The following is a 141420-nucleotide window of genomic DNA, read 5'->3' as shown; positions in this document are numbered from 1 at the left end:
AGGTGCTGCCTCTTTAGTATAGCAGGTGCTGCCTCTTTCGTTTTGCAGGTGCTGCCTCTTTAGTATACTGTAGCAGGTGCTGCCTCTTTAGTATACTGTAACAGGGGTTGCCTCTAGTATAACAGGTGTTGCCTCTAGTATAACAGGAGCTGCCTCTTTAGTATAGCAGGAGCTGCCTCTTTAGTATAGCAGGAGCTGCCTCTTTAGTATAGCAGGAGCTGCCTCTTTTTAGTATACTGTAGCAGGTGCTGCCTCTTTAGTATAACAGGTGCTGCCCTTTAGTATAACAGGTGCTGCCCCTTTAGTATAGCAAGTGCTGCCTCTTTAGTATAGCAGGTGCTGCCTCTTTAGTATAGCAGGTGCTGCCTCTTTAGTATAGCAGGTGCTGCCTCTTTAGCATAGCAGGAGCTGCCTCTTTTTAGTATACTGTAGCAGGTGCTGGCTCTTTAGTATAACAGGTGCTGCCCCTTTAGTATAGCAGGTGCTGCCTCTTTAGTATAGCAGGAGCTGCCTCTTTTTAGTATACTGTAGCAGGTGCTGCCTCTTTAGTATAACAGGTCCTGCCCCTCTAGTATAACAGGTGTTGCCTCTAGTATAACAGGAGCTGCCTCTTTAGTATAGCAGGAGCTGCCTCTTTAGTATAGCAGGAGCTGCCTCTTTTTAGTATACTGTAGCAGGTGCTGCCTCTTTAGTATAACAGGTGCTGCCCCTTTAGTATAACAGGTGCTGCCCCTTTAGTATATCAGGTGCTGCCCCTTTAGTATAGCAGGTGCTGCCCCTTTAGTATAGCAGGTGCTGCCTCTTTAGTATACTGTAACAGGTGCTGCCCCTTTAGTATAGCAGGAGCTGCCTCTTTAGTTTAGCAGGTGTTGCCTCTTTAGTATAGCAGGTGCTGCCTCTTTAGTATAACAGATGTTGCCTCTTTAGTATAACAGGTGTTGCCTCTTTAGTATAACAGGTGTTGCCTCTTTAGTATAGCAGGTGTTGCCTCTTTAGTATAGCAGGTGCTGCCTCTTTAGTATAGCAGGTGCTGCCTCTTTAGTATAGCAGGTACTGCCTCTTTAGTATAACAGGTGCTGCCTCTTTAGTATAGCAGGTGCTGCCTCTTTAGTGTAGCAGGTGCTGCATCTTTAGTATACTGTAGCCGGTGCTGCCTCTTTAGTATAACAGGTGCTGCCTCTTTAGTATAGCAGGTGCTATCTCTTTAGTATAGCAGGTGCTGCCTCTTTAGTATAGCAGGTGCTGCCTCTTTAGCAGGTGCTGCTGCCTCTTTAGTATAGCAGGTGCTGCCTCTTTTTAGTATACTGTAGCAGGTGCTGCCTCTTTAGTATAACAGGTGCTGCCCCTTTAGTATAGCAGGTGCTGCCTCTTTAGTATAGCAGGTGCTGCCTCTTTAGTATAGCAGGTGCTGCCTCTTTAGTATAGCAGGTGTTACCTCTTTAGCAGCTGCTGCCTCTTTAGGAGGTACTGCCTCTTTAGTATGGCAGGTGCTGCCTTAGCAGGTGCTGCCTCTTTAGTATAGCAGGTGCTGCCTCTTTAGTATACTGTAGCAGGTGCTGCCTCTTTAGTATACTGTAGCAGTTGTTGCCTCTAGTATAACAGGTTTTGCCTCTAGTATAACAGGTTTTGCCTCTAGTATAACAGGAGCTGCCTCTTTAGTATAGCAGGAGCTGCCTCTTTAGTATAGCAGGAGCTGCCTCTTTTTAGTATACTGTAGCAGGTGCTGCCTCTTTAGTATAACAGGTGCTGCCCCTTTAGTATAGCAGGTGCTGCCCCTTTAGTATAGCAGGTGCTGCCTCTTTAGTATACTGTAGCAGGTGTTGCCTCTAGTATAACAGGTGTTGCCTCTAGTATAACAGGAGCTGCCTCTTTAGTATAGCAGGAGCTGCCTCTTTAGTATAGCAGGAGCTGCCTCTTTTTAGTATACTGTAGCAGGTGCTGCCTCTTTAGTATAACAGGTGTTGCGTCTTTAGTATAGCAGGTGTTGCCTCTTTAGTATAGTAGGTGCTGCCTCTTTAGTATAGCAGGTGCTGCCTCTTTAGTATAGCAGGTGCTGCCTCTTTAGTATAGCAGGTGCTGCCTCTTTAGTATAGCAGGTGCTGCCTCTTTAGTATAGCAGGTGCTGCCTCTTTCGTTTTGCAGGTGCTGCCTCTTTAGTATACTGTAGCAGGTGCTGCCTCTTTAGTATACTGTAACAGGTGCTGCCCCTTTAGTATAGCAGGAGCTGCCTCTTTAGTTTAGCAGGTGTTGCCTCTTTAGTATAGCAGGTGCTGCCTCTTTAGTATAACAGGTGTTGCCTCTTTAGTATAACAGGTGTTGCCTCTTTAGTATAACAGGTGTTGCCTCTTTAGTATAGCAGGTGTTGCCTCTTTAGTATAGCAGGTGCTGCCTCTTTAGTATAGCAGGTGCTGCCTCTTTAGTATAGCAGGTACTGCCTCTTTAGTATAGCAGGTGCTGCCTCTTTAGTATAACAGGTGCTGCCTCTTTAGTATAGCAGGTGCTACCTCTTTTGTATAGCAGGTGTTGCCTCTTTTGTATAGCAGGTGCTGGCTCTTTAGTATAGCAGGTGCTGCCTCTTTCGTTTTGCAGGTGCTGCCTCTTTAGCAGGTGCTGCCTCTTTAGTATACTGTAGCAGGTGCTGCCTCTTTAGTATACTGCAGCAGGTGCTGCCCCTTTAGTATAGCAGGTGCTGCCTCTTTAGTGTAGCAGGTGCTGCCTCTTTAGTATAGCAGGTACTGCCTCTTTAGTGTAGCAGGTGCTGCCTCTAGTATAGCAGGTGCTGCCTCTAGTATAGCAGGTGCTGCCTCTAGTATAGCAGGTGCTGCCTCTTTAGTATAGCAGGTGCTGCCTCTTTAGTGTAGCAGGTGCTGCCTCTTTAGTATAGCAGGTGCTGCCTCTTTAGTATAGCAGGTGCTGCCTCTTTAGCAGGTGCTGCTGCCTCTTTAGTATAGCAGGTGCTGCCTCTTTAGTATAGCAGGTGCTGCCTCTTTTTAGTATACTGTAGCAGGTGCTGCCTCTTTAGTATAACAGGTGCTGCCCCTTTAGTATAGCAGGTGCTGTCTCTTTAATATAGCAGGTGCTGCCTCTTTAGTGTAGCAGGTGCTGCCTCTTTAGTATAGCAGGTGCTACCTCTTTAGCAGCTGCTGCCTCTTTAGGAGGTACTGCCTCTTTAGTATAGCAGGTGCTGCCTTAGCAGGTGCTGCCTCTTTAGTATAGCAGGTGCTGCCTTTTTAGTATACTGTAGCAGGTGCTGCCTCTAGTATAGCAGGTGCTGCCTCTTTAGTATACTGTAGCAGGGGTTGCCTCTAGTATAACAGGTGTTGCCTCTAGTATAACAGGAGCTGCCTCTTTAGTATAGCAGGAGCTGCCTCTTTAGTATAGCAGGAGCTGCCTCTTTTTAGTATACTGTAGCAGGTGCTGCCTCTTTAGTATAACAGGTGCTGCCCCTTTAGTATAACAGGTGCTGCCCCTTTAGTATAGCAAGTGCTGCCTCTTTAGTATAGCAGGTGCTGCCTCTTTAGTATAGCAGGTGCTGCCTCTTTAGTATAGCAGGAGCTGCCTCTTTTTAGTATACTGTAGCAGGTGCTGCCTCTTTAGTATAACAGGTCCTGCCCCTCTAGTATAACAGGTGTTGCCTCTAGTATAACAGGAGCTGCCTCTTTAGTATAGCAGGAGCTGCCTCTTTAGTATAGCAGGAGCTGCCTCTTTTTAGTATACTGTAGCAGGTGCTGCCTCTTTAGTATAACAGGTGCTGCCCCTTTAGTATAACAGGTGCTGCCCCTTTAGTATAACAGGTGCTGCCCCTTTAGTATAGCAGGTGCTGCCCCTTTAGTATAGCAGGTGCTGCCTCTTTAGTATACTGTAACAGGTGCTGCCCCTTTAGTATAGCAGGAGCTGCCTCTTTAGTTTAGCAGGTGTTGCCTCTTTAGTATAGCAGGTGCTGCCTCTTTAGTATAACAGATGTTGCCTCTTTAGTATAACAGGTGTTGCCTCTTTAGTATAACAGGTGTTGCCTCTTTAGTATAGCAGGTGTTGCCTCTTTAGTATAGCAGGTGCTGCCTCTTTAGTATAGCAGGTGCTGCCTCTTTAGTATAGCAGGTACTGCCTCTTTAGTATAACAGGTGCTGCCTCTTTAGTATAGCAGGTGCTGCCTCTTTAGTGTAGCAGGTGCTGCATCTTTACTGTAGCAGGTGCTGCCTCTTTAGTATAGCAGGTGCTGCCTTTTTAGAAGGTGCTGCCTCTTTAGTATACTGTAGCAGGTGCTGCCTCTTTAGTATACTGTAGCCGGTGCTGCCTCTTTAGTATAGCAGGTGCTACCTCTTTAGCAGCTGCTGCCTCTTTAGGAGGTACTGCCTCTTTAGTATAGCAGGTGCTGCCTTAGCAGGTGCTGCCTCTTTAGTATAGCAGGTGCTGCCTTTTTAGTATACTGTAGCAGGTGCTGCCTCTAGTATAGCAGGTGCTGCCTCTTTAGTATACTGTAGCAGGGGTTGCCTCTAGTATAACAGGTGTTGCCTCTAGTATAACAGGAGCTGCCTCTTTAGTATAGCAGGAGCTGCCTCTTTAGTATAGCAGGAGCTGCCTCTTTTTAGTATACTGTAGCAGGTGCTGCCTCTTTAGTATAACAGGTGCTGCCCCTTTAGTATAACAGGTGCTGCCCCTTTAGTATAGCAAGTGCTGCCTCTTTAGTATAGCAGGTGCTGCCTCTTTAGTATAGCAGGTGCTGCCTCTTTAGTATAGCAGGAGCTGCCTCTTTTTAGTATACTGTAGCAGGTGCTGCCTCTTTAGTATAACAGGTCCTGCCCCTCTAGTATAACAGGTGTTGCCTCTAGTATAACAGGAGCTGCCTCTTTAGTATAGCAGGAGCTGCCTCTTTAGTATAGCAGGAGCTGCCTCTTTTTAGTATACTGTAGCAGGTGCTGCCTCTTTAGTATAACAGGTGCTGCCCCTTTAGTATAACAGGTGCTGCCCCTTTAGTATAACAGGTGCTGCCCCTTTAGTATAGCAGGTGCTGCCCCTTTAGTATAGCAGGTGCTGCCTCTTTAGTATACTGTAACAGGTGCTGCCCCTTTAGTATAGCAGGAGCTGCCTCTTTAGTTTAGCAGGTGTTGCCTCTTTAGTATAGCAGGTGCTGCCTCTTTAGTATAACAGATGTTGCCTCTTTAGTATAACAGGTGTTGCCTCTTTAGTATAACAGGTGTTGCCTCTTTAGTATAGCAGGTGTTGCCTCTTTAGTATAGCAGGTGCTGCCTCTTTAGTATAGCAGGTGCTGCCTCTTTAGTATAGCAGGTACTGCCTCTTTAGTATAACAGGTGCTGCCTCTTTAGTATAGCAGGTGCTGCCTCTTTAGTGTAGCAGGTGCTGCATCTTTACTGTAGCAGGTGCTGCCTCTTTAGTATAGCAGGTGCTGCCTTTTTAGAAGGTGCTGCCTCTTTAGTATACTGTAGCAGGTGCTGCCTCTTTAGTATACTGTAGCCGGTGCTGCCTCTTTAGTATAACAGGTGCTGCCTCTTTAGTATAGCAGGTGCTATCTCTTTAGTATAGCAGGTGCTGCCTCTTTAGTATAGCAGGTGCTGCCTCTTTAGCAGGTGCTGCTGCCTCTTTAGTATAGCAGGTGCTGCCTCTTTTTAGTATACTGTAGCAGGTGCTGCCTCTTTAGTATAACAGGTGCTGCCCCTTTAGTATAGCAGGTGCTGCCTCTTTAGTATAGCAGGTGCTGCCTCTTTAGTATAGCAGGTGCTGCCTCTTTAGTATAGCAGGTGTTACCTCTTTAGCAGCTGCTGCCTCTTTAGGAGGTACTGCCTCTTTAGTATGGCAGGTGCTGCCTTAGCAGGTGCTGCCTCTTTAGTATAGCAGGTGCTGCCTCTTTAGTATACTGTAGCAGGTGCTGCCTCTTTAGTATACTGTAGCAGTTGTTGCCTCTAGTATAACAGGTTTTGCCTCTAGTATAACAGGTTTTGCCTCTAGTATAACAGGAGCTGCCTCTTTAGTATAGCAGGAGCTGCCTCTTTAGTATAGCAGGAGCTGCCTCTTTTTAGTATACTGTAGCAGGTGCTGCCTCTTTAGTATAACAGGTGCTGCCCCTTTAGTATAGCAGGTGCTGCCCCTTTAGTATAGCAGGTGCTGCCTCTTTAGTATACTGTAGCAGGTGTTGCCTCTAGTATAACAGGTGTTGCCTCTAGTATAACAGGAGCTGCCTCTTTAGTATAGCAGGAGCTGCCTCTTTAGTATAGCAGGAGCTGCCTCTTTTTAGTATACTGTAGCAGGTGCTGCCTCTTTAGTATAACAGGTGTTGCGTCTTTAGTATAGCAGGTGTTGCCTCTTTAGTATTGTAGGTGCTGCCTCTTTAGTATAGCAGGTGCTGCCTCTTTAGTATAGCAGGTGCTGACTCTTTAGTATAGCAGGTGCTGCCTCTTTAGTATAGCAGGTGCTGCCTCTTTCGTTTTGCAGGTGCTGCCTCTTTAGTATACTGTAGCAGGTGCTGCCTCTTTAGTATACTGTAACAGGTGCTGCCCCTTTAGTATAGCAGGAGCTGCCTCTTTAGTTTAGCAGGTGTTGCCTCTTTAGTATAGCAGGTGCTGCCTCTTTAGTATAACAGGTGTTGCCTCTTTAGTATAACAGGTGTTGCCTCTTTAGTATAACAGGTGTTGCCTCTTTAGTATAGCAGGTGTTGCCTCTTTAGTATAGCAGGTGCTGCCTCTTTAGTATAGCAGGTGCTGCCTCTTTAGTATAGCAGGTACTGCCTCTTTAGTATAGCAGGTGCTGCCTCTTTAGTATAACAGGTGCTGCCTCTTTAGTATAGCAGGTGCTGCCTCTTTTGTATAGCAGGTGTTGCCTCTTTTGTATAGCAGGTGCTGCCTCTTTAGTATAGCAGGTGCTGCCTCTTTCGTTTTGCAGGTGCTGCCTCTTTAGCAGGTGCTGCCTCTTTAGTATACTGTAGCAGGTGCTGCCTCTTTAGTATACTGTAGCAGGTGCTGCCCCTTTAGTATAGCAGGTGCTGCCTCTTTAGTGTAGCAGGTGCTGCCTCTTTAGTATAGCAGGTACTGCCTCTTTAGTGTAGCAGGTGCTGCCTCTAGTATAGCAGGTGCTGCCTCTAGTATAGCAGGTGCTGCCTCTAGTATAGCAGGTGCTGCCTCTTTAGTATAGCAGGTGCTGCCTCTTTAGTATAGCAGGTGCTGCCTCTTTAGCAGGTGCTGCTGCCTCTTTAGTATAGCAGGTGCTGCCTCTTTAGTATAGCAGGTGCTGCCTCTTTTTAGTATACTGTAGCAGGTGCTGCCTCTTTAGTATAACAGGTGCTGCCCCTTTAGTATAGCAGGTGCTGTCTCTTTAATATAGCAGGTGCTGCCTCTTTAGTGTAGCAGGTGCTGCCTCTTTAGTATAGCAGGTGCTACCTCTTTAGCAGCTGCTGCCTCTTTAGGAGGTACTGCCTCTTTAGTATAGCAGGTGCTGCCTTAGCAGGTGCTGCCTCTTTAGTATAGCAGGTGCTGCCTTTTTAGTATACTGTAGCAGGTGCTGCCTCTAGTATAGCAGGTGCTGCCTCTTTAGTATACTGTAGCAGGGGTTGCCTCTAGTATAACAGGTGTTGCCTCTAGTATAACAGGAGCTGCCTCTTTAGTATAGCAGGAGCTGCCTCTTTAGTATAGCAGGAGCTGCCTCTTTTTAGTATACTGTAGCAGGTGCTGCCTCTTTAGTATAACAGGTGCTGCCCCTTTAGTATAACAGGTGCTGCCCCTTTAGTATAGCAAGTGCTGCCTCTTTAGTATAGCAGGTGCTGCCTCTTTAGTATAGCAGGTGCTGCCTCTTTAGTATAGCAGGTGCTGCCTCTTTAGCATAGCAGGAGCTGCCTCTTTTTAGTATACTGTAGCAGGTGCTGGCTCTTTAGTATAACAGGTGCTGCCTCTTTAGTATAGCAGGTGCTGCCTCTTTAGTTTAGCAGGTGCTGCCTCTTTAATATAGCAGGAGCTGCCTCTTTTTAGTATACTATAGCAGGTGCTGCCTCTTTAGTATAACAGGTCCTGCCCCTCTAGTATAACAGGTGTTGCCTCTAGTATAACAGGAGCTGCCTCTTTAGTATAGCAGGAGCTGCCTCTTTAGTATAGCAGGAGCTGCCTCTTTTTAGTATACTGTAGCAGGTGCTGCCTCTTTAGTATAACAGGTGCTGCCCCTTTAGTATAACAGGTGCTGCCCCTTTAGTATAACAGGTGCTGCCCCTTTAGTATAGCAGGTGCTGCCCCTTTAGTATCGCAGGTGCTGCCTCTTTAGTATAACAGGTGCCGCCTATTTAGTATACTGTAGCAGGTGCTGCCTCTTTAGTATAGCAGGTGCTGCCTCTTTAGTATAGCAGGTGCTGCCTCTTTAGTGTAGCAGGTGCTGCCTCTTTAGTATAACAGGTGCTGCCTCTTTAGTATAACCGGTGCTGCCTCTTTAATAGGCGCTGCCTCTTTAGTATAGCAGGTGCTGCCTCTTTAGTATACTGTAGCAGGTGCTGTCTCTAGTATAGCAGGTGCTGCCTCTTTAGTATAGCAGGTGCTGCCTCTTTAGTATAGCAGGTGCTGCCTCTTTAGTGTAGCAGGTGCTGCATCTTTACTGTAGCAGGTGCTGCCTCTTTAGTATAGCAGGTGCTGCCTTTTTAGAAGGTGCTGCCTCTTTAGTATACTGTAGCAGGTGCTGCCTCTTTAGTATACTGTAGCAGGTGCTGCCTCTTTAGTATAGCAGGTGCTGCCTCTTTAGTATAACAGGTGCTGCCTCTTTAGTATAGCAGGTGCTATCTCTTTAGTATAGCAGGTGCTGCCTCTTTAGTATAGCAGGTGCTGCCTCTTTAGCAGGTGCTGCTGCCTCTTTAGTATAGCAGGTGCTGCCTCTTTTTAGTATACTGTAGCAGGTGCTGCCTCTTTAGTATAACAGGTGCTGCCCCTTTAGTATAGCAGGTGCTGCTTCTTTAGTATAGCAGGTGCTGCCTCTTTAGTATAGCAGGTGCTGCCTCTTTAGTATAGCAGGTGTTACCTCTTTAGCAGCTGCTGCCTCTTTAGGAGGTACTGCCTCTTTAGTATAGCAGGTGCTGCCTTAGCAGGTGCTGCCTCTTTAGTATAGCAGGTGCTGCCTTTTTAGTATACTGTAGCAGGTGCTGCCTCTAGTATAGCAGGTGCTGCCTCTTTAGTATACTGTAGCAGGTGTTGCCTCTAGTATAACAGGTGTTGCCTCTAGTATAACAGGAGCTGCCTCTTTAGTATAGCAGGAGCTGCCTCTTTAGTATAGCAGGAGCTGCCTCTTTTTAGTATACTGTAGCAGGTGCTGCCTCTTTAGTATAACAGGTGCTGCCCCTTTAGTATAGCAGGTGCTGCCTTAGCAGGTGCTGCCTCTTTAGTATAGCAGGTGCTGCCTTTTTAGTATACTGTAGCAGGTGCTGCCTCTAGTATAGCAGGTGCTGCCTCTTTAGTATACTGTAGCAGGTGTTGCCTCTAGTATAACAGGTGTTGCCTCTAGTATAACAGGAGCTGCCTCTTTAGTATAGCAGGAGCTGCCTCTTTAGTATAGCAGGAGCTGCCTCTTTTTAGTATACTGTAGCAGGTGCTGCCTCTTTAGTATAACAGGTGCTGCCCCTTTAGTATAGCAGGTGCTGCCCCTTTAGTATAGTAGGTGCTGCCTCTTTAGTATAGCAGGTGCTGCCTCTTTAGTATAGCAGGTGCTGCCTCTTTAGTATAACAGGTGTTGCCTCTTTAGTATAACAGGTGTTGCCTCTTTAGTATAACAGGTGTTGCCTCTTTAGTATAGCAGGTGTTGCCTCTTTAGTATAGCAGGTGCTGCCTCTTTAGTATAGCAGGTGCTGCCTCTTTAGTATAGCAGGTGCTGCCTCTTTAGTATAACAGGTGCTGCCTCTTTAGTATAGCAGGTGCTGCCTCTTTTGTATAGCAGGTGTTGCCTCTAGTATAGCAGGTGCTGCCTCTTTAGTATAGCAGGTGCTGCCTCTTTCGTTTTGCAGGTGCTGCCTCTTTAGTATACTGTAACAGGTGCTGCCACTTTAGTATAGCAGGAGCTGCATCTTTAGTATAGCAGGAGCTGCCTCTTTAGTATAGCAGGAGCTGCCTCTTTTTAGTATACTGTAGCAGGTGCTGCCTCTTTAGTATAACAGGTGCTGCCCCTTTAGTATAGCAGGTGCTGCCCCTTTAGTATAGTAGGTGCTGCCTCTTTAGTATAGCAGGTGCTGCCTCTTTAGTATAGCAGGTGCTGCCTCTTTAGTATAGCAGGTGCTGCCTCTTTAGTATAGCAGGTGCTGCCTCTTTAGTATAGCAGGTTCTGCCTCTTTCGTTTTGCAGGTGCTGCCTCTTTAGTATACTGTAGCAGGTGCTGCCTCTTTAGTATACTGTAACAGGTGCTGCCCCTTTAGTATAGCAGGAGCTGCATCTTTAGTATAGCAGGAGCTGCCTCTTTAGTATAGCAGGAGCTGCCTCTTTTTAGTATACTGTAGCAGGTGCTGCCTCTTTAGTATAACAGGTGTTGCCTCTTTAGTATAACAGGTGTTGCCTCTTTAGTATAGCAGGTGTTGCCTCTTTATTATAGCAGGTGCTGCCTCTTTAGTATAGCAGGTGCTGCCTCTTTAGTATAGCAGGTACTGCCTCTTTAGTATAACAGGTGCTGCCTCTTTAGTATAGCAGGTGCTGCCTCTTTTGTATAGCAGGTGTTGCCTCTTTTGTATAGCAGGTGTTGCCTCTTTTGTATAGCAGGTGCTGCCTCTTTAGTATAGCAGGTGCTGCCTCTTTAGTGTAGCAGGTGCTGCCTCTTTAGTATAGCAGGTGCTGCCTCTTTAGTATAGCAGGTGCTGCCTCTTTAGCAGGTGCTGCTGCCTCTTTAGTATAGCAGGTGCTGCCTCTTTAGTATAGCAGGTGCTGCCTCTTTTTAGTATACTGTAGCAGGTGCTGCCTCTTTAGTATAACAGGTGCTGCCCCTTTAGTATAGCAGGTGCTGTCTCTTTAATATAGCAGGTGCTGCCTCTTTAGTGTAGCAGGTGCTGCCTCTTTAGTATAGCAGGTGCTACCTCTTTAGCAGCTGCTGCCTCTTTAGGAGGTACTGCCTCTTTAGTATAGCAGGTGCTGCCTTAGCAGGTGCTGCCTCTTTAGTATAGCAGGTGCTGCCTTTTTAGTATACTGTAGCAGGTGCTGCCTCTAGTATAGCAGGTGCTGCCTCTTTAGTATACTGTAGCAGGGGTTGCCTCTAGTATAACAGGTGTTGCCTCTAGTATAACAGGAGCTGCCTCTTTAGTATAGCAGGAGCTGCCTCTTTAGTATAGCAGGAGCTGCCTCTTTTTAGTATACTGTAGCAGGTGCTGCCTCTTTAGTATAACAGGTGCTGCCCCTTTAGTATAACAGGTGCTGCCCCTTTAGTATAGCAAGTGCTGCCTCTTTAGTATAGCAGGTGCTGCCTCTTTAGTATAGCAGGTGCTGCCTCTTTAGTATAGCAGGTGCTGCCTCTTTAGCATAGCAGGAGCTGCCTCTTTTTAGTATACTGTAGCAGGTGCTGGCTCTTTAGTATAACAGGTGCTGCCTCTTTAGTATAGCAGGTGCTGCCTCTTTAGTTTAGCAGGTGCTGCCTCTTTAATATAGCAGGAGCTGCCTCTTTTTAGTATACTATAGCAGGTGCTGCCTCTTTAGTATAACAGGTCCTGCCCCTCTAGTATAACAGGTGTTGCCTCTAGTATAACAGGAGCTGCCTCTTTAGTATAGCAGGAGCTGCCTCTTTAGTATAGCAGGAGCTGCCTCTTTTTAGTATACTGTAGCAGGTGCTGCCTCTTTAGTATAACAGGTGCTGCCCCTTTAGTATAACAGGTGCTGCCCCTTTAGTATAACAGGTGCTGCCCCTTTAGTATAGCAGGTGCTGCCCCTTTAGTATCGCAGGTGCTGCCTCTTTAGTATAACAGGTGCCGCCTATTTAGTATACTGTAGCAGGTGCTGCCTCTTTAGTATAGCAGGTGCTGCCTCTTTAGTATAGCAGGTGCTGCCTCTTTAGTGTAGCAGGTGCTGCCTCTTTAGTATAACAGGTGCTGCCTCTTTAGTATAACCGGTGCTGCCTCTTTAATAGGCGCTGCCTCTTTAGTATAGCAGGTGCTGCCTCTTTAGTATACTGTAGCAGGTGCTGTCTCTAGTATAGCAGGTGCTGCCTCTTTAGTATAGCAGGTGCTGCCTCTTTAGTATAGCAGGTGCTGCCTCTTTAGTGTAGCAGGTGCTGCATCTTTACTGTAGCAGGTGCTGCCTCTTTAGTATAGCAGGTGCTGCCTTTTTAGAAGGTGCTGCCTCTTTAGTATACTGTAGCAGGTGCTGCCTCTTTAGTATACTGTAGCAGGTGCTGCCTCTTTAGTATAGCAGGTGCTGCCTCTTTAGTATAACAGGTGCTGCCTCTTTAGTATAGCAGGTGCTATCTCTTTAGTATAGCAGGTGCTGCCTCTTTAGTATAGCAGGTGCTGCCTCTTTAGCAGGTGCTGCTGCCTCTTTAGTATAGCAGGTGCTGCCTCTTTTTAGTATACTGTAGCAGGTGCTGCCTCTTTAGTATAACAGGTGCTGCCCCTTTAGTATAGCAGGTGCTGCTTCTTTAGTATAGCAGGTGCTGCCTCTTTAGTATAGCAGGTGCTGCCTCTTTAGTATAGCAGGTGTTACCTCTTTAGCAGCTGCTGCCTCTTTAGGAGGTACTGCCTCTTTAGTATAGCAGGTGCTGCCTTAGCAGGTGCTGCCTCTTTAGTATAGCAGGTGCTGCCTTTTTAGTATACTGTAGCAGGTGCTGCCTCTAGTATAGCAGGTGCTGCCTCTTTAGTATACTGTAGCAGGTGTTGCCTCTAGTATAACAGGTGTTGCCTCTAGTATAACAGGAGCTGCCTCTTTAGTATAGCAGGAGCTGCCTCTTTAGTATAGCAGGAGCTGCCTCTTTTTAGTATACTGTAGCAGGTGCTGCCTCTTTAGTATAACAGGTGCTGCCCCTTTAGTATAGCAGGTGCTGCCTTAGCAGGTGCTGCCTCTTTAGTATAGCAGGTGCTGCCTTTTTAGTATACTGTAGCAGGTGCTGCCTCTAGTATAGCAGGTGCTGCCTCTTTAGTATACTGTAGCAGGTGTTGCCTCTAGTATAACAGGTGTTGCCTCTAGTATAACAGGAGCTGCCTCTTTAGTATAGCAGGAGCTGCCTCTTTAGTATAGCAGGAGCTGCCTCTTTTTAGTATACTGTAGCAGGTGCTGCCTCTTTAGTATAACAGGTGCTGCCCCTTTAGTATAGCAGGTGCTGCCCCTTTAGTATAGTAGGTGCTGCCTCTTTAGTATAGCAGGTGCTGCCTCTTTAGTATAGCAGGTGCTGCCTCTTTAGTATAACAGGTGTTGCCTCTTTAGTATAACAGGTGTTGCCTCTTTAGTATAACAGGTGTTGCCTCTTTAGTATAGCAGGTGTTGCCTCTTTAGTATAGCAGGTGCTGCCTCTTTAGTATAGCAGGTGCTGCCTCTTTAGTATAGCAGGTGCTGCCTCTTTAGTATAACAGGTGCTGCCTCTTTAGTATAGCAGGTGCTGCCTCTTTTGTATAGCAGGTGTTGCCTCTAGTATAGCAGGTGCTGCCTCTTTAGTATAGCAGGTGCTGCCTCTTTCGTTTTGCAGGTGCTGCCTCTTTAGTATACTGTAACAGGTGCTGCCACTTTAGTATAGCAGGAGCTGCATCTTTAGTATAGCAGGAGCTGCCTCTTTAGTATAGCAGGAGCTGCCTCTTTTTAGTATACTGTAGCAGGTGCTGCCTCTTTAGTATAACAGGTGCTGCCCCTTTAGTATAGCAGGTGCTGCCCCTTTAGTATAGTAGGTGCTGCCTCTTTAGTATAGCAGGTGCTGCCTCTTTAGTATAGCAGGTGCTGCCTCTTTAGTATAGCAGGTGCTGCCTCTTTAGTATAGCAGGTGCTGCCTCTTTAGTATAGCAGGTTCTGCCTCTTTCGTTTTGCAGGTGCTGCCTCTTTAGTATACTGTAGCAGGTGCTGCCTCTTTAGTATACTGTAACAGGTGCTGCCCCTTTAGTATAGCAGGAGCTGCATCTTTAGTATAGCAGGAGCTGCCTCTTTAGTATAGCAGGAGCTGCCTCTTTTTAGTATACTGTAGCAGGTGCTGCCTCTTTAGTATAACAGGTGTTGCCTCTTTAGTATAACAGGTGTTGCCTCTTTAGTATAGCAGGTGTTGCCTCTTTATTATAGCAGGTGCTGCCTCTTTAGTATAGCAGGTGCTGCCTCTTTAGTATAGCAGGTACTGCCTCTTTAGTATAACAGGTGCTGCCTCTTTAGTATAGCAGGTGCTGCCTCTTTTGTATAGCAGGTGTTGCCTCTTTTGTATAGCAGGTGTTGCCTCTTTTGTATAGCAGGTGCTGCCTCTTTAGTATAGCAGGTGCTGCCTCTTTAGTGTAGCAGGTGCTGCCTCTTTAGTATAGCAGGTGCTGCCTCTTTAGTATAGCAGGTGCTGCCTCTTTAGCAGGTGCTGCTGCCTCTTTAGTATAGCAGGTGCTGCCTCTTTAGTATAGCAGGTGCTGCCTCTTTTTAGTATACTGTAGCAGGTGCTGCCTCTTTAGTATAACAGGTGCTGCCCCTTTAGTATAGCAGGTGCTGTCTCTTTAATATAGCAGGTGCTGCCTCTTTAGTGTAGCAGGTGCTGCCTCTTTAGTATAGCAGGTGCTACCTCTTTAGCAGCTGCTGCCTCTTTAGGAGGTACTGCCTCTTTAGTATAGCAGGTGCTGCCTTAGCAGGTGCTGCCTCTTTAGTATAGCAGGTGCTGCCTTTTTAGTATACTGTAGCAGGTGCTGCCTCTAGTATAGCAGGTGCTGCCTCTTTAGTATACTGTAGCAGGGGTTGCCTCTAGTATAACAGGTGTTGCCTCTAGTATAACAGGAGCTGCCTCTTTAGTATAGCAGGAGCTGCCTCTTTTTAGTATACTGTAGCAGGTGCTGCCTCTTTAGTATAACAGGTCCTGCCCCTCTAGTATAACAGGTGTTGCCTCTAGTATAACAGGAGCTGCCTCTTTAGTATAGCAGGAGCTGCCTCTTTAGTATAGCAGGAGCTGCCTCTTTTTAGTATACTGTAGCAGGTGCTGCCTCTTTAGTATAACAGGTGCTGCCCCTTTAGTATAACAGGTGCTGCCCCTTTAGTATATCAGGTGCTGCCCCTTTAGTATAGCAGGTGCTGCCCCTTTAGTATAGCAGGTGCTGCCTCTTTAGTATAACAGGTGCCGCCTATTTAGTATACTGTAGCAGGTGCTGCCTCTTTAGTATAGCAGGTGCTGCCTCTTTAGTATAGCAGGTGCTGCCTCTTTAGTGTAGCAGGTGCTGCCTCTTTAGTATAACAGGTGCTGCCTCTTTAGTATAACCGGTGCTGCCTCTTTAATAGGCGCTGCCTCTTTAGTATAGCAGGTGCTGCCTCTTTAGTATACTGTAGCAGGTGCTGTCTCTAGTATAGCAGGTGCTGCCTCTTTAGTATAGCAGGTGCTGCCTCTTTAGTATAGCAGGTGCTGCCTCTTTAGTGTAGCAGGTGCTGCATCTTTACTGTAGCAGGTGCTGCCTCTTTAGTATAGCAGGTGCTGCCTTTTTAGAAGGTGCTGCCTCTTTAGTATACTGTAGCAGGTGCTGCCTCTTTAGTATACTGTAGCAGGTGCTGCCTCTTTAGTATAGCAGGTGCTGCCTCTTTAGTATAGCAGGTGCTGCCTCTTTAGTATAACAGGTGCTGCCTCTTTAGTATAACAGGTGCTGCCTCTTTAGTATAACAGGTGCTGCCTCTTTAGTATAGCAGGTGCTATCTCTTTAGTATAGCAGGTGCTGCCTCTTTAGTATAGCAGGTGCTGCCTCTTTAGCAGGTGCTGCTGCCTCTTTAGTATAGCAGGTGCTGCCTCTTTTTAGTATACTGTAGCAGGTGCTGCCTCTTTAGTATAACAGGTGCTGCCCCTTTAGTATAGCAGGTGCTGCCTCTTTAGTATAGCAGGTGCTGCCTCTTTAGTATAGCAGGTGCTGCCTCTTTAGTATAGCAGGTGTTACCTCTTTAGCAGCTGCTGCCTCTTTAGGAGGTACTGCCTCTTTAGTATATCAGGTGCTGCCTTAGCAGGTGCTGCCTCTTTAGTATAGCAGGTGCTGCCTTTTTAGTATACTGTAGCAGGTGCTGCCTCTAGTATAGCAGGTGCTGCCTCTTTAGTATACTGTAGCAGGTGTTGCCTCTAGTATAACAGGTGTTGCCTCTAGTATAACAGGAGCTGCCTCTTTAGTATAGCAGGAGCTGCCTCTTTAGTATAGCAGGAGCTGCCTCTTTTTAGTATACTGTAGCAGGTGCTGCCTCTTTAGTATAACAGGTGCTGCCCCTTTAGTATAGCAGGTGCTGCCCCTTTAGTATAGTAGGTGCTGCCTCTTTAGTATAGCAGGTGCTGCCTCTTTAGTATAGCAGGTGCTGCCTCTTTTGTATAGCAGGTGTTGCCTCTAGTATAGCAGGTGTTGCCTCTAGTATAGCAGGTGCTGCCTCTTTAGTATAGCAGGTGCTGCCTCTTTCGTTTTGCAGGTGCTGCCTCTTTAGCAGGTGCTGCCTCTTTAGTATACTGTAGCAGGTGCCGCCTATTTAGTATACTGTAGCAGGTGCTGCTTCTTTAGTATAGCAGGTGCTGCCTCTTTAGTATAGCAGGTGCTGCCTCTTTAGTGTAGCAGGTGCTGCCTCTTTAGTATAACAGGTGCTGCCTCTTTAGTATAACAGGTGCTGCCTCTTTAATAGGCGCTGCCTCTTTAGTATAGCAGGTGCTGCCTCTTTAGTATACTGTAGCAGGTGCTGCCTCTTTAGTATAGCAGGTGCTGCCTCTTTAGTGTAGCAGGTGCTGCATCTTTACTGTAGCAGGTGCTGCCTCTTTAGTATAGCAGGTGCTGCCTTTTTAGAAGGTGCTGCCTCTTTAGTATACTGTAGCAGGTGCTGCCTCTTTAGTATACTGTAGCAGGTGCTGCCTCTTTAGTATAGCAGGTGCTGCCTCTTTAGTATAGCAGGTGCTGCCTCTTTAGTATAACAGGTGCTGCCTCTTTAGTATAACAGGTGCTGCCTCTTTAGTATAACAGGTGCTGCCTCTTTAGTATAGCAGGTGCTATCTCTTTAGTATAGCAGGTGCTGCCTCTTTAGTATAGCAGGTGCTGCCTCTTTAGCAGGTGCTGCTGCCTCTTTAGTATAGCAGGTGCTGCCTCTTTTTAGTATACTGTAGCAGGTGCTGCCTCTTTAGTATAACAGGTGCTGCCCCTTTAGTATAGCAGGTGCTGCCTCTTTAGTATAGCAGGTGCTGCCTCTTTAGTATAGCAGGTGCTGCCTCTTTAGTATAGCAGGTGTTACCTCTTTAGCAGCTGCTGCCTCTTTAGGAGGTACTGCCTCTTTAGTATATCAGGTGCTGCCTTAGCAGGTGCTGCCTCTTTAGTATAGCAGGTGCTGCCTTTTTAGTATACTGTAGCAGGTGCTGCCTCTAGTATAGCAGGTGCTGCCTCTTTAGTATACTGTAGCAGGTGTTGCCTCTAGTATAACAGGTGTTGCCTCTAGTATAACAGGAGCTGCCTCTTTAGTATAGCAGGAGCTGCCTCTTTAGTATAGCAGGAGCTGCCTCTTTTTAGTATACTGTAGCAGGTGCTGCCTCTTTAGTATAACAGGTGCTGCCCCTTTAGTATAGCAGGTGCTGCCCCTTTAGTATAGTAGGTGCTGCCTCTTTAGTATAGCAGGTGCTGCCTCTTTAGTATAGCAGGTGCTGCCTCTTTTGTATAGCAGGTGTTGCCTCTAGTATAGCAGGTGCTGCCTCTTTAGTATAGCAGGTGCTGCCTCTTTCGTTTTGCAGGTGCTGCCTCTTTAGCAGGTGCTGCCTCTTTAGTATACTGTAGCAGGTGCCGCCTATTTAGTATACTGTAGCAGGTGCTGCTTCTTTAGTATAGCAGGTGCTGCCTCTTTAGTATAGCAGGTGCTGCCTCTTTAGTGTAGCAGGTGCTGCCTCTTTAGTATAACAGGTGCTGCCTCTTTAGTATAACAGGTGCTGCCTCTTTAATAGGCGCTGCCTCTTTAGTATAGCAGGTGCTGCCTCTTTAGTATACTGTAGCAGGTGCTGCCTCTAGTATAGCAGGTGCTGCCTCTTTAGTATAGCAGGTGCTACCTCTTTAGTATAGCAGGTGCTGCCCCTTTAGTATAGTAGGTGCTGCCTCTTTAGTATAGCAGGTGCTGCCTCTTTAGTATAGCAGGTGTTACCTCTTTAGCAGCTGCTGCCTCTTTAGGAGGAACTGCCTCTTTAGTATGGCAGGTGCTGCCTTAGCAGGTGCTGCCTCTTTAATAGGCGCTGCCTCTTTAGTATAGCAGGTGCTGCCTCTTTAGTATACTGTAGCAGGTGTTGCCTCTAGTATAACAGGTGTTGCCTCTTTAGTATAGCAGGAGCTGCCTCTTTAGTATAGCAGGAGCTGCCTCTTTTTAGTATACTGTAGCAGGTGCTGCCTCTTTAGTATAACAGGTGCTGCCCCTTTAGTATAGCAGGTGCTGCCCCTTTAGTATAGTAGGTGCTGCCTCTTTAGTATAGCAGGTGCTGCCTCTTTAGTATAGCAGGTGCTGCCTCTTTAGTATAGCAGGTGCTGCCTCTTTAGTATAGCAGGTGCTGCCTCTTTAGTATAGCAGGTGCTGCCTCTTTCGTTTTGCAGGTGCTGCCTCTTTAGTATACTGTAACAGGTGCTGCCCCTTTAGTATAGCAGGAGCTGCCTCTTTAGTATAGCAGGAGCTGCCTCTTTAGTATAGCAGGAGCTGCCTCTTTTTAGTATACTGTAGCAGGTGCTGCCTCTTTAGTATAACAGGTGCTGCCCCTTTAGTATAGCAGGTGCTGCCCCTTTAGTATAGTAGGTTCTGCCTCTTTAGTATAGCAGGTGCTGCCTCTTTTGTATAGCAGGTGTTGCCTCTTTTGTATAGCAGGTGCTGCCTCTTTAGTATAGCAGGTGCTGCCTCTTTCGTTTTGCAGGTGCTGCCTCTTTAGCAGGTGCTGCCTCTTTAGTATACTGTAGCAGGTGCTGCCTCTTTAGTATACTGTAGCAGGTGCTGCCCCTTTAGTATAGCAGGTGCTGCCTCTTTAGTATAACAGGTGCCGCCTATTTAGTATACTGTAGCAGGTGCTGCTTCTTTAGTATAGCAGGTGCTGCCTCTTTAGTATAGCAGGTGCTGCCTCTTTAGTGTAGCAGGTGCTGCCTCTTTAGTATAGCAGGTACTGCCTCTTTAGTGTAGCAGGTGCTGCCTCTAGTATAGCAGGTGCTGCCTCTAGTATAGCAGGTGCTGCCTCTTTAGTATAGCAGGTGCTGCCTCTTTAGTATAGCAGGAGCTGCCTCTTTTTAGTATACTGTAGCAGGTGCTGCCTCTTTAGTATAACAGGTGCTGCCCCTTTAGTATAGCAGGTGCTGCCCCTTTAGTATAGTAGGTGCTGCCTCTTTAGTATAGCAGGTGCTGCCTCTTTAGTATAGCAGGTGCTGCCTCTTTACTATAGCAGGTGCTGCCTCTTTAGTATAGCAGGTGCTGCCTCTTTAGTATAGCAGGTGCTGCCTCTTTCGTTTTGCAGGTGCTGCCTCTTTAGTATACTGTAGCAGGTGCTGCCTCTTTAGTATACTGTAGCAGGTGCTGCCCCTTTAGTATAGCAGGAGCTGCCTCTTTAGTTTAGCAGGTGTTGCCTCTTTAGTATAGCAGGTGCTGCCTCTTTAGTATAACAGGTGTTGCCTCTTTAGTATAACAGGTGTTGCCTCTTTAGTATAACAGGTGTTGCCTCTTTAGTATAGCAGGTGTTGCCTCTTTAGTATAGCAGGTGCTGCCTCTTTAGTATAGCAGGTGCTGCCTCTTTAGTATAGCAGGTGCTGCCTCTTTAGTATAACAGGTGCTGCCTCTTTAGTATAGCAGGTGCTGCCTCTTTTGTATAGCAGGTGTTGCCTCTAGTATAGCAGGTGCTGCCTCTTTAGTATAGCAGGTGCTGCCTCTTTCGTTTTGCAGGTGCTGCCTCTTTAGTATACTGTAACAGGTGCTGCCCCTTTAGTATAGCAGGAGCTGCATCTTTAGTATAGCAGGAGCTGCCTCTTTAGTATAGCAGGAGCTGCCTCTTTTTAGTATACTGTAGCAGGTGCTGCCTCTTTAGTATAACAGGTGCTGCCCCTTTAGTATAGCAGGTGCTGCCCCTTTAGTATAGTAGGTGCTGCCTCTTTAGTATAGCAGGTGCTGCCTCTTTAGTATAGCAGGTGCTGCCTCTTTAGTATAGCAGGTGCTGCCTCTTTAGTATAGCAGGTGCTGCCTCTTTAGTATAGCAGGTTCTGCCTCTTTCGTTTTGCAGGTGCTGCCTCTTTAGTATACTGTAGCAGGTGCTGCCTCTTTAGTATACTGTAACAGGTGCTGCCCCTTTAGTATAGCAGGAGCTGCCTCTTTAGTTTAGCAGGTGTTGCCTCTTTAGTATAGCAGGTGCTGCCTCTTTAGTATAACAGGTGTTGCCTCTTTAGTATAACAGGTGTTGCCTCTTTAGTATAACAGGTGTTGCCTCTTTAGTATAGCAGGTGTTGCCTCTTTAGTATAGCAGGTGCTGCCTCTTTAGTATAGCAGGTGCTGCCTCTTAAGTATAGCAGGTACTGCCTCTTTAGTATAACAGGTGCTGCCTCTTTAGTATAGCAGGTGCTGCCTCTTTTGTATAGCAGGTGTTGCCTCTTTTGTATAGCAGGTGTTGCCTCTTTTGTATAGCAGGTGCTGCCTCTTTAGTGTAGCAGGTGCTGCCTCTTTAGAATAGCAGGTGCTGCCTCTTTAGTATAGCAGGTGCTGCCTCTTTAGCAGGTGCTGCTGCCTCTTTAGTATAGCAGGTGCTGCCTCTTTAGTATAGCAGGTGCTGCCTCTTTTTAGTATACTGTAGCAGGTGCTGCCTCTTTAGTATAACAGGTGCTGCCCCTTTAGTATAGCAGGTGCTGTCTCTTTAATATAGCAGGTGCTGCCTCTTTAGTGTAGCAGGTGCTGCCTCTTTAGTATAGCAGGTGCTACCTCTTTAGCAGCTGCTGCCTCTTTAGGAGGTACTGCCTCTTTAGTATAGCAGGTGCTGCCTTAGCAGGTGCTGCCTCTTTAGTATAGCAGGTGCTGCCTTTTTAGTATACTGTAGCAGGTGCTGCCTCTAGTATAGCAGCTGCTGCCTCTTTAGTATACTGTAGCAGGGGTTGCCTCTAGTATAACAGGTGTTGCCTCTAGTATAACAGGAGCTGCCTCTTTAGTATAGCAGGAGCTGCCTCTTTTTAGTATACTGTAGCAGGTGCTGCCTCTTTAGTATAACAGGTGCTGCCCCTTTAGTATAACAGGTGCTGCCCCTTTAGTATAGCAGGTGCTGCCCCTTTAGTATAGCAGGTGCTGCCTCTTTAGTATAGCAGGTGCTGCCTCTTTAGTATAGCAGGTGCTGCCTCTTTAGCATAGCAGGAGCTGCCTCTTTTTAGTATACTGTAGCAGGTGCTGGCTCTTTAGTATAACAGGTGCTGCCCCTTTAGTATAGCAGGTGCTGCCCCTTTAGTATAGCAGGTGCTGCCTCTTTAGTATAGCAGGTGCTGCCTCTTTAGTATAGCAGGTGCTGCCTCTTTAGTTTAGCAGGTGCTGCCTCTTTAGTATAGCAGGAGCTGCCTCTTTTTAGTATACTGTAGCAGGTGCTGCCTCTTTAGTATAACAGGTCCTGCCCCTCTAGTATAACAGGTGTTGCCTCTAGTATAACAGGAGCTGCCTCTTTAGTATAGCAGGAGCTGCCTCTTTAGTATAGCAGGAGCTGCCTCTTTTTAGTATACTGTAGCAGGTGCTGCCTCTTTAGTATAACAGGTGCTGCCCCTTTAGTATAGCAGGTGCTGCCCCTTTAGTATAGCAGGTGCTGCTTCTTTAGTATAACAGGTGCCGCCTATTTAGTATACTGTAGCAGGTGCTGCCTCTTTAGTATAGCAGGTGCTGCCTCTTTAGTATAGCAGGTGCTGCCTCTTTAGTGTAGCAGGTGCTGCCTCTTTAGTATAACAGGTGCTGCCTCTTTAGTATAACCGGTGCTGCCTCTTTAATAGGCGCTGCCTCTTTAGTATAGCAGGTGCTGCCTCTTTAGTATACTGTAGCAGGTGCTGTCTCTAGTATAGCAGGTGCTGCCTCTTTAGTATAGCAGGTGCTGCCTCTTTAGTATAGCAGGTGCTGCCTCTTTAGTATAGCAGGTGCTGCCTCTTTAGTGTAGCAGGTGCTGCCTCTTTAGTATAACAGGTGCTGCCTCTTTAGTATAACCGGTGCTGCCTCTTTAATAGGCGCTGCCTCTTTAGTATAGCAGGTGCTGCCTCTTTAGTATACTGTAGCAGGTGCTGTCTCTAGTATAGCAGGTGCTGCCTCTTTAGTATAGCAGGTGCTGCCTCTTTAGTATAGCAGGTGCTGCCTCTTTAGTGTAGCAGGTGCTGCATCTTTACTGTAGCAGGTGCTGCCTCTTTAGTATAGCAGGTGCTGCCTTTTTAGAAGGTGCTGCCTCTTTAGTATACTGTAGCAGGTGCTGCCTAATTAGTATACTGTAGCAGGTGCTGCCTCTTTAGTATAGCAGGTGCTGCCTCTTTAGTATAGCAGGTGCTGCCTCTTTAGTATAACAGTTGCTGCCTCTTTAGTATAACAGGTGCTGCCTCTTTAGTATAACAGGTGCTGCCTCTTTAGTATAGCAGGTGCTATCTCTTTAGTATAGCAGGTGCTGCCTCTTTAGTATAGCAGGTGCTGCCTCTTTAGCAGGTGCTGCTGCCTCTTTAGTATAGCAGGTGCTGCCTCTTTTTAGTATACTGTAGCAGGTGCTGCCTCTTTAGTATAACAGGTGCTGCCCCTTTAGTATAGCAGGTGCTGCCTCTTTAGTATAGCAGGTGCTGCCTCTTTAGTATAGCAGGTGCTGCCTCTTTAGTATAGCAGGTGTTACCTCTTTAGCAGCTGCTGCCTCTTTAGGAGGTACTGCCTCTTTAGTATAGCAGGTGCTGCCTTAGCAGGTGCTGCCTCTTTAGTATAGCAGGTGCTGCCTTTTTAGTATACTGTAGCAGGTGCTGCCTCTAGTATAGCAGGTGCTGCCTCTTTAGTATACTGTAGCAGGTGTTGCCTCTAGTATAACAGGTGTTGCCTCTAGTATAACAGGAGCTGCCTCTTTAGTATAGCAGGAGCTGCCTCTTTAGTATAGCAGGAGCTGCCTCTTTTTAGTATACTGTAGCAGGTGCTGCCTCTTTAGTATAACAGGTGCTGCCCCTTTAGTATAGCAGGTGCTGCCCCTTTAGTATAGTAGGTGCTGCCTCTTTAGTATAGCAGGTGCTGCCTCTTTAGTATAGCAGGTGCTGCCTCTTTTGTATAGCAGGTGTTGCCTCTAGTATAGCAGGTGCTGCCTCTTTAGTATAGCAGGTGCTGCCTCTTTCGTTTTGCAGGTGCTGCCTCTTTAGCAGGTGCTGCCTCTTTAGTATACTGTAGCAGGTGCCGCCTATTTAGTATACTGTAGCAGGTGCTGCTTCTTTAGTATAGCAGGTGCTGCCTCTTTAGTATAGCAGGTGCTGCCTCTTTAGTGTAGCAGGTGCTGCCTCTTTAGTATAGCAGGTGCTGCCTCTTTCGTTTTGCAGGTGCTGCCTCTTTAGCAGGTGCTGCCTCTTTAGTATACTGTAGCAGGTGCTGCCTCTTTAGTATACTGTAGCAGGTGCTGCCCCTTTAGTATAGCAGGTGCTGCCTCTTTAGTATAACAGGTGCCGCCTATTTAGTATACTGTAGCAGGTGCTGCTTCTTTAGTATAGCAGGTGCTGCCTCTTTAGTATAGCAGGTGCTGCCTCTTTAGTGTAGCAGGTGCTGCCTCTTTAGTATAGCAGGTACTGCCTCTTTAGTGTAGCAGGTGCTGCCTCTAGTATAGCAGGTGCTGCCTCTAGTATAGCAGGTGCTGCCTCTTTAGTATAGCAGGTGCTGCCTCTTTAGTATAGCAGGTGCTGCCTCTTTAGTGTAGCAGGTGCTGCCTCTTTAGTATAGCAGGTGCTGCCTCTTTAGTATAGCAGGTGCTGCCTCTTTAGCAGGTGCTGCTGCCTCTTTAGTATAGCAGGTGCTGCCTCTTTAGTATAGCAGGTGCTGCCTCTTTTTAGTATACTGTAGCAGGTGCTGCCTCTTTAGTATAACAGGTGTTGCCTCTTTAGTATAACAGGTGTTGCCTCTTTAGTATAGCAGGTGTTGCCTCTTTATTATAGCAGGTGCTGCCTCTTTAGTATAGCAGGTGCTGCCTCTTTAGTATAGCAGGTACTGCCTCTTTAGTATAACAGGTGCTGCCTCTTTAGTATAGCAGGTGCTGCCTCTTTTGTATAGCAGGTGTTGCCTCTTTTGTATAGCAGGTGTTGCCTCTTTTGTATAGCAGGTGCTGCCTCTTTAGTATAGCAGGTGCTGCCTCTTTAGTGTAGCAGGTGCTGCCTCTTTAGTATAGCAGGTGCTGCCTCTTTAGTATAGCAGGTGCTGCCTCTTTAGCAGGTGCTGCTGCCTCTTTAGTATAGCAGGTGCTGCCTCTTTAGTATAGCAGGTGCTGCCTCTTTTTAGTATACTGTAGCAGGTGCTGCCTCTTTAGTATAACAGGTGCTGCCCCTTTAGTATAGCAGGTGCTGTCTCTTTAATATAGCAGGTGCTGCCTCTTTAGTGTAGCAGGTGCTGCCTCTTTAGTATAGCAGGTGCTACCTCTTTAGCAGCTGCTGCCTCTTTAGGAGGTACTGCCTCTTTAGTATAGCAGGTGCTGCCTTAGCAGGTGCTGCCTCTTTAGTATAGCAGGTGCTGCCTTTTTAGTATACTGTAGCAGGTGCTGCCTCTAGTATAGCAGGTGCTGCCTCTTTAGTATACTGTAGCAGGGGTTGCCTCTAGTATAACAGGTGTTGCCTCTAGTATAACAGGAGCTGCCTCTTTAGTATAGCAGGAGCTGCCTCTTTTTAGTATACTGTAGCAGGTGCTGCCTCTTTAGTATAACAGGTCCTGCCCCTCTAGTATAACAGGTGTTGCCTCTAGTATAACAGGAGCTGCCTCTTTAGTATAGCAGGAGCTGCCTCTTTAGTATAGCAGGAGCTGCCTCTTTTTAGTATACTGTAGCAGGTGCTGCCTCTTTAGTATAACAGGTGCTGCCCCTTTAGTATAACAGGTGCTGCCCCTTTAGTATATCAGGTGCTGCCCCTTTAGTATAGCAGGTGCTGCCCCTTTAGTATAGCAGGTGCTGCCTCTTTAGTATAACAGGTGCCGCCTATTTAGTATACTGTAGCAGGTGCTGCCTCTTTAGTATAGCAGGTGCTGCCTCTTTAGTATAGCAGGTGCTGCCTCTTTAGTGTAGCAGGTGCTGCCTCTTTAGTATAACAGGTGCTGCCTCTTTAGTATAACCGGTGCTGCCTCTTTAATAGGCGCTGCCTCTTTAGTATAGCAGGTGCTGCCTCTTTAGTATACTGTAGCAGGTGCTGTCTCTAGTATAGCAGGTGCTGCCTCTTTAGTATAGCAGGTGCTGCCTCTTTAGTATAGCAGGTGCTGCCTCTTTAGTGTAGCAGGTGCTGCATCTTTACTGTAGCAGGTGCTGCCTCTTTAGTATAGCAGGTGCTGCCTTTTTAGAAGGTGCTGCCTCTTTAGTATACTGTAGCAGGTGCTGCCTCTTTAGTATACTGTAGCAGGTGCTGCCTCTTTAGTATAGCAGGTGCTGCCTCTTTAGTATAGCAGGTGCTGCCTCTTTAGTATAACAGGTGCTGCCTCTTTAGTATAACAGGTGCTGCCTCTTTAGTATAACAGGTGCTGCCTCTTTAGTATAGCAGGTGCTATCTCTTTAGTATAGCAGGTGCTGCCTCTTTAGTATAGCAGGTGCTGCCTCTTTAGCAGGTGCTGCTGCCTCTTTAGTATAGCAGGTGCTGCCTCTTTTTAGTATACTGTAGCAGGTGCTGCCTCTTTAGTATAACAGGTGCTGCCCCTTTAGTATAGCAGGTGCTGCCTCTTTAGTATAGCAGGTGCTGCCTCTTTAGTATAGCAGGTGCTGCCTCTTTAGTATAGCAGGTGTTACCTCTTTAGCAGCTGCTGCCTCTTTAGGAGGTACTGCCTCTTTAGTATATCAGGTGCTGCCTTAGCAGGTGCTGCCTCTTTAGTATAGCAGGTGCTGCCTTTTTAGTATACTGTAGCAGGTGCTGCCTCTAGTATAGCAGGTGCTGCCTCTTTAGTATACTGTAGCAGGTGTTGCCTCTAGTATAACAGGTGTTGCCTCTAGTATAACAGGAGCTGCCTCTTTAGTATAGCAGGAGCTGCCTCTTTAGTATAGCAGGAGCTGCCTCTTTTTAGTATACTGTAGCAGGTGCTGCCTCTTTAGTATAACAGGTGCTGCCCCTTTAGTATAGCAGGTGCTGCCCCTTTAGTATAGTAGGTGCTGCCTCTTTAGTATAGCAGGTGCTGCCTCTTTAGTATAGCAGGTGCTGCCTCTTTTGTATAGCAGGTGTTGCCTCTAGTATAGCAGGTGTTGCCTCTAGTATAGCAGGTGCTGCCTCTTTAGTATAGCAGGTGCTGCCTCTTTCGTTTTGCAGGTGCTGCCTCTTTAGCAGGTGCTGCCTCTTTAGTATACTGTAGCAGGTGCCGCCTATTTAGTATACTGTAGCAGGTGCTGCTTCTTTAGTATAGCAGGTGCTGCCTCTTTAGTATAGCAGGTGCTGCCTCTTTAGTGTAGCAGGTGCTGCCTCTTTAGTATAACAGGTGCTGCCTCTTTAGTATAACAGGTGCTGCCTCTTTAATAGGCGCTGCCTCTTTAGTATAGCAGGTGCTGCCTCTTTAGTATACTGTAGCAGGTGCTGCCTCTTTAGTATAGCAGGTGCTGCCTCTTTAGTGTAGCAGGTGCTGCATCTTTACTGTAGCAGGTGCTGCCTCTTTAGTATAGCAGGTGCTGCCTTTTTAGAAGGTGCTGCCTCTTTAGTATACTGTAGCAGGTGCTGCCTCTTTAGTATACTGTAGCAGGTGCTGCCTCTTTAGTATAGCAGGTGCTGCCTCTTTAGTATAGCAGGTGCTGCCTCTTTAGTATAACAGGTGCTGCCTCTTTAGTATAACAGGTGCTGCCTCTTTAGTATAACAGGTGCTGCCTCTTTAGTATAGCAGGTGCTATCTCTTTAGTATAGCAGGTGCTGCCTCTTTAGTATAGCAGGTGCTGCCTCTTTAGCAGGTGCTGCTGCCTCTTTAGTATAGCAGGTGCTGCCTCTTTTTAGTATACTGTAGCAGGTGCTGCCTCTTTAGTATAACAGGTGCTGCCCCTTTAGTATAGCAGGTGCTGCCTCTTTAGTATAGCAGGTGCTGCCTCTTTAGTATAGCAGGTGCTGCCTCTTTAGTATAGCAGGTGTTACCTCTTTAGCAGCTGCTGCCTCTTTAGGAGGTACTGCCTCTTTAGTATATCAGGTGCTGCCTTAGCAGGTGCTGCCTCTTTAGTATAGCAGGTGCTGCCTTTTTAGTATACTGTAGCAGGTGCTGCCTCTAGTATAGCAGGTGCTGCCTCTTTAGTATACTGTAGCAGGTGTTGCCTCTAGTATAACAGGTGTTGCCTCTAGTATAACAGGAGCTGCCTCTTTAGTATAGCAGGAGCTGCCTCTTTAGTATAGCAGGAGCTGCCTCTTTTTAGTATACTGTAGCAGGTGCTGCCTCTTTAGTATAACAGGTGCTGCCCCTTTAGTATAGCAGGTGCTGCCCCTTTAGTATAGTAGGTGCTGCCTCTTTAGTATAGCAGGTGCTGCCTCTTTAGTATAGCAGGTGCTGCCTCTTTTGTATAGCAGGTGTTGCCTCTAGTATAGCAGGTGCTGCCTCTTTAGTATAGCAGGTGCTGCCTCTTTCGTTTTGCAGGTGCTGCCTCTTTAGCAGGTGCTGCCTCTTTAGTATACTGTAGCAGGTGCCGCCTATTTAGTATACTGTAGCAGGTGCTGCTTCTTTAGTATAGCAGGTGCTGCCTCTTTAGTATAGCAGGTGCTGCCTCTTTAGTGTAGCAGGTGCTGCCTCTTTAGTATAACAGGTGCTGCCTCTTTAGTATAACAGGTGCTGCCTCTTTAATAGGCGCTGCCTCTTTAGTATAGCAGGTGCTGCCTCTTTAGTATACTGTAGCAGGTGCTGCCTCTAGTATAGCAGGTGCTGCCTCTTTAGTATAGCAGGTGCTACCTCTTTAGTATAGCAGGTGCTGCCCCTTTAGTATAGTAGGTGCTGCCTCTTTAGTATAGCAGGTGCTGCCTCTTTAGTATAGCAGGTGTTACCTCTTTAGCAGCTGCTGCCTCTTTAGGAGGAACTGCCTCTTTAGTATGGCAGGTGCTGCCTTAGCAGGTGCTGCCTCTTTAATAGGCGCTGCCTCTTTAGTATAGCAGGTGCTGCCTCTTTAGTATACTGTAGCAGGTGTTGCCTCTAGTATAACAGGTGTTGCCTCTTTAGTATAGCAGGAGCTGCCTCTTTAGTATAGCAGGAGCTGCCTCTTTTTAGTATACTGTAGCAGGTGCTGCCTCTTTAGTATAACAGGTGCTGCCCCTTTAGTATAGCAGGTGCTGCCCCTTTAGTATAGTAGGTGCTGCCTCTTTAGTATAGCAGGTGCTGCCTCTTTAGTATAGCAGGTGCTGCCTCTTTAGTATAGCAGGTGCTGCCTCTTTAGTATAGCAGGTGCTGCCTCTTTAGTATAGCAGGTGCTGCCTCTTTCGTTTTGCAGGTGCTGCCTCTTTAGTATACTGTAACAGGTGCTGCCCCTTTAGTATAGCAGGAGCTGCCTCTTTAGTATAGCAGGAGCTGCCTCTTTAGTATAGCAGGAGCTGCCTCTTTTTAGTATACTGTAGCAGGTGCTGCCTCTTTAGTATAACAGGTGCTGCCCCTTTAGTATAGCAGGTGCTGCCCCTTTAGTATAGTAGGTTCTGCCTCTTTAGTATAGCAGGTGCTGCCTCTTTTGTATAGCAGGTGTTGCCTCTTTTGTATAGCAGGTGCTGCCTCTTTAGTATAGCAGGTGCTGCCTCTTTCGTTTTGCAGGTGCTGCCTCTTTAGCAGGTGCTGCCTCTTTAGTATACTGTAGCAGGTGCTGCCTCTTTAGTATACTGTAGCAGGTGCTGCCCCTTTAGTATAGCAGGTGCTGCCTCTTTAGTATAACAGGTGCCGCCTATTTAGTATACTGTAGCAGGTGCTGCTTCTTTAGTATAGCAGGTGCTGCCTCTTTAGTATAGCAGGTGCTGCCTCTTTAGTGTAGCAGGTGCTGCCTCTTTAGTATAGCAGGTACTGCCTCTTTAGTGTAGCAGGTGCTGCCTCTAGTATAGCAGGTGCTGCCTCTAGTATAGCAGGTGCTGCCTCTTTAGTATAGCAGGTGCTGCCTCTTTAGTATAGCAGGAGCTGCCTCTTTTTAGTATACTGTAGCAGGTGCTGCCTCTTTAGTATAACAGGTGCTGCCCCTTTAGTATAGCAGGTGCTGCCCCTTTAGTATAGTAGGTGCTGCCTCTTTAGTATAGCAGGTGCTGCCTCTTTAGTATAGCAGGTGCTGCCTCTTTACTATAGCAGGTGCTGCCTCTTTAGTATAGCAGGTGCTGCCTCTTTAGTATAGCAGGTGCTGCCTCTTTCGTTTTGCAGGTGCTGCCTCTTTAGTATACTGTAGCAGGTGCTGCCTCTTTAGTATACTGTAGCAGGTGCTGCCCCTTTAGTATAGCAGGAGCTGCCTCTTTAGTTTAGCAGGTGTTGCCTCTTTAGTATAGCAGGTGCTGCCTCTTTAGTATAACAGGTGTTGCCTCTTTAGTATAACAGGTGTTGCCTCTTTAGTATAACAGGTGTTGCCTCTTTAGTATAGCAGGTGTTGCCTCTTTAGTATAGCAGGTGCTGCCTCTTTAGTATAGCAGGTGCTGCCTCTTTAGTATAGCAGGTGCTGCCTCTTTAGTATAACAGGTGCTGCCTCTTTAGTATAGCAGGTGCTGCCTCTTTTGTATAGCAGGTGTTGCCTCTAGTATAGCAGGTGCTGCCTCTTTAGTATAGCAGGTGCTGCCTCTTTCGTTTTGCAGGTGCTGCCTCTTTAGTATACTGTAACAGGTGCTGCCCCTTTAGTATAGCAGGAGCTGCATCTTTAGTATAGCAGGAGCTGCCTCTTTAGTATAGCAGGAGCTGCCTCTTTTTAGTATACTGTAGCAGGTGCTGCCTCTTTAGTATAACAGGTGCTGCCCCTTTAGTATAGCAGGTGCTGCCCCTTTAGTATAGTAGGTGCTGCCTCTTTAGTATAGCAGGTGCTGCCTCTTTAGTATAGCAGGTGCTGCCTCTTTAGTATAGCAGGTGCTGCCTCTTTAGTATAGCAGGTGCTGCCTCTTTAGTATAGCAGGTTCTGCCTCTTTCGTTTTGCAGGTGCTGCCTCTTTAGTATACTGTAGCAGGTGCTGCCTCTTTAGTATACTGTAACAGGTGCTGCCCCTTTAGTATAGCAGGAGCTGCCTCTTTAGTTTAGCAGGTGTTGCCTCTTTAGTATAGCAGGTGCTGCCTCTTTAGTATAACAGGTGTTGCCTCTTTAGTATAACAGGTGTTGCCTCTTTAGTATAACAGGTGTTGCCTCTTTAGTATAGCAGGTGTTGCCTCTTTAGTATAGCAGGTGCTGCCTCTTTAGTATAGCAGGTGCTGCCTCTTAAGTATAGCAGGTACTGCCTCTTTAGTATAACAGGTGCTGCCTCTTTAGTATAGCAGGTGCTGCCTCTTTTGTATAGCAGGTGTTGCCTCTTTTGTATAGCAGGTGTTGCCTCTTTTGTATAGCAGGTGCTGCCTCTTTAGTGTAGCAGGTGCTGCCTCTTTAGAATAGCAGGTGCTGCCTCTTTAGTATAGCAGGTGCTGCCTCTTTAGCAGGTGCTGCTGCCTCTTTAGTATAGCAGGTGCTGCCTCTTTAGTATAGCAGGTGCTGCCTCTTTTTAGTATACTGTAGCAGGTGCTGCCTCTTTAGTATAACAGGTGCTGCCCCTTTAGTATAGCAGGTGCTGTCTCTTTAATATAGCAGGTGCTGCCTCTTTAGTGTAGCAGGTGCTGCCTCTTTAGTATAGCAGGTGCTACCTCTTTAGCAGCTGCTGCCTCTTTAGGAGGTACTGCCTCTTTAGTATAGCAGGTGCTGCCTTAGCAGGTGCTGCCTCTTTAGTATAGCAGGTGCTGCCTTTTTAGTATACTGTAGCAGGTGCTGCCTCTAGTATAGCAGCTGCTGCCTCTTTAGTATACTGTAGCAGGGGTTGCCTCTAGTATAACAGGTGTTGCCTCTAGTATAACAGGAGCTGCCTCTTTAGTATAGCAGGAGCTGCCTCTTTTTAGTATACTGTAGCAGGTGCTGCCTCTTTAGTATAACAGGTGCTGCCCCTTTAGTATAACAGGTGCTGCCCCTTTAGTATAGCAGGTGCTGCCCCTTTAGTATAGCAGGTGCTGCCTCTTTAGTATAGCAGGTGCTGCCTCTTTAGTATAGCAGGTGCTGCCTCTTTAGCATAGCAGGAGCTGCCTCTTTTTAGTATACTGTAGCAGGTGCTGGCTCTTTAGTATAACAGGTGCTGCCCCTTTAGTATAGCAGGTGCTGCCCCTTTAGTATAGCAGGTGCTGCCTCTTTAGTATAGCAGGTGCTGCCTCTTTAGTATAGCAGGTGCTGCCTCTTTAGTTTAGCAGGTGCTGCCTCTTTAGTATAGCAGGAGCTGCCTCTTTTTAGTATACTGTAGCAGGTGCTGCCTCTTTAGTATAACAGGTCCTGCCCCTCTAGTATAACAGGTGTTGCCTCTAGTATAACAGGAGCTGCCTCTTTAGTATAGCAGGAGCTGCCTCTTTAGTATAGCAGGAGCTGCCTCTTTTTAGTATACTGTAGCAGGTGCTGCCTCTTTAGTATAACAGGTGCTGCCCCTTTAGTATAGCAGGTGCTGCCCCTTTAGTATAGCAGGTGCTGCTTCTTTAGTATAACAGGTGCCGCCTATTTAGTATACTGTAGCAGGTGCTGCCTCTTTAGTATAGCAGGTGCTGCCTCTTTAGTATAGCAGGTGCTGCCTCTTTAGTGTAGCAGGTGCTGCCTCTTTAGTATAACAGGTGCTGCCTCTTTAGTATAACCGGTGCTGCCTCTTTAATAGGCGCTGCCTCTTTAGTATAGCAGGTGCTGCCTCTTTAGTATACTGTAGCAGGTGCTGTCTCTAGTATAGCAGGTGCTGCCTCTTTAGTATAGCAGGTGCTGCCTCTTTAGTATAGCAGGTGCTGCCTCTTTAGTATAGCAGGTGCTGCCTCTTTAGTGTAGCAGGTGCTGCCTCTTTAGTATAACAGGTGCTGCCTCTTTAGTATAACCGGTGCTGCCTCTTTAATAGGCGCTGCCTCTTTAGTATAGCAGGTGCTGCCTCTTTAGTATACTGTAGCAGGTGCTGTCTCTAGTATAGCAGGTGCTGCCTCTTTAGTATAGCAGGTGCTGCCTCTTTAGTATAGCAGGTGCTGCCTCTTTAGTGTAGCAGGTGCTGCATCTTTACTGTAGCAGGTGCTGCCTCTTTAGTATAGCAGGTGCTGCCTTTTTAGAAGGTGCTGCCTCTTTAGTATACTGTAGCAGGTGCTGCCTAATTAGTATACTGTAGCAGGTGCTGCCTCTTTAGTATAGCAGGTGCTGCCTCTTTAGTATAGCAGGTGCTGCCTCTTTAGTATAACAGTTGCTGCCTCTTTAGTATAACAGGTGCTGCCTCTTTAGTATAACAGGTGCTGCCTCTTTAGTATAGCAGGTGCTATCTCTTTAGTATAGCAGGTGCTGCCTCTTTAGTATAGCAGGTGCTGCCTCTTTAGCAGGTGCTGCTGCCTCTTTAGTATAGCAGGTGCTGCCTCTTTTTAGTATACTGTAGCAGGTGCTGCCTCTTTAGTATAACAGGTGCTGCCCCTTTAGTATAGCAGGTGCTGCCTCTTTAGTATAGCAGGTGCTGCCTCTTTAGTATAGCAGGTGCTGCCTCTTTAGTATAGCAGGTGTTACCTCTTTAGCAGCTGCTGCCTCTTTAGGAGGTACTGCCTCTTTAGTATAGCAGGTGCTGCCTTAGCAGGTGCTGCCTCTTTAGTATAGCAGGTGCTGCCTTTTTAGTATACTGTAGCAGGTGCTGCCTCTAGTATAGCAGGTGCTGCCTCTTTAGTATACTGTAGCAGGTGTTGCCTCTAGTATAACAGGTGTTGCCTCTAGTATAACAGGAGCTGCCTCTTTAGTATAGCAGGAGCTGCCTCTTTAGTATAGCAGGAGCTGCCTCTTTTTAGTATACTGTAGCAGGTGCTGCCTCTTTAGTATAACAGGTGCTGCCCCTTTAGTATAGCAGGTGCTGCCCCTTTAGTATAGTAGGTGCTGCCTCTTTAGTATAGCAGGTGCTGCCTCTTTAGTATAGCAGGTGCTGCCTCTTTTGTATAGCAGGTGTTGCCTCTAGTATAGCAGGTGCTGCCTCTTTAGTATAGCAGGTGCTGCCTCTTTCGTTTTGCAGGTGCTGCCTCTTTAGCAGGTGCTGCCTCTTTAGTATACTGTAGCAGGTGCCGCCTATTTAGTATACTGTAGCAGGTGCTGCTTCTTTAGTATAGCAGGTGCTGCCTCTTTAGTATAGCAGGTGCTGCCTCTTTAGTGTAGCAGGTGCTGCCTCTTTAGTATAGCAGGTGCTGCCTCTTTCGTTTTGCAGGTGCTGCCTCTTTAGCAGGTGCTGCCTCTTTAGTATACTGTAGCAGGTGCTGCCTCTTTAGTATACTGTAGCAGGTGCTGCCCCTTTAGTATAGCAGGTGCTGCCTCTTTAGTATAACAGGTGCCGCCTATTTAGTATACTGTAGCAGGTGCTGCTTCTTTAGTATAGCAGGTGCTGCCTCTTTAGTATAGCAGGTGCTGCCTCTTTAGTGTAGCAGGTGCTGCCTCTTTAGTATAGCAGGTACTGCCTCTTTAGTGTAGCAGGTGCTGCCTCTAGTATAGCAGGTGCTGCCTCTAGTATAGCAGGTGCTGCCTCTTTAGTATAGCAGGTGCTGCCTCTTTAGTATAGCAGGTGCTGCCTCTTTAGTGTAGCAGGTGCTGCCTCTTTAGTATAGCAGGTGCTGCCTCTTTAGTATAGCAGGTGCTGCCTCTTTAGCAGGTGCTGCTGCCTCTTTAGTATAGCAGGTGCTGCCTCTTTAGTATAGCAGGTGCTGCCTCTTTTTAGTATACTGTAGCAGGTGCTGCCTCTTTAGTATAACAGGTGCTGCCCCTTTAGTATAGCAGGTGCTGTCTCTTTAATATAGCAGGTGCTGCCTCTTTAGTGTAGCAGGTGCTGCCTCTTTAGTATAGCAGGTGCTACCTCTTTAGCAGCTGCTGCCTCTTTAGGAGGTACTGCCTCTTTAGTATAGCAGGTGCTGCCTTAGCAGGTGCTGCCTCTTTAGTATAGCAGGTGCTGCCTTTTTAGTATACTGTAGCAGGTGCTGCCTCTAGTATAGCAGGTGCTGCCTCTTTAGTATACTGTAGCAGGGGTTGCCTCTAGTATAACAGGTGTTGCCTCTAGTATAACAGGAGCTGCCTCTTTAGTATAGCAGGAGCTGCCTCTTTAGTATAGCAGGAGCTGCCTCTTTTTAGTATACTGTAGCAGGTGCTGCCTCTTTAGTATAACAGGTGCTGCCCCTTTAGTATAACAGGTGCTGCCCCTTTAGTATAGCAAGTGCTGCCTCTTTAGTATAGCAGGTGCTGCCTCTTTAGTATAGCAGGTGCTGCCTCTTTAGTATAGCAGGTGCTGCCTCTTTAGTATAACAGGTCCTGCCCCTCTAGTATAACAGGTGTTGCCTCTAGTATAACAGGAGCTGCCTCTTTAGTATAGCAGGAGCTGCCTCTTTAGTATAGCAGGAGCTGCCTCTTTTTAGTATACTGTAGCAGGTGCTGCCTCTTTAGTATAACAGGTGCTGCCCCTTTAGTATAACAGGTGCTGCCCCTTTAGTGTAACAGGTGCTGCCCCTTTAGTATAGCAGGTGCTGCCCCTTTAGTATAGCAGGTGCTGCCTCTTTAGTATACTGTAACAGGTGCTGCCCCTTTAGTATAGCAGGAGCTGCCTCTTTAGTTTAGCAGGTGTTGCCTCTTTAGTATAGCAGGTGCTGCCTCTTTAGTATAACAGGTGTTGCCTCTTTAGTATAACAGGTGTTGCCTCTTTAGTATAACAGGTGTTGCCTCTTTAGTATAGCAGGTGTTGCCTCTTTAGTATAGCAGGTGCTGCCTCTTTAGTATAGCAGGTGCTGCCTCTTTAGTATAGCAGGTACTGCCTCTTTAGTATAACAGGTGCTGCCTCTTTAGTATAGCAGGTACTGCCTCTTTAGTGTAGCAGGTGCTGCCTCTAGTATAGCAGGTGCTGCCTCTAGTATAGCAGGTGCTGCCTCTAGTATAGCAGGTGCTGCCTCTTTAGTATAGCAGGTGCTGCCTCTTTAGTATAGCAGGTGCTGCCTCTTTAGTGTAGCAGGTGCTGCCTCTTTAGTATAGCAGGTGCTGCCTCTTTAGTATAGCAGGTGCTGCCTCTTTAGCAGGTGCTGCTTACTCTTTAGTATAGCAGGTGCTGCCTCTTTAGTATAGCAGGTGCTGCCTCTTTTTAGTATACTGTAGCAGGTGCTGCCTCTTTAGTATAACAGGTGCTGCCCCTTTAGTATAGCAGGTGCTGTCTCTTTAGCATAGCAGGAGCTGCCTCTTTTTAGTATACTGTAGCAGGTGCTGGCTCTTTAGTATAACAGGTGCTGCCCCTTTAGTATAGCAGGTGCTGCCCCTTTAGTATAGCAGGTGCTGCCTCTTTAGTATAGCAGGTGCTGCCTCTTTAGTATAGCAGGTGCTGCCTCTTTAGTTTAGCAGGTGCTGCCTCTTTAGTATAGCAGGAGCTGCCTCTTTTTAGTATACTGTAGCAGGTGCTGCCTCTTTAGTATAACAGGTCCTGCCCCTCTAGTATAACAGGTGTTGCCTCTAGTATAACAGGAGCTGCCTCTTTAGTATAGCAGGAGCTGCCTCTTTAGTATAGCAGGAGCTGCCTCTTTTTAGTATACTGTAGCAGGTGCTGCCTCTTTAGTATAACAGGTGCTGCCCCTTTAGTATAACAGGTGCTGCCCCTTTAGTATATCAGGTGCTGCCCCTTTAGTATAGCAGGTGCTGCCCCTTTAGTATAGCAGGTGCTGCCTCTTTAGTATAACAGGTGCCGCCTATTTAGTATACTGTAGCAGGTGCTGCCTCTTTAGTATAGCAGGTGCTGCCTCTTTAGTATAGCAGGTGCTGCCTCTTTAGTGTAGCAGGTGCTGCCTCTTTAGTATAACAGGTGCTGCCTCTTTAGTATAACCGGTGCTGCCTCTTTAATAGGCGCTGCCTCTTTAGTATAGCAGGTGCTGCCTCTTTAGTATACTGTAGCAGGTGCTGTCTCTAGTATAGCAGGTGCTGCCTCTTTAGTATAGCAGGTGCTGCCTCTTTAGTATAGCAGGTGCTGCCTCTTTAGTGTAGCAGGTGCTGCATCTTTACTGTAGCAGGTGCTGCCTCTTTAGTATAGCAGGTGCTGCCTTTTTAGAAGGTGCTGCCTCTTTAGTATACTGTAGCAGGTGCTGCCTCTTTAGTATACTGTAGCAGGTGCTGCCTCTTTAGTATAGCAGGTGCTGCCTCTTTAGTATAGCAGGTGCTGCCTCTTTAGTATAACAGGTGCTGCCTCTTTAGTATAGCAGGTGCTGCCTCTTTAGTATAACAGGTGCTGCCTCTTTAGTATAGCAGGTGCTATCTCTTTAGTATAGCAGGTGCTGTCTCTTTAGTATAGCAGGTGCTGCCTCTTTAGCAGGTGCTGCTGCCTCTTTAGTATAGCAGGTGCTGCCTCTTTTTAGTATACTGTAGCAGGTGCTGCCTCTTTAGTATACTGTAGCAGGTGCTGCCCCTTTAGTATAGCAGGTGCTGCCTCTTTAGTATAACAGGTGCCGCCTATTTAGTATACTGTAGCAGGTGCTGCTTCTTTAGTATAGCAGGTGCTGCCTCTTTAGTATAGCAGGTGCTGCCTCTTTAGTGTAGCAGGTGCTGCCTCTTTAGTATAGCAGGTACTGCCTCTTTAGTGTAGCAGGTGCTGCCTCTAGTATAGCAGGTGCTGCCTCTAGTATAGCAGGTGCTGCCTCTAGTATAGCAGGTGCTGCCTCTTTAGTATAGCAGGTGCTGCCTCTTTAGTATAGCAGGTGCTGCCTCTTTAGTGTAGCAGGTGCTGCCTCTTTAGTATAGCAGGTGCTGCCTCTTTAGTATAGCAGGTGCTGCCTCTTTAGCAGGTGCTGCTGCCTCTTTAGTATAGCAGGTGCTGCCTCTTTAGTATAGCAGGTGCTGCCTCTTTTTAGTATACTGTAGCAGGTGCTGCCTCTTTAGTATAACAGGTGCTGCCCCTTTAGTATAGCAGGTGCTGTCTCTTTAATATAGCAGGTGCTGCCTCTTTAGTGTAGCAGGTGCTGCCTCTTTAGTATAGCAGGTGCTACCTCTTTAGCAGCTGCTGCCTCTTTAGGAGGTACTGCCTCTTTAGTATAGCAGGTGCTGCCTTAGCAGGTGCTGCCTCTTTAGTATAGCAGGTGCTGCCTTTTTAGTATACTGTAGCAGGTGCTGCCTCTAGTATAGCAGGTGCTGCCTCTTTAGTATACTGTAGCAGGGGTTGCCTCTAGTATAACAGGTGTTGCCTCTAGTATAACAGGAGCTGCCTCTTTAGTATAGCAGGAGCTGCCTCTTTAGTATAGCAGGAGCTGCCTCTTTTTAGTATACTGTAGCAGGTGCTGCCTCTTTAGTATAACAGGTGCTGCCCCTTTAGTATAACAGGAGCTGCCTCTTTAGTATAGCAGGAGCTGCCTCTTTAGTATAGCAGGAGCTGCCTCTTTTTAGTATACTGTAGCAGGTGCTGCCTCTTTAGTATAACAGGTCCTGCCCCTCTAGTATAACAGGTGTTGCCTCTAGTATAACAGGAGCTGCCTCTTTAGTATAGCAGGAGCTGCCTCTTTAGTATAGCAGGAGCTGCCTCTTTTTAGTATACTGTAGCAGGTGCTGCCTCTTTAGTATAACAGGTGCTGCCCCTTTAGTATAACAGGTGCTGCCCCTTTAGTATATCAGGTGCTGCCCCTTTAGTATAGCAGGTGCTGCCCCTTTAGTATAGCAGGTGCTGCCTCTTTAGTATAACAGGTGCCGCCTATTTAGTATACTGTAGCAGGTGCTGCCTCTTTAGTATAGCAGGTGCTGCCTCTTTAGTATAGCAGGTGCTGCCTCTTTAGTGTAGCAGGTGCTGCCTCTTTAGTATAACAGGTGCTGCCTCTTTAGTATAACCGGTGCTGCCTCTTTAATAGGCGCTGCCTCTTTAGTATAGCAGGTGCTGCCTCTTTAGTATACTGTAGCAGGTGCTGTCTCTAGTATAGCAGGTGCTGCCTCTTTAGTATAGCAGGTGCTGCCTCTTTAGTATAGCAGGTGCTGCCTCTTTAGTGTAGCAGGTGCTGCATCTTTACTGTAGCAGGTGCTGCCTCTTTAGTATAGCAGGTGCTGCCTTTTTAGAAGGTGCTGCCTCTTTAGTATACTGTAGCAGGTGCTGCCTCTTTAGTATACTGTAGCAGGTGCTGCCTCTTTAGTATAGCAGGTGCTGCCTCTTTAGTATAGCAGGTGCTGCCTCTTTAGTATAACAGGTGCTGCCTCTTTAGTATAGCAGGTGCTGCCTCTTTAGTATAACAGGTGCTGCCTCTTTAGTATAGCAGGTGCTATCTCTTTAGTATAGCAGGTGCTGCCTCTTTAGTATAGCAGGTGCTGCCTCTTTAGCAGGTGCTGCTGCCTCTTTAGTATAGCAGGTGCTGCCTCTTTTTAGTATACTGTAGCAGGTGCTGCCTCTTTAGTATAACAGGTGCTGCCCCTTTAGTATAGCAGGTGCTGCCTCTTTAGTATAGCAGGTGCTGCCTCTTTAGTATAGCAGGTGCTGCCTCTTTAGTATAGCAGGTGTTACCTCTTTAGCAGCTGCTGCCTCTTTAGGAGGTACTGCCTCTTTAGTATAGCAGGTGCTGCCTTAGCAGGTGCTGCCTCTTTAGTATAGCAGGTGCTGCCTTTTTAGTATACTGTAGCAGGTGCTGCCTCTAGTATAGCAGGTGCTGCCTCTTTAGTATACTGTAGCAGGTGTTGCCTCTAGTATAACAGGTGTTGCCTCTAGTATAACAGGAGCTGCCTCTTTAGTATAGCAGGAGCTGCCTCTTTAGTATAGCAGGAGCTGCCTCTTTTTAGTATACTGTAGCAGGTGCTGCCTCTTTAGTATAACAGGTGCTGCCCCTTTAGTATAGCAGGTGCTGCCCCTTTAGTATAGTAGGTGCTGCCTCTTTAGTATAGCAGGTGCTGCCTCTTTAGTATAGCAGGTGCTGCCTCTTTACTATAGCAGGTGCTGCCTCTTTAGTATAGCAGGTGCTGCCTCTTTAGTATAGCAGGTGCTGCCTCTTTCGTTTTGCAGGTGCTGCCTCTTTAGTATACTGTAGCAGGTGCTGCCTCTTTAGTATACTGTAGCAGGTGCTGACCCTTTAGTATAGCAGGTGCTGCCTCTTTAGTATAACAGGTGCCGCCTATTTAGTATACTGTAGCAGGTGCTGCCTCTTTAGTATAGCAGGTGCTGCCTCTTTAGTATAGCAGGTGCTGCCTCTTTAGTGTAGCAGGTGCTGTCTCTTTAGTATAACAGGTGCTGCCTCTTTAGTATAACCGGTGCTGCCTCTTTAATAGGCGCTGCCTCTTTAGTATAGCAGGTGCTGCCTCTTTAGTATACTGTAGCAGGTGCTGTCTCTAGTATAGCAGGTGCTGCCTCTTTAGTATAGCAGGTGCTGCCTCTTTAGTATAGCAGGTGCTGCCTCTTTAGTGTAGCAGGTGCTGCATCTTTACTGTAGCAGGTGCTGCCTCTTTAGTATAGCAGGTGCTGCCTTTTTAGAAGGTGCTGCCTCTTTAGTATACTGTAGCAGGTGCTGCCTCTTTAGTATACTGTAGCAGGTGCTGCCTCTTTAGTATAGCAGGTGCTGCCTCTTTAGTATAGCAGGTGCTGCCTCTTTAGTATAACAGGTGCTGCCTCTTTAGTATAGCAGGTGCTGCCTCTTTAGTATAACAGGTGCTGCCTCTTTAGTATAGCAGGTGCTATCTCTTTAGTATAGCAGGTGCTGCCTCTTTAGTATAGCAGGTGCTGCCTCTTTAGCAGGTGCTGCTGCCTCTTTATTAACGCAGGTGCCGCCTCTTTTTAGTATACTGTAGCAGGTGCTGCCTCTTTAGTATAACAGGTGCTGCCCCTTTAGTATAGCAGGTGCTGCCTCTTTAGTATAGCAGGTGCTGCCTCTTTAGTATAGCAGGTGCTGCCTCTTTAGTATAGCAGGTGTTACCTCTTTAGCAGCTGCTGCCTCTTTAGGAGGTACTGCCTCTTTAGTATAGCAGGTGCTGCCTTAGCAGGTGCTGCCTCTTTAGTATAGCAGGTGCTGCCTTTTTAGTATACTGTAGCAGGTGCTGCCTCTAGTATAGCAGGTGCTGCCTCTTTAGTATACTGTAGCAGGTGTTGCCTCTAGTATAACAGGTGTTGCCTCTAGTATAACAGGAGCTGCCTCTTTAGTATCGCAGGAGCTGCCTCTTTAGTATAGCAGGAGCTGCCTCTTTTTAGTATACTGTAGCAGGTGCTGCCTCTTTAGTATAACAGGTGCTGCCCCTTTAGTATAGCAGGTGCTGCCCCTTTAGTATAGTAGGTGCTGCCTCTTTAGTATAGCAGGTGCTGCCTCTTTAGTATAGCAGGTGCTGCCTCTTTACTATAGCAGGTGCTGCCTCTTTAGTATAGCAGGTGCTGCCTCTTTAGTATAGCAGGTGCTGCCTCTTTCGTTTTGCAGGTGCTGCCTCTTTAGTATACTGTAGCAGGTGCTGCCTCTTTAGTATACTGTAGCAGGTGCTGCCCCTTTAGTATAGCAGGAGCTGCCTCTTTAGTTTAGCAGGTGTTGCCTCTTTAGTATAGCAGGTGCTGCCTCTTTAGTATAACAGGTGTTGCCTCTTTAGTATAACATGTGTTGCCTCTTTAGTATAACAGGTGTTGCCTCTTTAGTATAGCAGGTGTTGCCTCTTTAGTATAGCAGGTGCTGCCTCTTTAGTATAGCAGGTGCTGCCTCTTTAGTATAGCAGGTGCTGCCTCTTTAGTATAACAGGTGCTGCCTCTTTAGTATAGCAGGTGCTGCCCCTTTAGTATAGTAGGTGCTGCCTTAGCAGGTGCTGCCTCTTTAGTATAGCAGGTGCTGCCTTTTTAGTATACTGTAGCAGGTGCTGCCTCTAGTATAGCAGGTGCTGCCTCTTTAGTATACTGTAGCAGGTGTTGCCTCTAGTATAACAGGTGTTGCCTCTAGTATAACAGGAGCTGCCTCTTTAGTATAGCAGGAGCTGCCTCTTTAGTATAGCAGGAGCTGCCTCTTTTTAGTATACTGTAGCAGGTGCTGCCTCTTTAGTATAACAGGTGCTGCCCCTTTAGTATAGCAGGTGCTGCCCCTTTAGTATAGTAGGTGCTGCCTCTTTAGTATAGCAGGTGCTGCCTCTTTAGTATAGCAGGTGCTGCCTCTTTACTATAGCAGGTGCTGCCTCTTTAGTATAGCAGGTGCTGCCTCTTTAGTATAGCAGGTGCTGCCTCTTTCGTTTTGCAGGTGCTGCCTCTTTAGTATACTGTAGCAGGTGCTGCCTCTTTAGTATACTGTAGCAGGTGCTGCCCCTTTAGTATAGCAGGTGCTGCCTCTTTAGTATAACAGGTGCCGCCTATTTAGTATACTGTAGCAGGTGCTGCCTCTTTAGTATAGCAGGTGCTGCCTCTTTAGTATAGCAGGTGCTGCCTCTTTAGTGTAGCAGGTGCTGCCTCTTTAGTATAACAGGTGCTGCCTCTTTAGTATAACCAGTGCTGCCTCTTTAATAGGCGCTGCCTCTTTAGTATAGCAGGTGCTGCCTCTTTAGTATACTGTAGCAGGTGCTGTCTCTAGTATAGCAGGTGCTGCCTCTTTAGTATAGCAGGTGCTGCCTCTTTAGTATAGCAGGTGCTGCCTCTTTAGTGTAGCAGGTGCTGCATCTTTACTGTAGCAGGTGCTGCCTCTTTAGTATAGCAGGTGCTGCCTTTTTAGAAGGTGCTGCCTCTTTAGTATACTGTAGCAGGTGCTGCCTCTTTAGTATACTGTAGCAGGTGCTGCCTCTTTAGTATAGCAGGTGCTGCCTCTTTAGTATAGCAGGTGCTGCCTCTTTAGTATAACAGGTGCTGCCTCTTTAGTATAGCAGGTGCTGCCTCTTTAGTATAACAGGTGCTGCCTCTTTAGTATAGCAGGTGCTATCTCTTTAGTATAGCAGGTGCTGCCTCTTTAGTATAGCAGGTGCTGCCTCTTTAGCAGGTGCTGCTGCCTCTTTAGTATAGCAGGTGCTGCCTCTTTTTAGTATACTGTAGCAGGTGCTGCCTCTTTAGTATAACAGGTGCTGCCCCTTTAGTATAGCAGGTGCTGCCTCTTTAGTATAGCAGGTGCTGCCTCTTTAGTATAGCAGGTGCTGCCTCTTTAGTATAGCAGGTGTTACCTCTTTAGCAGCTCCTGCCTCTTTAGGAGGTACTGCCTCTTTAGTATAGCAGGTGCTGCCTTAGCAGGTGCTGCCTCTTTAGTATAGCAGGTGCTGCCTTTTTAGTATACTGTAGCAGGTGCTGCCTCTAGTATAGCAGGTGCTGCCTCTTTAGTATACTGTAGCAGGTGTTGCCTCTAGTATAACAGGTGTTGCCTCTAGTATAACAGGAGCTGCCTCTTTAGTATAGCAGGAGCTGCCTCTTTAGTATAGCAGGAGCTGCCTCTTTTTAGTATACTGTAGCAGGTGCTGCCTCTTTAGTATAACAGGTGCTGCCCCTTTAGTATAGCAGGTGCTGCCCCTTTAGTATAGTAGGTGCTGCCTCTTTAGTATAGCAGGTGCTGCCTCTTTAGTATAGCAGGTGCTGCCTCTTTACTATAGCAGGTGCTGCCTCTTTAGTATAGCAGGTGCTGCCTCTTTAGTATAGCAGGTGCTGCCTCTTTCGTTTTGCAGGTGCTGCCTCTTTAGTATACTGTAGCAGGTGCTGCCTCTTTAGTATACTGTAGCAGGTGCTGCCCCTTTAGTATAGCAGGAGCTGCCTCTTTAGTTTAGCAGGTGTTGCCTCTTTAGTATAGCAGGTGCTGCCTCTTTAGTATAACAGGTGTTGCCTCTTTAGTATAACAGGTGTTGCCTCTTTAGTATAACAGGTGTTGCCTCTTTAGTATAGCAGGTGTTGCCTCTTTAGTATAGCAGGTGCTGCCTCTTTAGTATAGCAGGTGCTGCCTCTTTAGTATAGCAGGTGCTGCCTCTTTAGTATAACAGGTGCTGCCTCTTTAGTATAGCAGGTGCTGCCTCTTTTGTATAGCAGGTGTTGCCTCTAGTATAGCAGGTGCTGCCTCTTTAGTATAGCAGGTGCTGCCTCTTTCGTTTTGCAGGTGCTGCCTCTTTAGCAGGTGCTGCCTCTTTAGTATACTGTAGCAGGTGCCGCCTATTTAGTATACTGTAGCAGGTGCTGCTTCTTTAGTATAGCAGGTGCTGCCTCTTTAGTATAGCAGGTGCTGCCTCTTTAGTGTAGCAGGTGCTGCCTCTTTAGTATAACAGGTGCTGCCTCTTTAGTATAACAGGTGCTGCCTCTTTAATAGGCGCTGACTCTTTAGTATAGCAGGTGCTGCCTCTTTAGTATACTGTAGCAGGTGCTGCCTCTAGTATAGCAGGTGCTGCCTCTTTAGTATAGCAGGTGCTACCTCTTTAGTATAGCAGGTGCTGCCTCTTTAGTATAGCAGGTGCTGCCTCTTTAGTATAGCAGGTGCTGCCTCTTTCGTTTTGCAGGAGCTGCCTCTTTTTAGTATACTGTAGCAGGTGCTGCCTCTTTAGTATAACAGGTGCTGCCCCTTTAGTATAGCAGGTGCTGCCCCTTTAGTATAGTAGGTGCTGCCTCTTTAGTATAGCAGGTGCTGCCTCTTTAGTATAGCAGGTGTTACCTCTTTAGCAGCTGCTGCCTCTTTAGGAGGTACTGCCTCTTTAGTATGGCAGGTGCTGCCTTAGCAGGTGCTGCCTCTTTAATAGGCGCTGCCTCTTTAGTATAGCAGGTGCTGCCTCTTTAGTATACTGTAGCAGGTGTTGCCTCTAGTATAACCGGTGTTGCCTCTTTAGTATAGCAGGAGCTGCCTCTTTAGTATAGCAGGAGCTGCCTCTTTTTAGTATACTGTAGCAGGTGCTGCCTCTTTAGTATAACAGGTGCTGCCCCTTTAGTATAGCAGGTGCTGCCCCTTTAGTATAGTAGGTGCTGCCTCTTTAGTATAGCAGGTGCTGCCTCTTTAGTATAGCAGGTGCTGCCTCTTTAGTATAGCAGGTGCTGCCTCTTTAGTATAGCAGGTGCTGCCTCTTTAGTATAGCAGGTGCTGCCTCTTTCGTTTTGCAGGTGCTGCCTCTTTAGTATACTGTAACAGGTGCTGCCCCTTTAGTATAGCAGGAGCTGCCTCTTTAGTATAGCAGGAGCTGCCTCTTTAGTATAGCAGGAGCTGCCTCTTTTTAGTATACTGTAGCAGGTGCTGCCTCTTTAGTATAACAGGTGCTGCCCCTTTAGTATAGCAGGTGCTGCCCCTTTAGTATAGTAGGTGCTGCCTCTTTAGTATAGCAGGTGCTGCCTCTTTAGTATAGCAGGTGCTGCCTCTTTAGTATAGCAGGTGCTGCCTCTTTAGTATAGCAGGTGCTGCCTCTTTAGTATAGCAGGTGCTGCCTCTTTCGTTTTGCAGGTGCTGCCTCTTTAGTATACTGTAGCAGGTGCTGCCTCTTTAGTATACTGTAACAGGTGCTGCCCCTTTAGTATAGCAGGAGCTGCCTCTTTAGTTTAGCAGGTGTTGCCTCTTTAGTATAGCAGGTGCTGCCTCTTTAGTATAACAGGTGTTGCCTCTTTAGTATAACAGGTGTTGCCTCTTTAGTATAACAGGTGTTGCCTCTTTAGTATAGCAGGTGTTGCCTCTTTAGTATAGCAGGTGCTGCCTCTTTAGTATAGCAGGTGCTGCCTCTTTAGTATAGCAGGTACTGCCTCTTTAGTATAGCAGGTGCTGCCTCTTTAGTATAACAGGTGCTGCCTCTTTAGTATAGCAGGTGCTGCCTCTTTTGTATAGCAGGTGTTGCCTCTTTTGTATAGCAGGTGCTGCCTCTTTAGTATAGCAGGTGCTGCCTCTTTCGTTTTGCAGGTGCTGCCTCTTTAGCAGGTGCTGCCTCTTTAGTATACTGTAGCAGGTGCTGCCTCTTTAGTATACTGTAGCAGGTGCTGCCCCTTTAGTATAGCAGGTGCTGCCTCTTTAGTATAACAGGTGCCGCCTATTTAGTATACTGTAGCAGGTGCTGCTTCTTTAGTATAGCAGGTGCTGCCTCTTTAGTATAGCAGGTGCTGCCTCTTTAGTGTAGCAGGTGCTGCCTCTTTAGTATAGCAGGTACTGCCTCTTTAGTGTAGCAGGTGCTGCCTCTAGTATAGCAGGTGCTGCCTCTAGTATAGCAGGTGCTGCCTCTAGTATAGCAGGTGCTGCCTCTTTAGTATAGCAGGTGCTGCCTCTTTAGTATAGCAGGTGCTGCCTCTTTAGTGTAGCAGGTGCTGCCTCTTTAGTATAGCAGGTGCTGCCTCTTTAGCAGGTGCTGCTGCCTCTTTAGTATAGCAGGTGCTGCCTCTTTAGTATAGCAGGTGCTGCCTCTTTTTAGTATACTGTAGCAGGTGCTGCCTCTTTAGTATAACAGGTGCTGCCCCTTTAGTATAGCAGGTGCTGTCTCTTTAATATAGCAGGTGCTGCCTCTTTAGTGTAGCAGGTGCTGCCTCTTTAGTATAGCAGGTGCTACCTCTTTAGCAGCTGCTGCCTCTTTAGGAGGTACTGCCTCTTTAGTATAGCAGGTGCTGCCTTAGCAGGTGCTGCCTCTTTAGTATAGCAGGTGCTGCCTTTTTAGTATACTGTAGCAGGTGCTGCCTCTAGTATAGCAGGAGCTGCCTCTTTAGTTTAGCAGGTGTTGCCTCTTTAGTATAGCAGGTGCTGCCTCTTTAGTATAACAGGTGTTGCCTCTTTAGTATAACAGGTGTTGCCTCTTTAGTATAACAGGTGTTGCCTCTTTAGTATAGCAGGTGTTACCTCTTTAGTATAGCAGGTGCTGCCTCTTTAGTATAGCAGGTGCTGCCTCTTTAGTATAGCAGGTACTGCCTCTTTAGTATAGCAGGTGCTGCCTCTTTAGTATAACAGGTGCTGCCTCTTTAGTATAGCAGGTGCTGCCTCTTTTGTATAGCAGGTGTTGCCTCTTTTGTATAGCAGGTGCTGCCTCTTTAGTATAGCAGGTGCTGCCTCTTTCGTTTTGCAGGTGCTGCCTCTTTAGCAGGTGCTGCCTCTTTAGTATACTGTAGCAGGTGCTGCCTCTTTAGTATACTGTAGCAGGTGCTGCCCCTTTAGTATAGCAGGTGCTGCCTCTTTAGTATAACAGGTGCCGCCTATTTAGTATACTGTAGCAGGTGCTGCTTCTTTAGTATAGCAGGTGCTGCCTCTTTAGTATAGCAGGTGCTGCCTCTTTAGTGTAGCAGGTGCTGCCTCTTTAGTATAGCAGGTACTGCCTCTTTAGTGTAGCAGGTGCTGCCTCTAGTATAGCAGGTGCTGCCTCTAGTATAGCAGGTGCTGCCTCTAGTATAGCAGGTGCTGCCTCTTTAGTATAGCAGGTGCTGCCTCTTTAGTATAGCAGGTGCTGCCTCTTTAGTGTAGCAGGTGCTGCCTCTTTAGTATAGCAGGTGCTGCCTCTTTAGTATAGCAGGTGCTGCCTCTTTAGCAGGTGCTGCTGCCTCTTTAGTATAGCAGGTGCTGCCTCTTTAGTATAGCAGGTGCTGCCTCTTTTTAGTATACTGTAGCAGGTGCTGCCTCTTTAGTATAACAGGTGCTGCCCCTTTAGTGTAGCAGGTGCTGTCTCTTTAATATAGCAGGTGCTGCCTCTTTAGTGTAGCAGGTGCTGCCTCTTTAGTATAGCAGGTGCTACCTCTTTAGCAGCTGCTGCCTCTTTAGGAGGTACTGCCTCTTTAGTATAGCAGGTGCTGCCTTAGCAGGTGCTGCCTCTTTAGTATAGCAGGTGCTGCCTTTTTAGTATACTGTAGCAGGTGCTGCCTCTAGTATAGCAGGTGCTGCCTCTTTAGTATACTGTAGCAGGGGTTGCCTCTAGTATAACAGGTGTTGCCTCTAGTATAACAGGAGCTGCCTCTTTAGTATAGCAGGAGTTGCCTCTTTAGTATAGCAGGAGCTGCCTCTTTTTAGTATACTGTAGCAGGTGCTGCCTCTTTAGTATAACAGGTGCTGCCCCTTTAGTATAACAGGTGCTGCCCCTTTAGTATAGCAAGTGCTGCCTCTTTAGTATAGCAGGTGCTGCCTCTTTAGTATAGCAGGTGCTGCCTCTTTAGTATAGCAGGTGCTGCCTCTTTAGCATAGCAGGAGCTGCCTCTTTTTAGTATACTGTAGCAGGTGCTGGCTCTTTAGTATAACAGGTGCTGCCCCTTTAGTATAGCAGGTGCTGCCCCTTTAGTATAGCAGGTGCTGCCTCTTTAGTATAGCAGGTGCTGCCTCTTTAGTATAGCAGGTGCTGCCTCTTTAGTTTAACAGGTGCTGCCTCTTTAGTATAGCAGGAGCTGCCTCTTTTTAGTATACTGTAGCAGGTGCTGCCTCTTTAGTATAACAGGTCCTGCCCCTCTAGTATAACAGGTGTTGCCTCTAGTATAACAGGAGCTGCCTCTTTAGTATAGCAGGAGCTGCCTCTTTAGTATAGCAGGAGCTGCCTCTTTTTAGTATACTGTAGCAGGTGCTGCCTCTTTAGTATAACAGGTGCTGCCCCTTTAGTATAACAGGTGCTGCCCCTTTAGTATAACAGGTGCTGCCCCTTTAGTATAGCAGGTGCTGCCCCTTTAGTATAGCAGGTGCTGCCTCTTTAGTATAACAGGTGCCGCCTATTTAGTATACTGTAGCAGGTGCTGCCTCTTTAGTATAGCAGGTGCTGCCTCTTTAGTATAGCAGGTGCTGCCTCTTTAGTGTAGCAGGTGCTGCCTCTTTAGTATAACAGGTGCTGCCTCTTTAGTATAACCGGTGCTGCCTCTTTAATAGGCGCTGCCTCTTTAGTATAGCAGGTGCTGCCTCTTTAGTATACTGTAGCAGGTGCTGTCTCTAGTATAGCAGGTGCTGCCTCTTTAGTATAGCAGGTGCTGCCTCTTTAGTATAGCAGGTGCTGCCTCTTTAGTGTAGCAGGTGCTGCATCTTTACTGTAGCAGGTGCTGCCTCTTTAGTATAGCAGGTGCTGCCTTTTTAGAAGGTGCTGCCTCTTTAGTATACTGTAGCAGGTGCTGCCTCTTTAGTATACTGTAGCAGGTGCTGCCTCTTTAGTATAGCAGGTGCTGCCTCTTTAGTATAGCAGGTGCTGCCTCTTTAGTATAGCAGGTGCTGCCTCTTTAGTATAACAGGTGCTGCCTCTTTAGTATAGCAGGTGCTGCCTCTTTAGTATAACAGGTGCTGCCTCTTTAGTATAGCAGGTGCTATCTCTTTAGTATAGCAGGTGCTGCCTCTTTAGTATAGCAGGTGCTGCCTCTTTAGCAGGTGCTGCTGCCTCTTTAGTATAGCAGGTGCTGCCTCTTTTTAGTATACTGTAGCAGGTGCTGCCTCTTTAGTATAACAGGTGCTGCCCCTTTAGTATAGCAGGTGCTGCCTCTTTAGTATAGCAGGTGCTGCCTCTTTAGTATAGCAGGTGCTGCCTCTTTAGTATAGCAGGTGTTACCTCTTTAGCAGCTGCTGCCTCTTTAGGAGGTACTGCCTATTTAGTATAGCAGGTGCTGCCTTAGCAGGTGCTGCCTCTTTAGTATAGCAGGTGCTGCCTTTTTAGTATACTGTAGCAGGTGCTGCCTCTAGTATAGCAGGTGCTGCCTCTAGTATAACAGGAGCTGCCTCTTTAGTATAGCAGGAGCTGCCTCTTTAGTATAGCAGGAGCTGCCTCTTTTTAGTATACTGTAGCAGGTGCTGCCTCTTTAGTATAACAGGTGCTGCCCCTTTAGTATAGCAGGTGCTGCCCCTTTAGTATAGTAGGTGCTGCCTCTTTAGTATAGCAGGTGCTGCCTCTTTAGTATAGCAGGTGCTGCCTCTTTACTATAGCAGGTGCTGCCTCTTTAGTATAGCAGGTGCTGCCTCTTTAGTATAGCAGGTGCTGCCTCTTTCGTTTTGCAGGTGCTGCCTCTTTAGTATACTGTAGCAGGTGCTGCCTCTTTAGTATACTGTAGCAGGTGCTGCCCCTTTAGTATAGCAGGAGCTGCCTCTTTAGTTTAGCAGGTGTTGCCTCTTTAGTATAGCAGGTGCTGCCTCTTTAGTATAACAGGTGTTGCCTCTTTAGTATAACAGGTGTTGCCTCTTTAGTATAACAGGTGTTGCCTCTTTAGTATAGCAGGTGTTGCCTCTTTAGTATAGCAGGTGCTGCCTCTTTAGTATAGCAGGTGCTGCCTCTTTAGTATAGCAGGTGCTGCCTCTTTAGTATAACAGGTGCTGCCTCTTTAGTATAGCAGGTGCTGCCTCTTTTGTATAGCAGGTGTTGCCTCTAGTATAGCAGGTGCTGCCTCTTTAGTATAGCAGGTGCTGCCTCTTTCGTTTTGCAGGTGCTGCCTCTTTAGTATACTGTAACAGGTGCTGCCCCTTTAGTATAGCAGGAGCTGCCTCTTTAGTGTAGCAGGTGCTGCCTCTTTAGTATAACAGGTGCTGCCTCTTTAGTATAACCGGTGCTGCCTCTTTAATAGGCGCTGCCTCTTTAGTATAGCAGGTGCTGCCTCTTTAGTATACTGTAGCAGGTGCTGTCTCTAGTATAGCAGGTGCTGCCTCTTTAGTATAGCAGGTGCTGCCTCTTTAGTATAGCAGGTGCTGCCTCTTTAGTGTAGCAGGTGCTGCATCTTTACTGTAGCAGGTGCTGCCTCTTTAGTATAGCAGGTGCTGCCTTTTTAGAAGGTGCTGCCTCTTTAGTATACTGTAGCAGGTGCTGCCTCTTTAGTATACTGTAGCAGGTGCTGCCTCTTTAGTATAGCAGGTGCTGCCTCTTTAGTATAGCAGGTGCTGCCTCTTTAGTATAGCAGGTGCTGCCTCTTTAGTATAACAGGTGCTGCCTCTTTAGTATAGCAGGTGCTGCCTCTTTAGTATAACAGGTGCTGCCTCTTTAGTATAGCAGGTGCTATCTCTTTAGTATAGCAGGTGCTGCCTCTTTAGTATAGCAGGTGCTGCCTCTTTAGCAGGTGCTGCTGCCTCTTTAGTATAGCAGGTGCTGCCTCTTTTTAGTATACTGTAGCAGGTGCTGCCTCTTTAGTATAACAGGTGCTGCCCCTTTAGTATAGCAGGTGCTGCCTCTTTAGTATAGCAGGTGCTGCCTCTTTAGTATAGCAGGTGCTGCCTCTTTAGTATAGCAGGTGTTACCTCTTTAGCAGCTGCTGCCTCTTTAGGAGGTACTGCCTATTTAGTATAGCAGGTGCTGCCTTAGCAGGTGCTGCCTCTTTAGTATAGCAGGTGCTGCCTTTTTAGTATACTGTAGCAGGTGCTGCCTCTAGTATAGCAGGTGCTGCCTCTTTAGTATACTGTAGCAGGTGTTGCCTCTAGTATAACAGGTGTTGCCTCTAGTATAACAGGAGCTGCCTCTTTAGTATAGCAGGAGCTGCCTCTTTAGTATAGCAGGAGCTGCCTCTTTTTAGTATACTGTAGCAGGTGCTGCCTCTTTAGTATAACAGGTGCTGCCCCTTTAGTATAGCAGGTGCTGCCCCTTTAGTATAGTAGGTGCTGCCTCTTTAGTATAGCAGGTGCTGCCTCTTTAGTATAGCAGGTGCTGCCTCTTTACTATAGCAGGTGCTGCCTCTTTAGTATAGCAGGTGCTGCCTCTTTAGTATAGCAGGTGCTGCCTCTTTCGTTTTGCAGGTGCTGCCTCTTTAGTATACTGTAGCAGGTGCTGCCTCTTTAGTATACTGTAGCAGGTGCTGCCCCTTTAGTATAGCAGGAGCTGCCTCTTTAGTTTAGCAGGTGTTGCCTCTTTAGTATAGCAGGTGCTGCCTCTTTAGTATAACAGGTGTTGCCTCTTTAGTATAACAGGTGTTGCCTCTTTAGTATAACAGGTGTTGCCTCTTTAGTATAGCAGGTGTTGCCTCTTTAGTATAGCAGGTGCTGCCTCTTTAGTATAGCAGGTGCTGCCTCTTTAGTATAGCAGGTGCTGCCTCTTTAGTATAACAGGTGCTGCCTCTTTAGTATAGCAGGTGCTGCCTCTTTTGTATAGCAGGTGTTGCCTCTAGTATAGCAGGTGCTGCCTCTTTAGTATAGCAGGTGCTGCCTCTTTCGTTTTGCAGGTGCTGCCTCTTTAGTATACTGTAACAGGTGCTGCCCCTTTAGTATAGCAGGAGCTGCCTCTTTAGTATAGCAGGAGCTGCCTCTTTAGTATAGCAGGAGCTGCCTCTTTTTAGTATACTGTAGCAGGTGCTGCCTCTTTAGTATAACAGGTGCTGCCCCTTTAGTATAGCAGGTGCTGCCCCTTTAGTATAGTAGGTGCTGCCTCTTTAGTATAGCAGGTGCTGCCTCTTTAGTATAGCAGGTGCTGCCTCTTTAGTATAGCAGGTGCTGCCTCTTTAGTATAGCAGGTGCTGCCTCTTTCGTTTTGCAGGTGCTGCCTCTTTAGTATACTGTAGCAGGTGCTGCCTCTTTAGTATACTGTAACAGGTGCTGCCCCTTTAGTATAGCAGGAGCTGCCTCTTTAGTTTAGCAGGTGTTGCCTCTTTAGTATAGCAGGTGCTGCCTCTTTAGTATAACAGGTGTTGCCTCTTTAGTATAACAGGTGTTGCCTCTTTAGTATAACAGGTGTTGCCTCTTTAGTATAGCAGGTGTTGCCTCTTTAGTATAGCAGGTGCTGCCTCTTTAGTATAGCAGGTGCTGCCTCTTTAGTATAGCAGGTACTGCCTCTTTAGTATAACAGGTGCTGCCTCTTTAGTATAGCAGGTGCTGCCTCTTTAGTATAGCAGGTGCTGCCTCTTTTGTATAGCAGGTGTTGCCTCTTTTGTATAGCAGGTGCTGCCTCTTTAGTATAGCAGGTGCTGCCTCTTTCGTTTTGCAGGTGCTGCCTCTTTAGCAGGTGCTGCCTCTTTAGTATACTGTAGCAGGTGCTGCCTCTTTAGTATACTGTAGCAGGTGCTGCCCCTTTAGTATAGCAGGTGCTGCCTCTTTAGTATAACAGGTGCCGCCTATTTAGTATACTGTAGCAGGTGCTGCTTCTTTAGTATAGCAGGTGCTGCCTCTTTAGTATAGCAGGTGCTGCCTCTTTAGTGTAGCAGGTGCTGCCTCTTTAGTATAGCAGGTACTGCCTCTTTAGTGTAGCAGGTGCTGCCTCTAGTATAGCAGGTGCTGCCTCTAGTATAGCAGGTGCTGCCTCTAGTATAGCAGGTGCTGCCTCTAGTATAGCAGGTGCTGCCTCTTTAGTATAGCAGGTGCTGCCTCTTTAGTATAGCAGGTGCTGCCTCTTTAGTATAGCAGGTGCTGCCTCTTTAGTATAGCAGGTGCTGCCTCTTTAGCAGGTGCTGCTGCCTCTTTAGTATAGCAGGTGCTGCCTCTTTAGTATAGCAGGTGCTGCCTCTTTTTAGTATACTGTAGCAGGTGCTGCCTCTTTAGTATAACAGGTGCTGCCCCTTTAGTATAGCAGGTGCTGTCTCTTTAATATAGCAGGTGCTGCCTCTTTAGTGTAGCAGGTGCTGCCTCTTTAGTATAGCAGGTGCTACCTCTTTAGCAGCTGCTGCCTCTTTAGGAGGTACTGCCTCTTTAGTATAGCAGGTGCTGCCTTAGCAGGTGCTGCCTCTTTAGTATAGCAGGTGCTGCCTTTTTAGTATACTGTAGCAGGTGCTGCCTCTAGTATAGCAGGTGCTGCCTCTTTAGTATACTGTAGCAGGGGTTGCCTCTAGTATAACAGGTGTTGCCTCTAGTATAACAGGAGCTGCCTCTTTAGTATAGCAGGAGCTGCCTCTTTAGTATAGCAGGAGCTGCCTCTTTTTAGTATACTGTAGCAGGTGCTGCCTCTTTAGTATAACAGGTGCTGCCCCTTTAGTATAGCAGGTGCTGCCTCTTTAGTATAGCAGGTGCTGCCTCTTTAGTATAGCAGGTGCTGCCTCTTTAGTATAGCAGGTGCTGCCTCTTTAGCATAGCAGGAGCTGCCTCTTTTTAGTGTACTGTAGCAGGTGCTGGCTCTTTAGTATAACAGGTGCTGCCCCTTTAGTATAGCAGGTGCTGCCCCTTTAGTATAGCAGGTGCTGCCTCTTTAGTATAGCAGGTGCTGCCTCTTTAGTATAGCAGGTGCTGCCTCTTTAGTTTAGCAGGTGCTGCCTCTTTAGTATAGCAGGAGCTGCCTCTTTTTAGTATACTGTAGCAGGTGCTGCCTCTTTAGTATAACAGGTCCTGCCCCTCTAGTATAACAGGTGTTGCCTCTAGTATAACAGGAGCTGCCTCTTTAGTATAGCAGGAGCTGCCTCTTTAGTATAGCAGGAGCTGCCTCTTTTTAGTATACTGTAGCAGGTGCTGCCTCTTTAGTATAACAGGTGCTGCCCCTTTAGTATAACAGGTGCTGCCCCTTTAGTATAACAGGTGCTGCCCCTTTAGTATAGCAGGTGCTGCCCCTTTAGTATAGCAGGTGCTGCCTCTTTAGTATAACAGGTGCCGCCTATTTAGTATACTGTAGCAGGTGCTGCCTCTTTAGTATAGCAGGTGCTGCCTCTTTAGTATAGCAGGTGCTGCCTCTTTAGTGTAGCAGGTGCTGCCTCTTTAGTATAACAGGTGCTGCCTCTTTAGTATAACCGGTGCTTCCTCTTTAATAGGCGCTGCCTCTTTAGTATAGCAGGTGCTGCCTCTTTAGTATACTGTAGCAGGTGCTGTCTCTAGTATAGCAGGTGCTGCCTCTTTAGTATAGCAGGTGCTGCCTCTTTAGTATAGCAGGTGCTGCCTCTTTAGTGTAGCAGGTGCTGCATCTTTACTGTAGCAGGTGCTGCCTCTTTAGTATAGCAGGTGCTGCCTTTTTAGAAGGTGCTGCCTCTTTAGTATACTGTAGCAGGTGCTGCCTCTTTAGTATACTGTAGCAGGTGCTGCCTCTTTAGTATAGCAGGTGCTGCCTCTTTAGTATAGCAGGTGCTGCCTCTTTAGTATAGCAGGTGCTGCCTCTTTAGTATAGCAGGTGCTGCCTCTTTAGTATAACAGGTGCTGCCTCTTTAGTATAGCAGGTGCTGCCTCTTTAGTATAGCAGGTGCTGCCTCTTTAGCAGGTGCTGCTGCCTCTTTAGTATAGCAGGTGCTGCCTCTTTTTAGTATACTGTAGCAGGTGCTGCCTCTTTAGTATACCAGGTGCTGCCCCTTTAGTATAGCAGGTGCTGCCTCTTTAGTATAGCAGGTGCTGCCTCTTTAGTATAGCAGGTGCTGCCTCTTTAGTATAGCAGGTGTTACCTCTTTAGCAGCTGCTGCCTCTTTAGGAGGTACTGCCTCTTTAGTATAGCAGGTGCTGCCTTAGCAGGTGCTGCCTCTTTAGTATAGCAGGTGCTGCCTTTTTAGTATACTGTAGCAGGTGCTGCCTCTAGTATAGCAGGTGCTGCCTCTTTAGTATACTGTAGCAGGTGTTGCCTCTAGTATAACAGGTGTTGCCTCTAGTATAACAGGAGCTGCCTCTTTAGTATAGCAGGAGCTGCCTCTTTAGTATAGCAGGAGCTGCCTCTTTTTAGTATACTGTAGCAGGTGCTGCCTCTTTAGTATAACAGGTGCTGCCCCTTTAGTATAGCAGGTGCTGCCCCTTTAGTATAGTAGGTGCTGCCTCTTTAGTATAGCAGGTGCTGCCTCTTTAGTATAGCAGGTGCTGCCTCTTTACTATAGCAGGTGCTGTCTCTTTAGTATAGCAGGTGCTGCCTCTTTAGTATAGCAGGTGCTGCCTCTTTCGTTTTGCAGGTGCTGCCTCTTTAGTATACTGTAGCAGGTGCTGCCTCTTTAGTATACTGTAGCAGGTGCTGCCCCTTTAGTATAGCAGGAGCTGCCTCTTTAGTTTAGCAGGTGTTGCCTCTTTAGTATAGCAGGTGCTGCCTCTTTAGTATAACAGGTGTTGCCTCTTTAGTATAACAGGTGTTGCCTCTTTAGTATAACAGGTGTTGCCTCTTTAGTATAGCAGGTGTTGCCTCTTTAGTATAGCAGGTGCTGCCTCTTTAGTATAGCAGGTGCTGCCTCTTTAGTATAGCAGGTGCTGCCTCTTTAGTATAACAGGTGCTGCCTCTTTAGTATAGCAGGTGCTGCCTCTTTTGTATAGCAGGTGTTGCCTCTAGTATAGCAGGTGCTGCCTCTTTAGTATAGCAGGTGCTGCCTCTTTCGTTTTGCAGGTGCTGCCTCTTTAGCAGGTGCTGCCTCTTTAGTATACTGTAGCAGGTGCCGCCTATTTAGTATACTGTAGCAGGTGCTGCTTCTTTAGTATAGCAGGTGCTGCCTCTTTAGTATAGCAGGTGCTGCCTCTTTAGTGTAGCAGGTGCTGCCTCTTTAGTATAACAGGTGCTGCCTCTTTAGTATAACAGGTGCTGCCTCTTTAATAGGCGCTGCCTCTTTAGTATAGCAGGTGCTGCCTCTTTAGTATACTGTAGCAGGTGCTGCCTCTAGTATAGCAGGTGCTGCCTCTTTAGTATAGCAGGTGCTACCTCTTTAGTATAGCAGGTGCTGCCTCTTTAGTATAGCAGGTGCTGCCTCTTTAGTATAGCAGGTGCTGCCTCTTTCGTTTTGCAGGAGCTGCCTCTTTTTAGTATACTGTAGCAGGTGCTGCCTCTTTAGTATAACAGGTGCTGCCCCTTTAGTATAGCAGGTGCTGCCCCTTTAGTATAGTAGGTGCTGCCTCTTTAGTATAGCAGGTGCTGCCTCTTTAGTATAGCAGGTGCTGCCTCTTTAGTATAGCAGGTGCTGCCTCTTTAGTATAGCAGGTGCTGCCTCTTTAGTATAGCAGGTGCTGCCTCTTTCGTTTTGCAGGTGCTGCCTCTTTAGTATACTGTAGCAGGTGCTGCCCCTTTAGTATAGCAGGAGCTGCCTCTTTAGTTTAGCAGGTGTTGCCTCTTTAGTATAGCAGGTGCTGCCTCTTTAGTATAACAGGTGTTGCCTCTTTAGTATAACAGGTGTTGCCTCTTTAGTATAACAGGTGCTGCCTCTTTAGTATAGCAGGTGTTGCCTCTTTAGTATAGCAGGTGCTGCCTCTTTAGTATAGCAGGTGCTGCCTCTTTAGTATAGCAGGTGCTGCCTCTTTAGTATAGCAGGTGCTGCCTCTTTAGTATAACAGGTGCTGCCTCTTTAGTATAGCAGGTGCTGCCTCTTTTGTATAGCAGGTGCTGCCTCTTTAGTATAGCAGGTGCTGCCTCTTTCGTTTTGCAGGTGCTGCCTCTTTTTCAGGTGCTGCCTCTTTAGTATACTGTAGCAGGTGCCGCCTATTTAGTATACTGTAGCAGGTGCTGCTTCTTTAGTATAGCAGGTGCTGCCTCTTTAGTATAGCAGGTGCTGCCTCTTTAGTGTAGCAGGTGCTGCCTCTTTAGTATAACAGGTGCTGCCTCTTTAGTATAACAGGTGCTGCCTCTTTAATAGGCGCTGCCTCTTTAGTATAGCAGGTGCTGCCTCTTTAGTATTCTGTAGCAGGTGCTGCCTCTAGTATAGCAGGTGCTGCCTCTTTAGTATAGCAGGTGCTACCTCTTTAGTATAGCAGGTGCTGTCTTTTTAGAAGGTGCTGCCTCTTTAGTATAGCAGGTGCTGCCTTTTTAGTATACTGTAGCAGGTGCTGCCTCTAGTATAGCAGGTGCTGCCTCTTTAGTATACTGTAACAGGTGTTGCCTCTAGTATAACAGGAGCTGCCTCTTTAGTATAGCAGGAGCTGCCTCTTTAGTATAGCAGGAGCTGCCTCTTTAGTATAGCAGGAGCTGCCTCTTTAGTATAGCAGGAGCTGCCTCTTTAGTATAGCAGGAGCTGCCTCTTTAGTATAGCAGGAGCTGCCTCTTTAGTATAGCAGGAGCTGCCTCTTTAGTATAGCAGGAGCTGCCTCTTTAGTATAGCAGGAGCTGCCTCTTTAGTATAGCAGGAGCTGCCTCTTTAGTATAGCAGGTGCTGCCTCTTTAGTAAAGCAGGAGCTGCCTCTTTAGTATAGCAGGAGCTGCCTCTTTAGTATAGCAGGAGCTGCCTCTTTAGTATAGCAGGAGCTGCCTCTTTAGTATAGCAGGAGCTGCCTATCATTGAGGACAAATAGCTGGGAGAATATCTGACTCATACAAAAGATGCTGCATCTACAGAATATCGGTCAGGCAAATCTGTTACAGAATCTCTATCAGGGAAATCTATAACAGAATAGGTTTCAGGCAAATCTGTAACAGAATCTCTATCAGACAAATATATTACTCAATATCTATCATGCAAATCTATAACAGAATAACTTTCAAGCAAATCTATAATAGAATATCTATCAAGCAAATCTATAACAGAATATCTGTCAGGTAAGTCTATATTTTCACTATCATGTGGAATGCGGTGTGTATCTGACTGGGTTTAAAACTTTTGTCTCCTGCGAACAACAAAATTGTTAGCCCTGCAATGTGCTGGTGATACCCTGTGAAAGTGATGTCATTCTACCAGGGTCAGTACCCTAATCTTTTAATTAGGCTTGACGATTATATCATAAAATTCGTGAAAACGCAGTCATTTAAAGATGTATATAAAATAATATTTGTGTTTGTGGATGAATTTACTTCTGCCTCTAATTAAGTTTTGTCTCTGAAGACTACCAGGTTACTTCTTAGGAAAATGACGTGTCACTTTCATAGTGTATTGTGTGTCTGCATGTCCCACTGGGTTTTCATCCCAGGTCTCCTGTGCACCACAAGACTGTTAGACCACTGAGCTAAGGCCTGGTCAGTATATTGGGAAGCTAATGCAAGTCTTCAGATCTCAGGCAAGATTACTAATCACATGAGTGCGTGTCACAGAACCACATCCAGTACCTATGGATGATACACTGAGCTTGGTCATTGTCCCAATCAGTGCGTAGAGAATAGTTTATTTTGGGCTCTCCTCTTGTCTCTTTACCAACCAAATCTCCATATTAGGCATATTTCACATGTCCTGGTGTAGCCTGTGTCACTGTTGCTAAGCTACCCGCCCCTGTCTGCTAATCAACCGTGCCAGCTCAAGGCTGCAGAGCTCTCTGCTAGTTCTCTCTCTGTGTGTGTGTGTGTGTGTGTGTGTGTGTGTGTGTGTGTGTGTGTGTGTGTGTGTGTGTGTGTGTGTGTGTGTGTGTGTGTGTGTGTGTGTGTGTGTGTGTGCCGTCTGTCTGCTTGTCTGTGAGAGGGTGGCATCTCGCAAGGCTGCTGCCATCCTATCCACATATGCTGCCTGGCAGGCCAATGACATCCATCCTCAGTACCCGCATTCTCTTTTTTCCCCACGTGGGGTGGAGAGAGGGAGGGAGGACGTGGGGTGGAGAGAGGGAGGGAGGACGTGGGGTGGAGAGAGGGAGGGAGGACGTGGGGTGGAGAAAGAGAGGGAGGGAGGACATGGCAGGAAAAAAAGAAAGGAGATGGGGAAGCACCTTATATATATATATATATATATATATATATATATATATATATATATATATATATATATGCTGAAGATTATGTAATCCTCTCCTCCCTCCTCCTCTCCTCCTTCCTCCTCTCCTCCTCCCTGCTCCACATATCTACTCTCTCCCCCTCTCCTCCCTCCTCCTCTCCTCCTCCCTCCTCCTTATCTCGACTCTCCACTAACATCCTCCTTGCCAGCTAGCATCCTGGCAGTGGACAGACAGAATTTGAGCTTTTCAAGTAATGGTGCATCACAACCGTTCTTACTTTTAGAAACACAACAGACGGCAGGCGACAAGGACACAAGGCTATATAAGGGCTGTGCGAGTACTTTGGGATACAGTACCACACACACACATATTTTATGTATCTAACCCCTGATACCATTGACTCATTCGACAAGGGTGCGCCCTCCCCCTTCCTCTATCAACCTTTCCCCCCTCTCCCTCCAAAGGCAGGAATGCCCTTAACCAACATAAAAGAGAGAGGGGTAATCTGCAGCGTTTGCGTTGGTGTTTGGGGCAGAGAGCTGGCTCAGCAGTGTATTTATCCCCCTGTGGGATCGCCAGCGCATAAAAGAATTGCTGCAGCGAGGCTCTCATTCAGAGCAGGATTAGCGCATCATTACTCCATTTTACTAGTCCTGCCCCGGCCCACCACAGACATGCACAGAGCATTCAATGCAGCGACTGCTGGACAGTTCTATCTAGACCATACAGCCAGATAGTCAGCCCACTCACACTGCACTTCTCCCTCCCTCCTTTCTCTCTCTCTCTCTCCCTTCCCCCCCTCTCTCTTTCTCTCTCTCCCTCTCTGTCTGTCTCTCTCTGTCTTTCTCCCTTCTCTCTCTGCCTGACAGGGGCATCTCTATTCCCTCCCTCTACAGTGGGGTTTGATGAGTGGAATCCTACATTGGATGACCGTATGTTTTGTAAATCTCATTGAGCCGGATGCTATTTTTTGCCGGAGGAACAGCTATGGGGTGGTGTCGTGGTGGTACCCCCTTTGTACAGCTACTGGCACTTACTCACTCACACCACCGCTCACTATGTATGCATTGTGCATCCCAAATGGCACCCTATTCCCTATAGACTGCACTACTTTTCACCAGATTCCTATGGGAGAGTGTACCATTTGGGACATAGAATATGTGTTGGATTCAGGTCTATTCTTCTCTGGCAAGCAAACTGATTAGCTGGATATGTTTCGGTCAGTTTCAGCCCTCTGTGGGCACAATGAAGTGCTGCTTCTGAAGCTCAACATTTCTTTCAAAACCTGATGAGCTCATTCTATACCAGTATTGTCACATTCTATACTGGTTGTCACGACTTCCGCCGAAGTCGGCCCCTCTCCTTGTTCGGGCGGCGTTCGGCGGTCGACGTCACCGGCTTACTAGTCACCACCGATCTATGTTTCCCTGTTTGTTTGGTTTTATCTTAATTGTTCACACCTGTTTATGATTCCCTGATTATGTTCATTATTTAACCCTCTGGCTTCCCTGTTTGTCTTGTCCGTGATTGTTTCCTGTTTTGTGGTTGTTGGAGGTGTTTCTCCCAACCATGTATTATTGCTGTGGGAGAAGTTTTATTATGATTTTGAGTAAACACATTTTGTTTGCACTCATCCCTGTGTCCTGCGCCTGACTCTGCTACTTCTCTAAACGAAATCATTACACCGGTATTGTCTCATTCTATACCGGTATTGTCTCATTCTATACCGGTATTGTCTCATTCTATACCGGTATTGTCTCATTCTATACCGGTATTGTCTCATTCTATACCGGTATTGTCTCATTCGATACTGGTATTGTCTCATTCGATACCGGTATTGTTGTCACGACTTCCACCGGGCTGCGTTCGGCGGTCGACGTCACCGGCCTTCTAGCCATCGCCGATCCACCTTTCATTTTCCATTTGTTTTGTCTTGTCTTCCACACACCTGGTTTCAATTCCATCATTACATGTTGTGTATTTAACCCTCTGTTCCCCACATGTCCTTGTCTGGAATTGTTTATTGTAGTGCTTGTGCACGTTATGCTGGAGTGTAACGGGTTTTGTTTACCCATTTATTTTTTTGTTCTGTTAACGGTGGTTTTATTTATTAAACTGCACCGTTGTAAATCAGTTTTTGTTCTCCTGCGCCTGACTTCTCTGCCGCCAGTACGCACCCCTACAGAATTCCAGACCAAACTTATGGAGTCAGCAGGAGCAGGTACCCCAGGTACAGGGGTGGAGGAGCGTGTCCGGGAGAACGCAGCAATGCTCCACCATCTTGACACCGCCATGGACCGTGTTGTCCAGACAATGGACCGCTGGGAGAGACAGGGAGTTCTCCCAGCGCCTCCACCAGCACAACCGGGGTCTCCACTACGCGCCCCTCCTTCTCCTAGTCCCAGTGGGATTCGTCTCTCCCTTCCCCAGGAATACGATGGGGCAGCTGCGAACTGCCAGGGGTTTCTGTTGCAGCTGGACTTATACCTGCCAACCGTCCATCTGGCTCCTTCGGGCCGTGAGAGGGTGTCTGCCCTTGTCTTGTGCCTCACCGGGAAAGCCCTGGAGTGGGCCAACGCCGTGTGGAGAGAGGGAGATGCGGCGTTGGACCAGTTTGAGGAGTTCACCCGCCCGAGGGTAGAGCAGCGGGTGAACGCCTCTTCCATCTGAGGCAGGGGACAAGGAGCGCCCAGGAGTTTGCCCTGGAGTTTCGGACCCTGGCTGCCGGCGCGGGATGGAACAACATCCGTCGGGAGTTGGCCTGCAGAGACACCACCCTCAGGTCCGACCAGCTGGTGGACCTGTACATCCAGCTGGATAACCTGCTGGCTACCCGCGGACGTTCAGATCGGGGTCTGTTGGTTCCATCCCCCTGCACCCCCTCTCCGATACCCATGGAGCTGGGAGGGGCGGTGCGCAGGGAGACCGGAGGGGGTTCCAGCTCGTGCACCATCTGTGGCCGCAGAGATCACACTGCCGGTCGGTGCCGGGTTGGTTCCTCTGGGTATCGAGGCAGCAGGCAGGGCGCTCGGGCGTCACCCCAGTTGAGCTGGCACCATTCTCACCCAGAGCCCTCTGTTGCACATATGTTTGTGTATGTCACTTTTCCTGAGTTTTCCCCGCATTCCCAGCATAAGGCGCTCGTCAATTCAGGCGCGGCTGGGAATTTTATAGATAGATCGTTCGCCCATAGTTTAGGGGTTCCCATGGCTGTCCCTTCCCCGTTCACGCCTTAGATAGTCAACCATTACGGTCAGGGTTGATTAGGGAGGCCACCGCTCCTCTGGGCATGGTGACGCAGGGAGGTCACAAGGAGAGAATTAGTCTCTTCCTTATTGACTCTCCTGCTTTTCCCATGGTGCTAGGCCTACCCTAGTTAGCATGTCATGACCCCACTGTTTCTTGGCCACAGAGGGCTCTCACGGGGTGGTCGCAAGAGTGCTCAGGGAGGTGTTTAGGGGTTTCCGTTGGTGCTTCTACGGTGGAAAGTCCAGACCAGGTCTCCACCGTGCGCATTCCCCCTGAATATGCCGATTTGGCTCTCGCCTTCTCCAAAAAGAAGGCGACTCAATTACCACACCATCGACGGGGCGATTGTGCGATAAATCTCCTGGTAGACGCTGCACTTCCCAGGAGTCACGTGTATCCCCTCTCACAGGCGGAGACGGCGGCTATGGAGACATATGTCTCCGAATCCCTGCGTCAGGGGTACATTCGGTCCTCCACTTCACCCGCCTCCTCGAGTTTCTTTTTTGTGAAGAGGGAGGAGGGAGGTCTGCGCCCGTGCATTGACTATCGAGGTCTGAACCAGATCACTGTGAGGTATAGTTACCCGCTACCACTCATAGCCACAGCGATTGAGTCGATGCACGGGGCTCGCTTCTTCACCAAACTAGATCTCAGGAGCGCTTACAACGTGGTGCGTATCCGGGAGGGAGACGAGTGGAAGACGGCTTTCAGTACCACCTCAGGGCACTATGAGTACCTCGTCATGCCGTACGGGTTGATGAATGCGCCATCAGTCTTCCAAGCCTTTGTAGACGAGATTTTCAGGGACCTGCACGGGTGTAGTGGTGTATATTGATGACATTCTGATATACTCCGCTGCACGCGCCGAGCATGTGTTTCTCTGGTGCGCAGGGTGCTTGGTCGCCTGTTGGAGCATGACCTGTACGTCAAGGCTGAGAAATGCCTGTTCTTCCAGCAGTCCATCTCCTTCCTAGGGTCTCGCATTTCCACCTCAGGGGTGGAGATGGAGAGTGACCGCATTTCAGCCGTGCGTAATTGGCCGACTCCCACCACTATAAAGGAGGTGCAGCGGTTCTTAGGGTTTTCCAACTACTACCGGAAGTTTATCCGGGGTTTTGGTCAGGTAGCGGCTCCCATTACCTCACTGCTGAAGGGGGGCCCGGTACGTTTGCAGTGCTCAGCTGAGGCGGACAGGGCTTTTAGTCACCTGAGGGCTCTGTTTACCTCGGCTCCCGTGCTGGCCCATCCGGATCCCTCTTTGGCGTTCATAGTGGTGGACGCGTCCGAGGCTGGGCTGGGATAGGATCTGTGCTCTCTCAGCGCTCGGGTACGCCACTGAAGCTCCGCCCCTGTGCCTTCTTCTCGAAGAAGCTCAGCCCGGCGGAGCGAAACTATGTCGTGGGGAACCGGGAGCTGATGGCTCTCGTCAAGGCCTTGAAGGCGTGGAGACATTGGCTTGAGGGGGCTAAACAACCTTTTCTCATCTGGACTGACCACCGCAATCTGGAGTATATCCGGGCGGCGAGGAGACTGAACCCTCGCCAGGCAAGGTGGGCCATGTTTTTCACCCGTTTTGTGTTCACCCTTTCCTACAGACCAGGCTCCCAGAACGTGAAGGCAGACGCATTGTCCCGGCTGTATGACACAGAGGAGCGGCCCATGGATCCCACCCCCCCCCCCATACTCCCGGCCTCCTGCCTGGTGGCACCGGTAGTGTGGGAGCTGGACACGGACATTGAGCAGGCGTTACGTGCAGAGCCCGCTCCCGTCCAGTGTCCCGCTGGGCGTCTGTACGTCCCGTCTGCTGTTCGTGACCGGTTGATCTATTGGGCCCACACGTCACCCTCCTCTGGTCATCCTGGGATCGGTCGGACAGTGCGCTGTTTAAGCGGGAGGTACTGGTGGCCTACCTTGGGTAAGGACATGAGGGTTTATGTTTCCTCCTGCTCGGTGTGTGCCCAGTATAAGGCTCCTAGGCACCTGCCCAGACGGAAGCTACACCCCTTACCTGTTCCACAACGACCTCCATACTGGGTAGTGTGCTAACACTATCCATACACGCACTGGGTAGTGTGCAAACACTATCCATACACACACACTGGGTAGTGTGCTAACACTATCCATATACACACACTGGGTAGTGTGCTAACACTATCCATACACACACACTGGGTAGTGTGCTAACACTATCCATATACACACACTGGGTAGTGTGCTAACACTGTGCACACACACACACACACACACCATGTCTGATGTGAGGCCCATCCTCACCTGAGATGTATGTAGTCAGAATAATGAAGACTATTACAGCTTCCTTGCTGGTCTGCTCTGACATGGAGGAGGAGGGATGGAACCCATCCACCCCTGTCTGTATACAGTAGGGTTTGGTTCCCTGGTCCAGCCCTGCAGTAACACACCTGATTCAACCACAGAAATATAACTCCTTGGGTGGGTAATGGGTGAACTATGGTCTGGGGTGCTATGTCCCTTCCAGGAATTGCATTTTGATGGAGTTGCCAGATCTGTTTGTGCTTTAGCCAACCTCCTCTATTGAGTGTGTTGCCGTGACAACAGAGGAGTTGGCTAAAGCACCAGCAGATCTGGCCACCAGGATACAGTGACGGGGTAGTAGGGTTCATGACATTGTCCAACCATTGATTCACATAGCTTTTTCTCACACTGACAACCAACCAACTGCTTCCTTCCTCCCTCATCGTTTGACTCTGTCCTGGGTCCCCAAAGGTGGAAACATGCTAGGAGGAGGCCAATCTATTACCCCTGTAGTGATGCAGTGATAACCCCCAGCTCTACTCTGTATTGATGCAGTGATAACCCCCAGCCCTACCCTGTAGTGATGCAGCGATAACCCCCAGCTCTACCCTGTATTGATGCAGTGATAACCCCCAGGTCTACCCTGTAGTGATGCAGTGATAACCCCCAGCTCTACCCTGTATTGATGCAGTGATAACCCCCAGCTCTACCCTGTAGTGATGCAGCGATAACCCCCAGCTCTACCCTGTATTGATGCAGTGATAACCCCCAGGTCTACCCAGTATTGATGCAGTGATAACCCCCAGCTCTACCCTGTAGTGATGCAGCGATAACCCCCAGCTCTACCCTGAATTGATGCAGTGATAACCCCCAGCTCTACCATGTAGTGATGCAGTTATAACACCCAGTTCTACCCTGTATTGATGCAGTGATAACCCCCAGCTCTACCCTGTAGTGATGCAGTGATAACCCCCAGCTCTACCCTGTAGTGATGCAGTGATAACCCCCAGCTCTACCCTGTAGTGATGCACTGATAACCCCCAGTTCTACCCTGTAGTGATGCAGTGATAACCCCCAGCTCTACCCTGTAGTGATGCAGTGATAACCCCCAGCTCTACCCTGTAGTGATGCAGTGATAACCCCCAGCTCTACCCTGTAGTGATGCAGTGATAACCCCCAGCTCTACCCTGTAGTGATGCAGTGATAACCCCCAGCTCTATCCTGTAGTGAGGCAGTGATAACCCCCAGCTCCACCCTGTAGTGATGCAGTGATAACCCACAGCTCTACCCTGTAGTGATGCAGTGATAACCCCCAGCTCTACTCTTTATGGATTTCCACTTCCTGTATCTCGTCTCCCTCTTTCAGCGATAAGGGGTGGACCCATAGAAATATAATTCCTCTCATTCTACGGTTATTCTATGAAAATATTACTGCTTTTTCAGTAGCTGTGGGTTCTCCTCTCCTCCTCTCAAATCAAATCAAACTTTATTTGTCACATGCGCCGAATACAACAAGTGTAGACTTTACCATGAAATGCTTACTTACAAGCCCTTAACCAACAGTGAGTTCAAGAAGAGTTAAGACAATATTTACCAAGTAGACTAAAATAAAAAGTAATAATAAAAAGTAACACAATAAGAATAACGAGGCTATATACAGGGGGCACCGGTACCGAGTCAGTGTGCAGGGGTACAGGTTAGTTGAGGTAATCTGTACATATAGGTGGGGGTGAAGTGACTATGCATAGATCATAAACAGTGAGTAGCAGCAGTGTACAAAAAGGGAGGGGGGGGGTGTCAATGTAAATTGAATTTGATTAATTGTTCAGCGGTCTTATGGCTTGGGGGTAGAAGCTTTTGACGGGCCTTTTGGTCCTCCTCACTAGCTGTGGGTTCTCCTCTCCTCCTCTCATCTTTTCTTTCTCTCCATCGTTTCCCTCTCATGGACTCCTTGACACCCCACAGTCTGCAGCCAATCATCTACTTATTGTGTCTGGAGAGGAGCAGCCGCCCCTTGGCTGCAGACTGCTTTGAACAGATCCCTTTGCATTTACTGTGGATGGGAGGATGTATACCTTGCAGGTGTAATGGTAACGTGTGTTCGGATGTTTATTTAGACCCAGAACATGTTGGTGTTGTTGTTGTCTAGTCAGACAGGGCCTCTAATCTCCCAAAAAAGATGGGATAATATTTTCAGTTGTCAATTTTTGTTTTAAGAGATACTTGTGGTGCAGCCTGGTGCAGGCCTGAGATGTAGTTTTCAGACCCCTTTCAGAGGGAACATTTCTTAGACTGGCACCCGAGCTACCTGTGCTACATCCTTATTGGCTATAACAAATTGTGGAAAATGTGTTCCCCAATCCCCACAACACACAGAGTCGGAGATAGGTAAATCATATTCTCTCTGCATGACCTCCTGCTCACAAACGTAATCACTAATTCACAATGATGTCATCATCTGTCCACATTTTTCCAGTAATTCATGTCTGGGTAGAACAAGATGTCTGTGCATTGTGAATAAGCCGGACGCCCACATCGACAGCCCTCATCGGAGAGGAGGCCATATTGTTTCTGACAGAGTTGAGGAAGTACAAGGAGATTAATGTGGTAGAGTGAGTCAACGGCACGATGAGAGAGGAGAGTCGAGACTGTGTGGGAAGCAGTGTTTGTTATCAGTGCACTGGAATGGGAGAGCTCTCCACTCCTCTAGCTTTGCAGGTCTCTCCATGCCTGCCTCAATCCCTCTGCCTAGTAGTGCCTCTTGATGGAACAGCCAGGGAGTTGAGTTAGCCTTGAGAAGGTAAACTAGCACCTGATACTCAGTCTTATTCCCAGAGTAAAACACACACGTTTCACACCTCTACTCCTCAGGTAGACAGGTTACCGCCAGGTTGGGCATTGTAATTCTAACTTGGCACAAGCAGACTTTATTCAACTACCCATGGGCTTTATGATTAGTTGAGTTGTTGAATCAGGCGTGCTGAGTTAGAACTACAATGAGCGACCATTGGGTTTCCAGAGAACTGAAGTTGAGAGGCACTAGTCTTTGGTTCCCAAATGATGGTCCAAACCCATTGGCGAGTCTTGGTCAGTTTGTACTGGATGTTTTCTGGTTGAGAACCAGGTTACCACCAACTGGTCTCTGATACAACCAAGAAAATATGTCTTTTTCCAGTCCAGTTTAAGTAAATACGTGCAGCAAACTTTGCAATGCATTAGGAGCTAAAGCAGATTGTGTTCTTCATTTCACCTGTCACATTATTTTACATTATGAAGCTTACCATGGTTCTCCAGAACAGTTGAGCAAGTCACGTGTTTGTTTATAAAGAGCACAACGGGAGAAAGCTGAAGTAGGTGAGTCCAGCTGTGTATCGACAGGGGTCGTGTTTTATATTGAAAGTCAACAGTGTTTTTTTTGCTTCAATAGAGGATCAGGGACGTGCAACTATAGTTTTCCTTCACAGAAAATATATTAGTGCAACACATTCGGCAGAAAACAGCTTCATTGTCATCAGATGACAACAGAAGTGCGACACTATTTGGCTAGCAGCCACACAAGTAAATGAGCTGACAATGAAAAAGCAAGGTCTTTTTTTGCAATGTTTATCATAGAAAGAATGTAGCCAGCTACATTTCTTCGTGTTTTGCTTAAAGTTAATCTTGTATTTTACAGGAGAAAAGTAAGCTGGCTACACCAAGAAAAGTACAGTAGAAAAGTAGCTACACATCAGTCAAAGTGCTGTCTGCTGATAGAATGCCAGTTTGGGAATTCTCATCCCAATGGAGAAGTTCAACTGAAGCACAAAATTAGTTAGATGCCGAGCAGAAATTCCAATAAAAAGCATTTTAGATCTGCCTTTTATAAAACGCAGCAAGATATTTCACATGTGTTTTATCTTTTTTTTCCTGCGTGAAAAACAAAGAATTCCACGTTAGGGCGACCCCTAAGATTAACTTGCTAGTTGTCTAAGTAAGTGGCTGAATTAATAAGGTCACAGGGCATCATATTGTGTTAGCTTTCTGTCTTGATTGAGAAGTCAAAGCCCTTTGGATGAGTTAGTTATCTGTGCAGCTGCCACTGCAGCTTGATTTTCTTACGTTTTTTTCTCCTCTCAATTCTAGGCCCATCTGCTCCTCCCCTATCTTCTCGGAGCAAAGCATGCAGGCCATTTGCCCTAGCAACTCCCAGACTCCACACAGACACAGTGTGTACACAGTACTGTTCTTCCTTCATTCACATTCGCCTGTAAATGTCCAAGCTCACCAAAAAGGACCTTCGATAGCTCCTACCTATATACTGTATTTATAACTTTATGAGCTGGATTGCCTGTCTTCGTTTATTTTCGTTTGAGCTTGTTATCATACTTAGCTAGCAGCCGCCACAGAAATGAGCTCTTACTTGTGCTAATTTTGTTAGCATTCTGATAATAGACGCCCAATGGGCTTTTTGCGTTCTTTGGCTCCCCCTTGTGTACTAAGCTGGCATTACCATAAATCCCGGTGTGAGAGAAGGACGGTATGAGGATATGAAAATCTGGATACCACCCAACCCTAGCTCGAATCTCATCACGGACAACTTTAGCATTTTAGCTAATTAGAAACTTTTCAAATACTTGCTACTTTTCCACTACTTAGCATGTTAGCTAACCCTTTCCCTAATCTTAACCCTTTCACCTAACTCCTGAACTTAATCCTAACCCTAAACTCTAACCCCTAGACAAGCGAACTTTAGCCAGCTAGCTAACGTTAGCCACCTAGCCACTTAGGTTGAATTCGTAACAAAGTACTTTTTGCAAATTCGTAACATATTATGTTTTTTTCCAAATTTTCCACCTCTGGCCTGCTCGCCTCCCTACCTCTGAGGAAGCACAGTTCCCGCTCAGCCCAGTCAAAACTGTTCGCTGCTCTGGCACCCCAATGGTGGAACAAGCTCCCTCACGACGCCAGGACAGCGGAGTCAATCACCACCTTCCGGAGACACCTGAAACCCCACCTCTTCAAGGAATACCTGGGATAGGATAAAGTAATCCTTCTAACCCCCCCCCCCTTAAAAGATTTAGATGCACTTTTGTAAAGTGGTTGTTCCACTGGATATTATAAGGTGAATGCACCAATTTGTAAGTCGCTCTGGATAAGAGCGTCTGCTAAATGACTTAAATGTAAATGTTAAATGTAAATTCATAATATACAGTATAATACAAATTGTAATTTGTAACATAATATACGAAATGGCTGATGGACATCCACAACTTAAACATTCCATACGAAACGTAACATATCATACTAACATATCATATGTGTCTTGAATTTACATATAGACTAATACGGAATGCTCTGAGACCAGGTTGCTTTTTCATATCAAGGTCAAGATGTCATGGGAAAGAGGTCATATTTTGGTTGTTACCTCATCAGATTACAGCTGTTTATGTAACAAACAGGGTGGAACTGTATACTAAGAAGACATGAAGGCAATTCCACAGAAGAGAATGATGCTGAGACTCAGATTTTTACCTCAGAAATTGTTAAAAGTCATCCTTGTGCATAGAGTTGTATGGTTTGTTTAATTTTACAATCACTGGTTTTTGTTTGGCATACATTTTAAAGTGAAAAATCTGAGCATCATTCTGTTTCCGTTGAATTGCCCATTTAACAAAATTTCACATGGCACAAAGAAAGTTGGGAAACCACTGACGTAGTGATGTCAGGCTGCGTCTGCTCCACCACAATGGCTTGGGCAGACAACACCCAGCCCGGACCAGCCGATGGGGTACTTTTCTTTTTACCCCTGGATTAAAGACTAGCATGTCTGCCTCTTTTCTTTTAACCCCAGGATTGGTTACAAGAAGCATTTGTCTGCTCTGGCATGCCAGTAATTTTGTCCATGCCATTTGTCTTTGTTTTTAATTAGTTTTTTTACTTATTTTAGAAGAAATAGGGACGAATGAATGATTTAACAAAAGTGAAAGGGTGCTGAATATTTGGCCAAAACTGTATTTTCCCCTGTACACAACAATAGTAAACTGCTGTGCAACCTAAGTAGTTGTTAGTGTGTAATGAATTCATGAATGATTTCCATCAATAGGACATGGCACACACACAGTGTCATATGCCAGCCAGAGTAGTAATAACACATACACAGGCTGGGTCCTGGTCAAAAGTAATGCACTATGTAGGGAATAGGGTGCCATTTCAAATCAAACTTGATTTGTCACATGTGCCGAATACAACAAGTGTAGTCCTTACTGTGAAATGCTTACTTACAAGCCCTTAACCAACAGTGCAGTTCAAGAAAGAGTTAAGAAAATATTTACCAAAAAAAACTAAAGTAAAAAATTATAGAAAGTAACACAATAACATAACAATAACGAGGCTATATACAGGGGGTACCGGTACCGAGTCAGTGTAGGGGGGTACAGGTTAGTTGAGGTAATTTGTACATGTAGATAGGGGTGAAGTGACTATGCATAGATAATAAACATATAGTAGCAGCAGTGTACAAAACAAATGGAGGGGAGATGTCAATGTAAATAATCTGGTGGCCATTTGATTAATTGTTCAGCAGCCTTATGGCTTGGGGGTAGAAGCTGTTAAGGAGCCTTTTGGTCCTATACTTGGTGCTCCGGTACAGCTTGCCGTGCGGTAGCAGAGAAAACAGTCTATGACTTGGGTGACTGTAGTCTCTGACAATTTTATAGGCTTTCCTCTGACACCGCCTATTACATAGATCCTGGATTGCAAGAAGCTTGGCCCCAGTGATGTACTGGTCCGTACGCACTACCCTCTGTAACGCCTTACGGTAAGATGCCAAGCAGTTTCCATACCAGGCCAAGCAGTTGCCAAACCTCATCTCCTTACCTTCATTACCACTGATCTGTAAGAAGCATTTGGGATGCAAATACAGAGAAAACAAATCCCATGCAATTTGAAGCAGGTGTCGTCTTTGGCTATGCCGGATTAAGTGATATGACATGCTATCCTATAAAATCCTTTCTCTGTAATTAATATCACCTGATTAGCTAATCATGTAAATGTAATTAACTAGAAAGTCGGGGCACCACGGAAGAGTGTTTATAGAGCCGTTATCTTCCGAATAAACTCTTAAAAAGGTAGTATTATTTTACATCGATAGCAGTCAATATTAATCGTCACCTTATTTTCAGTCTCATAATGAAAGTTGTAAATTCTTGGTTATCTGCACGAACCCTGGCTAACAAGTTGAATCTCAATACAAAATTGGGTTTAATTATTTATTTACCAAATACCTAAACTAATCACACAGAATTACATATATATGTCATACAGAAAACGTCCCTAGTGGACGGAGCCAACATGGCGGCTTGTTACACAAAGAAAGGGGGTTGGGCTTGAATGAAAGAGTGGGAAGACTGAGGAACAAAAGAAACAGCAGCTATGCTATCGTAAATACATTATCTTATGCATTCTAAATGACCGCCCATTTGGAAAAGGAAAATGCAATAAATATTTACTCTGAGCTGCGCTTCGGTAGGTTGGTCGTAGATGCTGGCCGGGTTGGCCAACAGATCTTCCTGTCCTCGGAAGAATGTCTCTGGTGGTAAATTGGATACGTTGTATCTTCGTTTTGTGTTAGACTGGATCCGTCGTCCGTCCTTTCCTAGCCCACGTCTACAGCGGCCGCTGCTAACTCAACGGCTAGGAAGTATCACTTCTGTAGTGAATAAGTTCAAAGTTCATACCATTCGCCACCAACGCTCACGCTGAAGTTGGCTTAGTTCTGTACTTGACATGTGTCCTTTTAACGCAGAGGCTGCAGACCTCACGTAGTGGAACCCTGTTTACATTGTGTCATTGTCTTATATAGTGGCGAGGGGAGAAGGGTGTGTTTCATTGTTTATAACCCCTGTCTCTTCACAGGGGCGGGCCACTGATTAAGCAGGGCACTTTCCTTATGAAAACCCAATTCTCTCATTTGGAAGCTAAAATTACATTTAATCTCCTAACAAACAATCTCAATATCAAACATTTAAATTGCACAACAATTCCATGTGAATTTGATAACTAGAATGTGTGGACTTTCCAGGTACAGTTTATGTCATCCTGTCATCAGTCATAATGTCTCAGATGACAACCGAACTGACATCCATACTCATTAAGTTCCAACGCATATTTCCAACTGGTTGTATTACCGAAATATGGTTCCTTTTCCCAATTTGTTTGATGTTCCCAGACTCTCTATATTTAACAAAGGCTATTCAACAGTCCTTCAGTAGGGTCAGAGAGAGGGGGGAATGGAGAAAGGTATTTATGGGGGGGGTCATAAACCTTACCCACAGGCCAACATCATGACACAGGCCAAGCTCAAACCTTGAAACATACATCTAGGAAGCTGCTCTTTACTTTATGTTCTGCTTCCACCAATCAGCTACTGCCAATTGAAAGCATAAAGATAAAATTGGATGATTGCCGATTGGACGAGCTGGTGGTTGGGGTCATATTCATTTTTGTACGACGGTTGGCGAAATATGAGCCAGAGGGAGTAGATAGCCTGCATGGCCCAGGTCCAGCCAAGGGTCACAGTGGCCCCACAGATTCTATCGACACAGATGTAGGATCTTAATTTGATCACTCCTTTGTTTCTGACAATTTTCCTGCACAGCACAAAATTAAAACTTGTGGTGTTTTTGAGTTTTTAAAAGGCTTCTAAAATTCAACTTAGCAATGTCAGACTTGATTTGCCCTAATGAAAAACCTATCACCCCCTACACCAATCTATTATAATTCACATAAGTAATCACATTTCCTGTTGCTGCAGGATTATTTTCCTGCTGTAGCAAACTGGCTCAAATTAAGACCCTACATCTGTACCTGATGTGGAGACCAGTGACTTTTGAGGACACAGAGTACTGGATGGATCTTACTGTACCTCTCTCATCTGGCTGCATGAAATCTTCCACCTCATGTATTGTTGTTGTGAAATGGAAGTGTAGTTTAGATCATTGGTATACAATTCAGTCTATGACTGGGAGCTAACAATACATGCTACTACTGCTGTGCTGTGAGAGAGGAGAGCGGTGGAAATGCAGAGGTAGAGTGACAATGTCAATGACTGCAACAAAATGACAATGAGTTTGTTTTAGGGGAGATAAAAAGTTGAGTTTGCTGGTCATCTCTGATACTTCAACAATCACCACCTCACTGTGATATTGGTGGATGAGAAAAAAAAGAAAGCTCCATTTGCTTCCTCTCCTCATCTCCTTACCTTCATTACCACTGATCTGTACGAACCATGACAGGTGAAAGCAAAAGGGTGGGAGTCTATCCATTGCTTTCATCTGATTCAGTGATCATTAAGGAAAGGCGAGGAGAGGAAACCTTGACAGAGTAATGATATACAGCCTTTGTCTCCTGCATTTGGATGGAATTAGATAGAGGTGTTTCCTGTGGGCATATGGACCCCCCCTCACCCCAAGCTGGCAGGGAGGTGGTGAACACACACATTAATGTCATCAAACAGGGAGGCGGGGGTCAGGAGGACTGCATCCCAGCAGGTAAAACTAGTTGCAGTGATGTAGGTTATGATGTCATGGTCAGGTTGTGTGCTGGTTGTATTTCATCTATATTATAAGAAAGGTTTTGTGTTACATTTGAAAATATACAAATGTAAATATATTTCTGGAGAGCTTATATTTCATGGTCTAATTTAATTGGACTTTCAGCTGAACGTGGCTGATCGGATATGGGCCAGCGGGAATGGACATACTTGGCTGCAAAACACTTTAAGGCAAACCTGTCTCTGTGAGAGGGATTACAGAAGTGCTTGGTGAGAGGGAGAAGAAGAATAGCGGCCTCTCATCGTGGCGCTATCATGACTCAGGATATGACCCAGATGTAGACAGGGAGGCGGATAGTACAGTTATCAGATGATTTATTAGAAACACGGGGCAGGCAAATGGCAAGTCAAGGGGAGGCAGGTACAGGACGGCAGGCAGGCTCAGGGTCAGGGCAGGCAGAGGTACGTGATCTGGTCAGTGTCAGGCAGGTACAGGACGGCAGGCAGGCTCAGGGTCAGGGCAGGCAGAATGGTCAGAACCAGGAAAAACTAGGAAACAGAACAAGAGAAACAGGAAGGTGGGAAAGAACGCTGGTAAGACCTGACAAGATGAACTGGCAACAGACAAACAGAGAACACCGGTATAAATACACAGGGGATAATAGGAAGATGGGCGACACCTGGAGGGGGGTGGAGACAAGCACCAAGATGGTGAAACGGATCAGGGTGTGACAGGCGCATCTATTTTTAAGGGCTGTCAAAACAGAGGTGTAAGAATTGATGTACTGTTCTCACTGGGATCAGGCTGTTAGGGAGGACTGTCTTTCTGTGTCTGTCTGTCTGTCTCGCTGTCTCTCTCTGTCTCTCTTTCTTTCTCTCTGTCGGCCTTTGTCTGTCTGTCTGTCTTTCTGTGTGTGTCTATGTGTCTGTCTGTCTCTATCTCAAAACCCAGATGAGTTCCTATGGGAATCTCACTGCTCCAGCTCTCCAGATGTTACTTGATTATTTGGGGGGAGGGGATGAGAGGGGTCCATGTTTAGGCTTAAATCTCTCTGTAACAGGGACATGGTTTGTCCCCCTCTCTGACCCATCTAGATCCACATGTCACTGCTCTGCCTCCCAAAAACATGTTCACTGGGCAAAATGTAATGAGGATTTACACCATGTGCTATAGCCTAGTTAAGAATCTGTCAAGTCTCTCGTGTAAGCTGGGAAGGCCAGGCAGACAGGCTCTCTGATGCCAGCTCCCTCTCTACCTCTTTCTCTCTCACACTCCTCTCCTCTTTCAAACCTCCCTCTATTCTTCCTCTCCTTTAGAGCATGTGTCTGCATATACAGGATACCCGAAGGTCACGACCCATTCTGCCAGCACAGCATTCTCTCCCCTGGGCAGCCAGCCACCTTGTGCCCCCTGAGTATCTGTGTTGAGGATTGTGTGTGTGTGTGTGTGTGTGTGTGTTGAGGAGTGTGTGCATCAGCTCTCAGATGTGATGATTCCAGACCAGTAGTGTTCTGTTCTGTCCTGATACAGCGTCATTACTTGGTCCTCTGTCCTGAAGATGTGGTTCAGCTGGTAGAGAATGGCACTAGCAATGCCAGAATAGTTGTTTTCATACCCATACAAAAAGGCCCTCACTGTTGGAAGTTGCTTTGGATAAAAGCATCTGCTAAATGGTATATGTTACTAAAGGGACACTTCAGGATTTTGGCAATGAAGCCCTTTATCTACTTCCCCAGTCAGATGAACTCGTGGATACCATTTGTTATGTTTCTGTGTGCAGTTTGAAGGAAGTTGCTCACTAACGTTAGCATTCTAGCAGATACCATAGACTTCCAGTCATTGAGCTAACGCTAGCTGGCATTGGCTGATGAAACTACCTCCGACTTCTTTCATACTGGATGCAAAGACATAACAATGGTTTCCATAAGTCCATCTGACTCTGGGGAAGCAGATAAAGGGCTTCATTGCCAAAATCCCCAACTATCCCTTTAAGATGTACTTTCATTTCTGTATGGATTTCATATAAAAAAATTACTCAAATATTATAGTATTTATTATTTGGAAGGGACATAGAACACAGACACAGAAAACAACAGAACAAGTTCTCAACTCATACTGTGTGCATGGTTTCGCTGTCTGCCTGACAGAGAGCCTTTCTGACAGCAAGATGAGTCTCCAATTCACAAATGTCGTTGTACTGCTGTGATAGACAAAAGAGCATGCCCCAAATCCTCTGTGTCAGGACACAAGTGGATTAAGTTCATCACTGACTGTCAGCAAAGCCATTCGGAGGAGGCAAATTAGCATTGAAAAGCCAACGCTTGTCGCACTTAACATTTGCGTGTTGCAACGTGCGACATAGGGCCACAGGTTCAAAGTAGTGCACTATATAGGGAATAAGGGGACATTTGGGACACATACTTTAGCTTGCTAAAGATGGTATTGTTCAATGTAACAGTGGTTTGTGGTGTTGGTGTTTCCCCAGATATGACTCCATTTCCCTACAGAGTGGCTTTGGAGCATCGGAAGAATTCCAAGGCATCTGCGTTAAACAACAAAGTGTCTGGAATAAGATGTGGAATAACTTTTTGTGAGCCCTTTATATAACAATCTGAAAGGGGAGGGAAATGGAGAGAAAGGTCCTTTGTGTAATCCTGTGCCAAGTGGTAATAAAAAATACATCACACTAATATCAAGCCAATTGTCTCTTTTCTTCACTGCTCAAAAAGAAGTCGGCGTTCTTTAGTATTCCCACACAGTATGCATACAGCAGTGGCGGCTGGTGGGAGGAGCTATAGGAGGATAGGCTCATTATAATGTCTGGAATGAATAAATGTAACAGTCAATCATGTGGTTTCCATATGTTGTGTTTGATACCGTTCCATTATTCCATTCCAGCCAATACAAAGAGCCCGTCTTCCTATAGCTCCTCCCACCAGCCTCCTCTGGCATACAGCCATTCCCAAACTATCTCTCCTTTAGTATCTCTCACACTGTAGAGCTGGTGCTATCACCCTCGAGCTAATAATGACAACGGTGATTAAACAAACTCGGATGCCTATTCCCCGCCTTCCTGGGCCTCCTGCTGTACCCGCTCATCCCGCAAAGGGATGTGTCATCATCCCCCTGGCCATGGGCCACAGGTTGGGCAAGAGCGGGAGAAAGCGAAGTGTTAAACAGAGACAGCAACTGGCATGAGTCATGACAATTACATCTTCTGGCTGTCTACAGATGAAGGATCTTAATTTGATCACTCTGTTGCAAGAAAGATTTCCTGCAATGCAGGACATTTTTAATTTGTAGTGTATTTGAAGTTTAAAAAGGCTTTTGAAGTTTGATTTTCCCTTATGAAAAATGTATCAACCCCTACAAAAATGTCCATTAATTACAATCCACATAATTCACATTTCCAGTTGCTGCAGGATTATTTTCCTGCTGTAACAAACTGGCTCAAATTAAGACCCTGCATTGGTATATGTTATCTCCTCTAACAGCAGAGAGAGGAAGCATTCTAGTCAGGGTTTTGAAGTCTATGTGATAGACTAGATTATAGCCTGGTTGTCTGTAGTGTGGAGGCTAAAGAAAGGATTCTTTCTCCTTTACTGTCAACCAAAAATAAAATATTCATTCAAGTGCTCTGGTGTGGCCCCTTGCCAGCCCTCAATGAGATGATGTGCTTTAAAGTCACAGTCATGTTCCCTCACCAATGACAATAGCTACATTATCTTTCTATTAGAGTCGATTAAACGGTTGTTATTGGGTAAATATTGTTTATGCCAACTCTGCAGTCTGGACCAGTGTTCCTCTCTCTCTCGCGCTCTCTTTCTCCATTGTTTAATAAAGCAAGGTGATGAAGGCCTTTATCTGTTTGATATTGTCTTGAACAGCTGGCTCCCAAACAGTGAATGAGGCAATTTTTCTCAATCATGCCAGCTAACAGGCCATATCTCTCCCGATGCACTCTCCCTGGGTCCGAAGAAAGCGGATGTTTACAGTTTTCAGGGATACAGTATTTTCAACCCAACTTTCTTTTTCCCTGAAAAAACGGAAGTGGGGACACCGCTCAGGGGTCTTTTTACGCCTGCTACGTTAGGTTATTAACCTCGGTTATTATTAAAGACAGGCGTAAAAAGACATCTGAGCGGAGTTCCCACATCCGGTTTTCAGTGGGAAAGGAAGCTTGGTTGAATTAGCTGCATCCCTGAATTAGCTGCATCCCTGAATTAGCTGCATCCCTGAATTAGCTGCATCCGGTTGTTGGCAACTCTAAGGGTGGTCCTGATGCTGGAAGAGGTATTTTGCCATTGGCTGCTTTCTGTCGAGACATTCTTTTAAATGTACACCTTGTTGCCAGGAAGTCGGCATCTGTCGGGACTATTAATGCAGGTCATTAAACTTTAAAAACAATGTCCTCCTTGCCTCACATGGTAATCACCCAAGGGCCCATGTTAGTGCCAAATAATATAATCACTGAGGAATGGCAGAAAAAAATCCTCTGTTGAAATATTCATATTGCGACAACTCCGTGTGCGCCCCAAATAGTACCCTATTCCCTATGTAGTGCACTACGTTTGGCCATGACTCTGATCAGTAGTGCACTATGTAGGGTAAATACTGCCATTTAGCACACAGCCTGTGACTCTGAGTCAGATGCCTTCAATTGGTCTGAAACACCACGGTCCCATTTGTATATGGTTGTGTGGTTAAATAATCAATTGACGGTGTGGTGGTGTGAGAGGTAGAGCCTGGGTATAGCAATTTGCCATCTGATGAGCACTCATGTATTCTTATGCCTCTCTGCCCGCTGCTCTTTAAGGCCCTGGTTCTCCAGTCAGAAGACATTTTTCCTAATGGTGCTTCAACATGTACCTCATAATGGTTAATTAGTTGTGAGTCACTATCACTGCAGCTCCCTGTTTATCTGCTCCCTTTATCCCTTCTGATCAGGAGAAAGAGGAAGCCTGTGGGAGGAGAGAAAAGGTTGGAGAACAGCTTTATAGTTGATGAGATGGATGGGTAGGTTTTTGCATCTGTTCTTTAAAATACAAAATGTAACCTAGTTTCTTTTGTAGCTGTGCAGCCAGTTCATATGAAATAGTCTGATACTACTCTGAGCATACTGTGATAATATGGCAGTGGATGGCTAAGTGCATCACTACTGCCTTCCTAAGACCAAGTCATTTAGCCATGGATCCAGAAATGCCTTGGCTTTTTTGGGGCCAGTGGTATAAACAGTGCTTCTTGAGTATGTTGTGTTACGGTGCAAAGGGTTGTCAGGTTGGAATTTCCACTCTGTCACAACTACAGGGGGGATGTTAGAAGGTCGGAGGGTTGGAAGACTGGAATGGAAGGTTGGAATGGAACTGACAGGAAGGTTGGGATGTTGGAAGGTTAGAAGGTTGAAATGGAAGGTTTGAGTGAAACTGATGGAAGGTAGGGATGTTGGAAGGTTGGAATGGAAGTTTGTCATGGAACTGACCGGAAGGTTTGAATGTTGGGATGTTGGAATGGAGGGTTTGAATGGAACTGACAGCTGGAAGGTGCTGTATATTGGTACCATTAGACTTCCAGGTGAGTGGATTTTAGGAAACATACTGTACAAGGGAAATCGTCTCCCCTCTCGATAATGAAGAGAGCTCTCAACCTTTAAATGTGGTGCATCTCGTCAGATCCCCCAGACTCCAAGGCACCATCACCAATCATGCATTCACTTCTATGTTTCCAGATGTGTGCTTTTCCACAGCATTTGTGTGTGCAACCAACAATGACCAGAATCGTCCATGGGGGTACGAGGTCATTGGCGGGTCAGAGGTTATGTCATGGGTCTTCCCATTTAGGTGAATACTTTTTTTCTGTAAAATGTTGCAGATTGAAATGTTCCGTCCTGTGATTGGGTGAGTTTAGGCAGTAAATGTGATAAGTTTAGACAAGTAATTACAATTGGGTAAGGTTATATGGGTTGGATAAAGTTTGGGTAAGAAATGTTACAGGTTAAAATTAGAGACCAGGTTAAGGATTGGGGTAAGATTAGAAAACAAATTCAACCACACTGGGATTTGAACTAGAAATATTGTGTATGGGAATCCCACTGTAAGCTCCACCCACTGACGCTTGAACTTTCATCCACTCAGCTAAAATGTGGACGTCAAAATACTTGGAATAAAACCTACATTTTATCATAGTTCCGTAAGTACGACTGAAAATCATGTCACCACTGAAGCAGTCGTATTTGAGTGTCATGGCGTTATCCTTTTGCGATACATAATGGGCTTCAAAACTTACCTCGCTTATCTCTTCCCTTTGTGAAGTTCCTTTGTTAATAATGCATAGTCGCGGTGAAACGTAAATGTCGACTTGAATGCATTTGCGCTAACTACCCTGTGTGTATTTCCCTCTCCCTCTCATCCAGGTCAGTGTCACTGTGTTGGGAACAAAGCGGGCCTATGAATACACTTCTAACTTGATAGGTAGTGGGAGTTACCTGTACCAGGTAACAGTAGTGTGAGCAGTTGCCAGAAATACTATGCTTCGAAAGAACCGTGACATTTGGAATAGAATTTACAAGACCTCCTTAATTTATATGGGTATTGATGCATTACCAAACTCGTTTTTTTCATTCACCCAACATATACCACATTTGTTCTCCAATTACACAAAACCAATTCGTTTTTTATACACATGACTTCCTTTTTGTCAAACAGTTTTTTTTCGTGTTGCTTAAAATCCCAATTAATATTGCAGGAGTAGCCTACTCTGATATTACAAAATTCACATTTTTTAAGCAAAATGGACACCCACCCATGGCCATCCCACTGGACACAGACATCAGTTCAACGTCTTGTTTTCATTTGGTTGAGTTGTGAACTAACGTGAATTCAATAACAACAAAAATTGCCATGTCTTTGGATTAAGGTAGAAAATTGGGTGAAAAGAATTCTATCAGTTTTCCACGTTGATTCAACGTTGTCACATTGGATTTTTTTTTTAAGTGACGTGGAAACAACATTGATTCCACCAGTTTTTGCCCAGTGGGACGTGAATGTCATGCATTGACTACAACACAATGGATTGGATACTCGTTATGTCTTAGTCGGAACTAGGAAACTCTGACATTTCCGACTTGCTAACTGGTTGATCGCGGCACGTGTATAACTACAACCAGTTAGCAAGTCAGAGTTTCCTAGTTCCGACTAGCACTTGAACGTGGCAATATTTAATATCCCTTTCTATATAGGTTGTGTTTTGAAACTATTGTCATCCTTTCGAACGCTGTACCTGATTTACAATAGAAAAGCTACAACTTTATCATTGTGAAAAATAATATGTTCTTAAGTGCCTTTCCTGTATAAATGAAAAAAAAATCAATAAACAACATCAAGATGAGCAATAGGGTGGACTTGAACAGCGTGTTTATGACCCTATTTATTTATGAGAGGTTGTTTATGAAGACTATCTGCTGAGACAATGTGGTAAACAGGAGACCAGAAGTGTCACACAATTTCTGTTTTTTTAACATGTCAAAACATTTTCAAACATTTTCCGTTGCATGCACTAATGAACACTACCCATGAGATTTAAAGATAACATGTACTCAAATTAATGGACTGAAACAGGGAGGGACAACCTGGACTTGTTCAATATGAATCTCTGATTTCCATTTTCCATGTCAAAACATTTTGAAATGTTTTCTGTTGTATGCCGTAATGAACACTACCCAGGAATTGTAAAGATCAAATTTACTCAACTCAATAATAACATGATATACAATACAGTTGAATGAAGCTCTACTTTGTCACATTTAAATAATAAATATACTTATTCAACAGTGAAGGGGTTCTGGTATTTATATATTTTTATTTAACCTTTATTTAACTAGGCAAGTCTCTAACACTTCTCTAATTCTCTACAATTGATCAATTGGCACCCGTAATGATTCGTATCATACAAATAAATAATTTGGTCAGTGCTTATTTTTGTCCTGTTTCAGGAAAAACATTTTTATATTCAAACGTCCCCTGAGACACCCTCGGATAATGGGGTCACAGCCAGTCATTAGGGTTAAATGTCTTGCTCAAGGGCACCGATTGATTTTTTTCCCCCTTGTTAGCTCCCCTAGCGAACTTTCAGTTATTGTCCCAACGCTCTAACCGCTAGGCTACCTGCCGCGGTTATTGGCATCAATGGCATTCACTGAATGTGAATATCCACATCAGGAGCCCCTTGTTTTGGGGCCATGGCAGTTTTGATGAGTCATGATGCTACCAACTGTGCACAACATAAAACATAAATGTCAGAGTAGTGTATGCTCCAAGGGATCATTCTATTAATACTAAAGATCTATGATCCTCTTCTTAACCATAAGGAAGCAGGATCACTTGACAACAACTACAGTCAGGAACAACCATAGAGATTCTATCATTCATGAATATATATAGGATCTCCATGGGTGTAATAGTCAGAAATATTCATATACAATATCTGTTGTTGGAGCTAAAACACTCAAAACAATTATTGAGTAATAACTTATGAATGCACAGCCATCTGTTATGCTGCGGTGCACAGCAGGTGTCGTAAAGTGTCAGTATGATTGGAAAGTGTTTTTGACAGGCACCCACATGTGGGAAAGACTTCCGCCAATTGGAAGATTTGGATCACACTTATGACTTTTGGGCACTTCTCTAAAACTGCTCTGAGTGTAGAAGCTTTGTGGGGCCTAGTGCGTAATAGTCAGTCTATACATCTTGTTGATGTATGATTCACACTGTAATCCTCACATGTTGCCTGAAACTGAGTCTGGAGTCAAGAGCAAACAATGTAATATTAGTTTACTACATGAGTTAACAACTCTTATGGTGTTGCTAGGGTTAGGATTATCAAATCATCACCACTGACTATCCTTCCTCACAGACTGTGGGCAGTATTCACTCTATCGTGAAGTGTCCACCTAGTGTACAGAGCAGCTTCTCCGGTGTGTAAGAGAACGACAAATCCCACTGGTGCCACCAGTATAGCAGGCAGCGTGGAAGCTGCATTGGGGACTCGAACTGTGGAGTATGTACTGCAGAAATAAGCTTCTAATTGACAGTATCACAAAAGCCTGGGCCTCTGGGCAGGAGAACGCTCACATCGGTTAAACAGGTAACCTATGTGCCTGGCTTGACCGGCAAACAAAATGAAGCCTTTTGTGGATCAATTCTATGACCAAAGACTTTCTGATTTATATCAACTCACGGTACCAGCATTCAAGACAAGTCTAGGTGAATATATGTCATGGTTTGCTTTAATCCCCCAAGACAATCCCCCTCTAATTGGACCATACTGTCTGGGACCCAGGGAAATTGCACGTTGCTATGGGCTGGTTGGCATTGTGACATAAGATATGATGCAAACATGCATCTTGCAGAAGAAATTGTTTTAGGGTGGAATGACTAGACATATCTGATGACGATGGTGACAGAACACTTCATCAAATATTCTTTACCGGCCCCTCCCATAGACTTAACGTTGCCCTGGTTTACGTGATGACGCTAGATGTATATGAGCGCAAGCGGCGGGATCGTTCTCTCTTTTACCGCCATAAGAGCGGAGTCTTTTTCTTTTGGACCGCTTCACTGCGTAGATCCATCTAGTCAAGCCGCCAGTTAAAGGTAAGCGAATGACTTGAAATCACCTTAGCTTGGTCTTTAGCAATACAACAGAGTGGCGCATATATTTTGTTATCTTAGATGGGTACGAATATGGGGTTGTTCTTATCGTCTTGAACTAAATATTTGTGTGCATGTAGTCGAAGAATAGAACGATAGCTTGCCAGCTAACTAAGTCGGATGGCTAGTAGCAGCCATTGAGAGACGAGAGGCTCCACCATGATTCGTTAGCTTGCTAACGTTACATGCACGATGATGAAAAGGGCTAATTTTCCGCCCTTTCGAGACGTTGTATTGTAAATACAAACGTCATAACCTTTTTTGTGACAAGTCATCGTAATTTGCATCATTCAGTTATTGGTTTTATCGGATGTCGTGTTTATTTTTATTTAGACTTGACCCTATTTATTGACTAGCCTTAGGGAGGGTAGTTAAGTGATGGGAGGGAGATGTGGCGTGTACAAGTTTTTTTTTGTGTCTGATCACTGTTTGAGCTTTACAGCTAACTAGCAGGCTACACACTAAAATGGGACGCGTATGTCTCCGTCTTTTCACGTGACTTTTGACATGTTTGTAGTTGGCTAACTAATTTCGATAGCCACATAGTTAGTTAACGGTTCTCTTATTTTGGATTTTAATATTATTTGAGGGTTCCAATATTTGCCCAGCAGGTCACGTTGCCAATCAAATATGGATTGTCACTTGAGTACTTGCCCAATGAAAGTGCGTATGCCAAACTAACGTTAGCTAGGTAGCTGTAACTAGGTAACGTTAGTTGACTTGCTGGCGAAGTGGTTAGCTAGCTGAAAACATGCACAACCAGTTGGCTAACGTTACCGCAAATGTATCCATTATAGTGCATGTGGTAGCTAACTAGCTAGATGCCACGGAATTGTGTAATTTGTACGTTTCAGTGGTAGGTTAGGTAGTTAGCTAAATTCATATGCTGTTTAACAGCTAGCTGGCTGGCCGGGTTTCTTTGTCGGTGAGAGCCATTGCTCATAGCTTGCCTTGAGCATGCAACACGTGGTCGCTGGGTTTGAAAGGCTCGTTGAAGGGATGAATGTGTACCATTGGGGGATTTCAGTCACTGAAGATCTGTTATTTTCACTTTGTTAGTGAAATGCATTGAGTTAGCAACATTCAAACAAATGTTGCAGCTGTTATCACATCTAAAGCTGCCTTTGTTTCTGTCAATGCTTATCAATGCAACACAACTAGACATGTTTCGTTAGATATTCTACCTTTAGCCACAGTTTAGCTAGCTATAGCTAGATTGTGTATTTTTGACTAATACAGCCTACTTGGCTGTGATTTGTACGGGTAACTTTTGTCAAGAAATGAGGGTGAACCAACTAGTCGCAACTTGTAGATTGGATATTGGTCCTGATGACTCCTACTAAGGCGACATTACATTTTCGTTTGAGAGAAAAGGCCTTATGGTATGAGTAAGAATTAAATCATTTTTTTAAATGGACCCTTTTATGATTGTGCTATGGATGATGGCTTCTCTTGTATTGATGTTTGAACGTCTCAGATGCTTTGTCATTTGTGTTTTGAGGCACACATCTGTTACTCATGAACACATGGCATTTTTATGACCCCATCAATTTGAGTTCTAATGACCCCTTTGTGAAACTGGCATGTAGAGTTGAGGTAGTCAATTGATTGAAAGGTATTCCTGGAACTGTTACTGAAACAAAACTCACTGACAGTGTTGGAAGCTACTCTTAAAATAGTTGCCCATGCTATCAATTACTTCACACTGGAAGTTTACTGCAAAATGCTAAGTCACTAGTTGAACAAAAATATAAACACAGGTACAGTTTTGGTACAATGTTTAATGAGCTGAAATAAAATATCCCAGAAATTGTCCATACACACAAAAAGCTTATTTCACTCAAATACACAAATTAGGTTTGTTTATTTAGTTAGGCTAGTCAGTTAACCTCTATGGGCTAGGTGGGACGCTTGCGTCCCACCTACTCAACAGCCAGTTGAATCCTGTGGCGCGTTATTCAAATCCTTAGATATGCTATTACTTAAATTTTTCAAAAATAGGACTATTTTACACCATTTTAAACATAAGACTCTCGTTAATCTAACCACACTGTCCGATTTCAAAAAGGCTTTACAACGAAAGCAAAACATTAGATTATGTTAGCAGAGTACCCAGCCAGAAATAATCAGACACCTATTTTTCAAGCTAGCATATGTCACATAAACCCAAACCACAGCTAAATGTAGCACTAACCTTTGATCTTCATCAGATGACAACCCTAGGACATTATGTTATACAATACATGCATGTTTTGTTCAATCAAGTTCATATTTATATCAAAAACCAGCTTTTTACATTAGCATGTGACTAGCATGTGACTAGCATTCCCACCGAACACTGCCAGTGAATTTACTAAATTACTCACGATAAACGTTCACAAAAAGCATAACAATTATTTTAAGAATTATAGATACAGAACTCCTCTATGCACACGATATGTCCGATTTTAAAATAGCTTTTTGGTGAAAGCACATTTTGCAATATTCTAAGTACATAGCCCTGTGATGCCGGGCTATCTATTTAGACACCCAGCAGGTTTAGCACTCAAAGTCAGATTTACTATAAGAAAAATGTTCTTACCTTTGTTGTCTTCGTCAGAATGCACTCCCAGGACTTCTACTTCAATAACAAATGTTGGTTTGGTCCAAAATAATCCATCGTTATATCCAAACAGCGACGTTTTGTTCGTGCTTTCTAGACACTATCCTAAAGGCTAAATAAGGGTGACGAGCATGGCGCAATTCGTGACAAAAGAATTCTAAATATTCCATTACCGTACTTCGAAGCATGTCAACTGCTGTTTAAAATCAATTTTTATGCCATTTTTCTCATAAAAAAGCGATAATATTCCGACCGGGAATCTGCGTTTAGATAAACAGACAAAGGAGAAAAAAAACATTCGGTCGAATTTCTCTACCTTAAGCCACCTCAATGTCATTTTTAAAGAATTTGGAAGTACGTCCACCCAGCCTCACAACAGCAGATCACATGTAGCCAGCCCAGGACCTCCACATCTGGCTTCTTCACCTTTGGGATTGGATGAGACCTGGACAGCTGATGAAACTGAGTAATTCTGTCAATAACAAATCCTTTTTGTGGGGGAAAAACTCAACCTGATTGGCTGTGCCTGGCTCACCAGTGGGTGGGCATGGCTGCACCCCTGCCCAGTCATGTGAAATCCATAGATTTGGGCCTAATGTATTTCAATTGACTGATTTCCTTATGAACTGTAACGCAGCAAAATTGTTACTTGTTGGTTTTTGTTCAGTATACGTGTAGTTAACTATTCCCCAACACTATCTCGAGTTATGATTCTAGTCCCCTCTGACAGTGGTGCGTTCTTTACACATCGATGTATCAACAACTTGATTAAAGTATTAGTGTCATGCCTAGTTGACTGTTTCAGATGCTGTTTGGCTTGACCTAAATCTATTTCATCAGAGGAAATCCACTTTATCAATCCATGTCAGACTGAAATGCAGTCAGTGTGTCTGTATTTGAACGGTGCTGTTGCTATTCTCAAGCTTTTTATGGCTATTAAGAGCTCTGGCATTGGCTATTGGTGGGGAATGTTTGATCTGTTCCCTGGCCAGACGACGTGATGTGGGTCTCATGGTGTTTTACAGGTCGATCCAAATGGTATTGGTTCACACTATCTAAAATATGATTACAGTAGTGCTGTGTGCGGTTTTGAAATTTCAATGACCAAAGATTTGGCCTGGAATTATCCTCTTTTTGTTCCCTCTGCCTGGTAATCTCCCTTTCAGCTGCTTAACATTTGATTTTTGGACAGCTTTTCAGTTGGCCTATTTAAACTGTGCAGGTGAGTGGGCAGCCTGTGCGATTCTTAACCAATGGGCACAAGCCATTAGGAAGGTGAGGGAGAGAAGAGGAGCTGCTGAAAGATGGAGACAGTCGTGCATTTCAGACGTTGCAGGCCAGGTCTACATCAGCACTGTTAAACTGTTGCTGATTGGTTAATTATGGCTGTTTCCCTGACAATTATTAACCTGTCTGGGCAAACGTCCCACCCTAGTCAACAGCCAGTGGAATCGCGTCGTGCGAAATACAAAACCTCATAAATGCTATTACTTCAATTTCTCAAACATTTGACTATTTTACACCATTTTATAGATGCACCTCCTGAATCTAACCATGTTGTCCGATTTCAGAAAGGGGGGGGGGGGGTCTCGAGCCTAATTCAATGCCTGATGTGACTAATGGCTTTTAATTGTCAACCTTCATGTGATGGCCTCTTTAACAGCCTGTATGGTTAAAGTGCAAGTCTGAGTGGGCCCAGCTGTGTACCTCTTCAATTGTGTTACCGGGATTTGATCCCTAAGAAGTTAATGGGATCGATTTGACAACAGCCAGTGAAATTGCAGGGCGCCAAATTCAAACAGAAATCTCATAATTAAAATTCCTCAAACATAGAAGTGTTATACACCATTTTAAAGAAACTTCTTGTTAATCCAACCAGTGTCTGATTTTCAAAAAGGCTTTACGGTGAAAGCATACCATGCGATTATGTTAGGTCAGCACCTAGTCACAAAAAAAACAGCCATTTTCCAGCCAAAGAGGAGTCACAAAGCACAAATAGAGAGAAAATGAATCACTAACCTTTGATCTTCATCAGATGCCACTCATAGGACTTCATGTTATACAATACATGTATGTTTTGTTCGATAAAGTACATATTTATATCCAAAAATCTCAGTTTACGTTGGCTCGTTATGTTCAGGAATATTTTGCCTCCAAAACATCCAGTGATTTTGCAGGGAGCCACATCAATTTACAGAAATACTCATCATAAACATTGACGTAAGATACAAGTGTTATGCATAGGATTATGGATAAACTTCTCCTTAATGCAACCACTGTCAGATTTCAAAAAAGCTTTACGGTGAAAGCACACCCTGCAATAATCTGAGTACAGCGCTCAGCCACCAAAACAAGCCATACAGATACCCGCCATGTTGCGGAGTCAGAAATGGCGTTATAAGTATTCAAATACCTTTGATCTTCATCGGAATGCACTCCCAGGTATCCCAGTTCCACAATAAATGTTAGTTTTGTTAAAGTTAATCTTTATGTCCAAATACCTCCTTGTTCGCATTTAGTTCACTATTCCAAATGCACAAGTCCATTACAGTTTGTAGAAACATGTCAAACGATGTATAGAATCAATCTTTAGGATGTTTTTATCATAAATCTTCAATAATATTCCAACCGAACAATTCCTTTGTCCTTAGAAATGAAAGGGAACGGAGCTCGTGCGCACGGCCGCGCGTGTGACTAAACTAAAGGCTTTCAGCCAGACCACTGGTTCAAACGGCTCTTATTCGCTCCCCTTTCACAGTATAAGCCTGAGACAACGTTCTAAGGACTGTTGACATCTAGTGGAAGCCTTAGGAAGTGCAATATGACCCCACAGACACTGTATTGGATAGGCAATCACTTGAAAAACTACAAACCTCAGATTTCCCACTTCCTGGTTGGATTTTTCTCAGGTTTTTGCCTGCCATATGAGTTCTGTTATACTCACAGACATCATTCAAACAGTTTTAGGAACTTCAGTGTTTTCTATCCAAATCTACTAATAATATGCATATCTTAGCTTCTGGGCCTGAGTAGCAGGCAGTTTACTCTGGGCACGCTTTTCATCCAAACGTGAAAATACTGCCCCCCCCCCCTAGCCCAAAGAGGTTAAGGGTCACTGGCCCTGTGCGAAAGGCCTGTTGGACCGATGGGTGAACTACTAGTTGTGGTCTCTGCCCCCTCTAGGATTGGGTGCTTTACATAGCTCCAGTCCCCCTCTGCTCTCTCCTCCATGCCAGGAGGTTTATGGGGGTACAGGTCTAAACAGGGCCTTGCTTTGGTGATGTTATCAGATGGCAGCCCCAGTGTCGCCAGCATCTAAAGCCCCAGCCCAGGGCACACTGCGGATCACAGATTCTCTGCCCAAACCAAATGAGATGGGCAAGAGGTTGAGATATGTAGGACGATTTAACTAAGGCTTATGTTACTTAATGCCTCAGCACAGCTAACATGGCTGTCAGTGAGCTGGGCGCTTGGGCGTTCTTTCATGCACATTTCACTAACCAACATGACAGGGAGCCAAAAGCAGCCCTTTTTTGTTTTCATCTGGGAGTGGGAGGAGAAACTGGGGTAGGATTACAGTTGGTGGCCATTTTGCACTAAGCAAGCGGAGTGCTTGGAATCAGATGTTCAGCCCTCCTGTGGGTGCTTTAGTCCACAAAGCCCCCAATGTCAGTTTGCTACACACTGGGATGGAGATGTCCTCAACTCTATTGAACTTAAGGATATGATATTATGTTGCCTGTTGTAAACCTACCATCAAACAAGACGATGTAATGCTAGTCTTGCAAATAAGTCATTAGGGCCCATTTCAATAAATAATCTATTCCCAGAAGCCCTTTGTTTATTTAACATATTGATTTCCTGCTGTGAATTAACATTTGTGTCAAAAGTAGCATGTATCATACATTGTCTAACTCTCTCTTCCCTTCCCTACAGCAGCATCACTCGAGACTTGGCTAAGATGGCAGACATGGACAAGTAAGTGCATCCTCTCCATTTGATTGGCTGTGCAGCCTGCGTTCTGTGCAGCAAGGATAGACACTTATTGCATAAGTGTCCTATACTAAAACAATCCCACCTCTGCATCGTTACCTAGGGCCTTATAAATTCAGATGTCTTTTTTTACATTTCTGGGTGTTGATGGCCTTTAATTCCAGCGTTCGCCTAGCGAAAGGCTGATTAGCTGTGTTTTTGTCGCACATGTGATGGTAGTTTGCAAAACAAATACCCACTGGATTGATGCCAATATAATTCTGCCAGGTCAGCATATGCTACTTTGTAGGTAGCATTTCATTTAGAATATTCTTGGGAAAGCCTTTCCTTGTCTACCAGACTACTTTTAATTATCATCATTGCTAACAGCTACTAAGTGGTAGATGAGCGAACCGCACATACTGAGAAGGGAAATTCTCGTTGCTTTTACGAAAGTTTAGATGCATTCTGTTCATGTCTTATGATAAACTTCTGCTAATTCATTTTCAATTCATTTAGTTTATTCCCTACTCATTTAAATAAATGTTTGAATATTGTTGATTCCCCTAATGTCTGGATTCAGTGTTTCCATCCGTTTTCTCTGCATTGTGGATTTAATAGGGGCCTCATTACCCTCCCCCTTTTGTCATTGGTTTACCTGGAGGTGTGTTGAGGTCCCGTGCGCTGTCATTTTGGCTCTACCTGCTATGGTGTCCAGGAAGCCAACCTGGATTTGAGATGTTGGTGAACACGGTCACCTTCATTAGTGCATAATGTTTGGCAAAGGAAAACTAAAGCAACCTTTGTAGTTTTATACCTCAAATGCAGCTCAGCCAGCTTCTTGTCTCAGGCAGAAATATGCATATAGTGAAATGCATGTGTGTTTCAGTCCATGTGGGTGATTTTCCCCCTCCCGCCCCCCTCCGCAATTCAGGCCAATGTTTGTGGTCAAACCTCCAGGGTATTCCAGAACGAGGCCCCCATCAGCACGCTAACCTGTCAAGTTCGGGATCGTTGTGGAGCTCTTGGTTAGCAAGGAAACTAATCATGCAGCCAAGCACAGTCTGATTTGTTCACCCAAGGCATCCATGTACCAAAAAACTATTTGGATAATGGCACAGGAGTGTTGGGTGAAATCATGACATTAGTCCAATGCACATACTGTTTAGGAATGCCTTTATCAATTTGGCTTCTAGTAGCTGTCAAATATTAGACACCGGTGGGTGTATATATCAAGCGTCTGAGTAGTGTTGACATTTTAGAGCACAGTTAATATAATAACATGGGGGGTCCTGATCCTAGATCAGCACTCTTGCTCTGAGATGCTTGGTCCATATGTCCGCAGAGCTGAGTCAGTCCTCTTCCCCTGGTATTTGATGCAGAGGAGGATGGCCAGCTGTCGCTCTCACTGCGGAGACGTTTCCTCGCTGGGCTGTGGCTCGACGTGGCTGTTTACTCAGCCTGGGCTGCTTGGGATGCCATGGCTGGGCTTGGGTTACGCCGGCTCCCTCCAGCCACTCAGACACCTCCCTGAGTTTGAGTAATGGGCCTTGACCCTGGTCCAGCAGGCCGGTGGCTGTCTCACACCACAGGGAACAGGCAGACAGTCAACTGTTTATCCCTTCATCTGCCTTATTATATACCGTCCTGACTGACTGCAGGAGTCTCTGGGTGAAGTTTCCCCTATATACAGGTCTAGCATCAACTTCCCCTCACCCAGTCTTAACCTAAACCACTAGTGGTGGAAAATGCATAACTGACCCAAGATCAGTGTCTAGGGGTAACATCACCCTATTTTACCCCATGACTAACTGCAGGGCGGATGCTAGCATTTTATCCTGACGCCACATGGTTGTCATTATGTTGATCAGGGGCTTATTCAGATAGAATTGTTATTATTTTTGCACTGGTTCGGAACCTGGTTCATTGATCAGTATGAACGGGGTTTAAATCCAGTGTTAGATGAAACTTCGGTGAGGCAGGGGAGCAGTATACCCTTTGTCCTGTGTCCCTGTCCACTCTCTGGGAACATGGTCTCCAAGTCTGTCAGAGGTACTGTGTGGAGGCCTCTATGTATTAGTATTGTCTGACACACCCCTCCTTTTGTATCTAAGTAATTATTAGAGTAATTCCCTATTCTACACAATAGATATAATCACATAACATCTAAACGGTACATTCCGTTCCTGAATAAGCTCCAGGTGTCTGTTTTGGCTGATGTAATGTTTTTCTCTGTGTGTGCAGTAAGGACCAGGCTGAGCTGGACCCGGCAGATTTGGAGGACGTGGAGGACGTGGAAGAGGAGGAGACTGGAGAGGACGTCAACAGCAAAGGTAAGGCTCAGCACTACCCGTCGAGGAAGCGACTGGGATTGTTAAACGTTAATGTCTGTGCCCACCGTGGATTTGACTTCAACTGAACAACCAACAGTGAAATCTGAATCAGTTTGACATGAGTGTCATGAGCCTCTGCTTGCTGGTCAGTCGTTAATGTTAGGTTGAATTAAAATCCTCTGTGCCCACATTGTCTAGGTTTGAAATCTGAATGTTTTTACTTGTCCACGAATGATTAGGAATCATGTGTTTATTAATGAGGTTTATCATGTTTAACTGGCAGTCCTTTGTAGACTGAATTAGATGTCTCTCTGCCCCAGGTATTTATAGCCCAGCAATGCTTATCGTCTCCCACCACAGTGATATGTCACAATGATCTCACACTTGACAGAGGCTTTCATATGGCCAGAGCCTAACAAATATCCTAATTATCGCCCGATTTCTGTAATGACACTCGTCATCAGTAGAAACGTCTTAGAACATTTTTCCTTCCCACTCATCCCTGTCCCCGCTCCGCCGCAGCACTGAGTTGTCACTCAGCTGAGGAGTTTGCCATTTCGTCCTTAACCTCTATGGGCTAGGGGGACGCTTGCGTCCCACCTACTCAACAGCCACTGCCAGCCTGTGGCGCGATTTTCAAAACCTTAAAAATCCTATTACTTCAATTTCTCAAACATATGACTATTTTACAGCTATTTAAAGACAAGACTCTCGTTAATCTAACCACACTGTCCGATTTCAAAAAGGCTTTACAACGAAAGCAAAACATTAGATTATGTCAGCAGAGTACCAAGCCAGAAATAATCAGACACCCATTTTTCAAGCCAGCATATAATGTCACCAAAACCCAGAAGACAGCTAAATGCAGCACTCACCTTTGATGATCTTCATCAGATGACAACCCTAGGACATTATGTTATACAATACATGCATGTTTTGTTCAATCAAGTTCATATTTATATCAAAAACCAGCTTTTTACATTAGCATGTGACGTTCAGAACTAGCATACCCCCCGCAAACTTCCGGGGAATTCGCTAACATTTTACTAAATTACTCACGATAAACGTTCACAAAAAGCATAACAATTATTTTAAGAATTATAGATACAGACCTCCTCTATGCACTCGATATGTCCGATTTTAAAATAGCTTTTTGGTGAAAGCACATTTTGCAATATTCTAAGTACATAGCCCAGGCATCACGGGCTCGCTATTTAGACACCCGGCAAGTTTAGCACTCACCATAATCATATTTACTATTATAAAAGTTTGATTACCTTTTGTTGTCTTCGTCAGAATGCACACCCAGGACTGCTACTTCAATAACAAATTGTTGGTTTGGTCCAAAATAATCCATCGTTATATCCGAATAGCGGCGTTTTGTTCGTGCGTTCCAGACACTATCCGAAATGGTAAAGAAGTGTCGCGCGCATGGCGCAATTCGTGACAATAAAATTCTAAATATTCCATTACCGTACTTCGAAGCATGTCAACCGCTGTTTAAAATCAATTTTTACGACATTTTTCTCGTAGAAAAGCGATAATATTCCGACAGGGAATCTCCTTTTCGGCAAACAGAGGAAAAAATCCCAAAGGCGGGGGCGGTCGGGGTCACGCGCATAAGCCCAGTGTCCCTTGATCGGCCACTTGAGAAAGGCGATAATGTGTTTCAGCCTGGGGCTGGAATGACGACATTCTGTTTTTTCCCGGGCTCTGAGCGCCTATGGACGACGTGGGAAGTGTCACGTTAGAGCAGAGATCCTTAGTAAAAGATAGAGATGGAAAAGAAGTTCAAGAAATGGTCAGACAGGCCACTTCCTGTAAAGGAATCTCTCAGGTTTTGACCTGCCATTTGAGTTCTGTTATACTCACAGACACCATTCAAACAGTTTTAGAAAATTTAGGGTGTTTTCTATCCATATGTAATAAGTATATGCATATTCTAGTTACTGGGTAGGAGTGCTAACCAGATTAAATCGGGTATGTTTTTTATCCAGCCGTGTCAATACTGCCCCCTAGCCTTAACAGGTTAATCTAACCACACTGTCCGATTTCAAAAAGGCTTTACAACGAAAGCAAAACATTAGATTATGTCAGCAGAGTACCCAGCCAGAAATAATCAGACACCCATTTTTCAAGCTAGCATATAATGTCACATAAACCCAAACCACAGCTAAATGCAGCACTAACCTTTGATCTTCATCAGATGACAATCCTAGGACATTATGTTATACAATACATGCATGTTTTGTTCAATCAAGTTCATATTTATATCAAAAACCAGCTTTTTACATTAGCATGTGACTAGCATTCCCACCGAACACTGCCGGTGAATTTACTAAATTACTCACGATAAACGTTCACAAAAAACATAGCAATTATTTTAAGAATTGTAGATACAGAACTCCTCTATGCACTCGCTATGTCCGATTTTAAAATAGCTTTTCGGTGAAAGCACATTTTGCAATATTCTGAGTAGATAGCCCGGCCATCACAGGCTAGCTATTTTGACACCCACCAAGTGTGGTACTCACCAAACTCCGATTTACTATTAGAAAAGTTTGATTACCTTTGCTGTTCTTCGTCAGAATGCACTCCCAGGACTTCTACTTCAATAACAAATGTTGGTTTGGTTCCAAATAATCCATAGTTATAATCCGAAGGGTAAACCAGGGTGACGCGCCCGACGCGTTTCGTGACAAAAAAAATTATTCCATTACCGTACTTGGAAGCATGTCAACCGCTGTTTAAAATCAATTTTTATGCTAGTCGTTGTTTTCGTTCAAAGAGAGAGAAAGTAAACATGGTGTCGGCTCGTGCACGCACCTCCAGTCTCATTGTCCTCAGATCGACCACTATCCAAATGCGCTAATGTTTTTCAGCCATGGCCTGCAAAGCCACCATTCATCGTTCTGGCGCCTTCTGAGAGCGTTAGAAAATGTCACGTTATGCCAGAGATCCCCTGTTTTGTTTAGAGATGATCAAGAAGGCCAAGAAATAGTCAGAGAGAGCGCTTCCTGTTTGGAATCTTCTCAGGTTTTGGCCTGCCATATGAGTTCTGTTATACTCACAGACACCATTCAAACAGTTTTAGAAACTTTAGGGTATTTTCTATCCAAATCAAACAATTATATGCATATTCTAGTTACTGGGCAGGAGTAGTAACCAGATTAAATCGGGTACGTTTTTTATCCGGCCGTGCAAATACTGCCCCCTATCCCCAACAGGTTAACGGCACCCTATTCCCTCTACAGTGCATTACTTTTGACTATAGACCCTGCTCAACAGTAAAGCACTTTAGGGAATCGTTTTTTTTTTGTTGGGACAGGCACAGCAGGGCCCTCAAATCCAAGGTGTAAGGAGTTTAAGCGTGGCGTAGGTAAATCAAGGCAGGCAGAGTATACCTGCTGACTGTAAATTATGCAGCAGCCCTCTGCCTCGTCCCATGGGCAAAGCGTTTGTTCTCCGCTTTGGAAATGTCTCTGTAACAGCTTTTAGGAATAAGTTTGGTGGAAGGGAAGACTGATTCTAATGCTCCCTCTATGGGCTCTAGTCCAACCTGTCTTCAAGCAGAGGCTGGGACAGTCTGACCAACTGACTGTTGAGCACTAAGCACATTTCTATCGCCGTCTTACTCGGATAGAAATGTCATTATTTTGGAACTGGTTCAGTGTTGGAAGAAACTTCAGCGAGGCAGGGGAGCAGTATACCATTTGCGGATTCCCTGGTCGCTCTCCAGGAACATTGCATCCTAGTCTGTCATGTTCTGTGGAGGAAACACAGGGCTCTGTGTCAATAGTGTGAAGTGACTTCCTTTCCTTGTTTCCTCTCATTCGTCTGCACCAATCTGAAGAGGCTTGATGGGTGGCAGCGTTTTGGCAGTAGCGTTCTTCCACCTGTTCAATACTGTCAGATCAGTGAAGATGAAGGAAAGGAGACAAGCAAAGGGAGCAATCAGTTGACCAACAACCCAACCCTTTATTAGATTTCGATTTTTTTGTAACTTTGTCTGTCCTTAGTTGACCTGAAAATATTTGGAGTAGCCCGCCCTAGAATTTCTTATGCAGAACTCCCTTTCTTCTGTCTCTGTATCTGTCCGTATGGTGTCTGATGCTATGAATGGTTGTCTGTGTCTGACGGTAGTGCCTGGCTTTGTCCGTCTCCCCTCAGCTCGTCAGCTCACCGTGCAGATGATGCAGAACCCACAGATTCTGGCCGCGTTGCAGGAGAGGTTGGATGGCCTGGTGGGCTCGCCGTCAGGATACATGGAGAGGTGAGAACCCCAACCAGGAGAGACACTGAGGCTACAGCCGTACAGATTCTGGATCGAGACAATCCTTTTTCTATGGGGGAAGTCAGTTGGATGGACAACAGTTGGTCCATCAGAACATCCACTCTGTTTTAGGTCCTGTATGTACTCGTCCAAAATAGTTGACTTGACGTGACGGACAGTGGCTGAATGCATCTACGATTTCCTCAGTGTTCCTGCGACTGGCCATAGCCTGACTCTGTCCCACTCTGCAGCTCTGGGGGACTAGCCTAGTTATGCAGCCCTGCTTTAGATGTTAAGGCTCCAACAGAAGTTCTTCTCACTAAGGTAGTGGTCTTGTTATTTATTTATATATAATACTTTCAAAACCTCCATTCTTGGCATGCACGCTTTCTCCCTGTACCCGTGTATGTTTGTTATGGAGAGATGTCTTCGGTGCCAGGATGTTCCTTGTCTTCTGGTTCTATCCTCAATTCGCTGGTGCACCCCTCTGACATGTCGGTGGAAAATGAGTATTGGTAGTTTAGGTTGATAGGCTGAATCTAACCTACACCCAAAACCGATTTTGAAGGTGCTAGAGGGAAAACTGAACATTTCTGCACACTCCGTTGCTCTTAAGGTCGACTGACCAAAAGCTCAGCTACTATTTATAGTATAGGTTGACAAAATAATCCTCTAAAAGTTCATCCTCAGGTGATTACCTCAAGGATGAGAGGACCAATCTGTGCGTGATTGGGTATGTGAAGGTAATGCTTTTCATTCAGGGATTTCCTCAAGGAAGGTTGCCTAGTTACAGTATTCAAGCAAGGCCACTGCTACAGTGATGAGAAGCTGCTGCATTCCCCTTTAAAGCAATGTCCCATAACTGTAGTGCTCTAGGTCTGCTCTGCTGGGGTGTCCTTCAATATGCAAATGATTTGGCCATGGTGAGTTGGAGTTGACTCCTTGGCCAATGACTTCACTGAAGAGCTATGGCACTCAAAGACATGATGCCTAGGCACTAGGCGTTCTGGACCCAGTTGTGCACCTCTTGATTTGGTGTTGCAGTGAAACGTGTTTAAAAGCAGTCTCCGCATCTGTGAACCATCTGTGGTCCCGTGTGGCTCAGTTGGTAGAGCATGGTGTTTGCAGCGCCAGGGTTGTGGGTTCAATTCCCACGGGGGACCAGTACGGAAGAAAATGTATGCATTCACTACTGTAAGTCGCTCTGGATAAGAGCGTCTGCTAAATGACTAAAATGTAAAAAATGAACCGAGGCCCTATGTATTATTCTCTGAGTAGCGTTGCTGGTCTAGGATCAGGTCTCCCTGTCCATGTATTCTTATTCCTTATAAAAAAGGCAAAACTGATCCTAAATCAGCACTCTTACTCAGACGCTTTGACGCATACCCCTGATCTGACCCAATGCAGATGGTATTATGGCTCCCTCCTTCCACCATTCCACTCGCGTCATATGATGAAGGATGAAACCAATCTGTAGGGTGTACAATCAAAAACTCACTTTTTGACCAATGGGTAAAATGTTAATTGTGGTCCAAACCTTGTCAATCATAACCCGTTCAAGTTATGTTAGTTTATAGGGTGGCCAGAATTAGGGTGACTAAATCAATGGAAGCCCGGGGGTAAAATGGTTAAATTGCTTTGTCAGCTGTGTAAGAATTAAGGCTACTGAATACCTGACAGGCTCACTTTCCCATTGAACTCGCCATCTTCTCAAATCCACAGGACATAAAACAAGAGGTAAGATGGATGTTGAGACATGACATGTAGTATTTTAGTATACTCTTATTTTAAGTTACTCTTTTTTTTAGAAGGCAAAAAATATATATATATACACACATCACTGAAGTGTCAACAGAGCACTGAGTGTACAAAACGAAGAACACCTGCGCTTTCCATGACAGCCTGATGAGGTGAAAGCTATGATCCCTTATTGATGTCACTTGTTTCATCCACTTCAATCAGTGTAGATGAAGGGGAGGAGACAATTTAAAGAAGGATTTTTAAGCCTTGGTACAATAGAGACATAGATTGTGTGCCATTCAGAGGCGAAATGGGCAAGACAAAAGATTTAAGTGCTTTTGAACGGGGTATGGTAGGTGCCAGGTGCACCGGTTCGTCAAGAACTGCAACGCTGCTGGGTTTTTCACACCATTTGTGTACCAGTAATGGTCCACCACCTAAAAGACATCCAACCAACTTGATGACTGTGAAGCATTGGCATCAATATGGGCCAGCATCCCTGTGGAACGCTTTCCACACCTGACTTTCTGAATATAATGATATGTTGTAGAAAGACCCCACACAAGGATTCAGAACATGAAGAATAATTTGACTTGGTACAATGTATTTTATAATGTAAGGGACATCTTATCACCACCAAAGCATGTTTTCACCCACTCAGGAAAGAGTGGGTGGACATCCTAAAGTCTGTTTAGAAACATGCTGTTTAAAAATGAGTCAAACTGTTCTTGGCATGGGTTTCTTGGCCCAACGTCGTACCAAAGCATTGCAGCATCGAATTCTGCCATCTTGATTAATGGAAGTGGCTGTGGTATTTCTCGCCTCAACAGATTAATTGTGCCCTCACCATTGGAGTGTGTGGCTGTGATGTGTGCGCACTTCTGCACCTTTTACATTTTTTTGTGTGGGAGCCCCCCCTCGTCTTAGTGGTTGTGTAGGAGCCCCCCCGCTCTGTCCTAGTGGTTGTGTAGGTGCGCCCCCCCCCCCCCCCTGCTCTGTCCTAGTGGATGTGTAGGTGCCCCCCCCCTACTCTGTCCTAGTGTTCAATGATCACAAACATCTGTGGTTGAGTTACAATGACCTGATATCAAGCGTCTCTGTAAGAGTGCTGATCTAGGATCAGGTCAACCCTGTACTTGTTGTTTTATTAAATGTGATCCTGAATTAGCACTCTTCTGAGATGCTTGGTACATACTGCCCCAGAGCTTGTTTTAAGTTGAAGTTTCTTAGAGAAATGTGACTTCTTGGCCAAGCTGTGTTAATGTGGTTCTGGTCCCTTTTTTTAATGTTTTTTCCTGTCATTGGATGCCAGTACTTCAGATCTCCTAGCGTCCCCTCAGTGGGGTGCTGTGCTGGAGGGGCTTGGCTGAGGTGACCAAACGTTGTTAGTTTTTCTCAATGTTAATGGAAGTAGTCCTCCACTTCCTGGTCCAATGGTTCAATTCCTAGTGGAGGGTAAAAGGTCCTGCAGTCATTCTCACTGGCACTGTGTTGCTCTGCATAAAAGCGTCCGTCTGCATGCGTAAGTGTTGGACGTTTATTCCCATTGTCAGAGCGGAGGCTCCAGTATCTTGTTATATATACCACCATCTTTGGGGACAGTCAAGATGTACTCTTTCACCGTGTGGAATTCTGACGTTTTTCTCTCCCCGTCCAGCTTACCAAAGGTAGTGAAGAGACGGGTCAATGCTCTAAAGAACCTACAAGTGAAATGCGCCCACATTGAGGCCAAGTTCTACGAAGAGGTCCATGAACTGGAGAGAAAGTACGCCGCTCTCTACCAACCCCTCTTTGACAAGGTAGGAACACCCCAGTTATGTTCCTTGTATCAATATGATCTCCCATTCGTTGTACCTTATAACTATGCTGCATTTGACTGGGCACTTTGTGCATGGGTTGTTTTCATTGGTGCACACCTTAGCAAAATGAGCCACTTCATTTTGGCCAAATCCAGGTAGGTTCCTCCCTGTTTCACCCCGTGTGTCCAAAAAGTTATTTGCTGTGACCTGAGTCCGTGGGTGGGACATCCAAAGAACACAATTTCCAATTCACAAGTATATTAATTCACTTGTGAAATAGGACAAATGTAAGCACCCACCAAATTGTTCTTATTAACTTCTTGCGGATCTGGTCAACATCCGGTGAAATTGCGCAGCGCGAAATTCAAATTAAATTACTATAAATATTAAACTTTCATGAAATCACAAGTGCAATACATCAAAATAAAGCTTAACTTGTTGTTAATCCAGCTGCCGTGTCAGATTTCAAAAAGGCTTTACGGCGAAAGCAAACCATGTGATTATCTGAGGACAGCGCCCAGCACACAAATGCATAACAAATCATTTTCAACCAGGAAGTTGCGGCACGAAAGTCAGAAATAGCGATATAATATATGCCTTAGCTTTGAAGATCTTCTGTTGGCACTCCAAAAGGTCCCAGTTACATTACAAATGGTAATTTTGTTCGATAATATCCTTCATATCTATAAAAAAACTAAGTTTAGCTAGCGCGCTTCAGTCAATAATCCACTTGGTTTCCCTCCTTCAAAATGAATCCCAAACATAACCAATAAACTTATCCAAACAAGTCAATCAACGTTTATAATCAAACCTTAGGTACCCTAATATGCAAATAAACTATACAATTTAAGATGGAGAATCATTGTCTTTACCGGAGATAAACAAAAAGAACGCACGCTCTCGGCCATGTGCTTGGAAACACTACAGCCAAAATGGGAGCCACTTTGAAAAACTACATCTCTCTCATTTTTCCAAAAACCAGCCTGAAACTCTTTCTAAAGACTGACGTCTCGTGGAAGCCCTAGGAACTGCAATCGGATGATTTCGCCTTATTTTAAAAGTGCCACCTAATCAGTGGTATGGAGACCCAGTGGTATGCTGATAATTTTTTGGGGATTGTTTGTCCTCTGGGTTTCGCCTGCCATTTCAGTTCTGTTATACACAGACATTATTTTAACAGTTTTAGACTTTGGAGTGTTTTCTATCCGAATCGGTCCCGTGTGGCTCAGTTGGTAGAGCATGGTGTTTGCAACGCCAGGGTTGTGGGTTCGATTCCCACGGGGGACCAGTACGGGGGAAAAAACAAATGTATGAAATGTATGCATTCACTACTTTAAGTCGCTCTGGATAAGAGCGTCTGCTAAATGACTAAAATGTAAATCTACCAATTATATACATATCCTAGCTTCTGGGCCTGAGTAACTGGCAGTTTACTTCGGGCACGCTTTTCATCCGGACGTCAAAATACCGCCCCCTATCCCAAAGAAGTTAATGAATACACCCCAGTATTCTCAATCTAGTGTTGATCAGTCACTATGCCCATGTGTAGTTCCTGCTACAGCTGCTGCTTATCCAATGCTGACAGACTGTAGCTTTTGCCCACAGTCTCCTCTTTGGAGCGGACTGGGGATTTAGCAGAATCCTCTGACAAAAGAGCTGCAGCCTGTTGCAGGGATGCAGATGGAGCTGAGAAAATGGGGTGGGGTCAAGCTGGGATGCTCACACATGCAGACGGCCTGGCCAAACTGCTGTCTTGCGTAAATAGTGCGCTGTCTTGGCACCTCAGCCGCTAGTCCATTATCTTAGTTTAAACAGATGACTTTCCTCGGCTTTTTGTTAAATGTTTTGCTCTGTCCTCCTGGCTGTTGGCTTTACAGGGACTGACTGTTTTCCTCCCCCTCTCTCCCTCCAGCGAAGCGACATAGTTAAAGCAGCCTATGAGCCCACAGAGGAGGAGTGTGAGTGGAAGGCTGATGAGGAGGAAGAGTTGACAGTAAGTAAGCAGGTACAGGTGACTCCATGCCTGCATGTCTTATCTAACCTGGGGATCTCCGCTGTCTGGTGCTACAGCAGGTCTTATTAATCTAACCTGGGGACCTCTACTGTCTGGTGACACAGCAGGTCTTATTAATCTAACCTGGGGACCTCTAGTGTCTGGTGCCACAGCAGGTCTTATTAATCTAACCTGGGGACCTCTACTGTCTGGTGCCACAGCAGGTCTTATTAATTTAACCTGGGGACCTCTACTGTCTGGTGCCACAGCAGGTCTTATTAATCTAACCTGGGGACCTCTACTGTCTGGTGCCACAGCAGGTCTTATTAATCTAACCTGGGGACCTCTACTGTCTGGTGCCACAGCAGGTCTTATTAATCTAACCTGGGGACCTCTACTGTCTGGTGCCACAGCAGGTTTTATTAATCTAACCTGGGGACCTCTACTGTCTGGTGCCACAGCAGGTCTTATTAATTTAACCTGGGGACTTCTACTGTCTGGTGCTACAGCAGGTCTTATTAATCTAACCTGGGGACCTCTACTGTCTGGTGCTACAGCAGGTTTTATTAATCTAACCTGGGGACCTCTAGTGTCTGGTGCTACAGCAGGTCTTATTAATCTAACCTGGGGACCTCTACTGTCTGGTGCCACAGCAGGTCTTATTAATCTAACCTGGGGACCTCTACTGTCTGGTGCTACAGCAGGTTTTATTAATCTAACCTGGGGACCTCTACTGTCTGGTGCCACAGCAGGTCTTATTAATTTAACCTGGGGACCTCTAGTGTCTGGTCATGATGACAGGGCCAGGAGGGTGTACCCATGATTGACGTTTCTGACTGTTTTGGTTCCTGTAATGGTGGATGTGCTAGATGTATTTTATATATTGACTATTTAGAGGTTTAACCAGGGACTCATGTACCTGTTCTGTTTATATGCATCAGTGAAATGGTGCATAAAATCCCTTATTTGCTTATCTTCCAGGAGGAGATGAAGGAGAAGGCCAAGGTGGAAGAGGAGAAGAAGGATGAGGAGAAGGAGGACCCCAAAGGCATTCCCGAGTTCTGGCTAACGGTTTTCAAGAACGTCGACCTGCTTAGCGACATGCTGCAGGTAGGCGGGCAGCATGTTGGGGAGGGAGTGGAGGACTGTCAGCAGGAGAAGAGAGGAGAGCAGCAGAGGAAAGTAGGTCAGCAGACAGCTGCTGCTCCCTAAAGATGAGGCTTCATCACCACCTACAGGCTTGATGAGGCAATTTCACCCCTAAAAATAAATGGTGTATACATACAGCACACTGTTGTGGTCCTGGACAAGCCCTCAGTGAAGCAGGTGACTTTGTTCCAGGCTACAGCAAGAAGGTGCTGTTTGGGGGGGCTGGAGTTTGGAATCACTGATTTTAATTGGCACTCTTATCAGAGTGACTTAGTCAGTGTATTTGAGGTAGGTGAGACGATCACAGCTATTGGAAGTAAAACGTTCCTCAATAAAGCAGCTGTCGGCTAAATCGGTGCTAGTTAGAAAAGACAAGTGGGTGTTGGTGCCAGAAAGACCAGTACAACGGTAAGGTGTTTCTGTCTAGATACCATACCAATGTTCAAGCTGCTATTCATGTGTTTTACAGGAACATGATGAACCCATCCTCAAGCACTTACAAGATATCAAAGTCAAATTCTCAGACCCTGGCCAGCCCATGGTAGGTCTGTGCACCGCACTGCTCTGCTGATGCAAGTCACTACTAGACGTTCTATCAATGTATTGAAAGCCAATGAATCTTGGGTGCTCCCAATATTCAACTCTTTCTTGCTCTTTTTCTCTCCAGAGCTTCTCTTTAGAATTCTACTTTGAGCCCAATGAGTTCTTCACAAACACTTTGTTGACAAAAACCTACAAGATGAGGTCTGAGCCTGACGAGAACGACCCCTTCTCCTTCGACGGGCCTGAGATCATGGGCTGCACAGGGTAAGACGTGCTGCATCAAACTGCTCCTTGTGTTGTCCCATAGAGATCCTATTCAATTAGGATTCTTCATCCTATGGTGCATCCTTAGTAAACCCCCTAGTTGCTAATCGTAGCCTCTGGGACAAGGAAGGATGCTAGATCAAACTAGAGATCCAAAGCTGAGAGTCCTGTCCATGTCTCTTGGTTATTTCAGCTCTGGGACAGTCATTGCAGGCATTAACATTGTCGTTTCTTTCCTGAGGGGGGAGGGGTTAACCTCTATGGGCTAGGTGGGACGCAAGCGTCCCACCCGTGGTGCACTCCATCAACAGCAGGTGCATTTCAAGAGCGGCAAATTTGAATTCAAATAAATGTCAAAATTCAAATTTTTCAAACATACAACTATTTTACACCCTTTGAAAGATAAACATCTCCTTAATCTAACCACGTTTTACAATTTCAAAAAGGTTTTACGGCGAAAGCATAAATTTAGAGTATGTTAGGACAGTACATTTACAAGAGTTGTGTGTAATGTTTTGTCAATTCAAAGACAGGGTCACCAAAACCATAAAACCAGCTAAAATGATGCACTAACCTTTTACAATCTCCATCGGATGACACTCCTAGGACATTATGTTAGACAATGCATGCATTTTTAGTTCTATCAAGTTCATATTTATATCCAAAAACAGCGTTTTACTATGGCATTGATGTTGAGGAAATCGTTTCCCTCCAATAACCGGCAGTCAAGTCAGCACCACAAATTAAATAATTAAAATTAGAAAACATTGGTAAAATATTATATTGTCATTTAAAGAATTATAGATTTACATCTCTTGAACGCAATCAACTTGCCAGATTTAAAAATAACCTTACTGGGAAATCACACTTTGCAATAATCTGAGCACTGCGCCCAGAAAAATACGCGTTGCGATACAGACCAGCCGTCATGTTGGGGAGATCTAAAATCGAAAATACTATGTAAATAATCCATTACCTTTGATTCTCTTCATCAGATGTCACTTCCAGGTATCACAGGTCCATAACGAATGTAGTTTTGTTCAAAAAAGCTCATTTATGTCCAAAAATCTCCGTCTTGTTAGCACATGATCTAAGCCCGCCGGACTTCACTTCATGAACGAGGGGAAAAAATATATTTACGTTCGTTCAAACATGTCAAACGTTGTATAGCATAAATCATTAGGGCCTTTTTTAACCAGAACATGAATAATATTCAAGGTGGACGAATGCATTCTCTTTTATAACGTATTGGAACGAGGGTACCCAACATGAACTCGCGCGCCAGGTGTCTAATGGGCCATCATCGTTCCATGGCTCTTGTTCGGTCAGATCTCCCTCCAGAAGACTCAAAACACTTTGTAAAGGCTGGTGACATCTAGTGGAAGCAATAGGAAGTGCCAAAATATTCCTCAGCCCCTGTGTTTTTCAATGGGATAGGTTTAAAGGTAATACAGCACATCAGGTATCCACTTCCTGTCAGAAAATGTCTCAGGGTTTTGCCTGCCAAATGAGTTCTGTTATACTCAGACACCATTCAAACAGTTTTAGAAAATGTAGGGTGTTTTCTATCCATATATAATAAGTATATGCATATTCTAGTTACTGGGTAGGATTAGTAACCAGATTAAATCGGGTACATTTTTTTTATCCAGCCGTGCAAATACTGCCCCCTAGCCCCAACAGGTTAAGGGTCATGTCAGTAGCTAGAGTTTATTAAAAATGATCTCCTTTTAAGTTAATCGGGTTTATGCACCCTTATCTGTTGTCTGCTTGTTTGGTCAGTTCCAACAGACTACCGTCTTAACACTAAGACATGGGTGAGGAATGCAACGATATGTCCGGTTTGATAAAAGTAGTGGTCCTTTTTAACAATGCACCATGTTGATGGGGTTCTATTAAAAACCTTTGGCTTATCTTAACCTTTAGGGTTCAAAGCAACATCTACACTCTAGTCATTGGTTGGTGTGTTTAGTCCTGTGTCTGGTCTCCTGGTAACCCTGGTGTCCACCGCTCTCGCCCCGCAGTTGTACGATCGACTGGACGAAGGGCAAGAACATCACCCTGAAGACTATCAAGAAGAAGCAGAAGCACAAGGGGCGTGGCACAGTCAGGACAGTCACCAAGACAGTCCCCAACGACTCCTTTTTCAACTTCTTCACCCCGCCTGATGTCCCTGAAAGTGGAGATCTGGTAAGTAATGCTTTCCGTTGTCTAGTGCAGTGCTTGAAGTGGACTGAAGTGAGTGCAGGTATTTATTTTTGTTGCTGCAACTCAATATTTCTCTTTATGCAATATCATTTTGCCAAAATTCTATAAGGTGCTGGAACTCAAGCAGTAGAACATTTTGAGTGTGTTCCAATTCAACCACTGGTGCAGTGTGGTCTTTCTATTAAAGTTGGTGAGTCTCATAACTGACGTGCTGGTGACTCTTGCCCTCCAGGACGAGGACTCTGAGGCTGTCCTCGCCGCAGACTTTGAGATCGGCCACTTCATCCGCGAGCGTATCGTCCCCAGGGCTGTGCTGTACTTCACGGGGGAGGCTATCGAGGATGACGATGATGATGTGAGTACCCACCACAGCCTGTGTGTAATGGCCTCATCTCTGTCCTAGACCTCTGAACCAAGCCACTGGCCTTCACATGTGTTCCCCTAACACTGGTGTCCCCTCTTGTTGCAGTACGATGAGGAGGGAGAGGAGGCTGATGACGAGGTAAGGCCTTGCTAGCTAGGTCTCTTCACCTGGTCCTCACTGACCCGGTCCTGTAATTGACCTTAGCCATGGCCGCTCACTGACCCGGTCCTGTAATTCACCTTAGCCATGGCCGCTCACTGACCCGGTCCTGTAATTCACCTTAGCCATGGCCGCTCACTGACCCGGTCCTGTAATTGACCTTAGCCATGGCCGCTCACTGACCCGGTCCTGTAATTGACCTTAGCCATGGCTGCTCACTGACCCGGTCCTGTAATTGACCTTAGCCATGGCCGCTCACTGACCCGGTCCTGTAATTGACCTTAGCCATGGCCGCTCACTGACCCGGTCCTGTAATTGACCTTAGCCATGGCCGCTCACTGACCCGGTCCTGTAATTGACCTTAGCCATGGCCGCTCACTGACCCGGTCCTGTAATTGACCTTAGCCATGGCCGCTCACTGACCCGGTCCTGTAATTGACCTTAGCCATGGCCGCTCACTGACCCGGTCCTGTTATTGACCTTAGCTAGTTGGCGTCTATCTGTGTTTAACAGTTTCTTCTTGTGTTCTCCTAGGAGGGTGAGGAGGAGGGAGAGGAGGAGAATGACCCTGACTATGACCCCAAGGTGGGTAGGAGAGCTTACTGTTGATGTTATGACCTGATGTGAGACCAATGATCAGAAATATCAGATTTCAACATACAGAATAGAATGTGTACCGCTACTCCAAATGCATCATGAACACCAGCCGCCATGTTGTTTTTCTGTTTATATACTACTGCATCCAACGCCGCATCAGAACACACAGCCGTCGCGACCGTTTCCCTGTCACCTTGCTTCTAGTGTAAGGGCTGGATTTCCAGACACACATTAAGCCTGGTCCTGGACTATAAAGCATTCTACATTTGCGTTTTGGTACACCAAAGTACATTGTATTTCCAATGGAACGCTGCATTTGTCTTGCAGCACTGTGTTGCAGTGCGTTCTGTGTGGTGCATATACGTTGGATTTATGGAACGTATGTTAGATGGCTTGACAGAACTGGTAGCAGAAGGTGAATGGGGAACTTTAGTTGCACACATCAAAATGATGCTACATAACAATAACATTTTGCTCAGTGCCACTATCAGTGTGATCGAGGTGTTAGTCCAGGACTCGGCTCATTCTGTGTCCTGGAAAACGCTAGAATGAGTTATTGTAAAGAGAATTATTTCTAAACGGTCTCAAAATATCACTTCAAGAACCTAATCAAATACCCTTTTGTGAGCGTCTGGTCATGGAATGTTTTTTCCACTTTTTAATGGAATGCTTTCAAAGCATGTTTCTACATCCTGGCTAAACTGAGACTGCATGTAAAATGGAATCGGATACTAAATCTATTCAGGTTTTAACTTTGTTTCATAGCTCTGCATGCCAAAGCTTTATTTGGTTTTGTTTGGGCGAATGGGAACAGTACTCCTTCTCTTTGCTGTATAAAGCCTCTTGAATTCTGTATTCTGCCTATTTTTTGCCTTTAATTCATTAATGTTCATCTCCAATCACTTGGCACCTTTTGTCAGCTACTCTTTAAATTTTTCCTCACTAGGTTTAAGTGATGTCTGTAGAAAATAACCCTCTCCTGGTAGGTACAGCTTGTGAATTGTCAGCTTACCGCACCCCGCCTCCCTCCTGCACCTTTTCATTTTGACACCTCCATTCCTCAATCTCCTTGCACCCCCCCCTTCCACCTCCATCTGCACTTACAACTAACATAGTGGCTTTTTTCCCCTTTTTAACCGTAGTGGGTGCTGCGTTTGAGTGTTCTCTTCTGTATGTTGAAGCTAGTTAAACTTTTCTCCAATTTGACCCTATTTGTCTTTGTACAAAATATTTTGTAACACCAATATTTATGTTTGTTTGGAGAAGAATAGATCAACGTTTGCCACACCTGTTTTGTGGATTTTTATGTTTTCGAGTCTTAAGCCATCACTCTGTTCATTCTGTCATTCTTCACTTTTGTACTCCAGAGACTGTAGTCTACATCTGGAAGGATGCTTGTTGTCTTTCTCCCATTGGACATGCCTGAATTTTTAAGACCGCGTGGGGTGAATCCAAACTTCCACTTCAGTTAAATTTTCACTTGGTCTCCTACTGACATCAATGCACGGCTAAGTGAAAGTTTGACTTGAGTTGAAGTTCAGCTTCACCTCTGTCCTGGAGAGCTGTTGACCCCTGTAGGTCTGTTTATGGCCCTCTCCCTGCATTGCTGCCAATAGATTTCATTAGTTTTCCTCCCCTGTGAAAGAATGGCGTCTGTATGACATCAGTGGTGCACCTCCCCCCCCCCCCCCAATCACTGTTATGAGCACTACGGGTTAGTGCATTTACAGTATGGAGGTTCTATGCAGCAGTAGTGAAGGCTCTCAATGTAGTTAGTAACCTTTAAAATGTATAATTTGAATATTCACTTTAAGAACATACTAGTATTGTGTGGAGTGTTATTGGGTCACTGTTCAGAAATCTCTAGCCTCAGTGCCAGGATTACATTGCCCTATACCCTGTCAATGTTTGTCTCAATTAGCCATAGAAAAATGTCTGAAGCCTAAACCTGTGTGTGTGTGAGGGTGATTAGTGTGTGTTTGGTTCTCAGTTCGGCTCTAACGTCCTCTCTTTTGGTCTCTTGCAGAAGGACGCAAATCCCCCAGCCGAGTGCAAGCAGCAGTGAAGGCTGCGGCTTTGAGGATCAACTGCACTGTAACAGCTTCTCAAATAAAACACTTACTTACGCCTTATAATGTTTTGTATTTTTCTTGGTAGAAATAAAAAATAAAGGGTTTCAAGATTTTTGTTACAAAAAACTCCTAATATAATGTGAGCAGTGGCTCGATATGCATAGTATTTTACTAGACCCCCCCCCCCCCCTGTACAAATAGTTAATGCCACAAACTTCCTGAAAGCATGATCTTGTTTCTCTCACTGCTAAACTAGTTTGGGTTCTTGTGAAGTTTTTGTTGTATTGCTCTTGGACAACAGCTGTGGTTAGACTGCATTGAGGCAGGTGACGAGAAAGCCAGCCTATTCCTTTTCCCTCGCGCTACCAAAGTTACTCGTCAGTTTAGGTTGTGAGTTGGAAGCCTTTGTATTAGCGGTCCTCGAGCACGGTCAGAGCAAAACACTGCTTTTAGTCATGGCTAATGAAAAACTTTGAATCGCTGTGCACATTTGGCCAGTCAAGTGTGCCATTTAGAGCAGGGAAAGTGGTTATTGGCCACTTGGGCTGAATCAAGTTGTTAATCTGAAACATTCCAGTTTGCTGACTGACAGGAATTGGATGTTTGAATGCTCTCTTGGGATCAATATTACCTCCACTATATGGTCTGATTTGTTAAACAACCATGCTGCTAAATTTAATGAGCTGAGTCTAAGTTATTTGTTTCTATTAAATACTTAATGCTCTTTTTGAATTTTAATTTGCATTAAGGGAATGTTTTTCCTCCAACACGCAGCTTGGTCTTGTCCAGTCACTCCTTAACATTCCAGATGATTTGACGAGGGACAGTTCCGAGGTTTTGCCAGAAGGGGGCACCCCATGCCCATCTGCTTCAGGCTCTTGTTAGGCCTACAGTTGACTTGTCTTTTTCTATAGCACTTTGTACTACTTAGTCATGTCTCAGTGGTGTCCTCCATGGTTGGCTGTCGGTCCAGTATCCTTTGTGCAAAACAAAGTGCGCAGCACTTTGGAGGCGGCCCTTGTCATACTGCGCCCTGACGATGCCCTATGGGTTTTCTCCTCCGCCATGAAACATTTCCCTGTAATACATGATTCTCCCAAGTGCATTACCCTTTAATTTGGGAATCTCACTTGACTTGTGTACTCTCTGATAGCAATAGGTTTGGAACAGGCTCCTTTCCGAGGAAGAAAATGACCAAATTCAGGCTTATGTTGGCATGTGGTCATGGCTTTTGAGCCTTGTAACTCTTGGGGTTAAGATCGTGCCCGTCTGGTCCCTGAGCGTTGGGCTAATTTATCACTGTGAAGGAAAGGTGGCGATGAATTCTGGTAGGAGTCCTGTCTGTCGACCGCCCTCTGTAGCCAACCCCACCCAGCAGGTCACACTGAAGCATGTAAGAGCAATACTTAGTCAGGGAATGGAAATAAAATGAAAAAAGTAGCTTAAGCCCACCCACCTTTTCCTTTAGTGGAAACAGTCATGTTGTAGTGGTGCCCTCGCTGCTGTCGCTAGTGGAGCTCTAGGGAGTGCTGCTGTCGCTAGTGGAGCTCTAAGGAGTGCTGCTGTTGCTAGCGGAGCTCCTAGGGAGTGCTGCTGTCGCTAGCGGAGCTCCTAGGGAGTGCTGCTGTCGCTAGCGGAGCTCCTAGGGAGTGCTGCTGTCGCTAGCGGAGCTCCTAGGGAGTCAGTAGGAGATTAAGTCTGGACTGTTCTCGGGAGGACTGGATTCTGTCTGTGACTCCTTGAGCAGCTGTTGTCAAAGCTAAATGCTATGCTTCAAAATAGTAAATGTACTCAACTGTATGTATATTCATGAATAAATTGGTTAAATGTGTTTTGCGTTTGTTCCTTGTCTGCAGTTTCTCTTCAACATGAGCTGCTTGATATTTAAACACTGAGCTCTAACATTTGAGTAGCTCAATGAGGTGACCAGTTCATTTGGCATATGTACAGACTACGGTGTAGATGCTGTGTAGACTGATTCTTACAAGTTCTCTATTAAAAGTTACCTAGGGTAAATGGAACATGAGTACAATGACCGAGTACTAAAATGAGGTCTGTGCAGTATACAGTGAAATGAAGTGCTCTGTGTATATATCCAACAACACGTCCTAATATTGAGGTACACCCCGCCCTCAGAACAGCCTCAATTTGTCAGGGAATGAAAACTAAGGTGTCAAGCGTTCCACTGGGATGCTGGCCCATGTTGACTCCAATGCTTCACACAGTTGTCAAGTTGGCTGGATGTCCTTCGGGTGGTGGACTGTTGGTACACACTGGAAACTGTTGAGCGAAGAACCCAGCAGTGTTGCAGTTCTTGACACTCAAACTAGTGCGCCTGGGACCTACTACCATAGCCCGTTGAAAGGCAATTAAATAGTTTCTCTCAATGCCACACACAAAGTCTCAAGGCATAAAAATAATTTTACCTGTGTCCTCCCCTTAATCTACACTGATTTAAGTGACATCAATAAGGAATCCTAGCTTTCATCTGGTCAGTCTGTCATGGAAAGAGCAGGTGTTAATGTTTCATACGCTCTGTGTGTGTGTATATTGAACAAAAATATAAACAACAATTTTACTGAGTTACAGTTCATAGGAGATCAGTCAATTGAAATAGTCATTAGGCCCTAATCTATGGATCTCACATGACTGGGCAGGGGTGCAGCCATGGGTGGGCCTGGGGGGTATTGGACCACCCACTGGCGGGCCAATCCCAGAAAATCAGAATAAGTTTTCCCCACAAAGGTGATTTATTACAGACATAAATACTCCTCAGCACGCCCTTCCCTAAGATGATCCCGCAGGTGAAGAAGCCGGATGTGCAGGTCCTGGGCTGGCGTGGTTACACAATGTTGGACGTACTGCTAAATTCTCTAAAACGACTTTAGAGGCGGCTTATGGTAGAGAAATGGACATTCAGTTCTCTGGCAACAGCTCTGTTTGACAATTGCACGCTCCCTCAACTTGAGGCATCTGTGGCAGTGTGCTGTGTGACAGAACTGCACATTTTGGTGGCCTTTTATTGTCCCCAGCACAAGGTGCACCTGCATAATGATCATGGTATTTAATCAGCTTCTTTATATGCTACACCGGTCAGGTGGATTTATTATCTTGGCAAAGGAGAAATGTTCACTAGCAGGGATATAAACAAATTTGTGCACAACATTTGAGAGAAATCAGCTTTTTGTGAGTATGGAACATTTCTGGGTTCTTTTACTTCAGCTCATGAAACATAGGTCCAACACTACATTTAGTGTTTATATTTTTGTTCAGCACATATACATATACACAGTGTCTACGGTCTCACCACTGAAATGAAGGGCCAGATGACAGAGCTCAACGAAAGTGCCCATTGTATTCTCATGGAGAGGTGAGAGCCAAGCGTTCTACAGATTGTATTCTCATAGAGAGGTGAGAGCCAAGCGTTCTACAGATTGTATTCTCATAGAGAGGTGAGAGCCAAGCGTTCTACAGATTGTATTCTAGTGGAGAGGTGAGAGCCAAGCGTTCTACAGATTGTATTCTAGTGGAGAGGTGAGAGCCAAGCGTTCTACAGATTGTATTCTCGTGGAGAGGTGAGAGCCAAGCGTTCTACAGATTATATTCTAGTGGAGAGGTGAGAGCCAAGCGTTCTACAGATTGTATTTTAGTGGAGAGGTGAGAGCCAAGCGTTCTACAGATTGTATTCTCATAGAGAGGTGAGAGCCAAGCGTTCTACAGATTGTATTCTAGTAGAGAGGTGAGAGCCAAGCGTTCTACAGATTGTATTCTAGTGGAGAGGTGAGAGCCAAGCGTTCTACAGATTATATTCTCGTGGAGAGGTGAGAGCCAAGCGTTCTACAGATTGTATTCTAGTGGAGAGGTGAGAGCCAAGCGTTCTACAGATTGTATTCTAGTGGAGAGGTGAGAGCCAAGCGTTCTACAGATTGTATTCTAGTGGAGAGGTGAGAGCCAAGCGTTCTACAGATTGTATTTTAGTGGAGAGGTGAGAGCCAAGCGTTCTACAGATTGTATTCTCATAGAGAGGTGAGAGCCAAGCGTTCTACAGATTGTATTCTAGTAGAGAGGTGAGAGCCAAGCGTTCTACAGATTGTATTCTAGTGGAGAGGTGAGAGCCAAGCGTTCTACAGATTATATTCTCGTGGAGAGGTGAGAGCCAAGCGTTCTACAGATTGTATTCTAGTGGAGAGGTGAGAGCCAAGCGTTCTACAGATTGTATTCTAGTGGAGAGGTGAGAGCCAAGCGTTCTACAGATTGTATTCTAGTGGAGAGGTGAGAGCCAAGCGTTCTACAGATTGTATTCTAGTGGAGAGGTGAGAGCCAAGCGTTCTACAGATTGTATTCTAGTGGAGAGGTGAGAGCCAAGCGTTCTACAGATTGTATTCTCATAGAGAGGTGAGAGCCAAGCGTTCTACAGATTGTATTCTAGTGGAGAGGTGAGAGCCAAGCGTTCTACAGATTGTATTCTCATGGAGAGGTGAGAGCCAAGCGTTCTACAGATTATATTCTAGTGGAGAGGTGAGAGCCAAGCGTTCTACAGATTGTATTCTAGTGGAGAGGTGAGAGCCAAGCGTTCTACAGATTGTATTCTAGTGGAGAGGTGAGAGCCAAGCGTTCTACAGATTGTATTCTAGTGGAGAGGTGAGAGCCAAGCGTTCTACAGATTGTATTCTAGTGGAGAGGTGAGAGCCAAGCGTTCTACAGATTGTATTCTAGTGGAGAGGTGAGAGCCAAGCGTTCTACAGATTGTATTCTAGTGGAGAGGTGAGAGCCAAGCGTTCTACAGATTATATTCTCGTGGAGAGGTGAGAGCCAAGCGTTCTACAGATTGTATTCTCGTGGAGAGGTGAGAGCCAAGCATTCTACACGTTGTATGAAACATGTCACAAATACATTATGCTACTTCCTGCCTTCAGAAAGTATTCATACCACTTGATTTATTCCACATTTCCTGTTGGCCTGAATTCAAAGTGGATTATATAGTTTTTTCTCTCTCACCCATCTACACAATATTCCATAATGACAAAGTGAAAACACGTTTGTAGAAATTTTTGCCAATGTATTGAAAATTAAATACAGAAATATTGAATTTACATAAGTATACACGCTCCTTTGCTATAACACTAAATTGAGCTCAGGTGCATCCAATTTCCTTTGATCATCCTTGAGATGTCACTACAACTTGATTGGAGTTCACCTGTGGCCAATTAAATAGTTTGAAACACACCTGTCTATATAAGGTCCCACAATTGACAGTGCATATCAGAGCAGAAACTATACCATGAAGTCCAAGGAACTGTCTGTAGATCTCTGAGATAGAATTGTGATGAGGAATATATCTGGGGAAGAGTATAAAACAATTTCTAGAGTGTTGAATGTTTCTTAGAGCATAGTGGTCTCCATAATTAGGAAATTGAAAAAATATGGAACTACCCAGACTGGCCGTCCGACCAAACTGAGCAACCGGGCAAGAAAGACCTTGGTCAGGGAGGTGACCAAAAACCCAATGACCATTCTGACAGAGTTCCTTAGCTGAGATGGGAGAACCTGCCAGAAGGACAACAGTCTCTACAGCACTTCACCAATCTGTGCTTTTTGGGAGACTAGCCAGACGGAAGCCACTCATGAGAAAAAGGCACATGACAGCATGCCTGGAGTTTGCAGAAAGGCATGTGAAAGACTGAGATAATAAGGAAAAAGATTGTGGTCAGATGAAACAAAAATGAAACTCTTTGGCCTAATGCAAAGCACTATGTCTAGAGAAAACAAGACACAGCTCATTACCCTTCTAACACCATCCCTACTGTGAAGCATGGTGGTGGCAGCATCATGTTATGGGGATGCTTTTCAGTGGCAGGGCCTGGGAGACTGGTAAGGATAGAGGGAACAATGAATGGAGCCAAATTCAGGCAAATCCTTGATGAGAACCTGCTTCAAACCACCTTAGACTGTGGCAAAGATTTACGTTCCAACAGGACAATGACCCCAATCACACAGCCAAAGCAATGCTGGAAAGGCTTCAGAACAAGAATGTGAAAGTCCTTGAGTGGCACAGACTTGAATCCCATTGAAAATCTGTGGAAAGACTTGAAGATTGCTGTTCAGTGCCACCCCCCATCTAGTTTAAGAGCTTGTGAAAATCTGCAAGGAAGAATGGGAGAAAATCCCCAAATCCAGATGTGCAAATCTGGTACAGACATACCCAAGACAACTCAAATCTGGAATCGCCACCGAAGGTGCTTCTACATTAAAAAGTATTGACTCAGGGGTGTGAATACTTATGGAAATGCAGTATTTCTGTATTTCATTATTAATAAATATATCAATACATTTGCTAAAATTTCTAAAAACATGTTTTCACTTTGTCAATATAGGGTATTGTGTGGAGATGGGTGAGGAAAAAAAATAACAATTTCATCCATTTTGAATTCGGGTTGTAACACAAAATGTCAAATAAGTCTAGGGATGTGAGAACTTTCTGAAGGCATTGTATACTTGACTCAAGAAATTCACTCGCCTTGAGTTCTAGGCCCATTTGATTTCCAATATAACATTGATCCTCGCTGCACTGTGCTGGAGAGGCCCTCTGACATATGAGTCCTCTTTCCGCTGGATGTCACTCGGGGGGCGGTCCACAAGCTCGAGAAAACCCCAATCAAACTGTGCGTATCAGTCACTCCAGCGACCGCTGCCGACGGACTAGTACCAAATACCCTGCACACGCATCCACGAGTTCCACAGCACATAGTAACCCACTCACTGCAGTGACCATTTCAGCATCCGATGCCTTTACCTCTACGGGCAAGGAGAAGAAGTGTTTGCGTTTGCTGAGGAAATTGGGGCGTTTTCTCAAGATGCTGGAGAACGGCGGCAAGGTGCTGAAAGAGGGGCTTCTGGAGAAGCGAAGCGACGGTTTGCTGCAGCTGTGGAAGAAGAAGCACTGCGTCCTCACGGAGGACGGGGTTCTGCTTCACCCGCCGAAGCAGCACGACCATCCGCACCATTACAACCACCACGGCGGCGGAGACACTGGCAAAGTCAAGGAGCTGCACTTCTCCAACATGAAAACTGTGGACTGCGTCGAGAGGAAAGGGAAATACATCTACTTCACGGTGGTCATGTCGGAGGGCAAGGAGATCGATTTCAGGTGTCCACAGGACGAGGGCTGGAACGCCGAGATAACTTTGCAGATGGTGCAATACAAAAATAGGCAGGCCATCCTGGCGGTGAAGTCGACCAGACAGAAACAGCAGCTCCTCGTTGTTCAGCTCCCGGGACAGAAAATTATTCGGAGCTCGCCAAACGTTGCGTGACCTGCGCCTTGGACATTCGACATGCGGTAAGACATCAGAGAGAGGTCTTAGCAGGCTTGATTACAAATTACTACTTAGCCCCTTAGAAGTGGAAATCCTCTGCGGGGAAATTGCTTGGATATACGTTCCCCGGCAACGTTTGATATTTGACCCAAGGCTCAGGATATGAGGCTCATCTACCCCATAAACATGGGTTTACGCGCGGCGATGTCGGCAGGGGAAGCTTTGATGCTGTTAAATAAGCATGCATTGTTCCAGATGCTTGTAGCCTCCTCAAATTACTGTCTCCTACATAAAAATACACTACATTGGCCATTCCAACAAGGAGAGCCTGCAATGTTATAGGTCTTAACTTTTTGCCTAATTACGTTTTAATGTTGTATTATTCACTATTATTATGCTATTATTCATTATTATTGGTAGGCATATTATGGTCCAGTTACCATCGGCACTTTATTGTTCGTAAAAATAAGTAATATTTAATGAAATGGTTTAATATTATATTAATTTTAGAGTAAGGGTTCAAACACTGCCAGTGCTGTCACTGTCTTCTCAACATTCTTTGGAGCCATTGGGCTGCGTTTACACAGGCAGACCAATTCTCATCTTTTTCCATTAATTGGGCAAAAGATCAGAATAGGGCTGAGTGTTTAAACGCAGCTCAAGAAAGCCACGCTATTTATGTTCAGGTGTAGCCTACGGAGATTCCTCTTCTCCTCGTGTCACGCACTGCCACCTCTGAGATGGTCTAATTTATTGTATCCGCAGGTCAATTGGACATTCAGAGGAGGCATCGATGGACTCCGGCTGCATCTCCTGGCCTCACAAAAGGAGCATCACACCCTGCAGAAAGCATCTCTTAATTTAACTGTTGTTCGGTCCCGACAACAGCAGCACAATCTTTTCCAAGTCCTATTTTTCATTAGCGACTCTGTATTTGAGAGAGATGGACACTGATGGACAAAGCTTAGGCCTCTGCTACAGCACGAGTGAAAACAGCTGTATTCTAACGGGCGATTCTCTGCCATCCCATATTTATTAGATTGTGTATATATATTTTATCTTTACAGTGTCATTGACTAATGTACAACGTGGTTGTTGCTGGAGTTGAAACTGAAAGCTATGCTTGGAGATTCCGTAGGACAGTATAATGTTTTGAAATGGTTGGAAATAAGCCTCAGTATCGTTGTGATCCTAGTGGGATGGTTGATTGTGTTACACCTTTAAGGATGTACTATGGTCCTTTCCTTTCACTTCTATTATTTCTTAAGTTGTGAGTAGCACGTCCTATTGTACAAACATGCCATGATACACATCCTCATTCTTTTATTGAACCAAAGACTTATAGCTATAGTTACATTTTCCTGCCAAGTGTAGTTGACTGTAAAAATGACAGGATGTTTCAATGATGAAGGAAAAGTTGACAAATCTTTTATTTGTTTGATTTCTCCATAAATCTGACTTTTTGTAATTATCCTCGTGCCAGATATGGCGCCCATGTTACATTTGCATTACAACTATGGAATACGGTTTGACTTTAGGAAGCAACATGAGTCAACACTGCATATTCTTTTGGGAGTCTTAAATCTGTACAGATTAGATTAGAAACTGCAGTCCTGTTCAGTGGCAACTGATAGAAAGAAAGGTATCCTAGTGAGCAAAACTGGTTGAAAATACATCATTTCAATGGCAAAAATGGCCGAAAGGACTTATTTTCAACCAGTTTTGCCAAGAGCAAGTCATTAGGCTAAAAATTCATCACCATCTTTCCTGAGGAAGCTATGCTGAGACTGTTGGGTTGTCCCTCACACCACCCCCAGGTGTGTCAGCGTTGTCCTCACGTTAACCCACGTCTCCTTTTTTACAAAGTTACTGTTATTCAGTTGGGTTCTTATTTTGATGTGAGAGCTATTTTCATACTTCTGAAATATACATTCCATTTCAAATGAACAGCACCTCGTGTGATTTCCTGCTATGTAGCGCATAGAAACAGCTTGCAGGGAGAACATGTGCCATTTAAATCCCCAGCAGACGTGTGTTCAATAGCTGTGTGTAGTGTTGCCTGTCTCAACCCTTCAATGCCAACAGCCTGTGAACTTCTCACCCCTATTTCCTGGGCTAAATGTAGAAGCTGTTGCTGTTCTGAGAATAATATTTCACCGTCAGCCTTCAGACTGAGACAAACTGCCATCGGTGGCGCGACAACACACGTGTCTCCCTGCCTCTCTCGATTAAGCTAACGCATTTATACTACAGGGGGTGAAAAATGTGGATGACAGCGCCATTTCTACTCATCCGCATGGCATATTGGCGGGGGGGGGGGGGGGGGCTGCTAAAAGGGAGACGACTCTATAACCGCACCACTCGGTACTTGAGCATGCCCTTTGGACTGCTCAAAGCCACGTCAAGCCATGAAGGAGGTGCTAGGCTGGGACACTGTGTAAGACATCCACCATCCACCCTGGAGGCCTCCAGTTGTGACAGGCGTCCTCTGATGGTGTGCTGACACCACCTGAGCACTGTGGCCGCTGGCTGGCCCAGGTGCTGGAGTTCACCGATGATAAAGCCATGTTGACAGACAAGAGAGTGTCGATGGGCCGCTCTGGGTCTCTCACTGCACTTGGTTGGGATTCCACAGTGCCCCTCTCCACCACCCTCCTCCCTACTAGGGCAGCTTGGGTAAAATTAAAAAGTCTGGGTAGCAACAAACAGTTGGCTGACTCCAAGCTCCGCTTGCCTACTTGGCTCATCTACCTCCGGCTCAGAGGTGAAATTTAATCTAGGTACAGATATAGGATCAGCTTCGCCTCCCCAATCCTAACCGCAAGCATTGGTGGGGAAAATGCCAAACTGACCCAAGATCAGCATTAAGGGGCAACTTCACCTTACACTGCTCCTCTGCCCACCCTGCCCTTCACCACACCCACCCACCCCAAGCCCTTCGCCCTTTCCAACCAGCCCCTCCACCCAGCCTTTCTCCCCTCTCACCCAGCTCCAGCCCCTCCCCCCAGCCCTTCTCCCCTCTCACCCAGCCCCTCCCCCCAGCTCTTCTCCCCTCTCACCCAGCTCCAGCCCCTCCCCCCAGCTCTTCTCCCCTCTCACCCAGCTCCAGCCCCTCCCCCCAGCTCTTCTCCCCTCTCACCCAGCCCCTCCCCCTCCCCCCAGCTCTTCTCCCCTCTCACCCAGCTCCAGCCCCTCCCCCAGCCCTTCTGCCCTCTCCCACTCTACTTCCTCACTTTAATTGGTTTGTTAGGTCTGGAATGTCATTCACATGACTCCCAACGAAGATTGGCAGCTAGATAAGCATTGATTGTCATATGAGCTGCAGTGATGTTTTCAGTACACTCAGTACTTAGTTCTTAGTAAGGATAATGTAGATTATTGTCAACACTGTTTTTTTAAAGAGCTCTCCTCATTTTTGCACTGATTAAACACATATTGTCTCATTTTATATTTACTTATTGGCAGTGTAAATCTAGCCTTCTCAAGATTCCCTAAAAACTCAATGTGGATCTAAAAAATACAATGTAGAATTTCTGTCCTGTGAATTTCCTTGTGCTCATTGTGGCAATACACCTGGTCATCAGTCTAGTGAATGGAGCCCAGATTGTTCATGACTTTGTTTTCTCCCTGCTCTTTGAAATGCTCTGCGTAGGTGGAAGGAAGGTAGTGAGATACTGTAGATTAGCAACTCTCTTTATCTCTCTCTCTCTCTCTCTCTTTATTTCTCTCTCTGTAGCTAGAAAGGCTGAGGGATAGATCACCTTCAGGGGTTTTGTTCCTTATCTTTTCTCTTTGTGTGGATGGTGATACAGGTGTTGAAACAGGAAAGGACTTTGCTAAGCGAATTTCAACCAAACAGGAACTCTCACAGTTATATAATGGAGAGAAGCTAATTATAATTACATATTAGCAGGAAGTTTAGGATGACATATTCTGGTTGCTGCACTATTATTTATCATTAACATAGCATTATACCATATGTACAGTAATCAATACATGACATTTACTCTAGTCATTTAGCAGACACTCTTATCCAGAGCCACTTACAGTAGTGAGAGAGGTAGTGAGTCTTCAAGCTGTGTATTATTGTACAGATGGGTAATGTGCATTGTTCTACAGATGGGTAATGTGCATTATTGTACAGATGGGTAATGTGCATTATCGTATATGTGTCTTGAATTTCTTTACAAATTCCAGGTACCTTAGTGCTATAGAGCTGTAATGATAGAATGTAACTATTGGACAATAAGGTGAGACCCAAGGAGGATATAGGTGAGTTTCACTACAACTACTCCATCCTATATGGAAGATTAACCTGAATGTTAACTAATCATTCTGACACAGTTGACTCTGTGTCGTGCAGGTGATGGAAAGTTTCAGCCAATTAATTACAATTAGCCATTGATCTGTGGGCTGCAATGATCATGCTCCCATGAAGATTTCTTCCTTGAGGGAGTTGTTCCTAGCCATTGTGCTTCTGCTTGAGATTTTGGGTCTAAGCAGAGTTACTGAAAGTACTTTGTGACAGCTGCTGATGTACAAAGGGTCTTATATATACATTTGATTGATTGACTGGTCCTTCATCTCATATCATGGGTTAACTAACAGGGTGAGTAAAAGCTTGTTTAAAAAACACCAACGTTTCTCCTCTGCCACCTCATAAAAGGCAGGGTCGTGTTCATTAGTCACCAAACAGAAGAAAAGGACTGAAACAGGGAGGGACTACTTGGACTTGTCCAATAAGGAACACTCATTTTCTGTTGCAAAATGTTTTAAAAGATTTTTCTGTCATGTGCCCAGATGAACATGACCCATGATTCCTGAGGAATGTTGGGGTGAACTGAGTTCTTTTGACCCTGTGTCACCCCCCCCCCCCCCCCCCACCCACCCACCTGGTACCTGTTCCCAGACCACCCAGCAGCAGCAACACTGGAGGTCAATCAGCTCAGCTGTTGCTGATTAGGGCAGGAAGCCTGCGATAGGAGCAGGACATAGACTTTGATAGACCTCACATCGTTGTAACCATCCCTTTTATGGCGTCTAAAACAGGATTTTGGGCACTAAAAAAGTCCCTCTATCTATCTCTATGGGGCAGGAATGTCACCTTGACTGTACACCGCTGCCCTGACAACTCCATGAAACTCCACAGGATAAGAGACAAAGAGCCAACAGGATATAATAGAATTACTACGCGTCAGCTTGTCCTTCTCCAATGAAGATGGCTAAGGTTATGTTGCAGGTCATGGGAGATGAGATCCTCATGTGGTTGATGTGGGGCCGCACATCTCTCTCAATTCCATCCTGTGAGCTCTTTAGAATGTAAGATGCATGGTGATAAACATAGTGATGTACAGAATAATGTATTCCCCCATGTTCTGCACTCAACAGTGATACAAACCATAGCCAAACAAAACCTCAAATGTTATGTGCTGCGGGGACTTGATTCCATTCAGCCGCAAGAGCATTAGTGAGGTTGGGCACTGATGTTGGCCGATTAGGCCTGACTCGCAGTTGGCAGTCCAATTCCTCCAATAGGTGTTCGATGGGGTTGAGTTCAGGGCTCTGTGCAGGCCAGTCAAGTTCTTCCACACCGATCTCAACAAACCAGTTCTGTATAGACCTCGCTTTGTGCATGGAGGCATTGTCATGCTGAAAGAGGAAAGGGCCTTCCCCAAACTGTTGCCACAAAGTTGGAAGCACAGAATCGTCTTGAATGTCATTGTATACTGTAGTGTTAAGATTTCCCTTCACTAGAACTAAGGGGCCTAGCCCGAACAATGAAAAATAGAACCCAGATCATTATTCCTTCTCCCAAAGAACAGTTATTGTGCTGACATTGCTTCCAGAGGCATTTTGGAATTCGGTAGTGAGTGTTGCAGCTGAGGACAGACGATTTTTACGCGCTACGCCCTTCAGAACTCGGTGGTCTCGTTTTGTGAACTTGTGTGGCCTACCACTTTGCGGTTGAGCCGTTGTTGCTCCTAGACGTTTCCAATTCACAACAGCACTTACAGTTAACCGGCGCAGCTCTAGCAGGGCAGAAATTTGACGAATGACTTGTTGGAAAGGTGGCATCCTATGACGGTGCCACGTTGAAAGTCACTGAGCTCTTCAGTAAGGCCATTCTACTGCCAATGTTTGTCAATGGAGATTGTATACACCAGTCAGCAACGGTGTGGCTGAAATAGCCGAACCCACTAATTTGAAGGGGTGTCCACATACTTTTGTGTATATATAGTGTAAATATAGTGTATGTGTGGCGGTTGCATATTCGTGTGCTCTTCCCAGGCTGTTGTGGAGACCAACAGCCACGGTCGCGTAGGAAAACCTGACAATGTTAGATTTTTTCCCTCCTCAAATTTCCATTGTTTTCAGCAAGTAGAAAAGTGGTGATTCAGCAAAGCGGGGACAAATAAGGGTTTATCAGGAGAAGTGCTCACACACACACACACACACACACACACACACACACACACACACACACACACACACACACACACACACACACACACACACACACACACACACACACACACACACACACACACACACACACACACACACACACACACACACACACACACACACACACACACACACACACACACACACACACACACACACACACACACACACACACACACACACACACACACACACACACACACACACACACACACACACACACACACACACACACACACACACACACACACACACACACACACACACACACACACACACACACACACACACACACACACACACACACACACACACACACACACACACACACACACACACACACACACACACACACACACACACACACACACACACACACACACACACACACACACACACACACACACACACACACACACACACACACACACACACACACACACACACACACACACACACACACACACACACACACACACACACACACACACACACACACACACACACACACACACACACACACACACACACACACACACACACACACACACACACACACACACACACACACACACACACACACACACACACACACACACACACACACACGGAGGCAGTTGGCGGATTCTGTCTGCTTCTGATTACAGAGGTAGGGTGGCTCAGTTCACCTGCCAAAGTAAACAGCCTCCTCCTCACTTCCTTCACAAGGTCAGTGATAGGGCAGCTGCACCTGGGAGTGCGCTTCCAACAAACCTATCTCTGATCCTGCTTGCGTCCCAAATGCCACACTATTCCCTATAAAGTGTGCTGCTTTTGACCAGGGCCCATATGACTCTAGTCAACAGTAGTGCACTGTGTAAGAAATAGGGTGCCATTTGGGACGTAATCACTGTCTTTGAACCAAACACTTCCTCTTTTGCTGTCGTTACACTGTAATTATCTTGTCCTGTCATCCATATATCTGTTAAAAACAAGCAAATGAGAAACACAAAAGCAAATTGTGATGGAAAGGATGCAGTGATGTGTTGAGTGCTTTGGCAACTAACGTTTTAGCTGGGATTTGCATACAAGGAAAAAGGGACTCAAAGGGCTCAAAACACAGTGGAATATAGATTGTGTCACTTCTGGATTCAAACTGCTGACTGTTCCCCGTAAAGGAAAACTCCACCCCAAAAACAATCTTTTGGTATTTGTTTCATTATTCCATTGATGATTTAGTCTCAAAATGTGTTGCTTGTCAGCAGTCAAATTTTCAAGATATGTAACATTCAAAATACAGAAATCTTCCCTGTACGATGCATTTTGCATTATATGATGCAAAACGAAGCATCATATGATCATAAATGCATAATACAGGGAGGATTTCTATATTTTGAAAGTTACATATCTTGAAAACCTGATTGCTGACAAGCAACACATTTTGGGACTATGTCAACAATTGAATGATAGTTTTGGAGTGAGATTTTCCTTTAACCTCTAGGGGTCTACGCTGCTGGGGGGGGGTTACTATGCTAACATATGGAGTTGTTTTAAGATGGTCATGCTATGGATCATTTAGCTATTTGATTTTTATTTTTAAAAAATGTATATATAATCACTTCCTCAGTTTTATTCCCGAGTCAGTATTGATGTTATGTTTCTCCTGTCCAGATGCTGTTCTTGTTTTGTTTCATGTCTATTTATTATTAAATCCACACCCTGTACTTGCTTCTTGTCTCCCAGCGTCTGTCGTTACAGAACCGCTACACAGAGAGATCCTATAAGTCATAGTGTTTTATATCTAATTCTATGTGCGGGTCCCTGAGGAACAGATTGTTTAACACTGGGCTAGTAAGCCTGACGTCAGTCTGAGTTCTGTCTCCTATTGGCTACCTCCTGACGCCAGAGTTCTGTCTCCTATAGGCTACCTCCTGACGTCAGCCTGAGTTCTGTCTCCTATAGGCTACCTCCTGACGTCAGTCTGAGTTCTGTCTCCTATAGGCTACCTCCTGACGTCAGTCTGAGTTCTGTCTCCTATAGGCTACCTCCTGACGCCAGTCTGAGTTCTGTCTCCTATAGGCTACCTCCTGACGTCAGTCTGAGTTCTGTCTCCTATAGGCTACCTCCTGACGTTAGTCTGAGTTCTGTCTCCTATAGGCTACCTCCTGACGTCAGTCTGAGTTCTGTCTCCTATAGGCTACCTCCTGACATCAGTCTGAGTTCTGTCTCCTACAGGCTACCTCCTGACGTCAGTCTGAGTTCTGTCTCCTATAGGCTACCTCCTGACGTCAGTCTGAGTTCTGTCTCCTATAGGCTACCTCCTGACGTCAGTCTGAGTTCTGTCTCCTATAGGCTACCTCCTGACGTCAGTCTGAGTTCTGTCTCCTATAGGCTACCTCCTGACGTCAGTCTGAGTTCTGTCTCCTATAGGCTACCTCCTGACGTCAGTCTGGGTTCTGTCTCCTATAGGCTACCTCCTGACGTCAGTCTGAATCTGTCTCCTATAGGCTACCTCCTGACGTCAGTCTGAGTTCTGCCTCTTGGCAAGCTTGTAATGAGGCTTTGGATGTTGGGAGATAGCTATGATATAGCTACTGTAATTGGACTGGGGGAGATAGCTATGAGATAGCTGCTGTAACTCATAGTGTTGCTACTGACAGTGCTGACAGCAGTTAGGCCAGGCTTGACTGGTTCTCCACATCAACAGATTCTCAGATGATTGACTCTCCCATCTCTGTAGGCCTAAACATCTCGGGAAATACCCCTCCACATCTCTCAGCCTCTGGTTTTGAAAGAAAAATGACCTGTCCTTGAGGAAATAAGAAGAAAATCCTCCAACCAGGATTTCTGGAAAACCTGGAAATGTTGGGGAAGTTACCAGAATTTTGCAATCCTATCTATCAGTATGCATATATATTTTTGGTTTTATTAGTCAGATCAGAAATTAGGATAGGTGGTCAGGTAGGGGAGACAGTTGTAAACTGGCACATAGGGATTCGAACCCTGCCTTTGGGCATGTGTAGCCCACAGGAGGCTGCTGAGGGGAGGAGGGCTCATAATAATGGCTGGAACAAAGCGAATGGAATGGCATCAAACCCTTGGAAACCATGTTCGATTTATTTGACGCCATTCCACCTATTCCACTCCAGCCATTACCACGAGCCCATCCTCCCCAAAAAGGTGCCACCAACCTCCTGTGGTGTAGCTTGGCTGTGTTGACCACGAAACCAACCTCCGGTACAGTCAGTGCATGTATTGTGATTAGTAACTACGGTTCATAATATTCGGCGACAATATATGAACTTCGACCTTGAACAATACCAGATACTGTATTTGCTGGGAAGTAATCCTACCCCATTTCTGCTAAATCTGTCCTGTTTTTCTTGCATAATCGCTTTTGTCTTTTGCATACCCCCAAGATCATCGTCCCTAATCAGTGTTAGAACGTTTGAGCCACAGGACAGGAATTTGAATGAACAGTCAATAAACATTAGGCTGCTATGACTCAGCACAGGAGCGGATGCAACAGTAACACTGTGGTTTGTCAATGTATACAGATACATTATGAGTGTGTGATAGCGGAATGAGTAATACATCCCTCCCAATGACATTGTGTCCTGTATTCAGGGTAAACACTTAGTGGACAGAGGACAGCCTGAGGCAAGGCATTCTGGTCCCTCTTGCTTTGTTGTTGTCTGTTTCATTCGTGAAAAATACCAGGAAGTGTTATTACTGTTTTATTTATGGATGGATATTGGTTAGTTCTGGGACTTAAAAGCGCCACGTGATTGTTGCTAATGCATGCCATCAGGAGGAAGTATAGTACTAATGTTATTTGGCGTGCTAAGTCGGAAACAGTAAGAAACATTGACACAAGCTCAAAGCCCGTCTCAGAGAAACCAGAAATCAACAGGAGTCATGTGGCTTTTTTGTCGGTCATCTGATAAGCTCTCATTTAGGAACAATGAAGGCTTGTCATAAACGGAGGCACAGCACAGAAGGCATGTCATAAATGCAGGCACAGCACAGAAGGTTAGCGGTGCTAGCCATGTTTGACATTGCTCTGTATGTGATAGGGTGGGAGATAATGTTGATCGTAGCTAGCCCAGCGTGGATGCTAGTAGCTAGCCTAGCATGAATGCAGGTTGAGTCTTGTCCTGAAGGCAGAACTGAACGATTTCCCCGTGGAAAGGACAGCTGCAATGTCAAAATTGTCTATATTGTAAAAATGAATGAAAACAAAAATGATCTTTTTGGTGTGAATTTAAGGTTAGGGTTAGGCATTAGGGTTAGCGGTGTGATTAAGGTTAGGGTTAGGTTGAGGTTAGGCCGTCATTGTAAGTAAGAATTTGTTCTTAACTGACTTGCCTAGTTAAATAAAATAAATACAAATAAAAGTTTTTATGACTTTGTGGCTGTGCCAGCTAGTGTAACAGCAGCCGGATTATGTCCCAAATGTAGGAAATAGGTTGCCATTTGGGACGCAGTAGGTTTGTTGAAAACACACTGCATGTTGAGAACAGTTACAGTTCCTGTCAGTGTATTTTTCCGGGTGGCAGTTTTCTGCCTATGATTTGCCCATCTGCCCATTCCTCTCTCTGACAGGGAGAACTAGCATTTTGTCATAAAACATTCTTTGTACCACTTTCATTGTGTAAAACCTTTCAGAGGAGTTTAAACAGTGTTCACACACGTGTTTTTGTTTCTCTCTAGTTGTCCTTGTTTTTCTCTTTAGTTGTCCTCGTCAGTCTGCCTCTCAAACACACATTGCTACAGTTACCTGTCCATGTGGCAGAGTTTCAAAGTCTCAACATGGTTACATGTCCCCCCCACACTGTATTTAGGCCTAGAGGAAGTGGGGTGGGGGGTGGGGGTGAAACCTCATCAAAGGGACAAGAGAATAGTATTTGTCCCCTCGTAACAGCAGTGGCAGTCTGAATCCTGGGAGATTATAGGACTGCTCATTGTTAATGAGGGGTCACGGCTCCAGCCTCCACCACCAAACCTTATCATGAGGACCAGCTGTACAAACTGGCACCCTATTCCCTATGTAATGCACTAGATGGGGAGCATAGGGTACCATTTGGGACGGAGGCCAAGCCTCCCTCACAGGGCAGAGTGCCACACAAGCCTCCCACATAGAGATACATCCAGTCTGCTATTAGCAGGGCTCTAAACAGTGGCCAGGAGGTAGTGAACAGGGTGCCCTCCCTTCCTCTCTTCTTCCTCCCTCCCTCCCTTCTACTCTCTTCTTTGTCGATCCCTTCCTTCCTATCGTCTCTTTCCCTCTGTCCTCCCCTTGTCCTCTCCCTTGTCCTCTACTCCCTTGTTTCACTCATCTCCTCTCATCTCCTCACCCCTCTCCTCCTCTCTGTTCTATTCTTCTCTCAACCTCTCCCATCCCCTCCTGTCTTATTCTCTCAACCCCTCCCATCCCCTCCTGTCTTCTTCTGCTTGCAGCATTGGGGTGAAGGACAATGATCTCATTCACACCGCTTTGGGAAAATGTGTGTGGCACTTCAGAGTGCTGATGGCTGCCCATGTGATACCCAGAGTGAGCCTGTCGGTTGGGGACTCAGAGGGAGGGAGGAGGAGGGAGAGGGGGAGAGAGATAGAGAGGGAGGGAGGGTGAAGAGGGAGGGAGGGTGAAGAGGGAAAGAGATGGAGAGATGACGCTTTGGGATGAGTGGGGGTGAGCAAACAAGAGGGAGAGAAAGTAAAGAAGAGAATAGGGAGAGAGGGATATGCCAGAGAGCGAGAGGAAGAGAGAGAGATCCTCTCAATGTCACCATGTCCCTGGGTGGGAGCGTTTAGTCTCCCTATGTGTCTCTGTAAGTCTCTCTCTCTCTCTCTCTCTCTCTCTCTCTCAGAGAGACCAGGGAGCACGTACACAGCCCCTTACACAACTCACAGTGCTTTTTGTCACCTGCCGCCACGGCCACTCAAGCGAGGCACCACCGAAGATTTGCGAGCGGAGCTCCAGAGGGCCGCTGAGGGCCAGACCAAACCAGTTAATCACAGAGAGGTATCTCTCCACCGCTCGGTGCTCCATTCAGCCTCCTGTATCCCTCAGAGTTGGGCAGCGGTGGAGAAACACTGTGAATGTCTGATCAGAATTCTCCAGGACGCTTTGAAATAGGGCCTTGCAATTCATTATTAATGATTATGTCCCTAGTGCCTTCCGACTTCTGAAGATGCCTTAAATACAATCATATAGTAACATTGTAAACTCATAGACTTGTTTTTTTAGCCGTCTTTCCCAAGTCTTTGAGATGAAGAATGAGACAAAACCCTGACATAACTGACAATGTCATTTCATAGCTGTACTCCATGTTAAATAAAATATCACTGAATCTGGAAGGTCAAAATAATCCATTGGTTATAGTCTGTCTGAAAGTGCAACATTTCACTGTAAATTGAAACCACCCCAGAACCTTCCTCCACCTGGCGTTTTTGGCAGATCTCGCATCACGGCGTCCACAGCCCTGAACTAACTATTGTTGCTCGTGTTTGTCTTCTTCGTACTGCTCTTTTCATGCTATCCGTTCACTTGTACTTTTCCACGACCGGGCGTTTCTATGGAAACTAAGAGAAAGAAGACAGGGCTAGATTTGACAGAGTGCTGTCAGGCAGCAGCACACAGGGTGGCTGGAGTTTCTCCTGGAGGGAGAGAATACCCATGTGGAGGGAGGGAGGGGGAGAGGGAGGGAGGGAGGCTGGGAGGGAAGGAGGGAGGCTGAGAGAGAGGGAGAGGGAAGGAGGAAGGCTGGGAGGGAGGGGGAGAGAGAGAGGGAAGGAGGGAGGCTGGGTGGGAGGGAGAGAGAGAGAGATGGATGGTTGGAGGCTGGGAGGGAGAGAGAGGGAAGAAGGAAGGCTGGGAGGAAGGCTGGGAGGGAGGGAGTCTGGGAGAGAGAGGGAAGTAGGGAGGCTGGGAGGGAGGGAGAGAGGGAGAGAGAGAGGGTAGTAGGGAGGCTGGGAGGGAGAGAGAGTGAAGGAGGGAGGCTGGAGGGAGGGAGAGAGGCTGGGAGGGAGGGAGAGAGGGAAGGAGGAAGGCTGGGAGGGAGGGGGAGAGAGAGAGGGTAGTAGGGAGGCTGGGAGGGAGAGAGAGGGAAGGAGGGAGGCTGGGAGGGAGGGAGAGAGGCTGGGAGAGAGGGAGAGAGAGGGAAGGAGGGAGGCTGGGAGGGAGGGAGAGAGAGGGAAGTAGGGAGGCTGAGAGGGAGGGAGAGAGAGAGGGAAGGAGAGAGGCTGTGTCACGACCTCCACCGAAGTCGGTCCCTCTCCTTGTTCGGGCGGCGGTCGATCCACTTTTCATTTTCCATTTGTTTTGTCTTAGTCTTACACACCTGGTTTCACTCACCCAATTACCAGTTTATTATTTAACCCTCTGTTCCCCATGTTTGTTTGTGAGTGATTGTTGATTGTATTTTCGGTCCGTAATTGTGTGCTCGTATGTTACTTTGTACATTTGTCATTTTGAGTAAAAATACGTTGATTACTCATATTTGCTGTCCTGCGCCTGACTCTCTACACCAGCTACACACAGGACCCTTACAGAATCACTCACCCGAAGAATGGAGTCAGCAGGAGCAGACGCCCTCCCAGTTGCAGTGGAGGAGCACGTTCAGCAGCACGCGACCATGTTGCAACGTCTGGGCACAGCCATGGATCGCGTGCTGCAGACGATGGATCGTTGGGAGAGAGGAGGAGGTTTTCCAGCGCCTCCACCAGCCCCACTACAACAGGTCCCACTGTCCACCCCTCTTCCACCTGGTCCCAGCGGGATTCGACTCGCGCTCCCGAGGGAGTATGATGGGACTGCTGCCGGATGCCAGGGGTTTCTACTACAGCTGGAGCTCTACCTGGTGACCGTCCACCCGAATCCTTCGGGGCGTGAGAGTGTGTCCGCCCTCGTCTCCTGCCTCTCAGGCAAAGCCCTGGAGTGGGCCAACTCCATATGGAGTGAGGGAGATGCGGCGTTGGACCATTACGCAGAGTTCACCCGCCGCTTTCAGGCAGTGTTCGACCACCCGCCTGAGGGTCGAGTGGCGGGTGAAGGTCTGTTCCACCTGAGGCAGGGGACGAGGAGCGTGCAGGATTTCGCCTTGGACTTCCGGAACCTGGCCACCAGCGCGAGATGGAACGACAGGGCCCTGATCGATCACTACAGGTGCAGTCTGCGCGAGGACGTCCGTCGGGAGTTGGCCTGCCGAGACACCACCCTCACATTAGACCAGCTGGTGGACATGTCCATCCGGCTGGACAACCTGCTGACTGCCCGCGGCCGTCCGGATCGGGACCTGTCAGTTCCATCCCCCAGCACCTCCGCTCCGACGCCCATGGAGCTGGGAGGTGCTGCACTTAGGGCGACCGGAGGAGGGGCCATTCCCTGCAACATCTGTGGCCGCAGAGGGCACACTGCTGGTCGGTGCTGGGGGGGTTCCTCAGGGAGTCGAGGCAGCAGGCACTGTCATGTCACCCCAGGTGAGTTGGCACCAGGCTCACCCAGAGCCCCATGTTGCTCACGTGTTTATTTCATTTCCTGAGTTTTCCCCGCATTCCCAGCATAAGGCGCTAGTAGATTCAGGCGATGCTGGGAATTTTATTGACCGTTCATTTGCTCATAGTTAGGGATTCCCCTTGTTCCTGTGGATATGTCCTTCCCTGTGCATGCCCTAGATAGTCGACCATTAGGGTCAGGGCTGATTAGGGAGGCCACCGCTCCACTTGACATGGTTACGCAGGAGGGTCACAAGGAGAGAATCAGTCTCTTCCTCATTGATTCTCCTGCGTTTCCCGTGGTGCTGGGCCTAGCCTGATTGGCCTGTCATAACCCCACTATTTCGTGTCAACAGAGGGCTCTCAAGGGGTGGTCAAGAGAGTGCTCAGGGAGGTGTGTGGGGGTTTCCATCGGTGCGACTACGGTGGAAAGTCCAGATCAGGTCTCCACCGTGCGCATCCCCTCAGAATATGCCGATTTGGCTCTTGCCTTCTGTAAAAAGAGGGAGACTAAATTACCACCCCATCGACGGGGGGATTGTGCGATAAATCTCCTGGTAGACGCAGCACTTCCCAGGAATCACGTGTATCCTCTGTCACAGGAGGAGACGGCGGCTATGGAAACATATGTCTCCGAATCACTTGGGCAGGGATACATTCGGCCCTCCACTTCACCGCTCCTCGTTTCTTTTTTGTTAAGAAGAAGGATGGGGTCTGCGCCCGTGTATTGACTATCGAGGGATCAATCAGATCACAGTGAGGTATAGCTACCCGCTGCCTCTCATTGCCAGTGCGATCGAGTCAATGCATGGGGCGCGCTTCTTCACAAAATTGGATCTCAGGAGCGCTTACAACCTGGTGCACATCCGGGAGGGGGACGAGTGGAAGACGGCATTTAGTACCACCTCAGGGCACTATGAGTACCTCGTCATGCCGTACAGGTTGATGAATGGTCCATCAGTCTTCCAGGCCTTTGTTGACGAGATTTTCAGGGACCTGCACAGGCAGGGTGTAGTGGTGTATATCGATGACATTCTGATATACTCCGCAACACGCATCGAACATGTGTCCCTGGTGCGCAGGGTGCTTGGTCGACTGTTGGAGCATGACCTTTACCTCAAGGCTGAGAAATGTCTGTTCTTCCAACAGTCAGTCTCCTTCCTAGGGTACCGCATTTCCACTTCAGGGGTGGAGATGGAGAGTGACCGCATTTCAGCCGTGCGTAATTGGCCAACTCCCACCACGGTAAAGGAAGTGCAGCGGTTTCTAGGGTTTGCCAACTACTACCGGAGGTTTATCTGGGGTTTTGGTCTGGTAGCAGCTCCCATTACCTCACTGCTGAAGGGGGGACCGGTACGGCTGCAGTGGTCGGCTGAGGCGGACAGGGCTTTTGGTCACCAGAAGGCTCTAATTACCTCGGCTCCCGTGCAGGCTCATCCGGATCCCTCTTTGGCGTTCATAGTGGAGGTGGATGCGTCCAAGGCTGGGATAGGAGCCGTGCTCTCTCAGCGCTCGGGCACACCACCAAAGCTCCGCCCCTGTGCTTTCTTCTCGAGGAAGCTCAGCCTGGCGGAACGAAACTATGATGTGGGGGACCGGGAGCTGTTGGCTGTTTTCAAGGCTCTGAAGGCGTGGAGACATTGGCTTGAGGGGGCTAAACACCCTTTTCTCATCTGGACTGACCACCGCAATCTGGAGTATATCCGGGCGGCGAGGAGACTGAACCCTCGCAAGGCAAGGTGGGCCATGTTTTTTTTATCCGTTTTGTTTTCACTCTATCCTACAGACCAGGTTCCCAGAACGCTAAGGCAGACACACTGTCCCGGATGTATGACACAGAGGAGCGGTCCATGGATCATACTCCCATACTTCCAGCCTCTTGCCTGATGGCACCGGTGGTGTGGGAGCTAGATGCGGACATCGTGCAGGCGTTACGCACAGAGCCCACTCCCGCCCAGTGTCCAGCTGGGCGCCTGTACGTTCCGTCTGCTGTCCGCGACTGGTTGATCTATTGGGCCCACACGTCACCCTCCTCTGGTCACCCTGGCATCGGTCAAACGGTGCGTTGCCTTAGTGGGAAGTACTGGTGGTCCACCTTGGCCACGGACGTGAGGGTTTATGTTTCTTCCTGCTCGGTGTGCGCCCAGTGCAAGGCTCCCAGGCACCTGCCCAGAGGAAAGTTACAACCCCTACCCGTTCCACAACAGCCGTGGTCGCACCTGTTGGTCGACTTCCTGATGGATCTTCCTCCCTCACAGGGCAACACCACGATCCTGGTCGTTGTGGATCGGTTTTCTAAGTGCTGCTGTCTCCTCCCTTTGCCCGGTCTCCCTACGGCCCTACAGACTGCGGAGGCCCTGTTTACACATGTCTTCCGGCACTACGGGGTGCCTGAGAACATAGTTTCTGATCGGGTTCCCCAGTTCATGTCCAGGGTCTGGAGAGCGTTCATGGAACGTCTGGGGGTCTCAGTCAGCCTCACCTCAGGTTTTCACCCCGAAAGTAACGGGCAGTTGGAGAGAGTAAACCAGGATGTGGGTAGGTTTCTGCGGTCATATTGCCAGGACCGGCCGGGGGAGTGGGCGGCGTTCATCCCCTGGGCAGAGATGGCCCAGAACTCACTCCGCCACTCCTCCACTAACCTCTATCCTTTCCAGTGTGTACTGGGGTATCAGCCGGCTCTGGCACCGTGGCATCAGGTCCAGATCGAAGCTCCTGCGGTGGACGAATGGTTTAAGCGCTTGGAGGAGACCTGGGACGCCGCCCATGTGCACCCACAACGGGCCGTGAGGCGGCAAAAGGCGAGCACCGACCGCCACCGCAGCGAGGCTCCGGTGTTCGCACCAGGGGACCGTGTCTGGCTCTCGACCCGAAACCTGCCATTCCGCCTGCCCTGCCGGAAGCTGGGCCCGCGGTTTGAGGGGCCATTCAAAGTCCTGAGGAGACTGAACGAGGTATGCTACAGGTTACAGCTTCCCCCAGATTACCGTATTAATCCCTCGTTCCATGTGTCTCTCCTCAGGCCGGTGGTGGCCGGTCCACTCCAGGAGTCTGAGGTGCGGGAGGTTCCTCCACCCCCTCTGGACATTGAGGGGGCCCCGGCGTATGCTGTTCAAGCCATCCTGGACTCGAGGCGTCGGGCGAGGGGCCTTCAGTACCTCGTGGAGTGGGATGGTTACGGTCCGGAGGAGAGATGCTGGGTGCCGGTGGAGGACGTTTTGGACCCTTCGTTGCTGCGGGAGTTCCACCGTCTCCATCCGGATCGCCCTGCGCCTCGTCCTCCGGGTTGTCCCCGAGGTCAGTGTCGGCGCGCTGCTGGGGCCGCGTGTCAAGGGGGGGTACTGTCACCACTTCCGCCGAAGTCGGTCCCTCTCCTTGTTCGGGCGGCGGTCGATCCACTTTTCATTTTCCATTTGTTTTGTCTTAGTCTTAGTCACTCACCCAATTACCTGTTTATTATTTAACCCTCTGTTCCCCATGTTTGTTTGTGAGTGATTGTTTATTGTATTTTCGGTCCGTAATTGTGTGCTCGTATGTTACTTTGTACATTTGTCATTTTGAGTAAAAATACGTTGATTACTCATATTTGCTGTCCTGCGCCTGACTCTCTACACCAGCTACACACAGGACCCTTACAGGCTGGGAGGGAGAGATACATGGAAATGAATGAGGCACAATAAGCCCATGTTTTATCTACATGAAGTCCATATCTTCCACACTGTTGGAAAAGCCTGTCTTCAAACCTTAGTGGTACTGTCATTTCATTTTATATTTATCAATGTGTTCTCCATTTACTCGTTATCCAAAGATCCTTAGAAGGGCTCTGGATTTTTTTGGGGTGGAGTGGTTTGTTACTAAACTGGAGACTACACCACCGAAAACATAGGTCTTGAACGCAATGCAAACAGAGCAAAAGCATTTGTCAAACGAAAATGGAAATATAAATTCTTATTGGACAATGCTCTTCCATTTTAAACTATTCCTCCCATTTAGTTCCTAATGAAAGTGACCTTTGCTCTGCCGGGGGAGGTAGGGTCAATCAGATGAGCTGCACATGGCCTGTCTTGCTGTCTCTGTTTCTCTCTCCCTCTCTCTCTCTCTCTCTGTCTCTCTCTGTCTCTCTCTCTTTGTCTCTTGTCTCTCTGTCTCTCGCTCTCTCTGTCTGTCTGTCTCTCTCTCTCTGTCTGTCTCTCTCGCTCTGTCTGTCTGTCTCTCTCTCTCTGTCTGTCTCTCTCTCTCTGTCTGTCTCTCTCTCTCTCTGTCTGTCTCTCTCTCTCTCTGTCTGTCTCTCTCTCTCTCTTGGCTGTTAACCAGTCTCAACCACTCCAGGTTTGACAGTGTGCCATCCCCCAGGACACAGACCAACCCTTTCTCTGAAGTGCTTTAACATGTACAGGAAGAGTAGGGAACATGTGACGTCCTCTGATTAGCTGGCAGCTGTCATGGCGGGTCGCATGTCAGCTCTCCCAATTGCATTAGAGAACAAAAACATGGCCGCCACATCTATAAGATCCACTTCCTACCCCGCTGACCTGGTAATTAGGAAATGAAGACTTTAATTTGAACCCTCACTCATGGCCTATCAGCCTCTGGTCATTGGCTCTGTAAATATTAGAGGTTGTGGTACATGTGTGGGTGCGTGTGTGTGTGCAGATTGTATTTGTCCTGCAGCTGTCTGTGGCTATCACGGGAGTACGTGTTTGCTTTGTGGATGGGGGCTCGTCTTTGTCTGCTTCCCAAATGGCACCATGTTCCCTATATAGTGCACTATGTTTTACCTGAGCACCTTGGGCCCTGGTCAAAAGTAGTGTACTAAATAAGGAAAGGGGTGCCATTTGGGACGCAACCTTTGAGTGGACGAGAGAGGCAAAGCATATCTGAGAGAAGCGTCTGCTGACTACTTTGAGGAAATGACCTGGGGGTAAAGACAAGGTCTGATATCAATTCTCAGTTTGATATGTCACATGAGTGCAGCTTGATAAATCATAGATAGGATTCTCTACACGCCCGAGGCCAACACAGCTCTTTCTTCTCGGAGCGAAAGACCATTTTAATTCAGTCGATGTATCTTACATAAGGGGGATCCGGTAATGTACATAAAGATCTATACCAGTAAGAAATCATTATATCACAGTCAGATGAAGCATCGTACAAATCTATAATTCACTTTAGTAAAAAATTATAAAGGAACACCATCAAATCAAATAAGCTTGTGACTCAAATGTTCCAGTGTCCATGAGACGACATAACTGCATTTTGACCAGGGCCCATAGGGACCAGGGCCCATAGGGACCAGGGCCCATAGGGACCAGGCTGCACTTTGGAATGCAGTCTAGTCTGGTGGGACAGAAGGAAAACCTGGGCAGCCGTCTGTGCTGTGTCTGTCTGTCTTGTGGAATGGAGGGGGAGGACGGGGTGAGGTCAGTGATAGAGAGGGGAGTTATCATGGGAGGGAAAAGGAAAGTCAACATTGGAGAGAGACAGTCTCACGCTTATCACTGGGACCAGGGCAGATGGTGGACACTAAGGGGTGTGGCGGGTCTAGGGGCTTGGCCTACTGCTAAGGCACCGCCGTGTCTAACGTGTGTGTGAAAGAGAGAGTGCGTGCATGTGTGTGTGTGAGAGAGGGAGAGTGTATGTGTGTGTCTGTGTGTACACTTCTTCTGTGTGTGTGTATACTTTTATCATATCACTATATTGCTCGCACATATTAGTGTGTTTGTGTGTGTCTATGCAATGTCATGCAGTATCACCCTGTATCAAGTCGTACCTTCCTCTCCCAGTGACACCAGAGGTCTTTACTGTTCCTGTCATCTCCTGTTTCTCCATGATGATCCTGTAACCCTAACACACACCTCACTGGAACAATGTTCCTCTCTACCCAGTAACACCAGCCAGGTCACCCGTGATACAAGTCACTATTTGACGTTCTTCCATGTCTGAAGACGTTGGGAGATGATGTGGAAACCAGCCACTAGGGGCAACAGTGAGCGCTGCTACCTTTAAGTAGGTTTTGCTTTGGCGAGGTCGTTGGGAGATGATGTGGAAACCAGCCACTAGGGGCAACAGTGAGCGCTGCTACCTTTAAGTAGGTTTTGGTTTGGCGAGGTCGTTGGGAGATGATGTGGAAACCAGCCCCTAGGGGCAACAGTGAGCTCTGCTACCTTTAAGTAGGTTTTGGTTTGGCGAGGTCGTTGGGAGATGATGTGGAAACCAGCCACTAGGGGCAACAGTGAGCGCTGCTACCTTTAAGTAGGTTTTGGGTTTGCGAGGTCTTTGGGAGATGATGTGGAAACCAGCCACTAGGGGCAACAGTGAGCGCTGCTACCTTTAAGTAGGTTTTGGTTTTGCGAGGTCGTTGGGAGATGATGTGGAAACCAGCCACTAGAGGCAACAGTGAGCTCTGCTACCTTTAAGTAGATTTTGGTTTTGCTAGGTCGTTGTGGACGGGGATGGCGGTAAGCATCTGCCTCTGATTCCAAAAGGTTGCATGTTTGAATCCAGTGATAGCAAGTTGTTTTTGATATTTTTGTGTTAAACCTATCCCAAACCTTAACCCTTACCTTAACCATTCAGAGTTGATGTCTAACCTTAAGAATTCGGAGTTAAAGTACAGATTCACCCATTTTGAATGTTATATTGTTTTTGTGCATCTCTGAGCGATGTTCTATCGATTCCCCGGGTCATGTTTTCAAGTGTATCTGAGCTATTGCTGTTCAAGCAACGTAGCACTGTGATAAAGCTGCTCTGCACTGGAAGTTCATACAGTGAGGGAAAAAAGTATTTGATCCCCTGCTGATTTTGTATGTTTGCCCACTGACAAAGAAGTGATCCGTCTATAATTTTAATGGTAGGTTTATTTGAACAGTGAGAGACAGAATAACAACAAAAAAATCCAGACAAACGTATGTCAAAAATGTTATAAAAAGATTTGCATTTTAATGAGGGAAATAAGTATTTGACTCCCTCTCAATCAGAAAGATTTCTGGCTCCCAGGTGTCTTTTATACAGGTAACGAGCTGAGATTAGGAGCACACTCTTAAAGGGAGTGCTCCTAATCTCAGTTTGTTACCTGTATAAAAGACACCTGTCCACAGAAGCAATCAATCAATCAGATTCCAAACTCTCCACCATGGCCAAGACCAAAGAGCTCTCCAAGGATGTCAGGGACAAGATTGTAGACCTACACAAGACCATCGCCAAGCAGCTTGGTGAGAAGGTGACAACAGTTGGTGTGATTATTCGAAAATGGAAGAAACACAAAAGAACTATCAATCTCCCTCGGCCTGGGGCTCCATGCAAGATCTCACCCCGTGGAGTTGCAATGATCATGAGAACGGTGAGGAATCAGTCCAGAACTACACGGGAGGATCTTGTCAATGATCTCAAGGCAGCTGGGACCATAGTCACCAAGAAAACAATTGGTAACACCGTGAAGGACTGAAATCCTGCAGCGCCCGCAAGGTCCCCCTGCTCAAGAAAGCACATATACATGCCCGTCTGAAGTTTGCCAATGAGCATCTGAATGATTCAGAGGACAACTGGGTGAAAGTGTTGTGGTCAGATGAGACCAAAATGGAGCTCTTTGGCATCAACTCAACTCGCCGTGTTTGGAGGAGGAATGCTGCCTATGACCCCAAGAACACCATCCCCACCGTCAAACATGGAGGTGGAAACATTATTATTATACACATTTCTCCTATTTGTCTGCCTCTTCAGTCCAGGGTGCATTGTGCCGTTGTGAATGTCAGACTCCACTGTGAAGCACATTGATCTGCAGGTTGAACATGGTGAGATTATTGACTAAATTGAAAGTGCAGTTTGTTTAGGTGACTTTACCGCATATTATTCTCACATATTAGTGTTATTTAACACTGTAAATTATAGGAATGAGTGGTTTTGGGTGGATCTTTCCTTTTAATGCCTAAACCTAACCCTAACATTAAACATTCTGAGTAAATGCCTAATCTTAACCTTAAACACTTGACGTTTGGAATAATTTCGAAATCTGAGGTTTGAGAAACATGAATGGACGTCTAATTTTGACATGCGACTGTGAGAGCTTGTTGCAGCAACACACCCCACTGGAACAATGTTCCACCCACATAAGTTCAGCCTCAGTTAACGTCATCACATTGTATTCCTGTCCGGATGATAGCCTGTTAGCTGCTTTCTAATGTAATCAACCTCAAAGTCCCACTGTTTCTTGGAATATGACTATTGCACTGACCACATCCTCCTCTACTCACTGACAGCCCTTTGGTTGGGTCACACCAGTGGGTAACTTTATTGGCACTGTGTCACCGTGACACACACACACACACACACACACACACACACACACACACCCACTGAAAGTAAGTTAAGTTAGTAATACTTTATTGCTTAATCAGCTTGCATACCATGTTTTATGATCAAAGGACTGCTGAATGAGTCGACTGCTCTCTGAAACTCCATCTAGCACAGTGTTTCACCATTCCTCTGTGTCTGTCCATCACCAGTGTTTCACCATTCCTCTGTGTCTGTCCATCACCAGTGTTTCACCATTCCTGTGTCTGTCCATCACCAGTGTTTCACCATTCCTGTGTCTGTCCATCATCAGTGTTTCACCATTCCTCTGTGTCTGTCCATCACCAGTGTTTCACCATTCCTCTGTGTCTGTCCATCACCAGTGTTTCACCATTCCTCTGTGTCTGTCCATCACCAGTGTTTTTCCATTTGGCGAACATTTCCTTATTAAAAACAGGACTCACTTCTGATACCAGGGATGTGACATTGTTTGATGTCAAAGACTACACACGCTTACACACACTCACACACACACTCACACACACACACACACACGCACACACGCACCACACACGCAGACACACGCACGCACCACACACGCAGACACACGCGCGCACCACACACGCAGACACACGCAGACACACGCAGACACACACCACACACACTTACACACACACGCACGCACACACCACACACACGCAGACACACACACGTCTTTTGTTGAGACAGATGCAGAGCCCCAGCCACCAGAAGCCTGTGTATCTGAGCGTGGTGTCTGGGGCCCAGATGTTTTATGACTGGAGCTGACAGTAACTGTCAACATGTGGCGTTCCTGCTCACTGAGACAGACACAGGCTGTAATAAAACAGCCCCAGGAGGCCCTGCTCTGCTTTTTAACCCTTTAGCGCCAGTGGGTGACAACAACATCATGACCAGTCTATGTGTTTGTAAAGGTCAATAAACCAGACTTGATCTTGAATTTTTTTAAACATTTTAGTCATTTAGCAGACGCTGTTATCCAGAGCGACTTACAGTAGTGAATGACTCTTGATGTGTGCCAATTATTTCTTTATTTCCACTTATTTTAGCAGGTAGGTTGACTGAGAACGTGTTCTCTTTAACAGTGAGGTATGAGTTTGAGGGACTTGCAGATGCAGCGTTAAAACCCTGATCAGACCTTGGACTGGCGTCTGAGGAGCAGGTGCATGGCCTTACAGCAGATGAATTGAAGCCAGGAGCAGGGCTTTGTAGTAGGACAGCCTGTTGTGTTGATATAAGAGTTGAGGTTGTTTTTCTATTGACACAGGCTGTGTTGGATAGTGGGTGACATTTAGTAGCTGAGGAAAAACAGGCAAGTAGACAGACTGACGGACAGCCAGGCAGACAGACATGCAGGCAGGCAGGTAGACAGACAGGTATGCAGACAGACAGGCAGGTAGGTAGTCAGGCAGAAACACAGACAGACAGACAGACAGACAGACAGACAGAC

General features: G+C 46.1%; 2 protein-coding genes and 1 non-coding gene across 11 annotated transcripts; all 3 read left to right on the top strand.

Annotated features, from left to right (window-relative positions):
* Positions 1–83141: 83141 nt before the first annotated feature.
* Positions 83142–111217, top strand: np1l1 (Nucleosome assembly protein 1-like 1). Of its 9 annotated transcripts, none has more exons than XM_082963270.1 (15): positions 83142–83261; positions 89857–89898; positions 92137–92225; positions 96396–96498; positions 99896–100037; positions 101950–102030; positions 103012–103140; positions 103649–103720; positions 103847–103986; positions 106011–106176; positions 106427–106549; positions 106664–106696; positions 107252–107302; positions 108261–108296; positions 109341–109449. In XM_082963270.1, the coding sequence occupies exons 2-14, from the start codon at positions 89882–89884 to the stop codon at positions 108264–108266; spliced, it is 1152 nt and encodes a 383-aa protein (XP_082819396.1). In that variant the 5' UTR covers positions 83142–83261; positions 89857–89881; the 3' UTR covers positions 108267–108296; positions 109341–109449. The 9 variants fall into 9 exon arrangements, with proteins under 9 accessions (XP_082819396.1, XP_082819394.1, XP_082819395.1 ...); XM_082963268.1 differs by having other exon boundaries at positions 96369–96498; positions 101950–102042; XM_082963269.1 differs by lacking the exon at positions 108261–108296 and having other exon boundaries at positions 109341–111217.
* On the top strand, positions 104063–104192 carry LOC123728340 (small nucleolar RNA SNORA14). Its single transcript, XR_006760226.1, has one exon. It is a non-coding gene; the product is annotated as a small nucleolar RNA SNORA14 (small nucleolar RNA).
* Positions 111218–115964: 4747 nt separating the features above from the next.
* Positions 115965–118173, top strand: LOC106597692 (pleckstrin homology-like domain family A member 1). Its single transcript, XM_014188849.3, has 2 exons — positions 115965–116725; positions 117468–118173. Exon 1 carries the CDS (start codon positions 115980–115982, stop codon positions 116697–116699), a length of 720 nt encoding a protein of 239 aa, XP_014044324.1. The 5' UTR covers positions 115965–115979; the 3' UTR covers positions 116700–116725; positions 117468–118173.
* The last annotated feature ends 23247 nt before the right edge of the window (positions 118174–141420 follow it).

Source organism: Salmo salar, chromosome 17, assembly GCF_965601325.2.
Source record: "Salmo salar chromosome 17, fSalSal1, whole genome shotgun sequence".
NCBI lineage: Eukaryota > Metazoa > Chordata > Actinopteri > Salmoniformes > Salmonidae > Salmo > Salmo salar.
Note: the sequence above shows the minus strand (reverse complement) of the source record. Positions and strands in the feature narration are given on the sequence as shown.

What these genes read in the sequence shown, in the direction of transcription:
- np1l1 (XM_082963263.1), top strand. An exon ending in ACCAACCCCTCTTTGACAAG is followed by an intron (nt 100,038 to 101,949) that starts GTAGGAACACCC and finishes CTCTCCCTCCAG; the next exon opens with CGAAGCGACATAGTTAAAGC. An exon ending in ACCCTGACTATGACCCCAAG is followed by an intron (nt 107,303 to 109,340) that starts GTGGGTAGGAGA and finishes GGTCTCTTGCAG; the next exon opens with AAGGACGCAAATCCCCCAGC.
- LOC106597692 (XM_014188849.3), top strand. Translation starts at nt 115,980, where the DNA reads ATGAGTCCTCTTTCCGCTGGATGTCACTCGGGGGGCGGTCCACAAGCT.